Genomic DNA, 144179 nt, shown 5'->3' with positions numbered 1-144179 from the left:
AATGACGGAAAATGTAAAACTGTTGTATTGAATGTTGAATAGCGAAGTCAGTATTGGCAAATGTAATATCCTGAGCTCAAATGTCCTTGGATTTTGAAGGATTTATAGAATCACTTTTGCTTTTCTCTCTTGGCCGTAACAGATTGTTTGTATATTCTAATATAATTGCTATTTGAGGATTGAATGTTGCAGTTACTAAACTTTGCATAAGAATATAGAAGAGTCATAAATATGAAAAATTAGGAAGTGAACCAGGTTCTTTGGCCTAATTAATCTGTCCTGATGTTTATACTCTACCCGAGTCTCCTCCCATTCTCCTTTCTTATCTCAGCCTTTTTGTTCAGTACACAGGAATATGATTAACAAAAGTGAAGCAGCAGTATTTATACTCAAACTGTGCATATACCATCTCAATGGGCTGATTTGGCCTAATTCTGCTCATAAATAATAGACTTATATAATAGACTTCCTTCTGTCTGTAATTGTTTATACATTATCTTTTGTGTACTTGCGTAAATTTAATAGAAAATTTAAAAAGATATCAAACTTGGTCTTTACTGAATCACTTTTTTTGTTTAACCAGGTCATGTATATTCGGAAGAGACGCAGGTAATTATTACCAATCTTCTGTAATTTAACAGAGCATCTTTTCTGTTCTGTATCTAAATATAGTTTGGCTTATGATTTGGGCTACCTCTGCATCGAATATATAAAGTACATGATTGCTTTATATCTTGATATAATTCAAAGGGGTGCAGCAGTTTATAAGTACTTTATAAATAGAATGTTTCTAGGAAGATAGAATTGCTGTCTGTCTGAGACCAAAGTCCATTGTGAACACTCTGCTAAGCACAGTAATATTGTATCTCTTGTAAACTGTATCGTTTTGGAATTGGCAAACTTTAAGATATTATTTATCTTTAAGATATATTTTTAATCAGAATCCATAATCAATGTTATTCTAAGGCTGAAGGGTTGGCGTGTATAATATAAATGATTTGCATGCGCATGTACAGTACAAGTTTGTGGATGATACTAAATTAGGGGGTATTGTTGACAGCGAAGAAGGTTATCAAAAATTACAGAGGGATCTTAATTAGTTAGGGAAGTGGGCTGAAGATTGGCGAATGGATTCAATACAGATAAGTGTGAAGTGTTGCATTTTGGAAATTCAAACCAGGGTAGGACATATACAGTGAATGGTAGGGCCCTGGGAGTGTTGAGGAACAGAGGGACTTAGCAGTACAAGTACATCATTCATTGAAAGCAGCATCACAGGTAAACAGGGTGGTGAGGAAGGCTTTTAGTACATTGGACTTCATCAGTAGGGCATTGAGTATATGAATTGGGACATTGTGTTGCAGTATAAATAGTTGGTGAGACCACACTCGGAGTGTTGTGTACAGGGTCACCCTTTTATAGGGAAGACATTGATAAACTGGAAAGAGTGCAAATAAGATTTATAAGGATGTTGCCAGGACTGGCGGGCCTGAGTGACAGGGAGAGGTCGGCCAAGCTAGGACTTCATTCCTTAAAACATAAGAAAATGAGGGGTGACCTTATTGAGGAATTTGAAATCATGAGAAGCATACTTAGGATGAAAGCATATAGTCTTTTTTCCAGGGAAGGGAAATTGAAAATTAGAGGCCATTGGCTTAAGGTGAGAAGGGGAAGATTTAAAAAGGGACCTGAGGGACGACAGCTTCGTACAGACGGTGGTGCGCATATGGAATAAGGTGCCAGAGAAAGTGGTTGAGGCAGGTACAATAGCAATATTTTAAAAAGCATTTGAGTAAGTACATGGATGGGAAAGGATTAGAGGGATGTGGGTCAAGCGTGGGCAATTGGGACTAGCTGGGAGGACATCGTGGTCGGCATGGACTGGTTGAGCTGAAGGGCCTATTTCCGTGCTGTATCACTCTATGACTCTGTGACATGTGGAATTCTACTCAATAGGATCAGCACCTTCGAGAGCAAGGGAAAAATATTGTGAAGGGGCTGGAGGAAGTGTGGGGAAAGAAATACAAAGTGAAAAATGGCAATGACCAGGGTTTTAAGATAGAATCAGGAGTAGGCCATTTAACCCATCAATTGCAACGTAACTCCATAAACCCACCTTTTCCCCACATTCCTTAATACCTTTTGGTTATCAAAATTCCATCAATCTCAGATTTAAAATGAACAAAATTAGCATTGATTGCCTTTTACAAAGATGTTTCAAATTTCTCCCACACATTGATCGGAAATGTCACTTCCGAATGATCAGGCTCTAAGCTTTAGGCCTGGACTCCCCAATCGACAGAAATACTTTCTTGCTGTTGAGAGAACTGCAGTTGAGATGTTGCAGATCAAGTGACTTAAACTAATTAAATTGATTGACCTTGTGATTCGGCTACAGACAATCACATCCATTTGTACCATGTTGCTCCCAGGGAGGAAAAAACATGACCAAGCTTAACTGTTCACTGAGAAAATTAAATAAAGCAGCTGTTGAGTCATATGGAACTCATTTTTAGTTTTCAAAAGTATTCTGATCGGAAACTAAGTGATGAAGGAGAGAGGGAAAAGCCTACATGTAGCTGCACCATATATTATAGATTATCCCAAGGGTAGCACTGTTGTTAGCATTACTGCCTCAGTGCCAGGGACTCAAGTTTGATTCCCGGCTTGGGTGACTGCCAGTGTGGAGGTTGCACGTTTTTCCCCATGTCTGCTTGGGTTTCTTCCCACAGTCCAAAAATATGTGCGGGTTAGGTTGATTGGCCATGTTAAAACGCTCCTTAGCGTCAGAGGGTAAATATGAGGAATTACGGGGATAAGGCCTAGGTGGGATTTTTGTTGGTGCAGGCTCAGTAGGCCAAGTGGCCGTCTTCTGCACTGTAGGTATTCTATTCTTCTAATTATATTGCAACATTCGTATTGCATAACATTGTATTCTTTAGCAAGTGGAGTGGGAAGATGTCAGGGAACATTGGTTGCATTTTCATTTAGACAAAATAAGTGTAAACCCAATGTAATCTTTAATCACTCCAGTGTAATATTTTCCTTCTCTCCAATATCTTCCCCCTATCTCTTCTGAGGGCATTGCATTAGGTTGGAAGACATCATGCTGGCCTGTCTCTGCCAATATATCCAAGTGATATTGAGGGTGGAATGGTGACACAATGGTTAGCACTGCTGCTTCACAGCACCAAGGTTGTAGGTTTGATCCCAGCCTTGGGTGACGTCTATGTGGAGTTTGCACATTCTCCCCATGTCTGCATAAGTTTCCTCCGGTGCTCCAGTTTCCTCCTGCATCCAAAGATGTGCAGGTTAAGTGCATTGGCCATGCTAAATTGCCCTTTAGTTTCCAAAGATGTGTAGATTTGGGGGGTGTTGTTACCATAAACATGTGGGGTTTCGAAGATAGGGCCCGAGTAAAATGCTCTGCTGGAGGGTCAGTGCAGACTCAATAGGCCAAATGGCTTTCTTCTGCACTGTAGGATGGATTCTATGAGCAGAGCGAGTTGAGCCAGAGAGGGATGGAACAAATGTTGCAATTACACAGAACATTTAATAGTAAAATGGCGCTCACAATTTTTGCGATGGGGAAACATAAAATAAATTTTCACTAAGCACCACAGCTGATTATGGTCCCTGCTGCACAAATATTCATCCAGCAGCTGTCACCAGGGACTGTCTAGCTAGAATTTTTCTTTGTCATCCTTTGATGGATGAGGGTCCCAATTGTAACAGCCTACCATTGTAACCAGCTAACTCCACACAAACTGGAGCTCAAACCTGGCACTTTGTTCAGTGTGGGAATGAGGCACACATACTAAAAATGTATTTAGCAGCTAAGCCACCAAGTGAGTCTACACCTTTTTTTAAAAAAGGTTCTTTAACTTTGTTATTAATCAGTCAATAGAATTGACATTTCTTGTATTGGACTGGTGGTAGGGACAAGATCAGAAATTCCAAGGTATGTTGTGAACTTAGCATAGAACCTAACTTTTCCTTTTGATTTTGGCATTAGTTAACATAGTGTTTCACTCCAGGCATGGTTCAAGTGACCCACTAGGAAGTTTTTATCAAAACAAACTTTATTTAGGAACACAGTTCAAATATAACAAGAAGAATTAGCATCACTTTCACCAATTTAAATACTTAAATAAGACAAGTTATAGTCTTAATAGTTATCAATCTCTATACTTCCAATTTGAGCAGTACCCATAGTCATAAATCCCTTCTTCAGAAACTGTTAGCATCAAAAATTAATATGCTCATGTGGATGCTAGATTTCCAGCCTTTTAACACCTCTGGCAGAGATCTAGACAGACACCTGTCTTCTGACTCTCATACAGAAGAATCTCAGAGAAGGATATATTCTCAAACAGCAGAACTTTAGAGAAATAAACCTAGTCTCTGGCAGATACCATTTTCCAGACTTCAGAGAGACACAAAACTATTTCTGCTTTTTTCAGATCCAAACAGCAACTAAGCTTGAGTTCTGAGTAAGCCTAGCTCCACCCAATCACCTACAATTGTCAATCAATCCAATCAAGACTACTCTGCAAAACCACAGGGCAAATCACTAAAATAAGCAGAACAGCATTAGTTCAGACTAAAACAAACATACCAGCAATTTGGAGCAATTGTGATGCTGCACTAACAATCGAGGATGCCAGTTACAATCCAAACAGCACCAGTTAGAACAAACTGCTAAAACAGATCCTACACAAAAAAAAACACTTCTTAAAGGCACAGTAGATAATTTTAAATACATCTGGTTGTTATTATGTTTTCTTAAGAATACGTAATCAAGAACAGCAACACAAATATCGTCCTGGATTTGGTAATGAATTCTCCTTGCGTTTTTCTAAGGTTGGACAAGCTGCGACATCAGCTACTACCTGTTTATACCTATGACCCCACAGAGGAGATGAACGAAGCTGAGGAAGAACTTCTCCTGGACAGTGATGAACCAAAGGTGAATACAGAATTGTGCGTGAGAGAAAGTGGCCATTTCACCTGTGTTCTAGCTTTATATTTTTAAGAACCATTGAATCAGTACCAATGTAGTGTGGATGAAACCATGAAAACGTACCTTCACAGGTCCAGTAGGTAGCTGCACCACACTGACAGGAGGGTCATGGTCTTGATCCCTAGCCAATTAAATTCAATTTGGCTACTCATAGAATAGAATCAGACAGGAGAGGAGGCCATTCTGTCCAACATGTATATGTCCAAGAGCTATCTAATTTTCTCCGTTTTCTATTTGGAAAGATACAATTGAATCTATTTCAATCACTCTTTCACACAAGTATATGCCGGATCACAAATATGGGAGATATTATAATTGCACGGGAAATGTTTAATGGAAGGCACATTCAGTGTCTTGGGATCAGTCTGTTTTTCACTGAGATAGTTCAAAACGTAACTATCTTATAAAGCCTCACATTCATCATGCACCACATTGTTGAGCAAATTTGCAAAGCGTTTTACTGATGTGCAGTTTACAAAGCACAGTTACTGAAAATTTGGAAGCACCCAGTGTGTTTGGCTGTTTGCCCTTTTGACTGGGGCTGGTGTTTAAGCAGAGGTTAGTCTTGGATAAGGGATAGAAGTGAAAAATAGCTGATAAATTATATTATATGGAAAATGCCACCTTTTTCTCTTTCTCACACATTTCTCCTCCCTCTTTCTTCCTTTATCATTCCTTCTTCCCGCACCCCTGCCCCCCTCTATTTTCCTCCTCATTCCCTCTGCCATCAATAACTCGGAGCATGGTCAGATTAAATTGATCCTGGGCCTTGATTTTTGCAGAAGATTGCTAAAATGGCAGAAGAGGCCAAAAATCAAGTCTTAATTCTAGTTTGTTTTTTATTGAATTCAAAAAACAAGGGCTATGGGGGTGGGTGAGGGTTTGAGGTAGCATTTATTGGATGGGGGCGGATTTTGGTTTGGTGTGAAGTCTGAGGGGCAGCATTTAGTTTTATTACTTCTTTTAAAATCTTGGAAACAGTGCCAGAGCACCAAGGCAGGCCCTCCCTCTGTACCCATTTGCCTTCACGCTTGTTCTGGGGACAGTGGGCTCTCACTCCCAGAGAACCCCACCTCACTGCTGCAGCACTTCACCTCATGTAGGGTTTCTGAAGTCGGGAATGTCCCAAAATTCAAGGCTTGGGTTCTTTTGGACATTTGATTTGTGTAATTGTAGAATTGAATGAGTTGAATAGATGGGTGTGAGTGTTACTGGCAGGATGTAGGATGAGTTGGGAAAAGGTGCTTTTGTTTGCCATATTGTGAGGTAAATGCTTTGGCCACCAAATCAAATCTTCCTACAAACAGACCACCAGTTGCTAAAGCAGTCAGTTCAAAGGCATTGTGTTTCTGTCCTAACCCACAAGTTCTAATTCCATGTGGAAAATTGCAAATGGTGTTTGTATGCTTCTTGTTTTGACAGGTAATGCAAGGCTGGGGGACATCACAACAGTATAGAAGAGCATTTTTTACAAAGGACATGAAAGCTTGATATTTCAGTTACCTTTTTGACTTGACATATTCAAAGGCACCTGGCAAGTGCTGCTCCATATGTTTTCATGGAAGAATGGCTACAAAGCACTGTTTCTAAAGATGGTGTGCACAAGTGAAACTTGCTTATTGCTAGATGGCCTGTTGCATACAAGTAAAATGCATAATTGGGTCGCATGTTTGGTACAAACATGGGGGCCACAGTGTATATTTTATTTGCCTTACAGTAGGGGGCAGCTATGTATGATCATGCTGCATATGCATAGAAGAAGCAGCATCAATCTCTGGCAAGTTTGCAATAGCTATGTATCAATGTACAACACCATTAAAAGAGATTTATTTTTCATTTAAGGTTTTTGTTTTAAACTTTAATTTCAGTGTATAATTATGAAAGAATTGGGTGTTTTAACTCCTAATGCTGGCTACAGGATTTGTAGGCTATTTGGTACGTTGGATAGTGTTTCTTTTTGAGAAGCTGATTCTGTACGCTGAAGGTGATAAATTTGTTTTTGGTTAATGCATAAATTATTGGATGGTCAGAGCAGTGCGCGAAAATAAATTGTTAGCTTAAGGGCAAATTTGATGAGGTTTATACTGATGCATATTTTAACTAATAAACCACATTTTTGCTTGAGCAATGACTGCTTTAGATTTAGAATGAAATGCACATCAGACAGCCCTCAGGCAGCCTGGGAGCACAACTTTTTAGTATTCTTTATGATCTGTTGTGCTGAAGAATACTCCGTGAGGCAGCAGCCCAGATCCACACAGAAGAGTGCGTACTTGTCCCTGGTGAGATCTGAATCCTTCGCTTGGATGTTTTAGTGCTTTACTGAGATCTGCTCATCACCATACAAAAGGTAGCTTATTTTTAACATTGCCAATAGTTATTTCTTGAGGTTGTCAGCAAATTTTGCGTCTGTAGCTGATAATTGTATGCCTGGCCTCCATCGAACCCCTATAATGCAGAAGGAAGCCATTTGGCTCTCAAACAGCATCTTACCCATGTTTGTCATCCTATCCTCGTAAGCCTGTGCATTTAGCATGGGCAGTCCACCTAACCTGCACATCTTTGGCCTGTGGGAGGAAACCAAAGCACCCAGACGAAACCCACACAGACACAGAGAACGGGCAAACTCCGCACACAGTCATCCAAGGCCGAAATTGAACCTGGGTCCCTGGCACTGTGAAGCAACTACTGTGTCACCCTGGGTCTTCCAGCTTATTGGCCCATACATTTCTAGTAAATCATTTTCCTCAAAGTTATTTTGGTGTGGACTTGGACCATGAACACCAATTCTCATTTGCTTTTTATTGAGGGAGTGAGCCCTTTCATTCTGCTGCACAACAAGTAAACATCATCATCTGATCGATCCAAGTCACAACGAAGCCAAATCCCAGAGTGGCCTTCATTCAGATACTTAGCTATATTAATTATATTACAGGACTGTCACACAATCTATAATATTGCCTGTAATATCCAATATTGAAACTACTGATGGTGGGACAAGAGCAGTAAATAAAAAATAAGAGATAGCAGATGATTTTTGGCATTCGTGTACGTTTTGGTCTATGCATTTGAGTAATTATGGGTGTAAGTAAAAATACAACTTTAGTAATCAAACAGGTTTTTGAATCGGAGCACATCATTCTACACATATTCGATAAGAATTTGCTGAAGTCACAACAATGTGTCGCGTGTAATGCAGAATATTAATTGTTCCATTCACGGCTGATGTAATGCCTTGAATTGTTTATAAAAAGGAAGGAAACAGCTGGTCTTGCAAAGATACAGGACAAAATTTTCCTGGATATTGGCAAAGGCCGATAGTGGGTGGGAAAAGCGACTTTGGCAGCAAGGGCGACTTTCTCTGCCTTATCGTTAGGGACATAGAATCCAAAATCTCAAAGGGCTGTTCCCACGACATAATGCTGGCAAGATGAGAGGGCAAGGTTCTCATAGGTCAGAGGTCCAATTTTAAAGGCCGCCTCAGTGTACAAGTCTTCACCAGAAAATTCCAACCTCCGCCGCCCCCCCATTCCACAGGGCAGAGCCCAAGCTTCATCCTCTTCCTCCATGAGCAATGCATTCACCTGAGCTCTTCTGGAAAGTCTGCTCATCAGGTGCACGCCTTAGGAGACCAGTCAGGTTTTACTTTCTTACGGGGCATATGTAACATGTTCGTTGAATATGTTTAAGAAACGGGTAGATAGATTTCTGATCGATAAGGGAATTAAGGGTTATGGGGAGCAGGCGGGTAAGTGGAACTGATCCACTTCAGATCAGCCATGATCTTATTGAATGGCGGGGCAGGCTCAAAGGGCTAGATGGCCTACTCCTACTCCTATTTCTTATGTTCTTATGTTCTTATGGCATTGGGGGGGGCGGGGGATGGTGGTGGTGGTGATTATGTATAGACATAATATTTACACTGTGCCTGGCAGGGGAGGGGGGACAATTGCTTCATATGCTTACATCAATGTGAAAGGCGATTTGAACATCTCACGATTTTTCAGTGCTGCAGCCAAACCCACCCACGAAAAATGGGAGCTAGAAGTCCCAGCTCCTGTGTTTTAAAATGGCTGCAAAAGTCACCTCACTGACAAATTTGACAAGTTTCTGGAAGCCTTGAACTCGTGTTGCTAGGGGACATGGCTAGATGGAATGCTTGATGAGCTTCATACCTGCTATTTTTGAACTCTCTGCAAAAGCTAAGGACAATAGGGCATCGGATGTCTTGACTCCAGAAATCACCAGGAACAAAATAGGAATGATGAAATTCATTATGCAAAGAGGCCGTTAAGGACCCCATATCTGCCTTGATTGCACATTGATAGCTTTGACAATGGAAGATCAAAGCCTCTTCGATAATGTGGATTGCCTCTATTGTGCGCCAATAGTCACAAAACCAGAGCCCCACTTGTGTAAAGCTACAAATATAAGCTTGTCTGTTTGTTCCAGCAAAAGGTGGAGTTTACAGAAGGTACCAATAATATCCAGAAGAAGACTACAGAATGTAATATCATCTGTCTCCCTGCTATTTTCAAATTTCAGATCTGTTCTCTGAGTAGGATTTTCCACACACCCTATCGCATGTCTCAGGATGGTGGGAGCAGCCCACCATTGGCCAGTGATGGGATTTTCTGGCCCTGACGCTGTCATTATATTTCCATTATATGCACTTCCCTCTCCTGGGAAACCCATGCTGGAGGTTTGTTGTTGACAGGACTAGGGGGTTCTGCTGGAAACTAGGCTTGTACTTGTTAGAGTTTAGAAGAATGAGGGGAGATCTCATTGAGACGTATAAGATGATGAATGGGATGGGTAGGATAGAGGTGGAGAGACTCTTCCCGCTCAGAAAGGATAGTAGGACTAGGGGGCACAGCCTCAAGATAAAGGGGGGGCGGTTTAGAACGGAGTTGAGGAGGAACTTCTTCACTCAAAGGGTGGTGAATCTCTGGAATTCTCTGCCCGTTGAAGTGGTGGAGGCTACCTCGCTAAATATTTTTAAGACGCGGGTTGATGGGTTTTTGATAAGAGAGGGGATTAAGGGTTGTGGGGAGAGGGCAGGAATGTGGAACTGAGCCACGATCAGCCATGATCTTATTGAATGGCGGGGCAGGCTCGAAGGGCTAGATGGCCTACTCCTGCTCCTATTTCTTATGTTCTTATGAAAGAACAGCCAGAAAATTCTGACCTCTTGTTACCTTTTGAAATACATCTCAGAGGTGGTGCCCCTTTGAAAAAAGATTAAGACTCTGTCTAGAAAAGCAACCAGCTTACATTGGCTGGAACACTATTGGAATTTCAAGACCACCAAAGGGATGTCAGATTATATTTTTTCTCTTACAGATGTTGACTCTTATCAATTCACCTCCTCAATCCTCAAACCTGTTTTGTTTCACATGCTTGTGTGTATATGCTGTGGGATTTGGGACATGTCTTTAATAAGTCATATATCTGAGTGAGTTTTAACAATAAAATGACCCCTTAACTTGTTAACTCAAGATATATGGTTGGCTTTTTTTTTCATAGTTAAGTACATACTGAACTGAAAAATTCAAATTAGATTTGAGCCAACATCAGGAGCAGGAAAGAAATGTATTTGCTTCTCTGGACTTGATTAAAGCAAGAGTTATATAGGTAAGGAAATTGAAGGTTTAGCGTAAAAGTATAAACTCTGCCTTCCTGAAATGCACATTCTCAGACCCAGGAATGGTAGTACAAAGAGATAATGGGTGGAATTTTCCTGTCCCGCCTGCTGCAGGAATCGTAGCAGGCAAGACAGAAAATCTGGTGGATCATTTAAAGGCCACTTGAACTTGAGCGGGAATTTCTGGTCTTAGGGCACACACGGCTAGAAAATCCTGCCTGCTGTCTGTGAGGAATGCATGAATCTCTTGATTTGATCCTGTGATACATTTATCCAAAAACAGAGGATTTAATTCCTAAATAGGCTACAGAGCACTATTCATTCTGCAGACAGAACCAGTGCTTCCAGATCCCAGTCCTATTCCAACTGATAAATGAAGCCCTTGAGAAATAGTTGTGGGACCTGGACGAGAAACAAAACAATAATAAGCTTCATCTTCTAGGCAGTCCCTGAGGCTGACTTTTTTCCACTGCAATTTAATAGGTTGTAAGATAGCTGTTAAGTCCAATGAGTGATCTGAAGACCGTGCAGTCAGGCGGTGTTTGGAGGGCTCTGTAATGTCAACAACCCAAGAATGAATGCATAGAAATAGGATAATTGTACGACAACAGGACTTCAGCAGCTGGAGTGCTTCAGGGGCAACCATCATCAGATGATAGCCTAAAGCTAGATTGAGAGAACATTTTGCCTTCGACTGAGAAAAGGCAATTAATTTTAATGCCACTAAGAACTAGGAACCAGCCATTTCATCAGAAGAGCAAAGCGGATTTGTTTTTGCTCTGGAAGATGAGATGTTTACCAAGTGGCATTTATTGTCCATCCCCAGTGACTGTGTGATTTGTCAACATGATCTGATCCTTCTGCGGCTGCGCACCGGTTGCCTCTCAAATGACTAGGCCGTTTTCTGATGCGATTTGCATTCTGGGTAGCGCAGCCTCCATTAGCCATTTGAATAATAGAGCTTCCCAATTTAAACTGAGGCAGGAAAGGCAGAATAGATCCCTACATAAAAATATCAACAGGAGCCTGACTGCTTTAGACACCGGAAACCCAGGTTTAACCATCACTTTGGTAAACTCCAGAGGGTTTTTAAATTGAAATATTATCTTTTTTATTTCGTCTGCACTTGATAAAATAGCAGTGCAAGCCTGTCTCGGACGACCTAGTAGTGAAAGCTTACAGACACAACTTTCACTTTGCCGTAGCAAAGTACTTTTTTACAGTGACTGGGAGACAGGGTTTCAGTTATCAGCTAGTGTAGGACTGGGAAATGGAAACCTGGTTCTGTCTGCTGAATGAATGGTGCTCTCTGGACTATTTAGGAATTGAGCTTTCAGATAAATGTAGTGCAGGATCATTCCCGGAGTCTTCCAGATAATCCGGCACGTTTGGTCTTTCTATCGACTGCTCGTTTTTGGGGAGGAGAAACCCTGGTTGGTGAGAATTTGCTGTCTGATTTACAGTTCTGACCTTTCCAACCGAAAACAATGCGGATTGTTCACACCCCAGTAAATGGCCACTTGGATCAATTACTGGAGGGCTCCTGGCATCAATAGAATTGAAGCCTAAGGCAGGAGGCATTGCTGACCCGCGGTGAGGTACCTTGTCCAGTTATCCGACAGAGAAAAACCTGAAGCTTTGTTTGACAAAGGGTTATCCAGACTTGAAACGGTAGCTCTATTCTCTCTCCACAGATACTGTCAGACCTGCTGAGATTTTCCATCACTTTCTGTTTTTGTTTCAAATTCCAGAGTATTTTGTATACAGAAAAATCTGGTTTGCGCTGGCTGTAATCGAGCTCATTTCAGCTCATCATAATGAGAGATTAACTGTTAATACGAATACGGCAAGGTCAGGATCAATGTATCACATTCGAAAATCGAACAATCACAAAATATTTCACGAAGTCGCAATTGTAATTTTAAAAAATGAATTAGCGATGGGTCTGCACCTTGGGAACAACTCACTCACGGAGACCGCAGCAAAACGCAACAAAATAAAAATACCACCATGTCAATATTGAAACTGTTCCCTAAGAACGAAGTTTGAACTTTTCAGTAAAGTAAATAGCTGGATTGTAAACGTACCCGGATGTCCTGACACAGTATTTTATTTGACACTTTATTACATTGTTAATGTTCACAACATCTGTCAACAGACGAGGAAGGGACGGGCTCGCAAGCAGTTTGGAAAGAGAATGGGGTACTGAAGTGATTTTGTCGGCTTGAGTAATCAGCTGACACTTACTGTTCTGCTAGCCGTATCCCTGTAAAAAGAACTGCCCTTCCAAGATGCGTGCCGATGGTCCAGGATCCCAGTATGGTTCCGCACCGGCAAGGGAGCAAGATGGAAATTAGGGAATGTGGGAGCCGGTAACAAGATTCAAAATAAACTAATACTAAAGCCTCAGAGTTAAAACGCGTTCTTATCTTTAAATTACTCAAAATTAATAAGATTCGAAAACACTGAATATATTATAGATTTGCTGACTGTGTTGTACATGTAATCTCACTTAAACATTAGCGACGGGGCTGACTTCTTGGCAGGGCGGAGGGTCTCAAACTAATCACATTTTCGAGCTCCTTTCCCGGAATTGTTATGGTACAGAAGGAAGCTACACATAGAACATAGAACATTACAGCGCAGTACAGGCCCTTCGGCCCTCGATGGTGCGCTGACCAGTGGAACCAATCTAATGACCCTCTAACAAACTATTCCAATGTTATCCATATGCCTATCCACTGACCATTTGAACGCCCTTAAAGTTGGCGAGTCCACAACTGCTGCAGGCAGGGCATTCCATGACCTTACTACCCTCTGAGTAAAAAACCTACCTCTGACATCTGTCCTATAATTACCACCCCTTAATTTAAAGCTATGTCCTGAGATAAAAGGCTCTCACTGTCTACCCTATCCAATCATCTTGTATGCCTCAATCAGGTCACCTCATAACCTTCTCTCCAATGAAAATAACCTCAAGTCCCTCAGACTTTCCTCAAAAGACCTTCCCACCATACCAGGCAACATCCTGGTAAACCTCCTCTGCACCCTTTCCAATGCCTCCACATCTTATAATGCGGCGACCAGAACTATACGCAATACTCCAAGTGCGGCAGCACCAGAGTTTTGTACAGTTGTAACATGACCTCATGGCTCCGAAATTCAATCCCTCTACCAATAAAAGCTAACACACCGTATGCCTTCTTAACAACCTTATCAACTTGGGTGCCAACTTTCAGGGAGCTATGCACATGTACACCGAGAGCTCTCTGCTCGTCAACACTACTAAGAGTCCTTCCATTAGCCCTATATTCTGTACTCCTGTTATTCTTACCAAAGTGAATCACCTCACACTTTTCTGTATTAAACTCCATCTGCCACCTCTCGGCCCAGCTCTGCAGCTTATCTATGTCCCTCTGTAAACTGTAACATCCATCCTCACTGTCTACAACTCCTCCGACTTCGGTGTCGTCAGCAAATTTACTAATCCATCCTTCTACACCCTCATCTAGGCCATTTATAAAAATGACAAAAGCAGTGGCCCCAAAACAGATCCTTGAGGTACACCACTTGTAACTGAACTCCAGGTTGAATATTTCCCATCAACCACCATCCTCTGTCTTCTATCAGCTAGCCAATTCCTGATCCAAACTGCTAAATCACCCTCAATCCCATGCATCTGCATTTTCTGCAATAGCCTACCATGGGGAACCTTATCAAATGCTTTGCTAAAATCCATATACACCACGCCAACTGCCTTACCCTTATCCACCTTTTTGGTCACCTTTTCAAAAAACTCGATAAGGTTTGTGAGGCACAACCTACCCTTCACAAAACCGTGTTGACTATCCCTAATCAATTTATTTCCCTCTAGATGATTATAAATCCTATCCCTTAAAATTCTTTCCAAAACTTTGCCCACAACAGAAGTAAGGCTCACTGGTCTATAATTCCCAGGATGGTCGCTACTGCCCTTCTTGAACAAGGGGACAACATTTGCTATCCTCCAGTCTTCCGGCACTGTACCCTAAGCCAATGACGACATGAAGATCAAAGCCAAAGGCTCTGCAATCTCCTCCCTAGCCTCCCAGAGAATCCTAGGGTAAATCCCATCCAGCCCAGGGGACTTGTCTATTTTCACACTCTTAAGAATTGCCAACACCTCCTCCTTATGTACCTCAATCCCGTCTAGTCTACTACCTGGTATCGCAGTATTCTCCTCGACTACACTGACTTTTTCCTGCGTGAATACTGACGAAAAATACTCATTCAGTGCCTCTCCTATCTCTTCAGGCTCCACGTACAACTTCCCACTGCTGTCTCTGACTGACCCTAATCTTGCCCTAACCAATCTTTTATTATACACGGCCCTTTGTGTCCGGTCTAGTTCTCCAAATGAGCACTATGGCTGAGTGCCTATTCCCTATCCTAGCACATTGTTTCTATTCAAATTATCACCTAATGCTCTCTTGCATGCCTCAATTGGACCTGACTCCCCAACATTTCCAGGTTGCGTATTCCAAACCGGAAACACCAGTTGTGTGAAAAAGACTTTTTCCCTAGTCTTTTTGCATCTTTTTGCAAAATCACTTTTAATTTGTTGGTCATAGCTTAGACCAGTCCAAATGTGGCTGTGTGGCCAAATTTCCCTCCAACTCGATTTTCAAGTTTGCTGAAGACACCACTGTAGTGGTAGTGGGTCTGATCTCAAACAATGAGAAGTTAGAATACAAGAATGAGATAGAGAATCTGGTGAACTGGTGCGGTGACAATAATCTCTCCCTCAATGTCAACAAAACCAAGGAGATTGTCATCAACACCAGGAAATGTAGGGGAGAATATGTCCCTATCTCCATCAATGGGGATAAAGTAGAAAGTGTTGAGAGCTTCAAATTTTTAGGTGTCCAGATCACCAACAATCTATCCTGGTTCCCCCCATTCCCCCTGACGCCAACACTATAGTTAAGAAGGTTCACCAATGCCTTTACTTTCTCAGAAGACTAAGGAAATTTGCCATGTCAGCTACCAGTCTCACCAACTTTAACAGATACACTCTAGGAAGCATTCTTTTCTGGTAGTATCACAGCTTGGTATGGATTCTGCTCTACCTAAGACCACAAGAAACTAGAAAAGGGTTTTTTTAACTTGATTTGATTTATTATTGCCACATGTATTCGTATACAGTGAAAAGTATTGTTTCTTGCGTGCTATACAGACAGAGCATACCATTCATAGAGAAGGAAGGAAGAGAGTGCAGAATGTAGTGTTACAGTCATAGCTTGGGTGTAGAGAAAGATCAACTTACTGAGGGCCAAAAGGCCTGTACTGTGCTGTACTGTTCTATGTTCTATGTTAATGCAAGGTAGGTCCATTCAAAAATCTGATGGCAGCAGGGAAGAAGCTGTTCTTGAGTCAGTTGGTACATGACCTCAGACTTTTATTTCTTTTTCCCATTGGAAGAAAGTGGAAGAGAGAATGTCCTTAATATGCTGGCTGCTTTGCCGAGGCAGTGGGACTGTCCTTAATTATGCTGGCTGCTTTGCCAAGGCAGTGGGAAGTGTAGACAGAGTCAGTGGATGGGAGACTGGTTTGCATGATGAATTGGGTTACATTCATGACCTTTTGTAATTTCTTGCAGTCTTGGGCAGAGCAGGAGTCAAAACATGCTGTGATACAGCCAAAAAGAATGCTTCCATGGTGCATCTGTAAAAGTTGGTGAGAGTTGTAGCTGACATACCAAATTTCCTTAGTCTTCTGAGAAAGTAGAGGCACTGGTGGGCTTTCTTAACTATAGTGTCTGTGAAGCCCAGTGCATCACGCAAACCAGCCTCCTATCCATTGACTCTGTCTACGCTTCCTACTGCCTTGGAAAAGCAACCAGCATAATTAAGAATCTCATGCACCCTTGACATTATATCTTCCACCTTTCTCTGTTGGGAAAAATTCACAAAAATCTGAGGTCATGTACCAACTGACTCAAGAACAGCTTCTTCCCTGCTGCCATCAGACTTTTGATTAGGAATGGATAATTGTTGAACACTTCTCTCATTCCCTTCTAGTGATTATCCCCACAATTCTGTTACATGATTAGAAAAAGTTAAAATGCAACTTCACAAGAGGAGAATTAAATTTACTCATCCCTCAATAGCTTTTTACTTCTGCTGTCTTAAAAAGCTCTTTTTCTGTGGACCTCCCCAAAGTACAACTTCCTTCCTTAACTATTTTACCGTCATGGTGCAGAAGAAGTCATTCAATCCTTGCCTGTATGGTAAGTCATTCAATCCTTGACTTTTGTTGGATATAATTGTGATTTCATTAAGTCAAGTCTAATAATAACTCATCCTCTGATTTGATGTCATTTTGTACCTGACAATCCTCCTTCTGCAGAAAGCCCTGAATTACAACTGATTGAATATTTGAATCATTGTGTAATAGCATATCATTTTATTGAATTTATTGACCTTGTCTAAATTGAGCATTGCTTTAAAGTCAGCCTTCATTCAACACTGCGCTGGTCACTGCATCAAAATTGATTTACACTCCCCAGCTTAACGGACACACTTTAAACATGGAACAGCACAGTGGCACAGTAATTAGCACTGCTGCCCCAGAGCTCCAGAGACCCAAGTTCAATTCCAGCCTTGGCTGACTGTCTGTGTGGAGTTTGCACATTCTCCCCATGACTTCAGGGTGCTCCATTATTTCCTTGGGGTGCTCCGGCATTTCCTTAGGGTGCTCCAGTTTTCTGTCACAGTCCAAAGATGTGCAGTTTAGGTGGACTAGCCATGTTCAATTGCCCCTTGGTGTCCCAAGATGTATAGGTTAGATGGATTAGCAATGCAAAATGTGTGGGCTTTTGAGGAGAGGGCTAGGGTAAGGTACTCTGTCAGAGATTCAGTGTAACTCAATGGGCCAAATAGCTGCTTCTGCACTGTAGGGATTCTATGATTTTATTAAATATTAATTTCACTGTAATATGAATGTGAGTCAATGATAGTACAGAACACATATACTTCAGGCCCATCTGATTAGCCCTTATCTTAGCAAAAAAAGATGTCCCACAATGGCAGAATTCTCTCACTTAAATTGCTCACAAACTTGCAGGATTCTTTTAAAAAAAACTAACTGTGCTGATGTGTTAAAGATATATTTATATAGTTAGATCATTTTTTCCCCATTGCAACATGAACTAATGATTGGATTATTAGTATAAATATTGAAAAGTATGTATGACTGGTTAATGATATGATATTTACCAAGCTGATTCCTAGGATGGCAGGTCTATCACATGGGGAAAGGCTGTCAGTTAGGATTATATTCAATGAAGTTCACAAGAGTAAGGAAATCTCATAAAAACTTATAAAATTCTAACAGGGTTAGATTCAGAAACAATGTTCCTGATGGTGGGGGACTCCAGAACTAGAATTCATAGATTGAGGATAACAGATAAATCTTTTAGGGCTGAGATGAAGAGAAACTTCTTCACCCAGAGAGTGGTAAATCTGTGGAATTCACCACCACAGAAAGTAGTTGAGGACAAAACTTTGTCTGATTTCAAGAAGAGATAAGATATAGCTCTTGGGGCTCAAGGGATGAAGGGATATGGGGGAAAGGGGAGGATCAGGATGTTGAATTTGATGATCAGCCATGATCATAATGAATGGCTGAGCAGGCTCGCAAGGTTATTTTCTATGTATATGTCCTCTGGATCTGACCTTCAGGAGATAAGTAATTAATAGGGTTACAACCTTACTGGTGAGGTGGGATGGTGCATGTCCTAAATAACAATGCACTGAAAAAAACATTAACTTTATTATCACTTAGTTGGCACTGACAAAATAGTGCACGGGATATTTTAGATCAGATTTGATATAAAATTGCAAAACTGCTAATGTTCTGTAAGTATGATAAACAAAATAGATTTCTGCTGGGGATTTTTATTTAATATGTCACCTGACATTTGAAAATCTTGAAAGAGAGTAGGATGGTAGCTATTGTCAATTTTAGTGAAGTAAAAGCTTATTCATTTTGTTTTATTAAAAATAAGGCCATTCAATTGCTAACGTCACACCTACTTAGTGTTAAACTGAGAGAATCCAACTCTGCAACCACAGCTAGGTGGGTTTTTCAGTTACTGTGCACATATCTTTGTGGAAGAATGCTGTGCAGTTACTATTGGACAACAAGGCATGAAAAATTCTCCCTACAATGAGACAACCACCTCCAAAATCGACATTCACATGCATTCCAGATCACTGGGATGAAATTCAGATGGCTGTAAGCATCTTACCTGAAATAAGTTCATGCAATTGAGTTCCAAGTGGAGCCTAGTCTCATAGCTTCAGTCTAGAATCTGAATCTCACTCTGAGGCAAGTATCACAGAATAGTTGGAATTGTATGTCTTCTCGTCATGACCTTGATGCTAGGGAGAGCATTTAATCAGGTGGGAGGCTGGGAACCCCATCGCCTTCCCATTTGCAATCCCAATTAAATCTAAGATAGGACGGCCCAAAGGTGGCATTCCTGTTCCCTCTGCCAACTGAGGCCCTTAGATGGGTAATTAAGGGCTTCCGTCTGCCACTGTTAATATTAAGCCAGCAGAGAGTGGGCCTGTTGCTGTGCAAGCACCATGAAAAGAAAATCTGGTCAGGGTTGCTTGTAATTTCTGGGGCACTGGGGGAGTGTCCTGATTCAAACTCATCCACTGCCTGATTGAGGGACCCAGCACAGTAGGAAGGAGAGTGGGACACAGCGTTATGGCTCAGCCCTTGGTAGCCAACCCAGTTCCAGCACCCCCTCCCCTGCTCTCACAACCCCACTGCCACCAAAACCCTCCTTGCATTATTTACTCTGGCCTGGATCATTCCTCAAAGTTGGACCCACAATGAATGTCACTCGGCAGCAGCCACCACCTTCCCGATGAAGCTGCTGAGCAAACGAGTTAGCAGTTCCCAATGGACAGAACCTCTAGGCCCCACCCCTAGGACCTGATCACACAAATGACCCATTGCGGACTCTCAATGACCTGACTGGCTCATGATTCAGTGACAAATCCCAGTGCCTTCATGAAATAACCTCCCCCCCTCCATACCTCCAGAGGGGTACAGTAGGGGATGTGCTCTTCTGCTGAGGCATTGCAGAAAGATTTGTACTTTGTATCTAATCACTTCAGACCTGACCTGGAAATTCTCAACTGAATTTTGGGAGCAACCCAAGGTTCAAAACCGGGTTTGGGGGGGCGTGGGCAGGGGCAGCTGAAAACTACAGCCCTGGCCACCATCTTAGTTTCAGGAAACTGACATTGACACTGGCTTTTTTTCGGGAGGTGGATTCGGGGCCTAAGAAAAGCCACCTGTCCCCCCATGAGGCGTCATGCGACTAGGCTCATTAAATAATAACCCTGCTAAAGATTAAGTTTAGGGGGGGGCCCGAGTAGGATTTCCCAGTTTCTGTGGAGGATAGCACATCACAACAGCCTGGAGTCAGGCACCTCGCAACAAACCAGGGCATCAGCATTGTAGGTAAGCCTATGGGCAATCTCTGCCTTCTTAGATAGGGGTGCAGTCAAAGGCTGCCCAGTGGAGCAGTGCCCACCACCAGACCCACCTCCCCCATCACAATGGCGATCAGCCTGCCTTTTCTGTTTTCTTAATCAAAATTTTTTATAAGTGCTGGAGAGAGCCCAGTCCTGTTGAGGCAACCCTCTGGTTACTTACCTCATATTGCAGCTGGGTGCCCTTCCAAAGCTTGATGCCCTCCAGCTTCCAAGAGCCTGTCATCCTTAATTGAACAGGGAACCTCCATCTCCATGCCAATTAAGATTTCATCCACGTTAAATCTTTAACTATAATTTTCTCACCAGGCGTGGGTTCTTGAACTGAAAAGGAGCATGGCTCATGTTGCTACCCAAAATTCAGCCCTAAGCACCCGAAGTCGCACATGTTGCATTCCACAGCATTGACATTCCTCTCCTCCCCTCGAACACAAAATTCACCCACACAGAAATAAGTCCCCCTCCTTCAATTAGGTTGCTAATACCCAACCAAGGAGCTCGGAAATTTGAGAAGTTTTGAGAAATAAAACTGACAAGATGGAGAACAAAAATGTATTTATTTGTAACCTTCCATTCACAGCACATAAATCAAGCATTTTGGAGTCAAACAAAGAGATTGTCACAGACTGTGCAGATATATTTTCAAAGCTCACTAAAAGCTTTCAGAAAGAAAGATTGCAACCAAATATAAGGGAAAGGATTTATGCCGAGAGTCACCTTCATGAATTGAATTGTTTAAAATACTTTCTCTTTTCCTTCAAACACAGGAGAAACCAGCCTGTGTGGTACTAAATAGTAATGTGTAAGGGTGTACGTTACATGAGCCATTTGAATTTGTCACAGCAATGATAATGTGGCAGGCTAGCTTGTTTAAAAGACTGACCACATTAGCTTTTGATAATTCAAAAATGTGCAATCATATAATGAGGAAAAATGTAAAACTAAATATTTATAGCATACTTATAAACACCCCTCAAAATAAGCGACAAGTTTGAGCAGATCATTTTCCCTAACCTCAGCTAATACATGAGTCAAAATCCCACCCAAAGAGAGCATCACTATCGTCACTCAACTACAAAAAATAAAGAACTGTACAGCACAACAACAGGCCCTTCGGCCCTCCAAGCCTGCGCTGATCACATTGTCCTATCTAACCCAACTGCTTATACCCTTCCTTTCACCATTTGTTCATATGCTTATCAAAATAAGATAACTATGGCAAGATAATTGTTGCCATATTACTATTTTATCAATTATAAGTTTTAGAACTTGACTGTGAAAACGCTGTTTTATTTGACCTCTGTGTCCATTAATCTTATCAGAATTGTCATTTAAAGGTTTTTAATGAAGTTACACTGAATCCTGCATCAAAAAGGTTGTATCAAACGTCAAATTGTCACAAAATGTTTTGCAAATGCCTGCATCTCCGTGAGAAAAAGGTAAGAAGAAGGAAAACTATGAAAGGGCACTTACTTTATGAACAGGGCTATTTAATTTAAAGTGGCTCAGTACAGATTTTCACCAAATCTAGTAGAGAAGAATAGAATTTTATCAGGAATACAATGCGGCAAAAATCCTGAGAACAGACATTACATAAGAACATAAGAACATAAGAAATAGGAGCAGGAGTAGGCCATCTAGCCCTTTGAGCCTGCCCCGCCATTCAATAAGATCATGGCTGATCTGTTGCTGCTCAGTTCCACTTTCCCGCCCTCTCCCCATAACCCTTAATCCCCTCTCTTATCAAAAACCCATCAACCCGCGTCTTAAAAATATTTAGCGAGGCAGCCTCCACCACTTCAACGGGCAGAGAATTCCAGAGATTCACCACCCTTTGAGTGAAGAAGTTCCTCCTCAACTCCGTTCTAAACCGCTCCCCCCCACTTTATCTTGAGGCTGTGCCCCCTAGTCCTACTGTCTTTTTTGAGCTGGAGGAGTCTCTCCACCTCTATCCTATCCATCCCATTCATCATCTTATACGTCTCAATGAGATCTCCCCTCATTCTTCTAAACTCTAACGAGTACAAGCCCAGTTTATTCAGCCTCTCCTCATAGCTCAACCCCCTCAACTCCGGTATCAGCCTAGTAAACCTCCTCTGCACTCCCTCCAAGGCCAAAATACCTTTGCGCAGGTGCGGCGCCCAAAACTGCACACAGTACTCCAGCTGCGGCCTCACCAATGCCCTATACAGCTGCAGCAAGACCTCCCTACTTTTATATTCAATCCCCCTCGCTATGAAGGCCAGCATCCCATTCGCCTTCCTGACCACCTGCTGCACCTGCAAGCTGGGTTTTTGCGACTCATGCACAAGGACCCCGAGGTCCCTCTGCACCGTCGCCTGCTGCAGTTTTTTGCCCCGTAAGTGATTACACTGATAACATGAGCAGGGAACAGCTACTGGAATGAAATTAATTTTAAACTGCCACTTTAAAATCCCAAGTAAGAACATGCTCATATAGTATTAGCAGCAGCATTACGGGGAGATGCTGATGCCAAGGTAATTTCATTGGACTACTAATCCAGAGGCCCAGGCAGAAGCTCAGAGGACGTGGGCTCAAATCCTATCACGGCAGCTGCTGGAATTCAAATTCAATCTGGAATTGAAAACTAGTCTCAACATTTGTAAGCAAGGAACTATTGTCATTAAAAACCCATCTGGTTCACTAATGTCCTTTTGCTACCAACACCTGACCCACCCTACATGTGATTTGAGACCTACAACAAATGGCTAACTCTTAACTGTCCTGTTAAGTGACCTAGCGAAACCACGTTCAAGCGGCATCTGGATAGATAACATGAATAGCAGGAAATTGAGGGATATGGACCACATAGAGGCAAGGAAATATTAGATTAGGGAGGCATCTGTGTTGGTACAGACTTGATGGGTTGAAGGGCCTGTTCCTGTGCTGTACTATTCTTTGTTCACTCAGAGCAAGCGCAATTAGGAATGAGAAACAAATGCCAGCCTTGCCAATGATGCCCACATCACATGAATGAAATACAAACACCCTTGAAACTATGGTGAGATTTTACTGTTTTAATACTTTATAACCACAATAGAGTTGTATTATGAAATGGTCTTTCAAGCTGAGTTTGTTGACTTAAAATTAGGTATTGCACCATATGAAACAAATGTTTCTTTCTCTCTGTTATTGGTATAACAAGAATTTTCTATACATTTCAGGCTATTTTGATGCGGTCACATTTTCTGACAGTACAAGCTTGCGATAATAATTTTAAAAGTACATATGTTAAAGCTTGTCCTCTGCATGTTAAAGTAAAAGGATTTCTGGTTAACAATAACACTGTTCCTTAATAAATTACTTTCAATTTATTTAGCTTGTACTTTATTGACCTGCTCTTGTTGCTGTGTTAATGTAATTTCTATTTTCAGGACAATCTGTGGCATTTTCAGTTTGTGATTTTGAATAATATTTGTAACAAAATGAAGATGAAATACCAGAGTCTCAACAGTTATATATGCAAATAAGCCTATTACACACACTTTGATAGCAGTTGTTACTAATAACAGTTGAGAGACAATTCATTTACAGTATAAAAAAAATTAGCCAAGCATTGCGGCAGAGACTTAGACATATGTTAATCTGCTTTGATCAACAACTTCTGGTCATCAGTTGTGCTGTGACCAGTGGTTGTGGCTGTAACAGAACTTCTAGAGAAGCAGCTGTTTCAACTGATGTAAACATTATGGCAAAAGAAACTGTGCAAATGAGGTGGAAAGCACATAATTGCAATGAGGACATCAGATTCAACGCAGCTGCTGAACCAAATACACAAACATGTTCGCTACAGAGAATGGAGCGGTGAAGAAAACATTTTTGTTTCAGCACCCTGATGGAGTATTTTAACTAATAAAATGAACCAAAAAGGCACCGAAGGAGTGTGCATTAGTGTAAAATCACACCTCATAACTATCAAGTGTTGAATAATTCTCAAGGCTCAAAGTTATTACTCAAATATACCTAATGCATTATTGGTAAAATAATAATAAAGTTTTGCATAACACTGGTAGCCATGTACTTCCAGTATGTTTTTTATTCTTTTAAGAATGAATTGAAAAAGTGAACAATAACAGCTTGTGTTCATACGGCACCTTTTAATGTAATAAAAATCTGAAGGTGCTTCAGAAGTATTGTAAAACAAATATGACACCTAGCCACATAAACAGGTATTAAGACAGCTGGCAAAAAGCTTGGGTCAAAGATAGAGGCTGTAATGAGCATCTTAAAGGAAGAAAGCAAAAAGAAAAGTCAAAGGAGGGAATTCGAGAGGTTGGGGTTAGGCAGCTAAAGGCACAGCCATCAATGATGCAGTGGTTAACATTGAGGATGTTCTTAAAAACTGGAATTAGAGAAGTACATAAACCTCAGAGAGTTGAAAGGTTGGAGAACATTACAGAGAAAAGGAGGGACCAGGACAGGAAGAAATTTGAAAATAAGATGGAGAACTTTAAAATTGAGGCAAGAAGAGAGGATGGAGGAAAAACCCAGCAGGCCTGGTAGCATTTGTAAGGAGAGAAAGCAGAGTTAACCAAGAGCTCAGTGTAGGTCAGCGAGCACAGGGGTGATGGGTGATCAGGATTTGGTATGAGTTTAACATGGGCAGCAGTGTTTGGATGATCTTATGTTTATGGAGAGTAAGAGATGAAAAGCCAGCCTCAATTGCATTAAGTTAGTCAGATCTGGAGATAACAAAGGCTAGAATTCTCCAGTCTCACACACTCTGCTACTGCTGCCATCAGGAATGGAAAATTTGGTGCTCTGTGCACTGTAGCGGGACTGGAGAATCCCAGCTGCAGGCAAGGTCAGAGAATTCTGGCCAATGGCATGGATGAGGGTTTCAATTGTAGAACAGTTAAGGCAGGGGCAGAGGCAGTAAATGTTATGAAGATGCAAACAGGCTCAAAGTGCACTTTATAGAGGCAGGAATAATACTTCCACTCTAGTTGAAACTACAGCTGCAGTGCAGAGATTAGCATGTAAATATATTCCTTTGCCCAGGAGATAATAACCTGTCAGATAAAAAATTCATTGATATAGTGGCCAAAGGAACAGATTCATTCTGAGTACACCGATCTTTCTAAGGTGTAATTTTGAGTACTTTTTCACTCAAGAACAAAATACTGTTCCCAGTTTACACTGATGTATCCAAATATATACTTGCTGCAATGCCTGAACGGAGCTATTGTTTAGATTTGGAAAAGACAAGTGGAGCATTAGATTTTTAGTTCCACTTTTCTAGGGATCCTTAATCTAAAGTCATTTATTCAATGTCTGGATGTGCTTTATTAAGGATACATTTCTTCATGTTTTGGTATTGGAATCATAACTTCACCATTACATGTATTTGGAAAACACTTAAAGGTTTAAATAACATATGACTTTTTGAAATCTGTGCAAGTTTCAAGTATTGATGGTGAAGAACATGCTACTCTCATTGGGATCACAAAATGTGGAATGTTTTTGTTTTAAGGACATCCAGAGAGGAAAACTAGGAAACACATTTCAATGTGACAGCATGGCCGGAATTTTAACACTGTGCCCACCCCAGAATCAGGGCCGGTAATGCTCGCAGAACAGAATTCTCCGTTGCCTTTGGCTAGGATTTTATATGTCAAACAAAGCAGAAAATGGAGGGTACATTGACAGAAATTTTTAACCTTCTCAAGGTTTGGTTCAGCATGGTGTATATCATTTACAGTCAGGGTTACCCCAAGTTGATAAATTTATTATTTAAGAAATAAAACTTAAACATATTTCATTCAGGTTTTCCATTAGTGCTGAGGAGCTGGTGCCTGCATAACTTTAGCCCAGAAAAGAGTTAGCATCTATAGGGCAGGATCAGGAGGAGAAAAGTATATAGATTATATTTAGGTCATCACGCTCCTGGGAATAAATTTTGGGCAGGATTAACTTGGAATCTGATTTAATGCTGAAAATTATCTGATGAGGCAAAATTTGGAGGGCCACAGGAAAAAGTTAGGCACGTGGGACTAGGTGAGTTAGTCTTGTGATGGACCAGCACAGACACAATGGGCTGAATGGCCTCCACCCCCCACTGTAACCATTCCATAATTCTACAAAAAGGCGAGTTAAATGATTACTTTTTAAGCCATGAAATGCAACATTCACTTTGGATCTTATTTTGTATTATTTCAGTGCATTAGCACACACTGACGCACAAAATTCATGTGTGGAGTTCTCTAGGTTTGAGTTCCCGATTCCAAGTATCTTATTGTGGCTGGGAAGAATTTCACTGTTGGAAGGTGTTGAAAACCTGAAGGGAAGTTAACACTTGGCATCTTGTTTGGGTCTCCCTGAAGCTAGTTCAAGATGGTATTTCCATAGCCTTGGAAACAGTCCAAGTAGGGAACTGGTGTACAATAAGAGGAACACAATGAGATATTTAAGAAGATTGGCAAATAATTTTTTAAGATGATTTATGTAAATTTTTAATTTAGTACTAAATATATTTCAGAACCCAATACTGAGAAATGAGTCTCAATGTGATTTTGATAACAGACACCATCATGCCCGCCACAGAATCAGAGCAGGCAAGGGGTGGACAATAGAAATGTCTGTTGACCTCGGGCAGGGTTTTCCAGTCTTGGTTCGAGCGAGGTGGTAAAATCCTGCCGAACAAGTGAAGTTGGAAGTAGTTGAAGTATATATATTAGCAGTGATAGGACTTCAAAGGGAATACACTTCAGGTTCAGACTAAGTCGCAGAACTCTACCACTTCACCCGCCATGAAATCGGAGCGGGCGAGGGTCTGACAATGGAAATCTCTGTTGACCTTGGACAGGAATTTGTGGTCTTACCCGAACGAGGCTGTAAAATCCAGCCCAGTGTATTTGCAAAAGGAGGAAAGTTGGGAATTTAAAGCCAGAGTTTTATGCTTCACAAGGAAATAGAAGTCGAAATAAATTAGAAAAAAGTTTTACGTCAAACATTAGGTAAAGAATATAGTAGAAAAAGCAAACAGAATATAAAATTCACAGTGAGGAATTGAAAAAGGATTGAAGAGGAGCAAAGAGAGAGTATGGGAATAGATTAGAAGGTGGCGTAAAAAGCAACCCCAAAATCTAAGTATAAACAGTTAAATGATTGTCACAGAAATAGTAGGGTTGAGTAAAGACAAAAAAAATCCTCTTTTGGAGGCAGATGAGGATGAGGTTAAAATGAAGCAAAGGAGAATGAACTATGAGATATTACATAAGATCAAAGAAAGGAAAGGCTAAGCAGGTAGGCATCACTGAAAGTTAACCAGGGAGAACCACCAACTGCAAGTTCCCCTCCAGGTGACAGACCATCCAAACTTGGAATATCACTGTTCTTTCACTGTCACTGGGTCAAAAACCTGGAACTCCCCCTTTAAAGGCACCTTGGATGTACTTTCATCACATTGACTTCTGCAGTTCGAGGAACTGACTCACCACAACCTTCTCAAAGGTAATTAAGGGAATAAATAGAGGATTGTTTAACTAACAGAAAGAGAAGGCTGGGGATAAATGGGTGCTTTTCTGGTTGGCAATCAGTGACTTGTGGTGTGCCTCAGGGATTAGTGTTAGGACCACAATTGTTTACAATTTACATAGATGATTTGGAGGTGGGAACCAAGTGTTGTGTGTTCAAGTTCACAGATGACACTAAGATGAGTGGTAGAACAAAGTGTGCAGAAGACACTGAAAATCAGCAGAGGGATATAGTAAGCTAACTTGAATGGACAAGGGTCTGGCAGAGGGAGTACAATGTTGGTAAATGTGAAGTCATCCATTTTGGCGGTAGTAACACCAGAATTGACTATTATTTAAATGGCTGTCCTTGTGCATAAATTGCAAAAGGTTGGTTTGCAGGTGTAGCAGGTAGTTAAGAAGATAAATAGAATTTTGTCCTTCATTGCTAGAGGAATGAAGTTTAAAAACAGCAAGGTTATGTTGCAGCTGTATTAGGTGCTGGTGAGGCCACACCTGGAGTATGTGTACAGTTTTGGTCTCCTTATTTGAGAAAGGATATACTGGCACTGGAGGGGGTGCAGAGGAGATTCACTGAGTTGGTTCCTGAGTTGAGAGTGTTGGCTTATGAGGAGAGACTGAGTAAACTGGGATTATACTCATTGGAATTTAGAAGAATGAGGGGGGATCTTATAGAAACATATAAAATTATGAAGGGAATAGATAAAATAGAAACAAAGAGATTGTTTCCACTAGTGGGTGAAACTAGAGCTAGGGGACATAGCCTCAAAATAAGAGGGAACAGATTTAAGACTGAGTCAAGGAGGAATTTCTTCACTCAAAGGGTTGTGAATCTATGGAATTCCCTGTTCAGTGAAGCAGTTGAGGCTACCTTGTTGAACGTTTTTAAGGCAAGGGTAGATACATTTTTTAAACAGTAAAGGAATTAAGGGTTATGGTGAGCGGGCAGGTAAGTGGAGCTGAGTCCACAAAAATATCAGTCATGATCTTACTGAATGGCGGAGCAGACTGGAGGAGCCAGATGGCCCACTCCTGATCCTAGTTCTTATATTCTTAAATTCTGGCCTTGCCAGCAACTTTCACATTTCATAAATAAATGAAACATCTCCCGATGTAGATGTGATGCACTCCAGGTTACTGAGGGGGTCTACTATGCAGGTAGCAGAAACTCTGACCACAATCTTTCAATCCTCCTTAGATATACAATGGGGGATTGCAAATGTTATACCTCTGTTTAAAAAGAGAGGGACAAACCTGATAACTATAGCTCAATCAGTCTAGCACCTGTGATGGAACAATTACGAGATCATTGTCAAAGACAAAAATTAAATCGTAGAATCATAAATGCTTGTTGAAATTAGTGCAGTGAAAGTTGGATATATAGGCCAGAATTTTCCCGGTATGCCCGCCCCAATTCCAGGGGCGGGCGAGACTCAGAGAACTGCATTCTCCATTGGCCTCATGCGGGATCATACAAACCTCAGGCGGATGTGCGTAAATTTCCGCCCCTTGATTTAAAAAGGAATTTGGTAAGGTTCCACAAAAACCAACATTATATAAATAAAGCAGTGGGAACTTGATTACGTAAATGGCTAAGAAATAGGAGGCCAAGATTAGTGGTGAGTGGATGGTTTTCTGAGTAGACAGTAGCATGCAGTGTGTTCTTCAAAGGTTTTTGTTTTCTGGTTTATATATAAATAATCTGAGCATTCGTGTAAGGTGTACAATTTCAAAATTGTAGATGATACAAAAGTTAACAACACAGTAAATAGTAAGCAGGATAGCGACAGACTTTGGTTGGAGATAGACTGGTGGAATGAGCAGATGCATGGAAAATGCAATTCGAATGTGACGTGGTCTACTTTGGGGAAACAACACAGAGACAAAAGAGGGGGATACTGAGGGGGATATCAGAGCAGAGGGATATGGAAAGGGATATGGATTGAAAGGGTAATTAAGAAAATATACGTGAATCTTGTAATAAGGGACACTGATTGCAAGAACAGTGCTAAACCTTTACAAATCATTAGGCAGGAGTACCAAGTACAATTCTGGGCACTATTGAAAGGATGTCAAGGCCTGGGAAAAAAGATTTATTATGATGAGATTAGGAATGAGGAATTTGTGTAATGGTAGCGATTGGAGAAGCTGGAATTGTTGTTCCTTAGAAAAGAGAATGCTAAGGGGAGAAATGATAGAAGAATTTATAATTGGGAAGGGTTTTGATAGAACAAGCAGAGAGAGAATATTTTCTCTGATAACTCTGATAACAGATTTGAAATAATTGACAAGAGGACTAAACGGAAAAGAAGGAGATTTTATTTCCATGCAGAAAGTTGTTATAATCTAGAATTTGAACTTCCTGAAAGATAGATCGAATCAGATTGCATAGGAACTTTCAAAAGTCAACTGAACACTTATTTGAAAATAACTAATTTGTGAAGTTATGGAAGGAAACTGGAGTGTGGGACTATATTGTATAACTTCTTAACATGCTGGTACAGACACAATGGGCTACATGATTCTAGAATACACTGCGCAAAGTAAATGGCCAACATCAGACCATATTGAGGGAAAAAAAATTCTAATTTTTGTAGTTCTAAGGATGTCGTAACACTAACAATTAAGTTTGAGTAATTCATATGGTGGTCTAAGCTTGACGATAGCTCGTTTCATTGAGGTAACTATTTGGTATTTATTAAATGGACGCAATTTCCATAGAACCATAGAATCCCTGCAGTGCAGAAAGAGTCTACACCGACTCTCCAAAAGACTATCCCACCCAAATCTTCCCCTCCACCCTATCCCCATAACCTCACGCATCCACCATGGCTAATCCAACTAACCTGCACATCTTTGGACTGTGAGGAAAAGGGGATTTAATTAATTTTGTTAGCTATTCTGTTAACAATGAGTAACAGTGTAATTAGTGACTTGTGTCACCAAAGACGACAATCAGAACATGATTACTGTAACCTTTGTCTACATAACAACATTCACTGCATCCCAGTAATCCATTGTCTAAAGTGCTGTGAGGCATTTTAATACTTAAGGTGCTATTTAAAGTGCTTTCATGTGTTTGATTGATCAGAAAATCAAAGTAAACACCCAAGGACACCAGACCTTTCCATGGTCTGCCCCTCACCTGCCACGATTCCCGTAGCAGGCAAAATGGGAAAATTCACCCCAAAATATGTCAGTTTGCTTTCCTTATTAAAATTGTAGGCCACTCAGTTTTACAAAGTTCTGTGCAATTTATGAAGCTCAAAGTTAAATTTTCAAGCACTCACTTTGGCAACAGCTTGTAATATCATGAATAATCCAGCAGATGGTGGTACAGAGGTGTGAATTTGGTTTAAATGTGCACAAAACTCCATCAGTTTATCTAAAGTTTGACTTTATTGTTGCACCAAACACCATCCAAATAAAAATCTTACTGGACCAAAAGTTTTAGCAATTAAACACAATTAGGGGATTCATGTACAAATCATCTGCCACATTTTATTGATCGATATATATGTTAAAGTACCAAATTCCCACAGAGTGCCAAGAGAGACTGGAATGCATATTTCTGATGGGAAAACATTTAACCTATAACATTGTGTAATTGTTGTGTCTTTAATTGCACACACTTATCTCGAAGCTCAATTTTTCATAAGCAATGCTTCAAGTTTGAATGAACATTAAATGTTTCTATGACAATTGCTCTTTGCTTTAATCAGTAAAAATGAGTTTTCAGTAAAACTTTCTAAACTTTGTGTTAAGTCAGCAGGATCACCAACATTTTTCCTGAGGTAGGCTTTCTTAAATGTGTGATTTGCCTTAAACGTAACCAGGATTTTTATTTAACTGAGGTACAATTCAAATCTGTGCCATATCTCCTTTGGATAACAAGTGATTTTTTTTTAAACTGCGATACTCTACAGGAATTTTGCTTTATTTTGATGTAACAATTAGCACCTCACTGACATTCAAACATGCATCACCTTATAAGATGCATATCATTGCCGAATACCACAAATTCAAACAGTAAGTTGGTAAAGTCATACAACATGCATCTCATCTCATTCGCTCCTGTGTATATTCACGTCACTTTTGACAGAGAACTCCCTGAGATGGGTTACACGCAAGCACAAATTCCAAGTGTCTGCCAGAACAGATACTATACATCCTGATATTGAACCTACTAATTCTGGCACGAAAGAAAGATATTTTCTGAATGTTATGTGCAACAAATTTACAGGCCTTTATAAATGAGTTTGCATTTTAATTCTGCGGGGTTGCACACAAAAAAGTCTTCCTCCAGGGTTACAGGTTTTATATTGAAGTTCCTTTCATCCAGCATGTTTCACATGCATTTTGTATCATGGTAGTTTCAGTGGTTGTGAAGCAGTGTAATATCCAGTAATTACCCACTACCGCATTGATAGGGGTCAGGGCTATAATTACTGCCCCAAGCTCCCTTGTGGCGACTGTCAGCAGAATTCAACTGTTCTCTGAGTGCCAGAATGCTAAGGTGGATGTAAGGTTTACAAAAATGTGCCATCGGTAACAATAATCTTACACCCCAAACAATGTCCTCTTTTTAATCAATTCTCATGGTCTCGCCTCTACTGTAACAAAGGTTGTTATTTTCCTTTGTTAAAAGGAATGCACCGCTCTCCTGATCATTCAAATGCATCACCCAATTTGGTAGTGAGCTGCCTAGTCTAACAATGTTCCCATTTGATCATGCTGGTCTGCATGAGGAGGAGAATTGAGACAACAAAATCAGCCAGAGCTTGCAATCCTTAACAATCCAGTGATCCCTGATTAAAATTACATTTGTAACATGACACCAGTAACGTGAAACCTGCTATAGTCAAAAAGCTTGCCAACAAATAACTAACTAGGCTTTGATTGTCACTCAGAGGAGCTAGTAGAGACCTACTGGCAGCTGCACAGTGAACAGAAGACAAGTCTTCCAGACTGGAGGGGAGAACATTCAGGTTTAGGAAGGAACTCAGAGGCAATAATTTAGACATATTTTGTTTCTCAGAAAGTATCTTGAAAATATTTATTTGGGAATTTGTCAGATTAATTAAATTCCCACCCACAGTGTCCCAAACCCCCAGAATGAAGGAAATGGACAATAGCATGGGGAAATTTGCTCCCAGTTACGAACATACGTGAGCATCCACCAATCATGTACTGTTCTGAGAATGCCATAACTCATTACCACCATTAGTTAGTAATAAGATATTGTATCTTTTGGTTTAATTACTAGTTTGAATTTATATACATTTGAAATTTGAGCATTAAAGAACCTCTCTTGGTGCCAGTTCTTTTTAAAAAAAAAGTTATACTCCATTCTTAAAGTTACAATGCTAATGCTTGGTGTGGGCCAGGCAAACCCAAATCCATCTCCTTGCTTGCTCCAAAAACCAAATTCAAATTAAAATTGAATCCAATTTATGTCTCCCACAACAGAGACAAACAAGATCCAAGCCAACAAGCTAAGGCACTGCATCCTATTTTGGGCTTAGTCCGACAATGCTTGATCTCAGCCAAAAGGTGGTGCCAGTTCTTAACATGACTCCAGTGTCTTTCATGTAAATTACAGATGGACGTCTGGAACATATACATCACAAATCCCCTTTGTTCCTCTCCCTCCTTTTACCAACTTACTGATTTGTTTTGCAATATAGTAAGAGGCAAATTCAGGAACTGTTCTAACAATTACCTTTTTCTCTCAATCAGGAATTTTGCATATAGCCTGGAGACAACAGTTCAGAAACAACATTATTCACTATAGTCAAGGAGATGCACAAATGAATTGTATTTTGTGTACAGCAGCAACCAACCGAGAGACTATGAAACCAAAAGAGGTAGTTGTGATTAAGGAAACCATAGAAGTTCCAACTGTTCAGTACAGTACTAATACTGCAAAATATGAAAACTGAGTTATGAGCTGACTCCTGCTGAACAACCTATTTAGGCAGCTTTGACTCTAAGTAGTTAAGAAAGTTGTACTTTACCAACGCTTTTATAATCAGTCACATGGTATGTTAGTTGCCATTTCATTTGCCTCTTTACATCTATTATCACTTAAGAAGAAATATCCCATTTGCTTGTCCTTAGACTGATATTTAATCACTACCAAATAGTACCAATATGTCCCCTTGCCAAGCTCCTATTTAATAACTGTGATTTTTCATTAAGAATCAAGGAAGAAAACAGAGCAATCAATGGTAGCTGGAACTACTGCAACCTGGTAATTGTTTTTGTTCATTGCAAAACGTTATCAGTATTTGTTCAAATTTTACGAAAGGGCTCGAACTGTTCGATTCAACAGCCTGAATATTCTTTAGAAGAGAGTTTCATGGATTGAAAATTCTGATCATTGGAAGTCACAGTAAATTGTGAAAAAAATATTTTAGTTATAGAACAAATAGTTGTTGGTCCAAATTAGCTTGTACGTTAAACAACATTTATAATTGCACAATATTGTAAATTATTGTAATAATAGTAATTAATTGTCAATTAAATACACAATCATGGGTCATGAAATAAACTGCTTATGAAATCTTGACAAATGTATGTAATAATGAAGTTATCACTACCTAAGCATAATATTATATATTTTTTGAAGGGACTTAAAAGAAAACAAACATTCATTTCTTTGGTTTTGATCAATTATAATGCTTCAAATCCATATCAGTTGTGAATCAGTCCCTCAGCAATTTGTGATGAATGTTTTGATGTTCTCAAATATTTAAATGATGACCAAATGTTCAGTGATGACCAAAGCTTTGCTTTCAGTATACTTGATGTGGAAAAACAGATTACACCAACAGATAACTTGGTCCTCTTTAGGTTTAACTGTGAGTTCTGTCTGTGTAACATTTGAACAAATTGATTAAACAAGTACAATTTGCCATGTCTAACCACAGATGAAGTAACATCACAGCTTATCTCTAGTCTTTGGTGTTGGTTATAGTAAAGCAATATTTACGAATATAAATTGATTGTAGCTGGTGAGAGATATTACAAATCCATATCAGAAGGTACTTTATAAAGCTATTTATTTTCAATTAATACTTCAAGCAGTGTATTCAAGATGAAGTTATTAATGCCGTTTTGCCATCAGTCCCAATATTGTTCAGCATGTCATGTGTTAGGACCCTCGGACCCAGACATGCATGAAAAGTAAAAGTCAAAGTAGAACTTTTAATGCACTTTTACCCCTTTATTAAGGCTGAATCCAATATCTGCTCCAGCATGGCTAAATTTTCAGCATCTTCCAATCTTTCTACTTGAGTATCTGATAAATTTCAAGGATTTTGAATCTTGTCCAGTGTGCCCAATTTGTTAAAGGCAGCCTATATGATCCAGCAAAAGGGATACTTTATCTTAACTGAATAATAAAAAAAAACATTAAATGGTGTTGGAATATAAATCTTTATATTATTGTAAATATCATATGGGCTAGAAATAATGCAGCAATTGTAGTCTTCCACTGAACAGGGCCAATAAATTTATCTTAACTTTGTGTATTTGAATACGTATTAGTTAATCAAGCTGAAGAAAGTCCGTTAAATCACAAGACAATAGTAGGGTACTTTACTGTTGGTCTAACCTTTTTGGGCCAGGCAAAAGTGTGTAATTAGCATCATGATTTACTTACAAAATCAGAATCATAAAATCTTTACAGTGCAGAAGGAGACCATTTGGCCCATTGAGCCTGCACTGATAACAATCCCACCCAGGCCCCATCCCTGTAGCACCACATATTTACCCCGCAAATCCCCCTGACACTAAGTGGCAATTTAGTGTGGCCAATCAACCTAAACTGCACATCTTTGGACAGTGAGAGAAACAGGAGCACCTGGAGAAAACCCACTTTCGATGTAGGAGTTTAAGATAATGGAGAAATAGAACTTTTACAGTCTCCATTAGCATCAAGTTTTGCAGGTGTTGCTTGTGCTCCTAAACTATTATAGTTTGGAAGGAAACAACTTCTTTATTGACATTTTTCCTCATACAATGTTCAAGTTGTTTTGGACTAAAGATCACTACACAGGAGGGCAAATAACCTTTGCCTGGCCACTGGTGAGGATAAGTTAATGCACTACAAGTGTGTCCACCAACGAACCAAATTCGAATCCGCCTGCTTACAGTTCTAGTCAAATGCCAAAATTAGAAGAGATCATGCTGCTTCATATTATGGAAAATTAAACATGCACTCAAATAAGAAAACAAAGGAACAGGGAAAAAGTACTTGCTAATAAAATGTCGCTCTTTTAAGTTTCACATGTCACTTAAAATGTATTTGTACATCACAAAGAATGGTATATATTAACGTAGAAGATAATTGATAATGTAGTATAAAAATTACTAGCTCCAGGCTAACAGTTACCTATTATATAGAGCCTAGAGAAAAGCCTAGTCCTCTTAAATTCAGAAAGACAAGACTACTAAAAAAAGAGATCATAATCTATTTCAAAGACTACATAGGTTTACGCTATCCTAAGCCAAGCCAAAAATACATGGCATTCTAAGCCATGTGTTAAAACAAAAATAAGATTCGTGAAAGAAAAGCAAATACAAAGTGGATAGTTTTGTGGCTGTGAGTGTGGCAGCCATTTTGATTTGGTGGGCAAAAATCATTCTACAAGCTAAGTATGGAATTTCAATGCAAAGCTTGGGCTGACATTATTGCAATGCAGCAAGTTTGAAGAGTTGCTTTTGGGGGTACCATTATAATAGCCACTACAATTATTGTCATGTTAGCCAAAGTCATCACCTCCGACACATAATGTATATTTCTGTGTGAACCACCAGCAACAGAACAAATGTACACTATTTTGTAGAATGAAGCTGTTGATTGGAATGGTCCTATTAGCTGGTTTGACTCGAAGACTAATGCTTGGAAGCTTGAATGAAAAACATGTGATGTGAGCCTGAAAGTTTAGACTTCACCCTTTATTAAATGTCAATTTCTTTGAAATACCTTGAACTGTACTAAAAGAAAAAAAGTCCTGTAGTGTTCCAGTGCTGCTGTAGTCTCCTGTTAAGACTATGATGAAAACAGTGTGATAGGGATTCTAGTCCAGCTATTGACAGGAGCCATCTGTTGAATGAGGTAGTGCCAGTCTTGCAGATTTACTGATCGTCTTCTGAAGATTCTGGTGAAGCGTGTTCCTCTTCTTCCTGCTCCACCTTTTCCTGCAAAAACAAAAATGAGAGTTACAATCAAAGAATTTGGATAGACAGTTCATAAACAAAAAAAACCCTATAAATCCATTTAATTTTCGCTTACAAGTGCATTTTTCCATGTCAGAATCCAGGTCAATTTGCAGGACTGTGGTGTAATTATAAAATGAAAGTGAAAGAGAGTAAGACTGAACAGTAGAAAGGAAGAAAAATAGAGAACTGTGAAGTACACAAAAAAAAATTGAATGGTGATATCTGAATCGGGAACAGCTGAGACGTTACCCTAGAGTTAAGCGCTATTAAAGGTAAAGCCAGAAAATATCCAAGACAGTTGGGAATATGTTGTGCACATTCACTTAAAAAAAATTATCCCTAGTGCATCTTTTTCATGGTATTCTCTTTGTCCTCATGAATTACAAACTTCCAAACTTAAAACAAAAGCTTAGTGAGCATTCTTACTAAACACCAAAAGCTTCATGAAGACACAATCAATTATACAATTTCACTTGAAGGATTAGGCATTTTGGGTGGGGCATCAAGGAGACAAAAGGAACCAATCTGAGCACTGCCACCATACATTTACCCAAAAGTTCTTCATTGATTTTATTGATGTCTGGGCAGAATGCTCCCATTCTGGGACTAAGTCCCATGGCAGAACAGGAACACGAATGCTTCCTGAACATAAGAACATAAGAAATAGGAGCAGGAATGGCCATCTAGCCCTTTGAGCCTGCCCTGCCATTCAATAAGATCATGGCTGATCTGAAACGGATCAGTTCCACTTTCCCTCTTGGCTGGTGGGAAAACATGCCATATTCTCCAGCCCCCGACCAAATTTCACAACTGGATGTTTCGCGCCATATTCCATGACAAAGCAGGTGTAACAGCACAGAGTCTGCCATCATATCTGGGTGCCATATTGCAAATATGCCCAATATCACTGACCCACTGTTGAAGAAAGAAGGTGGATTCCTGAAAACGAAGATGGATCTCCAGACACCTTCAGAGATTGGAAGATGGGCCCCCTCCAGGACACTGAATCACTGCAGATGTTACCTCCGCCTACTGCTGTGGTGTTCCGGGGTTGACAGTTGAGGGCAGTGCCCACCCTGAACTCCAGAGGCAGCCCAAACATTGCTTCTGAAGTCTACATGCCAAGTTATTCCAAACATATTTCGTGGCAGTGAGGACGTGGTAGAGAATCAGCTGTGGTAGGAGGATTCTGGTCAGGCCTTCATCTGCATTAGCGGGATGCAAATTAGTTTCACACTGGTCTCCAGTAGGTTTTCCAACCAGTCATGGTAGGCACCAACAGGAAATCTGGTGGGAAATTCATGCCGGTGTGAAACAAATTCATGGTCCTCCTGCCATATTCTTTCCCCATGTCTGCCAACGAACCTCCCAGTGGGGGCTTGAAAGAATGTTACCCAACATTTTGATGAATTGAAGTGCCCATTGTATCAAGTGAAGAGTCATCATGACAAATCTGCCATGAATAAGAAAAGATGGCTACTGCCTTTGGCCCCATAGCACTGAGCTAGGTTTAATCCTGAAACTGTTGAGTAACATAAAATATGTTAATTCTAAGGCCGAATTCTCCAGTCTCGTACACCCCACTACTGCTGCCTGCGAGAATGGAAAATTTGGCGCTCATTCACTGCAGTGGGACCAGAAAATCACAGCCATGGGTGAGATCGGAGAATTCCAGCCTAAATATCAAAAGATATGGGCTGGAATTTTCTGGCTATTCATGCCCCACTGTCGTGTGAGAAAGGACGGATAACGTGCTGCTCCGTTCACTGCAGCGGGACAAGCAACTCCCATCAATGTGAACGGCTGGAAATTGCCTCAGCCCAATAGGAACATGATTCCCATTTCCAGCGCCAGAAATTCTTGTGTCGAGTGCAGAGAGAGAATGAGGAACATATCCCTCAATCTGTCCTGAAATGTGATCTTACAAGAAAGCTGCCATGATGTGGGCGAATGGTAAGCTCTTGAGATGCAGACATATGGTTATTATAAGCAGATTTAAACATCAAGCTGCAACACCAGGAAAAAGATCAATCTTGTGAGTAATGTCCTCACTGTGTGGTGCTGGTGGGTATTAGGATCAATTTTGAAGTAGGTTTTTTGGTTTGCAAATTTGTAATAAGTCTAAAGTCTTCTTCTTCACCCCCACATTCCCAACTATTACATTCTGCTTAAATATGCAAAGCAATGGAAACAGAACCATCTCCTTTTCTGATATAGAATGTTCCCATATTCTTTAACAGGAATATTAGAACATAGAAACATGGAAACAGGACTTAACCAAGCAACACCCAATAGTGTTCTATTTTCCATAAGATTGGGACTGAAAACTACGCCTTTAATCCCTATCGTTAACAAAAATCTATTCATCTCAAGTTTTGAATATTTCAAGATTATTTATTAGTGTCACAAGTCAGCTTACATTAAAACTGCAATGAAGTTATTCTGAAAATCCTCTAGGCGCCCACTCAGGCACCTGTTCAAGTACACTGAGGGAGAATTTAGTACAGCCAATGCACCTAACCAGCACATCTTTCAGACTGTGGGAGGAAACCTGAACACCCAGAGGAAACCCACACAGACACAGGGAGAACACGCAAACTCCGCACAGACAGTGCCCCAAGCTGGGAATCAAACCTGGGTCCCTGGAGCTGTGGGGCAGCAGTGTTAACCACTATGCCACCGTGCCACCCTAACAGACTCAGCATGCAACCTTTGAGAGAACAAGGACTAGATTTCCACTACCTTTGTGAGCAAAAATGCGTCCTGATTTCATTCCTGAAAAACCTACCTCTAATTTTCCCCCCTTGTTCTAGATTTCCCCACCAGAGGAATTAGTTTCTCCATCAAATGCTTTTGTCACTTTAGACTGCTCAACTTTCTATATTCAAACAAAATGAAAATCTACTTGGAATGAAAATATTGACCTGTTCCCAAACTTGTGTTGAGCTAACTGATTTCAACTAGGGTGGCAGTACAGGTACAACAATTTGAGAATTATAGAATGTCAGAGCATAAAAGCCATGTGATCAGTCAAGTCTGCACTCCTCTTCATGTTAGCTACAACATTTAATCTCACGCTCTTATTTAGCCCTTAATATTTCCCTTTTCCATGAAACTAATTCCCCTTTCAAGAGTACTTATGGACTCTGAATCACTAATAGTTTGTGGCAGAGAATTCCACATCCTAACCACCCGCTGAGTTCAGACGGTTTTTTTCTCTCTAACCTCCCCCCTTTGACTCTGGGGCTGCTGTTTGCATATCGTCACGGATCAGTTTGCAAAGCTTCAGTGAGTCACAGTCCATTTGGATAATTAGGGCCTGCTGATGGTGAAAATGCCTCTTGTTGGGAGCTGGCCCACTGGGGAACAGGAAATAGTGTGGTCATGCAGGACTCAACAACTGCTTCCTGTATTGTTTTGGTGTGTGTACCCCCCACCAATTTGGTAAAATTCAAGTATCGATGCCATCTGTTGTAGAGTACAGGATACACAAGAACATAAGAAATAGGAGCAGGAGTAGGCCATCTAGCCCCTCGAGCCTGCCCCGCCATTCAATAAGATCATGGCTGATCTGTCGTGTCTCAGTTCCACATTCCCACCCTCTCCCCATAACCCTTAATCCCCTTGCCTATCAAAAACCTGTCAACCCGCGTCTTAAATATATTTAGCGAGGCAGCCTCCACCACATCAACGGGCAGAGAATTCCAGAGATTCACCACCCTTTGAGTGAAGAAGCTCCTCCTCAACTCCGTTCTAAACCGCCCCCCCTTTATCTTGAGGCTATGCCCTCTAGTCCTACTGTCCCTTCTGAGCGGGAAGAGCCTCTCCACCTCTATCCTATCCATCCCATTCATCATCTTATATGTCTCAATGAGATCTCCCCTCGTTCTTCTAAATTCTAACGAGTACAAGCCTAGTTTATTCAATTGCAACTACAGATGGGTATAAGTGGAAATTATCACAGGAAAGGTAGCTCTTTGCAGAAGAGTTAAAAATGAGAGTTGCTCGGGGACAGTAGAAGAAGATGGCAGCTTTAGGGAGCACACGCTCAATCACCCATTCATGGGCACGCAATGCCAAAACAAGATCATCAAAACAAGATGATGATCTTACAACATCATTAGGTTCAGCTACGTCTGACTAAATTACGTTCTATTAAGACACTTACATTAATCTTATCTTCATGCTGTGCTAAAATATTTCAATTGTTTATCATTAGTGTCTGTGAAATAGAAGAGATTTCTTTATTTGTGGATGTCGCTGGCCAGGCCAGCATTTATTGCCCATCTCTAGTTGCCCTCGAGAAGTTGATAGTGAGTTGCCTTCTCGAATTACTGCAATCCCTGAGGTGTAGTGAACTCACAGTGACATCAGGACGGAATTCTAGGATTTTCACCCAGCGGCAGTGAAGGATTGCAAATATATTATCAAGTCAGGATGGTGAGGACTCGGAGAGGAACCTCCAGGTGAAAAAAAAGTAAAAGTAAAGTTTATTTATTAGTCACAAGCAGGCTTAGATTCACACTGTAATGAAATTACTGTGAAAATCCCCTAGTCGCCACATTCTGGTGCCTGTTTGGGTAAACTGAGGGAGAATTTAACATATCCAATGCACCTAACCTGCACATCTTTGGACTGTGGAAGGAAATTGGAGCATCTGGAGGAAACCCACCCCGACATGGGGAGAACATGTAGATTCCACACAGATCCAAGTGGGAATCGAACCCAGGTCCCTGGCACTGTAAGGCAGCAGTACTCATAGGTGGTGGTTTTCCCAGGTATCTGGGATATGCAAGTTTGGTGAACTGGCCATGCTAAATTGCCCCTTAGCTTCTCAAGATGTGTAGGTTAGATGGAGTAAATATGTAGGGTTACGGGGATAGGATGGGATAGTGGTTCTGGGTAAGATACTCCACCAGAAAGTTGGTATAGACTCGATGGGCCAAGTAGTCTGCTCATCATCTATGATTCTATGACCTGCTGCCTTTGTCTTTCTAAATCCTTCTCAGGAGCAACCAGGGATGGGCAGTAAGTGCTGGCCAGTCAGTGACACTCATGTCCCACGAATGACTAAAAAGATGATAGTTGTTGTGGATTTAGAAAGCACGGCCTAAAGAACCTTGGGTGAGTTCCTGAAGTTCATCTTGTAAACGGTACACAATCCTGGCACTGTTCATTGTTGGTGGAAGGATTGTATGTTTGTGGAAGAAGTAGCAATCAAACAGCCTGGATGGTGTCAAGCTTCTCGAGTGTTGTTGGAGCTGCACTCATCCAGGCAAGTGGAGAGTATTCCATCACACACACGACTTGCAGCTTGTGAGATGATAGACAGACTCTGGGGAGTCAGGAGGTGTGTTACTCACTGCAGGATTCCTAGCCTTTGACTTGTTCTTGTAGCCACAATATTTATATAGCTAGTCCAGTTCAGTTTCTGGTTAATGGTAACCTCCTGGATGTTGACAGCGGGGGATTCAGTACTGGTAATGCCACTGAATGTCAAGGGGCAAAAGTTAGAACCTCTCTTGTTAGAGATAGTCATTGCTTGGCACTTGTCTGGGGCAAAAGTTACTTTGACACTTGTCAGCCCAAGCTTAGATATTGTCTAGGTCTTGCAGTATTTGGGCATGGGCTGTTTCAGTGTCTGAGGAGTCATGAATGTTGTGGAATAAAATGTAACTCTAATTGAGTCCTGCGCTCTTAAGACGACTCAACCAGAGTCCAGTGTTGCTCTGCATTTGTAAATAGGCTCAAATGAACAGATCAGCAAATGTAAAGCTATACATAGAATCCACAGAACCCCACAATGCAGAAGAAAGCCATTTGGCCCATCGAATGCAGAGTACCTAACCCACACACCTTTGGACTGTGGAAGGAAACCAGAGCACCCAGCGGAAATCCACACAGACATAGGGACAGCATGCAAACTCCACATAAACAGTAACCCAAGACTGGAATTGAATTGGGTCCCCGGTGCTGTAAAGCAGCAGCGTTAACCACTGTGCCACCATGCCACTGTTCTCCTATTCAGTTGCCAATTAACAGTGAACTTGAATATGAGTATCAGAAAGCTGGTAAACGTACGTAAAGACTGGGTGATCTTGTGCAAGTGGTTATGGAAAGGCATTTTATTTTAATGTGTGAAAGTCCCATAATAATTCTGCTTCTCTTCTACTTTATATAATGCTGTCTGTGTCCTTCTCTATAAGTCTACCATTCTCCACACTTTCCTTCCTTTGTATCTCACTGTTTTCCTCTCACTGGCACCTTTGATTTCTATAGGTACATCCTATTCCGGATCACAGCGAAACTTCCCAAAACACTGTAGGTAGTTTACTTCAATTTGCATCAATTCTGCCTTTTTATAGGTTCAACGATATACCACATACCTAAAAGAAAAATCTCTAATGCTCAATGTTTAAAAAAACTGGCAACTAAAGAAAGGCAGGTAAAGATGCTGGGACAGTACTTGCATCTGAGGTGAATTGGATGTGGTCTATAAATGTGCTTATCAGTGTGATTTGCAACCCCCGAGTGTCCACACTTTATTACTACACCCCCAACGTGGTTAAAGAGTTATGTGTGCGGGATTGCCAACACAGCTGACGCAACACACATACAACACTGGAAATGCGACAGTACATTTGAACTGTGGATTTTTTTAAACTTGCTCTGTGATCCTACTGCAGCAGAGATACTATTTCCAGCATTCCCTCATGTCCCGTTAACTGCTATGATTGATTTCAGGCCCTCAGTGGGACAGGAAATTACTCTTGAACAACGGGTTGCTCATAGTCAGGGATTTTCCCACCCATATCAATCAATTGGTGATACTAGTCTTATCCAGATTTACAAATACACACTGTCCGCACAGAGGTGTGGATATATAGTGGGATTTAATCATTCATTGCAGTAGCAGGAAAAAAATTCTACTCCAGCAATCTAAGCACTTTTCAGTTCATGGCACTTAAACTGAAGGGAAGCCTACATGTGATCATTGGCTCCTCGTAACATTTCCCTTGCCAGAAAGATTTATTAAGTGGATTTCTATAGTAAAACATTGCAGCGCTTGACAAGGCTGCTTGTTCCAAACTACAGCTATGTGGAAAACAGATGAGTCAGTTTCTGATGTGACTCTGAGTCAGCGTAGCCACTTCCTCCTTGGCACAATAGTCCCGAGAATCAGATTCAGAAAATTCACTGAGTGAAAACAGGACCGATAGTAGGCCAACTCCTTAGTCTTCATTGATATACACAAGCCTAACAGGGAACGTCAGCTGGGTGCCAGCTATTAAATCCTTCTTAGTTCATGCCAGAAAGAATGCGAATTTCTCACTTCCGTCCCTTACCTTTCTGCCTTCTGATATAGTTTTTCCACTATCATAAGTTTCCTATTAGTGTTTCATTAAAAAGTGTTTCATCCTCTCTACTTTTCACCTGTATGACCCTGCCTGCTAAACCATTTCGGTGCGAGGATATAGTTTATGAAATCCAATACTATTATTTGTTAAAACTAAGACACCAACCACCACAAAGGCCCAAACTGAACTTGGTATTAGTCAGAGCTTACCACTGGCTTCAAGCTGTGCATGACATGTCACTGCAATTTAACCGTATGTTTAGAAACACTTAAGATATTTTACATTTGCCCCACCCTCACATATTTTACTTTTGACCGGGGTTCTGTTACAGTCAGAAATAATCAGGCATGGATGGAAATTTGAGAAAACATCACACAGTTTTGGCAGGCACCAACACAATACCCATCTAAAATGTATCTAAGCGCCATGGATCAGATTTTTAATTGCCTTTGGAGATGGGAACGATGCGACTGGAAAATTGCATTGCTGGAGGGTGGCACTGGATTGCTTTGCCTCAGGGACAATATTGGAATCAATATTGCAATCAAAGCACCCGCAGGAAGGGGGGAACAGGAAACCCGCTGGTCACCAAATTAGTGGCCCCTTAAGCTCTTTGAGAAGCCGGTTAAAGGGTCTGCCCGGAACAGAATGAGATTTTTTATCCTTTTCCCAGATAAAGCTGCCCATTCCGATGTGGATTAGTCTCCGTTGGCTGGGTTTTTGCCCATAAGGCAAAAAAGCTTTTTCCCATCTGTGTTTCTATGTGAAATTTCAGGCCAGGTTGAAGGCTGTATATCATATTGTGCACCACTTTTGTCTTTCCTGGTCCTTTCGTGAACTGCCTGTTCCCCTTAGCAATGCAGGGGCACCTCCCAACATAGCTGCTGGCTGCCTTTACCACTGGCGTCAGGCAGGCAGTTCCCACCTTCCAGAGACACAGTGCTTGGAGCCCCAGGTTCACCTCCTGCCCAATCAGCCCATTTACATTTCAAAATGGCAGCATGAGAGCTGGACCCATACCGTTATCATGCAATGGAGCATGATGATCCCCTATCATCCATCCTTCCTGAGTGAGCCAAAACAAGAAAAAAGGATGGAAAAGCCAAGGCTGATTCAGGGAACAAAATCTGAGAGATCGCTCTCCAATGCCTGAAGATAGGAAAAATATATTCCAGGAGGTCATAATGACCACAAGACTCTAGCTCTACCTATATTTTCAATGATCTATCAGCCACTGTTAGAAACCATCCTACTTCTTTTGGAACTGTGTGACTGGGCACTTATTCTGCAAGCTCACAATTGTTTTAAAGTTTATTTATTAATGTCACAAATAAATTTACATTACAATGAAGTTGCTGTGAAAATCCTGTAGTTGCCACACACCAGCGCCTGCTCGGGCACACTGAGGGAGAATTTAGCATGGCTAATCCACCTAACCAGTACGTCTTTCAGACTGTGGCAGGAAACCTAGAGAGACATGGTGAGAACTGGTTCCAAAGGTCCTTCAAAAAGAAAACCTTCACAACATCTAACTTAGGTGTAAGAATATGTAATTTATATGTATGTCCCCCACATACCCGTAACCTAACCAATTCAAATACTGTATGCAGATGGACATCATCGGAGCCCGGTACGCATATTTCAATAGGACCTCACCTGTTTTAGTAGTACAGCCAGTCAGCTCAGGGTGGAAAGATGTACACATCCATGATGATATTCCGCCCGGGTGGGGAAGTCCAAAACTAGAGGGTATAGGTTTAAGGTGAGCGGGGAGGGCTGGGGGGGTGGGGGTGAGATTTAAAAGGGACCTGAGGGACAACTCTTTCACTCAGAGGGTGATGCGAATATGGAATGAGTTGCCAGAGAAGATGGTAGAGGCGGGTTCAATTACAATATTTAAAAGACATTCGGACAGGTACATGGATAGGGAGTGTTTAGAGAGATATGGGCCAAATGCAGGCAAATGACACTAGTTCAATTTAGGAAACCTGGTTGGCATGGACAAGTTGGCTTGTTTCCATGCTGTATATCTCTATGGCTTCCCAATGCCCAGCATTCCCCAAGAAATCATACAAATTCCTCATTCTCACTGGTTGCTGTTTTTAAGTATTGACACCACATGAGTCTGCTTGCATTTGAACAATCCCATACCCTAAAGCCCTGGTAAACTAGAAACATTGTGTGCTCACGGAAAACAGATTCCATTGCTTTGGGCACTCTCAGGAGAACACTATCCAGACCAGCAGCCTGATCCATTCTTTCAAGGCAACTCCGAGCTGCGTTACTGATAGCTGGGAATTGGACTGAGGACTGATGCAAAGGCGCCGGTTAAAACTTCTGCCAAATCCTGGAGTTTCACTGGAATCTGCCCCAATGAATCGCTCAACAGCCCTGTGCAGGCCTTCATAAACCCTGTGACTCTAAATATAGCTTTAAAAAGTCTTTCTGATTGCCAGCTCAGCCACCCTCTGTTTTCTTCTCCAAAGACCTTCTTGGCAGCTCTGATAGAAACTTTTTGTTGCCTTTAGCTGAACTCGATATCTATGTCTGTTCTCACGAGAACTATTTTCTTTTACTCTATGGAAGTATTTTTGCCAAAGTCCAATTTTCCCCTGTAGATGGCCAGTTAACCATCGTCTTACCATGCCCTTGTCTTGACTGTGGGCACAAGCATTCTTTCGGATTAGGATGATTTTAAAAGTGTCCCAATTTTCATTCAATATTGGTAATATTTCCTCCTCGTATTGGCTTTCCAATCCACCCAGTACAAGTCCACCTGAAATTCAGACAAGCACCCAAATTTTACTTTGAATTTGTTAATCTTGTGGCTACTGTTGCCTTATATCTGAGGCTGAATATCACCAGGGTGGGGAGGGCAGAGGAGAGGCAACAAAGTCAGCAGGGAGCCAACTCATTCCACGCTGGCTGACCCTGCAGTCTATGATGCACTGTACGTGAGCTAAACAAAGGCTGAGTGGGACTGCTGTCCCTCACTGGGGAGGAGGGCCCTATCTTGGGAGAGGCTGGACAATCACCCCCGGCAGTAGCAAGAAAGGGTTAGTGGGCACTGCCAGGACTGCAAGGATCCTGGTCCCAAGTCTTGGGCAGGGAAGGTATTGGCAGGTCAGGGTGTGGTGTAAGTTGGGTGGGTGTGTGGATCTAAGACTACGGCCAGTTACAAAGGTTGGGGGGTGGGGGGTGTTTCTATTTTGGGGAGGGAGATGCCCCCGAACAGCAAAGGTTAGCCCCTGGAGACAGTGCTTCCTCTGCCTTTCCACCCTTTGAAAAGATTATTTAAAGATTGTGCTGCCCATTACCATCCGATTGCCCACTCCAAACATTCTATCGCGTGGTCAGCACATTATTGGATAAAACTGACCTGCTAACAAGCTTGGATCCAAGTGCGCACTGGCCCTGGGGTTTGGATCGCAGCGTGCACTGACCCTGGGGCTGTGATCGCAATATACACTGACCCTGGGATTTGGATCGCAGCGTGCACCGGCCCTGGGGCTGTGATCGCAGCGTGCACCGGCCCTGGGGCTGTGATCGCAGCGTGCACCGGCCCTGGGGCTGTGATCGCAGCGTGCACCGGCCCTGGGGCTGTGAGCGCAGCGTGCACCGGCCCTGGGGCTGTGAGCGCAGCGTGCACTGACCCTGGGGTTGTGAGCGCAGCGTGCACCGGCCCTGGGGCTGTGATCGCAGCGTGCACCGGCCCTGGGGCTGTGAGCGCAGCGTGCACTGACCCTGGGGTTGTGAGCGCAGCGTGCACCGGCCCTGGGGCTGTGATCGCAGCGTGCACCGGCCCTGGGGCTGTGATCGCAGCGTGCACCGGCCCTGGGGCTGTGATCGCAGCGTGCACCGGCCCTGGGGCTGTGAGCGCAGCGTGCACCGGCCCTGGGGCTGTGAGCGCAGCGTGCACTGACCCTGGGGTTGTGAGCGCAGCGTGCACCGGCCCTGGGGCTGTGATCGCAGCGTGCACCGGCCCTGGGGCTGTGAGCGCAGCGTGCACTGACCCTGGGGTTGTGAGCGCAGCGTGCACCGGCCCTGGGGCTGTGAGCGCAGCGTGCACCGGCCCTGGGGTTGTGAGCGCAGCGTGCACCGGCCCTGGGGTTGTGAGCGCAGCGTGCACCGGCCCTGGGGCTGTGAGCGCAGCGTGCACCGGCCCTGGGGCTGTGAGCGCAGCGTGCACTGACCCTGGGGTTGTGAGCGCAGCGTGCACCGGCCCTGGGGCTGTGAGCGCAGCGTGCACTGACCCTGGGGTTGTGAGCGCAGCGTGCACCGGCCCTGGGGCTGTGAGCGCAGCGTGCACCGGCCCTGGGGCTGTGAGCGCAGCGTGCACCGGCCCTGGGGCTGTGAGCGCAGCGTGCACCGGCCCTGGGGCTGTGAGCGCAGCGTGCACTGACCCTGGGGCTGTGAGCGCAGCGTGCACTGACCCTGGGGTTGTGATCACTGGCAACAAATGTTGCAATCTCCCAGCGAGATTTCAGAAGGGCAATTTCAGCAACCAGCTTGGCATGAAGATGTGGACCATCCATCGCCAATGCTGCCCTGGTGTCCATGCCCCGTTCAACCTGCTCCAGTAGCTCTGGCAGGCTCCGGTCCCTCCTGTGCCACATTTGTCTCCCTGAGTCACTGAGCTGAAATGACTATGTGTGTCCAGCTTCAGCCCAGCCCCAACTCCCAGCCCAGCATGGCCAAGCAGGATGACAAGAGCCTTGACAACTCCTTCACCAAAAGAGACAAGAAAAAGAAGAAAGACGAAACCAAAGTGGCCAAGCAATCCTACTGGGCTGGCCAAAGCTACAGTGTCGACTGATGCCCCTGTCCCCATCCTGGCCCTCTCCTGCTCCAGATCCAACCTGGCCTGCCACCACTTTCACGCCAATAGTGGCAGCGCCTGCTGAAGCTGGGCCAGTATCAGTTCTCAGAGTGGCCAAGAAAGTGAAGAAGGAGAAAGAGTGGGTGGTGGAGAGCAAGTGTCAGGATCCCCAACAGAAGCGGGTCAGGGAGGATGAAGAATGGAAGGTTTTTGACTTGAGCAAAAGGAAGTTGACATGGAGCGGATCATCGAACAGGGAGTTAGGCTGGGCAGAAGGCGAGCATTCATAACCATCCCATGATTCAAGAGGACAGGGTGGCGCATGAGGGACTGGGAGCTGGTCAGAGCTGTCCAGAAATTGATTACAGTGGCTTGAGAATCCATGCTTTAGAAACCAGTGATGAACATAAGAACATAAGAACATAAGAAATAGGAGCAGGAGTAGGCCATCTGGCCCTTCGAGCCTGCCCCGCCATTCAATAAGATCATGGCTGATCTGTCGTGGCTCAGTTCCACATTCCCGCCCTCTCCCCATAACCCTTAATCCCCTCTCTTATCAAAAACCCATCAACCCGCTTCTTAAAAATATTTAGCGAGGCAGCCTCCACCACTTCAACGGGCAGAGAATTCCAGAGATTCACCACCCTTTGAGTGAAGAAGTTCCTCCTCAACTCCGTTCTGAACCGCCCCCCCTTTATCTTGAGGCTGTGCCCCCTAGTCCTACTGTCTTTTTTGAGCGGGAAGAGTCTTTCCACCTCTATCCTATCCATCCCATTCATCATCTTATACGTCTCAATGAGATCTCCCCTCATTCTTCTAAACTCTAACGAGTACAAGCCTAGTTTATTCAGCCTCTCCTCATAGCTCAACCCCCTCAACTCCGGTATCAGCCTAGTAAACCTCCTCTGCACTCCCTCCAAGGCCAAAATATCCTTGCGCAGGTGCGGCGCCCAAAACTGCACACAGTACTCCAGCTGCGGCCTCACCAATGCCCTATACAGCTGCAGCAAGACCTCCCTACTTTTATATTCAATCCCCCTCGCTATGAAGGCCAGCATCCCATTCGCCTTCCTGACCACCATGAAAGAGAGGAACAAGATGATAAGAAGAATTAAAGAAGATCAGGGTGATGATGGTGGAGAATATCTAGTATGGAGAAGGAGACAAGACACTTGGGCCCTGGAACAAGACAACTCCGGCACCAGCGCCTATCGTTGTGGTTGCAGAAGCCCAGAGTCAAAGCTAGCTGCCATTTATCAACCTCCTTCAACTAGATTGGGTAATGTGAGAAGATCTCAATCACAAGGACCACCTGAGATTTACAATGATGCGCAATTTGCATTCCTACAAGCTTCTGTAAACTACGTGGAAATCAAAAAAGACCTTTAAGATGGCAAAATATTAAAAACAGAGTCAGAGAGGATGGTTCTAAAAGTCAGTCCACTCAGTAGAACTTGGCAATCAGTCAGAAAGCAGTAAATGTTGGTGCTTATTTTACAGACTGGTGCTCTATGTTTCACCCAAGGTAATTAATCTACATGCAGCCTATACGATTTACCCCCACAGTGCCAGAAAAATTTTTAATTGATCCGGTATAGACTTCTGCAGATAAATGAGGCATCTGCAAGGCATTGTGCTAATTATAAGTCTGAAGCACAATGGCTGCCTCATCTACTATGGACTGGAACTGATAAAGAGTTTGAATAAAATGTCAGTCACTCCTTGAGTAAAGGTTAAAATGCTGCTATTAAATGGTCCTTTTGATAATAGTCCTGCTTCCTATTTGAATTTGAGCCTCCCAAAGGTGACAGAATCACCCAATAACAACAACAACTTGTATTTATGTACTGCCTTTAAACTTGGTAAAACGTCCCATCACATTTCACAGAAATGTTATCAAACAACATTTGAAATCAACTTGCAAAAGGAAATATTAGAACAGGTGACCAAAGACTTCAAAGAAGTAGATTTTATGGAGTGCTTAAAAGAAGTGGGGATAAAGAGATAGGGAGAGAAGAGAAGAGGTTTAGGGATGATGTCATTGGGGATGGATGTGATGTCTTTTGGGGGGCAGGGCGTGACATCATTGAGGGTATGTTGTGATATCATTGGGGGGTGTTACAATGTCATTGGGGGTGTGTTGATGTCACTGTGGGTGTGGGTGATGTCATTGGATTGGGCTGATGTCATAGGGGTGTGTATGATGTCTGGGGTGGGTGTGATGTCATTGGAGGAAGGGCATGACATTATCAGGGCAGGATGTGATCTCATTTCAGGGTTTTGGACCTTGCTAACAGGCTAGAATTGGAGGAGTGCAGATATCTTGGGGGGTTACAAGAGATTACAGGATTGGGAGGAGGGAGGAGCAAGAATGTGCAGGGATTTGAAATATGAATGTGAATTTTAAAACCAAGGTATTGCTTAATTGGGAGCCAGTGTAGATGAGCAAGTGTGGGGTGATAGGTGAACGAAACATAGTGCGAATTAGAGCACAAGCAAAGCATCTTGGACAAGTTTGTGTAGGGCAGAAAGTGGGAGGGTAGCCAGGAGTCATTGGAATAGTCAGGTCTAGAGGTAACAAACACATGGATTAGGACTTCAACAGTGGATGAACTGATCGAGACATGGCAAAGTCAACACGGTGACAAAGGTGAAAACAGGCAGTTTTAGTGATGGCACAGATTATGCAGTCAGAAGCTCATCTCAGGTTCAAATGTGGAATTAAATTAATAGAACAGTCAGGTTCAGCCATAGATAGTTGCTAAGGGGGGGACAGATTGCTAGGGAACGGAATTTGATGTGAGGATTGAAAACAATGGTTTTGACTTCCCCAATATTTCTTTGGAGGTAATTTCTGCTCATCTGGCACTGGCTCCTAACGGGGGACAGGGGGAGGATAGAGATACATTAGGGCAGATAAAATAATCCACAAAGGCACAAGACTGGGGACACTGAAAGATAGAAATTCAATGTGGGCGATAGCACAGACTGTTCCTCTAAAATTAAAATCCATCTTGAAAGAGTGAAGAAATAGATATGAGTTAGTATTGGCAATGTAGCAAAACTGCTACTCAACAAAATAATCATTTTTTGTCACTCACTGAAAAAGTTAACCACTGAGTCTTGCATGTGATGTGAGTTAGGAGTTATTTAATTCTATTACCAAACAGCTATGAAATCCCCAAGGTCAAAGACAGAGATGACACTGATCTCCATTGACCTCTTTCTCTTCAGTTGCACAGTCTGTAGCAGGCCAGCTCTTTAGTCCTCACCTACTCCCCTGTATTCCACAGGGGAAAGAAGACCCGTGACTCTAAGAGTATGTGCTCTACTGAGGGATGCCATGCATTAGTGAAGGGGCTGTCAGGCAGATGCATCACATTGCATAAGGATTAAGTTGAGTGACAGTGGTGGGTGATTAAATGGGGTGTGAGAGAACACATAGAAAATGAACAATGGAAGATACATTAAATTTAAGCGACTGTGAGGAGTGATGGAATGCTTGACAAAGCTGCCTGTTTTACCCTCCATCCTATATTCAATTGATTGACATCAATGAAACTGAATAGTGAGTGGGGCACATAATGGGCAGTTAATCTAAGACAAACTTCAACCCTAACATTTTCCCTAAAGGAAAGGCCTTGTGGAGTGAAAAAACAGTGGACATTAAAAGTAACCCAGTGCGAACTGAGTTTTAACCTGAAACAAAACACAACTGAGTCCCTGTTATAAAACTGCTAAACATGTATAACAGTGGCCAATCTACGTACCACTTCAGCCTCTCTGCTTTGCACTTCTGTCTTACACCATCTGTCTTCACTGAAGATTTACTGATTTTGAAATGCAGCTTCACTGATTATATTCCCATCTAAAATCAAACTATTCTTCTCGCACTTGGCTCTAGCTGCTTTTCAGTAAAAAAATTCCTATGGTGGCAAAATAAGACCCCAGTCCTGGAATCTTCGAAAATGAGGTCAATGTCCAAAAATATGCATGTCTCTGGGGAATAAACAAATAATCTGAATGACACATCCTCACCCTCAAACAGACACTGCTTTTGCTATAGGAATTTTCTAAATTTTAAGTCAGAAGAAACCAGCAAGAAATTCATGGGTTTTCTGTCTCTGATAGTGCTTACCCCAAGATGTTACTTGCATGTTACGTTCAACCGCAAAGACACTAAAATTCAGGCCCACAGTGAGATGTTTGGTGAATGAGACTAGACTTGATGCAAAGCATCTGTAACATTAAAACCATTAAAAACAGATTGTTCATGTACTATTTCATGGGAATTTGGTTAAGTCCACATTAGTCATTCATTCTCTAATAACAAGCTTGGTTACGTTGGTTAAACCATCACAATTAAATAACTGAGTGACTGATGACTATTTTCAAAGTGATTTACTTTACCAGCAATGAGACAAGTTTGAAATCTATTTCGTTTTATGTATTTCTAAAAGAAGAGCTCTTCTATAGGGTGAACAAATAAAAAGATGAGACATGTTTATTAGTACAGTGCTCCAGTTACACATGGACATATATAGACAGTTCGGCACAATTGGAAGTAGCTTTATAGAAGGACAGAAACAGTATTGTTGTTTGTCCAGTGTTGGAGGCTGAGTGAGGTGGAATCAAGGCATTTTATTGATTAGCTCTGTGCAATGTATTCCTTCTCCTATGTAGATTGGGAACAATGATGATGGTGGTGGTTGGAGAGGGGGCCAGGGTTCAAAGAGGGGCCACTAGGGTGAAGTGAGCATTTAGCAAGGGTGGTAAGCAAATTAGGCAGAAGATTTTGAAAGCCTGACTGTCATTTCCTCTGAAGGGAAAAGGAAAGGGACTTCACAATATAACAATCTTATGTGAAAATACTAACATTCAAAAGATCCTAAATTCTTTCAGAATGGGATCAATGGGATGTCTGTTAAATGCTATTGTTTTGTTTGCTTAGCACTAGTGAAACTGTGACTATGGGTGGTATAAAGTTCTGGACAAATGAAAACATACTTGGCATTCTGTAGAAATTCCTGCATTAAAAAGTCTCTATTCAAGTTAGCATTAGTTCATGTTTCCTTCTAACACTGGATAAGATGTAGATCTGTTGTGACATATGTCAACTCCAAGGAAAGTAAATTGCTGTGCATAAGAAACTGAAAGGTGTGTCACAAAAGCTCTGAGTAGAATGAATACAAAATTCAATAAAGAAGATTAAAGTTGGATAACACCGTGCCAATGGAACCTTGAAACAGCATAATAATGAGTGCAGCTTTCATCTAACAACACATCTGATGGCATTCAATGGCACTGTTACAAAGTGTACAGTGCTAGTGCATTCAATGGGTTTGTGGCAGTAATCTTGGCATCAAACTCTCGTGCTATAGCACTTTAGCCATTTCATCCTCCTGTCCTATTCCCAAATAATCTGCCCTCTTTCTCATCGGTTGGTTCATATTGGGGAACAACTAGATAGGGAGAGGGAAGCATTCTCCACGTGAGAGTTTTGACACAGCCAAGCCTAATCCTCTCCCAAAATTTATCAACACACTTTTTGGCAGTGAATAATAATGAGGGGTGGGAACATCTTGCTCATTCTTTCCTCCCCAGGACGAGAGCCAATATTTTATCTCATGCAATAGGTGGGTATGCTAAGAATTTTACTGTCATTTTTAATTATGACAATTACTGTGGAGTCAGTGCTCTGCTTTGCAATTCCAATTGTAAATATAAAAGATGATTGTATGAGGACTAAGGGGCAATTGTGAATTGTAGAGTTGGGGAAGCTTATTCCTTCTGGCTTCACAGAAATTAAGAATAATTTACTTCTGAATCTGATGAGCAGGGCAGCAGCAGCCACCATCCCCATTTGTCAATAAAATGTTTTGTAGAGGGATCATTTAACAGATTAGGCCCCTAATTAAATTGAATATACAAGGGGCCTAATGCCTATTTTAGATGGTTTCCTGAAGTGAATGAAATAATGGGCTAGACAATTTGGAAGTGAGCCCAATGCTTGCACAGAATGCTGCTAAATTTGTAAATCTTCTGTATGTTTTGAACCCTTAAAATGCTTTCAACATGTATCTATTTCTAACCCTATGTCTAGTTTTGGAAAGTAGCTGCACTGTACTTGACATATTTATAAAGTGCTTAGAAAATGCCCAGTTTTCTCCATGCTAGATTTTAAATGTAAACCACAAAATGGGGCCCATTGTCTACGTGTAAAATAAGACACTGATGTTCTGTGCAAATATGAAACAAACCCAGTTGGTACTGACATAAGTGTGATTAGTCCCTCTTTTTTGTAAGTACCTATTCTGCTTTTGCACTGTCTAAAAGGTTGATCAGTGCAATTACTTCAAAGCCCTACAATAATTCAGTTGGAATTTGTGACTTGCAAGTGAATAAATCCGTACAATGACCCCCTTTAATGCAAGTCTCATCTGGACCACATAGATTTCTCTGAAGATTGGTTTGCTAAAGGAGAAATATGTATTACAGTTTGACTAAGAAGTAGAATGCTTAAATGTGGTTGACAGCATTGTGTGCATGTGAAAACTAGACCTTGAACACTAAACTAAAAAGACTGGGAGCAGTTGAATTGTGGTGTTCCAATCTGTGTGGAAAATTAGTTGAACAAAATGAATTACTCTTGAAAAGGCCCTTGAACTACCATGAGGAGAGATGAGTGATGGACATATTATTATAGACTCAGAAGTAAGTTGTTGAGACTCTGCTGTCTGGGGAATTGGTGGGTAAGAGATCAAAAGGCAGGCAAAGAGAAATGTGACAGATACCAGCTGGTATGGACTGCATTGGCCCCAGCAGAAAAGAAGAGAGAAATTACTAGGCTGTATTCTGCAAACTGGAAGAATTAGTTTATGAATTCCTGATGCTTTTGGTTAATATATTCTAACTGTTCAACACAAACTCCCAGCCAGTGAGCTAGGGCCCAAGTAAGCTAAAGCATGTTGACAAATGTAACTTGGAAAGTTAAAGAGCGCTCAAAACATAAGACAAAACACAAAGCAAAACCACTGAAAACAGGAAATCTTTATTCAGAAGCACTGCAGGTGTTTAACAGGTCAAAATACAGAAGAGAACAATATACTGCATCAAGTGGTAATACAACTGTAAGAAATATTTGATAACAAATGTGAACCTACTTTCAAAATAGCACAGGAACAATGCAGGAATTAAACTCAATGCCACAGCCAATCTCTGAGAAAGAACCATGCTGCTTACTTGGCACTATATTTAATTTGTAAAATGCTCTAGGTACAAAACAAGACCACAATCACAATCCTTGCCACTAAAACACAGCAATTCAAAAGTGTCAAACCACAAGAAAATTAAAGTAAAACCCAAATGATTAAAATATAATTTTTCAGCCAATCCATTTTACTTCCCCTAACTTTTCCTCAGAGATACATTTAAAAATCACTCACGCATATCTCATCTTCCCCTCCCTGTGCTTCATCTGTGCTTTGCTACAAGAATCTAATTACACTTTATTTCATGATTGCAATTACAAAATTTGCTGCTTCTGCTACAGTTTTTCTTACATGTATCCTTCATCTCATTCAATTAGAACCAACTGTTAGCTCTCATAGTTCTGTACCTCGAACCAACTGAGTACGCTGTATTATAATCTTAAAATCTCCCAGTCAGCTCCTGTGACAATGTTAAAAGTCTCCTACTTCTCCAGTTCATCATTGCAGTAATGCAATGGTATCAGGCATCCTAATGCATAGTTAACAAAAATGCAGCAGTACTTCTCGTGCACCCACACACCAGTGCAATAATTTCACCAGGATGCTGCTATAAAACTGTTTCCACTAAGTGAGAAAGTGTGGCAGTGAATCTAGGTACTAGTTGCCACCATTTTTCAGCGATTCATCTTATGGCTGAAATTCTATTCCAGAAACACGCTATCATAAATTTGTATTTTCTCCCCTCTCCATCTGTGTAAAATCAAAAACATTCTATCAATCCATGCTATCTTTTAGGCAATAGCTTATTTTTGAAATTATTTACACAATCATTTCAGCAGATGCAAAATATCCATGAACATGAACAGAAACTGTCACAATGCCAGTGAAATGCACTGAACACTAAGTCTCCAAAAAATGTTCAGTCTATCGGCACAACATCATCAGCACCAGAGCGCACTGGAAGAATGCCTAAGGGGCCTCAAATACATCTGTTCACCAGTAAAGTTCTAAATCTGTAGGAACATTTTCTCCCAACAGTTTATCGTTGTTATATAGCAGGAAGTTATGCAAAGGGGCCTTGAACATTAAACATTGTGCCTATCAAATTTCTTTCGTGGTTTCAAAGTGAGTGTGTTATTAATCACATAACATCTGTAAGAATGGCTTCAAACGATACCACCACACGTCGCAAGGTAAAGGATGAAAGACTGTGACCACAGAGTAACAGAACTTCTACAGAAATAACAGAATTTCTCCTGACAAAATATTAAGTTAAAACCACCTGCTTCAACTTTTAAACTTCATTGGTACTCACCTCTTAGTTGCTTTCTCTTCCCCTGTCCACAGAAAGGACAACTGCAGGGCATCTGTCAAAGACCCTACTGTGTTAGTCACTAGAAGTGAGATGACTACAACAGGTTTCCTCCCTGGTAAAGGACTGCTTTAGCACATCCCAGAAGGGGTATCAAGAATGGCACTTTGTGTGGGAAATTTTAAAAAAAAAGCAACACACAAATGGCAAGGTATAAAAATTATTAAGGCATTTTATTCATAATTTTAAATCTTACGAATGCAGGAACTGGAGTAGGCCATTTAGCCCCTCCAGCCTGTCCTCTTATTCAGTAAAGATCATGAGTGATCTGTGACCAATCTCCATAAATCCTACTTCCTTCATACTCCCATCAACAGCCATCAACCTCAAGCTTTAAAATTAAAAATTGAACCTCTACTCTAAACAGCGACACAAAATTATTACTTAACATTTTCCTTACTTTAAGTTTAGTTATATTCTTGGACTAGTTACCAGAGGCTTCAAATGATGGTCTGGAAATGCAATTTCAAATCTCATCACGACAGCTAAAAGTTTAACTTCAGTGAATTAAATAAATCTGGAATAAAAAGCCAGCATCAGTAATGTGAGAACAAAACTACCTGACTGTCATTAAAATTCCATTTGGTTCACAAATGTCTATTAAGAAGAGAAATCTGCTGTGCTTCCCTACTTGGTCTGACTTGTACATGATTCCAGACCCACAACAATGTGACTGACTCCTAAATGTCTTCTGAAACAGCTTCACAAGCCATTCAGTTATTACAAAAAGATTTGAATATTACCTCCCACACAAAGGCAATTACAAATTAGCAACATCCATATCCTATGAATGATTTAAAAAATTATAACACCACCATTTTAAATACTGAAGGCGTCCTGACTGCTTTTATCTTATAAAGTGATGATCATGAAACCAATGTCGATTGTCATAAAAACCCATCTGGTTCACCAATGTCCACTAGGAAATGTCATCTGCCATGCTTACTTGGTCTGGCCTACATGTGACACCAGACCCACAGCAATGTGGTTAACTCTTAAATGTCTTGTCAAGGACAATAAGTGCTGGTTCAGCCAGCAATGCCCACATGCCCACAATCCTCCTGGCTTCAGGCTCATATACATCATTCAGATTGGATCGCACATCGAGTTGTCAAAGAATCCATACTGTGCAGAAGGAAGTCATTCGGCCCATCGTGTTTGCACCAATCACAATCCCACCCAGGCTCTATTCCCGTAACCCCACATATTTACCCTGATAATCCCCTGACCCTAGGGTCAATTTAACATGGCAAATCAACCTAACCCGCATATCTTTGGACTGTGGGAGGAAACCGGAGCACCCGGAGGAAACCCACGCAGACACAGGGACAACATGCAAACTTCTCGCAGATAGTGACCCGAGGATGGAATTGAACTTGGCTCCCTGGCACTTTGAGACAGCAGTACTAACTGCTGTGCCACTGATGCCTAATGCCTATGAGGACTCGAGCAAAATTCTAACACAAAAATCGGCTGCCGTCAGTGGTGGTAGAGGCGAACTTGCTGGGGTCTTTTAAAAGACTTCTGGATGAGTACATGGGATTTAATGGGGTTGGGAGTTATAGATAGTTCTATGGCCTGGTAGGTATGGATATGATTGGTGCAACTTGTGGGCCGAAGGGCCTGTTTGTGCTGTAGTGTTCTTTGTTCTATGTAAAACACATCATGGAATCAGTGACAAGCGTTGCTCCTTTGGAAGACAATTTATAAACATAACTAATAAAGGATCCATCTCTCAAGAGGCGTGAAGCCCTTGTATTTTCTGCAGGATTCATAAATAATTTGTTTGTGGCCACAAAAGCCTAATCAAATTGGCCAAACAATGTTGCAAATGCAGTAAGCAAGGAAATGATTCCTAATTTAGTGAGAAAGAATTTTGCTTTTACCTAATTACGATGTTACTTTCAATCCTGCATCTTTAATGGAAAACATTGACCTCAGTTTGACTTTTTAATGGATCAATACAAAGATGTAGTTAGAAGCTTATGCAAAGAGACAGTGAATTTTAAAGGTGGACTGAGGGCAGTAAAGGATTCATTTAATGTTGCATTTCTTGACATATTCCTGGGTGTAGTGAGTAGCTGGAAGGAGATCATAGTCCTCAATATTGAGGAAGAAACCTTCTGCTGATACCATATGGTGTGTTTGGAGGTGGTTGAGGAGGTAAAAAAGCAGAAACATTGCAGCCAATTCCTAGATCCTCTACAGATTGTGATCTAATAATGTAACCAGGGCAGGATTAATGAGTAGAATTGTAGATTCACTTAGATCTTGTTATGTGCACCACCCCTCCACACACTCTGTCTTGTCAAGTGTATGATCATTCCTCACAATCACTTCAGTTTAAAACGTTTTCCATCGTTCATCTTCTATGCACTTCCTCACATCCCCATTTATCCATCTGCCACTCCTGCTCAACATAATCCTTCTGCAAATATGATGCATCTGTCTGACAGTCACCTTCATGAATACACTGCACCCGTCAGGGGAACACATGCTCTTCCAGTTACTCATAGCTCTGTTCCTCCTCCCCCCCTTGCATGGAACACAAGACAGAGGGGAGAGGACTGGGAACTGGCCTGCCACAGGTTGTGCAACTGATAACAGAAGAGAAAGAGGCAGTGGTACTCTGTGGCATCTCTACCTCCGTCACCAGATGGACCAGGATTTCATAGTTGTTGGGTAACAGAATTAAATACCTATATGCATACAAGACTTAGTCATTTAATTTCATCAACAAGTTATGAAAAAGAATTATTTTGCTGAGTAGCAGTATTGCTACATTGCTGATACTAATTCATTTCTTCACTCCTTCAGGATGGATTTTCATTTGACTAGTTAGACCAAATAACCCATTTTGACGTTTATATTCTGGGTAATTTCCTCTCCTAAGGAGGTCTGCCTTTTTAGATCATGTGTGTTTTTAAAGAAAAGCTTCAGTAGGTTAAAATTGGAATCAGTGCAGATATGCTTTAGTTGGTCAAATTAGGTTTCATAGCAGCATTGGGACTGAAGTCCAGATACCTGACATACACGGTGGCACAGTGGTTAGCACTGCTGCCTCATAGTGCTAGGGACCAGGGTTCAATTCCAGCCTTGGATGACTGTCTGTGTGGAGTTTGCATGTTCTCCCTGTGTCTGCTTGTTTTCCTCTGGGCGCTCCGGTTTCCTTCCACAGTCCAAAGCTGTGCAGGTTAGGTGGATTGGCCATACTAAATTGCCCCTTAATGTCCAAAGATGTGCAGGTTGGGGGATTCGCGGGGTAAATGGATGGGGATAAATTGTTGCAGACTTGATGGGCTGAATGGCTTCCTTCTATACTGTAGGGATTCTATGATACTATGATACATACAAGTCACCCCTGCAACTTCATATGGGCCTGTACTGGGTGAAAAATCAGAAGGGAAACTCCACAATGAAAACACTTCCAGTTAGGAACACAAATGTCATGCTTTAATGTATTCTGTCTAGGTGGCAGCATTTACCTGCAAAAATCAAAGCCTTCCAGCATCTAAACCTGCAAGGCTTCCAAAATGCCCTATGGGACTCAAATGCTTCTACACAAACTGCACGGGCATGAGTGTGCAAGAGATCAACAACAGCCACCAACATTATCCTGACTAGAGTGATGATGAATTATTCTGTCTTTCAACAACTACAGAACACTGTATGGTTGTAACCCAAACAGGCACGGCCCCTCAACAGGACAGACTTTCTTCTCTCTGGTAGATTGTAGCAGTAGAGGAGTTCAAATATGTCAAGGGAAGATGTGCCACAGAGATATAGATGTAAAATACACAGGTCCATACATGCCAACCAACAAATATGAAATGGGGCAAAGGTAAAGGAGCTGCATCTCCTGAGGCTGATGAATCTTTGAGATGTACATACCCACAAGTATTCCAGAGAGCAGTTGCTCTTTCTATCTACAGAGGGGAATCTGGAAAAGCTGGCAACTATCTGGAATCATGCCAAGATCAGTGACTTTGATAGTTGCATTGTTGTAACCAGGTGGGTCATACGTCATAAAGGAAACTCACTTCAGTTGTGTTCATTGATTTTTGCAAGGTTTTTAGTCCACTGTATTTACGCTCATGCAAAACCTGTGTAGAACATGGTCAAATCTTGGACCTTATCTGGACATGTATTCCACTTCCAAAATTCATGTAAGGTTTGTTAGGAATTCAGTGAAACTACCTCTCTTAATGAAAGAACAAAGCTAGATTATTCACTTTCAACCATCGTATTTGAAGTTGTCAGATTGCTTATGCAACATCTAGTGCATCAAAAGCTGGATGCTCTTGTACACCAGTCACTGAAATTAATATGCAAGTGCAGCAGACAGTGAAGAAGGCAAATGGTATGTTAGCTTTCATAGCGAGGATTCAAGTACAGGAGTAGAAATGTATTGCTGTTGTTACACAGAGTGAGACCACACCTGGAATACTGAGCCAGATTCTCCAACTTCGCCCGTGGCTGAGATTCTCCAGTTCTGCTGCAATGAACAGAGATTTGGGTGATGCTAAGTTCTCAATTCTCACTGGCAGCGCTGGTGGGGTGTGAACAGCTAGAGGAGCTGGAGCTTTTTTATGCATTTTTGTTCTCTTTATCTGAAAAAGGATATACTTGCTATAGAAGCAGCAAAGGTTTACCAGGCTGATTCCTGAGATGGCAGGACTGATGAAAGGGGAGAGAGTCAGTTAGGATGATACTTGCTGGAGTTTAGAAAAACTAGGAGGATGATGGGGGGATGGTATCTCCTCGAAACCTATAAAATTCTATGGCCTAGAGAGGGTAGATGCAGGAAGGATGTCCCTAATGGCGGAAGGTCCAGAACAGTCAGAGGAAATGGGGAAAACCATTTAGGGCCAAGGGAAAAAATTTTCACTCAGAGTGGTGAGCCTGTGGAATTCTTTATCACAGAAATCAGTTGAGGCCAAAATATTGTCTGTTTTCAAGAAAGATCTAGATATAGTTCTTGGAGCTAAAGGATATGGGGAAAAGTGGGAACAGGTTACTGAGCTGGATGATTGGCCATGATCAAAACTCATGGTAGAGCAGGCTCGAAGAGCAGATGGATTACTCCTGCTCTTATTTTCTCTGTTTCTAGATGAGCAGAAATGTCCTCCCATTTAATTTTTGGCTTCAGAGCAACTATCTGAGATTAACCCAGACTGTTAACATGCCTTGGCGTCAAATTTGACCCTGGAAAGACAAATGATTCATTTGTACCATTACTAAAACCATCTATTTCCATCTCTGCAACATTGCCCCAGCTTCAGTTCATCTGCTGCTGAAACCCTCATTCATGCCTTTGCTACCTCTAGACTTGACTATTCCACATACGACCCCTTCCAAACATGTTCTTGTCCTTAAATTGACCAAATCCCAATCACCTATACTCCTACATTAGCTACTGCTCAAGCAATGTGCAAATTTTAATATTCTTCTTCTTGTTTTCAAATCCCTTCACAATTTCACCTCTCCCTAGCTGTGAAATCTTCTCCATCCACAAGCCAGGTATTATGTTGTGTTATGATGGCTAGACGTTTATTAAACAAGATATGTTTTAAGCTGTCGCTTTCAAATAAAGGTAAAATGAAACATGTGACCTCATACTAGTTCTGCCTGGTGACAAGCTGATGTGACCTGGTTGCCATCGGAATCAGGGGCCCAATCAAATCCTATTGAAACCCAACAGCCAAATTATAACACCTGAACACACAAAGTATGTAGCTGGCTAAGCTTTGTGTAGATTTACGGACTCAGAAACGTTGGACACACGAGGGGAAAAAGGCTTTTCTCCGACAGCTACCAGAAGAATGCCTGTGGGAGCTAGGCTTCTCATCAAGGAGAGAACCTGCAAAGATTTAAAGTTTTGACCTGGCGAATCCAAGAGAAAGATTCAACAGAGTGGGTCTTGCTGCTGAAATGTCAGTGTGGAATTCTCAGGTTGAGAGAAATTACTTTTGATGGACATTGAATGTTACAATTCAGAGAAATTGGGAGATTAAAACCCATTGGTAGTTGGGAGTAACTAATACTAGCTCTGTAAAGATGACAATTCTGCTGAGAGTATGGCTTATGTATATATGCAGTGTGATGTTATAAGATATGTTAAGGAACTAATAAGAAATACCTGCCCTGAAGTTTAGAGTATTACTTGTCTACTAAGTGGTGTTTTGCTAATGTTGATTTTATTTTGCTTGTTACAATAAAAGTCTTAAAATTTGAAATTTTGTCTTGAAATCTTGTATTTAAATTGGTCACTGGGAATTCAATATCTTAAAACAATATTAATCTGTGGGCTTCACAGTAATAACAAGAAGCTCACCACTTGACTCACCAAATTCTACCATCTGCAAGACACAAATCAGGAGGGTGATGGAATGCTCTCCACTTGCCTGGATGAGTTACAATCCGACACAATTTACTTGCAGCACACTTGATCAGCACCAACTTGAAAACTAATTTCCTCCACCAACACGCAGTAGCAACAGTGAGTACCATCTATTAGATGCACTACAGGAACTCACCAAGGGTCTTTGACAATACCTTCCAAGCCCTTGACCTCACCACCTAGAAGGACAAAGGCAGTAGCATAGTGCTGAATAGGCCAGGGCTGTTGCACTGATCTGTCAGCGTCGAGATTGGCACATGTGCAGTGGCCTGTGCTGCCGGCCTCCTGATCGCTGGATGGCAAAATCACTGGCCAGCCTTTCAATCCCAATTGCTGGCCTTCCAGACATGATCGGGCCAATCCCAACCCTCCCTCCAAGAGGCATCGCCCCATTAGGCCCCACTCCTTGGCACTGCCCGAGGCCCAGTAGATACTGCCAAAGTACCACCTGGGCATTGCCACTTTGTCCCTTGGGCAGTGCCAGGAGACCAGGCTGACACTGCCAAATGGCAATGCCCATGGGGCACCCTCCCACCCCCTTACCCCCGACCTCTTGCCTCCCCTTCACTTCAGCAGAGTTGGGCTGCCAGCTCCCTGCTAGTGGGGAGCTATTGCAAACCCTGCTGGAGGCTTCAGTCTCGAGCCCGCTAATAAAATATAAATCGATATTTAAATAATTTGTTCAGCTCTGCGCCGATTTCTGAAAATCCGGCAACTGGAGATGCACGGGGACCGTGGTGCCCAGCAGGATGCCCTCTACGCAATCTCTGCTGATACCTCCTGGCCTGCTGCATTGCTCTAGTAGCTCAAGGGACCAGGAGAATCGTCCCCCCAGTATCTTCCAACTTATTTTTAAAATGAGAAAACAGCTACATTTTGATTAAAATAATCCCAACTTCTCTTCTGCAAACAGAAAGTCAATTTCTTAGATCGTACTGTTTCATTTTATAAGGACATTCTTAAATAATTCTGTTGATTAAACCAGCAGAGGAAAAGATACATTCTTTGCCAAATGTGGGAAGCAGTGCTACCGATACAGAGCAGGCAAGAGAAACTCTGGACCGCTGCCCAATCACTGTGAGTAAGACACCCTGTTTATTTTGTGGTGAGTTGGAGGAAATGGGAACCCTTATGACTAATGGCTGACTCTCACAGGAAACAGGAAGAAATGCTGATTGAGATCAGACTCACACCACAACGTTGACTACCAGCTTAAAAATCCGATAACCCTGATGAGCAAGAGTGAATCGTAGATCATGAACCACGAATGCAAGCTTCCAGACAAGAAAAATATTCCAGATATACTGCAGAATAAAATGTCCTTTTACTTTTCCAGCACGGAGTATTTTATGAAAATGCCTAAGAATGCAACTAATTCATGCTTGCCTTGCAATTATGCAGTGCTATTATCAATGATAATCCTTCTAAGTGAAGAAAAACAATTTATACCTTCTAACCAGTGAAGAGAAATTAAACTTTCAAGTTGTAGTAAATGTCCAGGCTGGTGCAATAAATCTAAGTCTGTGTAAAGTTCTTCCCGTGTCTGCATGGCTTTCCTTTGGGTTCTCCTGTATCAACCCACAGTCCAAAGATAAGCAGGTTAGGCTGAGTGGGCATCAAAATAGCCTCTTAGTGTCAGGGATGTGGATGTGGGTTGGGTGAGACTGTTGTCAGTGCAGATTCGATGGGCCAAATGGCCTCCTTCCACACTACAGGGGCTGTATTGTGTTGTGTGTATATACACACGCACAATAAGCACAACCATCTGCAGCCCATTAAGGAAAAGTCCCACCACGTTTTTGTACTTTGATGGGATGGGTGCATCGGAAAGGATTGGCCCAGAGAGTGATCAGGTGAAGGGGAGGCAGATCCCTGATGTCAAGGGGGTGGGGAGGGTGCGTGGTAGAAGGTCTCCCAGTATATTGGGAGATCAGGGCATCTGTGCAAAGAGTCCCCAAGAGCTCAGCAGCTGACCTCACCAGCGAGCTTAGGTTCTGCATCCACCTCACCCCGCCTACTGGTGGGAATCACATTCTGGCTTTTATTTTGCATTAAGTGCATAACATTGCAACTTGCAATCCTTTCCCATCTTCTCGTTCATTCGGCAAATCTCTTTCGGAAGATCGCACCTCGAATGCAGAGTTAATGTCAGCTATTGCATTAAACTTAGCCAATTTCGTTTGCACTAATTGAAGCACAGTTTTCCTCATCAACAAAGTTTAAGACTTCAAAATTTGTACAGAGGAGCTGTTGAACACCGGAACAGATATTCAATTCCACAGAGACCAGTCAGGCAGATAGAAAGACAAACTAGTTCATGTTTATTATTTTTATTCTGGTCTAATCTCTCAATTCCAGTCAAACAATATATCTACATGTTTATAACACCTTGAACATTTTTAGCATGTTTTTAATATCATAAAATGGCCCAAAATGTTTTATACAGAATAGCATGACAACTGAACAGTAATTGTACAGTGAGAAGGAATGACTGGCAACTGGAAAGTTAATTTTAAGGAGGCTTAAAAACTTGGGAGTAAAACAGCAATGCAAAGAGGTTCAGGAGGGTTAGAGTTGAGATGGCCAAAGATGGTACAACCAATGGAAGGGGGTGCACACAGCGTAAGGGACACACAAGGAGGCAGTAGATTATACCTGAGTGGGATCGAGACTGAGCTTTTTTTTATTCATTCATGGGACATGGGCATCGCTGGTTGGCCAGTATTTATTGCCTCTCCCTAGGTACCCTTGAGAAGGTGGTAGTGAGCTGCCTTCTTTAAACACCGCAATCCCCTTTCTGTGGGTTTGCACACAATGCTGTAAGGGAGGGAATTCCAGGATGTTGACCCAGTGACTGTGAAGGAATGGTGATGTATTTGCAAGTCAGGATAGTGAATGGATTGGAGGGAAACTTCCAGGTGGTGGTGTTCCCATTTATCTGCTGCCCTTGTCCTTCGAGATCGAAAGGGTCATAGGTTTGGAAGGTGCTGTCTAAGGAGCTTTGGGGAATTTCTGCAACGTATCTTGTAGATGGTACACACTGATGCTAGTGAACATTGGTGGTGGAGAAAGTGAATGTGATGCCAGTCAAGTGGGCTGCTTTGTTGTGGATGGTGTCAAGCCTCTTGAGTGCTGTTGGAGCTGCACCCCTCCAAGCATGTGGGGAATATTCCATCACACTCCTGACTTGTGCCTTGTAAATGGTGGACAGACTTTGATGAGTCAGGCAGTGAGTCACTTGCCACAGTATTCCTGGCCTCTGACCTGCTCATGTAGTCACTGCGTTTATGTAACGAATCCAATTGAGTTGCTGATCAATGGTAACCCAAGGACGTTGACAGTCAGTAGCGAATTAAGTTCATGTGGGAATTTGGTGCACGAAGGAAAGAGGTTGTTTATGTAAGTTTTATTGCAACTTGGGAAGTGTGTTAAATATCAGTCAGATTTAACAGTACCAGTAAGGTTTATCGATAATTGTAAAATTTATTAATTCAAAACCAAGTAGAATAAAGTTAATATAAGCAAAATACAATGAAGTGAATGTAGGTGAAACAAAGTTAAGACTTGGCAGGGCATCTCAGGGTTTCGGATCTTAAATGGTGGCAGCAATCACTATGAGGCATCCACAAGGCTGACAGCTACATGGAAAGCACATTCAGAGAGGTCACATTCAGAGGCTTAGAGCATGGAGGCAGAAAGGCAGTGGCTGACTGCGTGACAGTCTAAGAAAATCAGACAGGTAGTGCACAAGTCCCCAAGGTTCCACTCGCTCATCAGTTTCCCATTTTGGATGCTGGTGAGGGCTTGGCACCTCCGAGGACTGCAGTCAGAGCCACGTTTGTGGCACCATGGGTGGCTCAGCTATAATGGGGAGGAAGACAAGGGGAAGGGCAGCAGTGATTGAGGATTCATGAGTTAGAGGAATAGACAGCTATTTCTGTGGGCATAAACAGGTCTCCAGAATGGTGTTTTGCCTTGCTGGTGCCAGGGTGAAAGATGTCACAATGCAGCTGCAGGACATTCTTCTGGGGGAGGGAGAAATTGCGGTCCACGTTAGTGCTAAAAACTAGGAAGGTAGGAAGCAAGATGAAATCCTAAAAGCAGATTTCAGGGAGCAAGGAAGGAGATTGAAAAGCAGGACCTCTAAAGCAGTAAACTCAGCATTAATTACAGTTTCACTGTAATTTAGAGGAGCACATCCTTGGAGGGAGATTTGTTAGTGCTGTTTGAGAGGGTTTAAACTTGATTGGCAGGGGTATGGGAACCTGAGAGGGAGCTCAGATTTGGAGGACGCAAAAACTGATAAAAGGAATTAGAAAAGTAGAAAGCAAAAATTAAAGCCAGACAAAGCATAGGCAAGCATCAATAGGATCAGAATGGAGACTAAAGTTAAAAAAGCAGAATTAAAGGCAGTCTATCTGAATCCACATAACATTTGCAAACAAAGCTGTTGATCTGATTGCATAAATTGAGGTAAAAGTGTGCATGATTTAATTGCAACAACAGAGATGTGGCTACAGGGTGACCAAGATTGGGAACTAAAATAGCCAATATTTAGGAGGGATAGAAAAAATGGAAAAGGAAGTTGGGGAACACTTTTAATGAGGGATGTGATTACATTAGTAGGAGAGGATCCATGGTCAAAGAATCAAGATGTAAGGTGTAATTTTCCCAAAATTGCATCGAGAGTTGGATAAGACAAGAAAAGCTGTGTAAAACTCGCCAGATTCACAGACACCTTTTCTCACCTGATTTAACAGCACTGTGCAATTTCAAAGCATTGCCGAGGATCACACAGCCAGCTGGAGAGGCGGGGCCTAAACACACCGTCAACACCAGGATTCTGAGATTAGGGTGCCCTTTCTAAAGTGCATCCTGATCTCAAAGTTGCAGTTCAGGACCGCCCCGCCCCTCTCCCCCTTAGAAAATCCCCCCCCACCCATGAAGATCCCATGGACTTATCCCCAACCCCCACAGAGATCAGGACATTTCCATTCTGCACTGTGCCCCTCCCCATACCTCCCTTTGAAGCATCGGGGCAAGTGCCCCCACCTCGCAATCACCAGGGCTTAACCCAATGGAGGAGAGTTACTCTGACACAGCCCACTTGGCACTGCTCCTTCACAGTGTCAGAGGGCACTGCAAGGGGGATTAACCAGGTTGCCAGAGGGCAATGCCCAGCCTTATTCTTCAATCCCTGGGACCCGTGGGGTGGTCACCACAACTGGTTTTCACTTTTGTAAACCAGTAATGGTTCACACTAGAATGACATCATGCCACCAGTGGGGATGCGGGGAGGCAGGGGTGGGGACGCTGGGGAAGGACACATTGTAGGTGGACACTGTGGCACCAAGCACATTAATGATGTTAAAACTTATTTAAATCCAAAAAAATCTGATTCACACCCAAACTGGCATGACATCACTGGCAGGAACGATCCCAAACTGAGATCACACCAGCACAAATTCCATCTTTGACTGACTGCGAAATTTAGCAGCCATTACAGAACATGTGTCCACAGCTAATGGGCCACTAGATCGTGCTTGTAGAATCTGTTTCGGTGCAACTACGAAACAGCAGGGCAGCGAAAATTGGTGGGAGCTGTTTGCAGACTCCAAACCGTAACAGCAATATTGGGCATAGCATAAATCAGGACATTTGAGGAGCATGTAGCATGGCTAATATAGCAGTAATGGGCAACTTCAACTTACACAGAGACAGGGTTAACTGAATCATTACTAATGCTCTGGAGGAGAAATTCCTCAAATGTGCATGAAATGGGTTTCTGGAGCTGTAGATTGGAGGTATCAACTAGGGTCAAAGCTATTTTGTATTGTGTGATGAGAAAGGACAATTTAATATCTTTGCTGTAAAGGAGCCTTTGGGAAATAGTGATCATAAAATGGGAATGTGAAATTCAAATTGAATACTGTATAGTTTTCATTGAAAGGCAGGATCTTAAATTTGAAGAAGGGAAATAAATAAGATGAGGGGTAAGTTGGCTATGGTGGATTGGGAAAATACACTAAAAGATCTGTAGATAGTAGACAGGCAATGGTGAGTAATTAATGAAATACTACACAATCTACAATAGATATACTGTTGCAAAGTTGTGTAGAGTAATTGTAGATTCATGTTTGTAAAATGCTAGCGAGAAAGCATTGCATGGTCCCTTTAAAAGGTGGTACTTTTTCTGTGTTAAAAAAACACAAGTACAAATAGAGCCCTAACTGAAACATTTGTATCAAAAAGTCAAGCAGCAGTTTTACCAAAGCAACAAACTCTGAAATTTTTGAATTCAGCCAATCAATATGAATTTGGCACTTAGATACTAAGAACCTATTAAATTTAAATCTAGTGGTTTTGACAACCTAGGACCAATCCTATTGTGAGAAATATTGATATGTCATCACACACATAAAAGAAGAGGACAGTGGGACAAAAGCAGAGCGCAACTGTCACCTGCCACATCTCACAGCTCAACGTAACTTCTAGATAGCAAAGGTACCAAAGACGAAAGAAGTTCCAGGCAGAAGAAACAACAGAGGAGGCCCAGAATATTCCAGAGGACACAAAACCAGGTTGCAATTTAGAGAGTGACTAAATTCTATTTTTTTGTTAATGAGTGGGAATTGTATTCATTGGAACAGCATACCATTAGGGTTTGGATTTATTGGTGTGCTTTCATTTATGGACAGAGACTGAAGCTTTTTAAGTTGGAATAGAGACAAGTGAGATCTGAAAGTGATGTCAAAGATGATACAGTAAATAAGGAAGATCTGGCTGCAATTCTCCCACTGAGACTCGCAACTTTTCTGTTAGGTCAGGATGGGAGAAGCATTGAATAGGGATTTGTGCATGACCTAGAACAGTCACCAGTCAAACCATGCTAGAAACTGACTGGAAGGCAGGTTTTCTCAACATATTTTAAATATGTATATTTGTTCATTATCGGGACCTTTCAGGTCCTGATTGAATCTCCCACTCCGCCAGGAGTACTTCATTTTGGTGGGGTACAGACTACTCCCCATATTCAGGGAACTAGCGGGAAACCCCATCAGAATGAAGGGGGGGGGCAATCGGAGCCCACGGAGGGGTTGGGTGGCAGAGGGGTGGTGCCCCCTGGGCATGGGCACCCTGGCAGTGCCAGCTTGTGTGCCCTGCCACTGCCTAAGGGGCAAAGTGCCCATGCCTGGGGGCACCTTGGCACTGCCAACTGGGCATCAGGCAGTGCCAAGGGAACAGGCTGTACTGTGGGAAGGGCCTAGGACAACTGATGGGAGTGAAGGTCCCGAAGCCACACTGCAGACAGGATCGATCTGGACTGGAGGGAGGGCATGATTGGGGCAGGCGGGGGGTGGGGAGGGGAGGGTCTGCCAGGGAGGACCTGCCTTGGGGGGGTCTAACCCCGAGGGGGGTCATCAGAGCGGGGGGGGTCTGCTGGGGTGAAGGGAGTGGGGGTATCACCACTGCTGGGGTGGTGGGGCCTGGACATCGGGGTGCTCCAGGATGGATGGGGTTAGGGCTGGCCCGAGAATTGCTGTGGGGCAGCAATCAGGCTGTGGGTGGGTTGGGTGGGGCGGGGGGTGGGGGGAGCGGGGCAGCACTGAGGGGGTCCCGGGCTGGCCAGCAATCAGGCTGGCCAGCAAATGGGCAGTTGACATTTTGGGCCACTGCACATGTACAGAACTCCTGAACTGTCAAACTCAGGCATGAATAGACCACCACCCCCCCACCCCTGACCCTGGGTTTTTAATGAGATTCATGACTGGGACCTCTTCAGTGCACAGGGTGTGGAGATTCAGGTGAGAAACTGAATTGACAGAACAGTCAGGATTTAGAACAGTTTTCCCACCAATTCAGCACTTTTGAGTGAATCACAGCCCCTATTTCTACTGCTTGGTGTATCGATGTCAAGAAGACAAGTGTATGACCATCAGGTCACCAAGCAGTAAAACAATGCAGGGACAGGTTCAGAGTACATTCGCAGAAGCAGAATCTATAATAATTTTTAAAGAGAAGGGAATAAATATTCATAAAAATGAAAGAAAATGTCAGTAGGAGCAGTGCGTGAAATGGGAGCAAAATGTGCTGTAAAATTCTATAATTCCATGATTACTTGCAGACCTGCATTGATTCCTATCTCCAACACAGGGAATTTTAATTCCTTATTCATTCGTGGGACATGAACATTGCTGGCTGGCCAGTATTCATTAGCCATGCCTAGTTGCCTGAGGCCAGTTGAGAGTCAACCACATTGCTGTGTCTCTGAGGTCACATGTAGGCCAGACCAGGTAAGGACAGCAGATTTCCTTCCCAAAAGGCAATTAGTGAACCAGATGGGTTTTTCCGACAGTTGACAGTGGTTTCACGGTCATCAGTAGATTCTTAATTCCAGATATTTTTAATTGAATTCCGATTCCACCATCTGCTGTGGTGGGATTTGAACCGGGGTCACCAGAACATTAGCTGAGTTTCTGAATTAATAGCCTAGTGATAATACCACTGGGCCTTTGCCTCCCCCCATTTCTTGATGAAAATCCTCATAATCTTGGGTATAGCACCATCACGTAAATTACAGTTGCAACATTAAACGATTGGTGAGAACAATTTCACATTTACACAATAGGACATGCAGCTAAATTGGTACCATTGTGTTCAGAGGACACCTGGTTGTTTCACAGTCTGAACATGTCTTCTGAATTATGGCTCATTATACTCTGCAGGTATACTCATCTTGAAACTATGAAAACCTCACACCAATACACCACAATGACGACAGACGAAGGTTTAACAAGGGATTTACAATTTAGTTGCTTCCTAAAAAAACAATTCCTAGCAATTTTGTGGTCATTGATTAACTTAAAAGTACATGAAAGCTTCACATTAGGAACCAAGACTATTTGGGTTTATAAGCACTAGCAGAACAAGAATTTGGTATTTTTTGAAGTACAAGTAGTTTGGAAAGAACATTTATGAATGAGGAAACTATGCTGCACCCTTGTTCTAATTCAAAGTTAACACAAATCTTTCTGCTAGCCCTTCAAAAATGGATGGCCTGTGTGCACCCTCCCTGCCAGACCCCACTCTTCTCATACACTATATTTGCACAATTGATGGACCTTGTACAATTGATTTAACTTCTTCAGTGGAGACAGATGCAAAGTAACTGTTTAGCTTCTCTGTCATTTCCCTTATCTCCATTATAAATGCTCTTGTGCTCACCTGTAATGGACCCACATTCGTCCGATTATCCACTTTTCCCTTTTCACTTACCTAAAGGAATTTTTACGTTCCTTGCTAGTTTGCCTTCAATTTCTTGGTCCTCCTTCGCTGGGTTCATTTTTCTCCCAATCTTCTGGCCTACCAATTTTTCAGGTATCCATTAATGTAGATATAGCTGGTAACCAAAAACACCTCAAAAGTTTCATCACTTTAGCTACTTTATTTCTGCTTCCTAACACTTTGCTCCGCTTTTGCGGGTTTTATTAGGTCCAATCATATCGTTACCATTCATCAGCCAGGAAATTGCTTCCATTTTATGGACATTACTTTGTCAGAGAGGTGGGAGGTCTCCTGGAAGTAGGTCGGAGGAATTTCCTGATCATCATGCCCACCTAAGCAACGTCACTGCAACAAAAATTGCAGATTGGTGCATGGATGAACAATCCTTTGCAGGTAGAGCTAGAAACAGAGGTAAATTTGTAAGAAAGTAGGCCACTCAGCCCTCCTGAGATTGCTATGCCATTCAATTTGATCATTGCTAATCTAACCTGAACTCCATTTACTCACTTTCATCTCTTGACAATCTAAATCAAGAAAAATCTACCAATATTTACTGTTGCGAAATTGGAGTTTGTAAAATTATAAACAAATTGTAAAAATATTAAGAAGTGAACATATTGCATGGTCCCTTCAAAAAAGTAGTGTTTTTACTGTGTTTAGAAAGTTGAAAAAGATGCATATGGTGCCAGTACACAGACTGAAATATTGTATCAAAAGCCAAACAGTAGTGTTGCCAAGACAACATGCTCCTTCTGAATTTTAGCCAATCAGTTTAAATTAGGCACTTGGCTATCAGCAAGCTATTAGATTTCACAGAATCAAAGAATACCTACAGTGCAGGAGGAGGCCATTTGGTCCATCAAATCTGCACCAACCACAATCCCACCCAGGCCCTATTCCCATAACCCCACATATTTATGCTGCTAATCCCCCTGACACCAAAGGGTAACTTTAGCAACCTAATCCACACATCTTTTGGTTGAAATCGATGTTTTGGTGACCTGAGAACCAATCATATTGTGGGTAATATTGATATATCAGCAGGGGTATAAAAGATGGGGGCAGTGGCACAAATGGGGAGAGCACCTGCCAACTGTGATTGCTGGCTCTCATAGCTGCATTTATATCTTTAAAGAAAGCCTCATCTCAAAAGTGAAGATAGCAAAGAAAGAAGACAGAATATTCCAGAAGACGACAAACCTGACTGTAATTTAGACAGTGATAAAAAAGTTCTATTTTTCTGTTCATAAGTGAGAATTGTATTTAACTAAACAGCATTCCATTAGAATAGTGTTTCATTTGGTTTGTTGATAGTTCAGTTAACCTGTTCATCTATTCACCTGTAGTTAGATAAATAAATTATTATTTGTTGATTTTGTTTAGAGAGAGTGTCAGGGAATTATTTTGATTTAATCACTAAAAGTTGCTGAAGAGCGGATCGTACTACTTCTCACACACTTTTAACAGATTGAGGCGAGGTACTCCTCTTTGGGTGGTTAGGTATTAGTTCTCAGAGAGGGGATCAATCTCCGCTTTATATCACTACCAATTTCAATCTTTCAGCCTCAGATTTCCTGGCAGTTACAACTTTGAGGTCAGAGGGGGATTTTGCCTAATTTTTTTTTCAAAGACCCTTGCGGATTTTTATGATTTCACCCTTGAATAGCTTATCTCTAATTTTGAATTATGTCACCTCGCTCTTGATTCCCCCATCAGAGGCAATGGTTTTCCTGCATCTTAACTACTGAGTCATTTTAGTTCCCACCATTAGTCAGTTTCAGCAAAATCTTCCACATCCAATCTGATGGTAAGTTAAAGCTGATAGATAAGTTCTGGTCAGGCAGCAAACATCGAGGGATGAAAATACATGGTTACCAAGTTCTGACTATTAATTTGCGTGGATGTCAGCTTTTCCAGACCCTGGCGGCAGTGTCCACCTAGGGATCTGGAAAACAGCACAACTGTGGATTGGAAAATTTGACTGTCCTCTTGAAAAGCAGCTAATTGGCAACTGCAACCATGTAAAAGAAAGTAATAATAGCTTATATTCACAATGTCCCTTCAATGTACAAAAATGTCTAAAGGGTGACTCACAGGTTCATAAAGGGAAAAAGATATTTTGAGTCATAAAATTAATCAAATGGGTAATTTTAACCAGGATTGGGATGTAGATGGACAGAAGGTAGGCTACTGAATGGACAATTGCCAACAGTAGGGTAAAAGGAAATGGTGATGGGTGAGCAGAACTTGGCACAGGATAGTATACGTTGACAGAGTTTTGGATGAACTGGAACTATTGAAGGTGGAAGACGAAAGACCAGACAGGATAGCATTGGAGTAATTAAAATGAGAGATGGAAAAAGAATGGATGAGGATTCTCAACAATGGATGGGCTGAGGTAAGGGTCAAGTTATGCAAACATTCAGCAGATGAAGTAGCGGAATTGGTGATAAAACAGGATGTTGAGGTTGCAAACTGTGTGGTTCACACTGAAGTGGTCAGGAAGGGTGCATGGCATTGATTACAAGGTTACAGAGTTTGTGGTGGCAGCCGAAGTTAATGCCATTGATCAACCCAATGTTTAGCTGGTGTAAATTGTAAATTATCCAACACCGGACGTCAAAAGTCTGGAGACAGCACAGGTGCAGGAGCGGATTTGAGAGATGTGGTGGAAAGGTCGAAACGGGTGTCTGGAAGTACATGCAGAAAATGGCGACATGTCAGTAGATATCACCCAAAAAGCTCCGTCATCACTTGCGGCTGGGATTCTCTGATGTCGCTGAAAGCGAATAGAGTTTTGGCTTGAATGCCAAATTCTCCATTCCTACTGACAGCGAGTCGGGCAAGGAGAAGATTGGAAAATCCTGCCCAATGTCATCACATGACAGCAGATTGTGGGGTGGGAAGAGAAACAATTGCAAGAGATTCTCTGTGTAATCAAATGTGTATGACTGACTGAACTGAACAACAGAAGGGAGATTCTTGAAGGGGGATGGTATGGCCCACCTCATTAACAAAATCAAGAAGGACGAAGATGAAAATGTATCAGAACCTGTCCTACATTGTGTTGCTGTGTGCCAGCTAGAGCAGTTCACACCATCAGTAAATGCTAGTGTGAGGAGCCTACATAGACTCCTCCACAAACATTGCACCAACATAAGAACATAAGAAATAGGAGCAGGAGTAGGCCATCTAGCCCCTCGAGCCTGCTCTGCCATTCAATAAGATCATGGCTGATCTGAAGTGGATCAATTCCACTTACCCGCTTGCTCCCCACAACCCTTAATTCCCTTATCGATCAGAAATCTATCTACCCATGACTTAAACATATTCAATGAGGTAGCCTCCACCACTTCAATGGGCAGAGAATTCCAGAGATTCACTACCCTCTGAGAGAAGAAGTTCCTCCTGAACTCTGTTCTAAACTGTCCACCGCACCCTCCCCCCCTTATTTTGAGGCTGTGCTCTCTAGTTCTGGTTTCCTTTCTAAGTGGAAAGAATCTCTCTGCCTCTATCCTGTCTAGCCCCTTCATTATCTTATATGTCTCTATAAGATCACCCCTCAGCCTTCTAAATTCCAACAAGTACAGGCCCAATCTACTCGATCTCTCCTCATAAGCTAACCCCTCATTTCTGGTATCAACCTGGTGAACCTTCTCTGTACTCCCTCCAAGACCAATATATCCTTTCGCAAATAAGGGGACCCAAATTGCACACAGTACTCTAGTTGCGGTCTCACCAGTGCCTTGTACAGTTGCAGCAAGACCTCCCTGCTTTTATATTCTATCCCCCCTCACGATAAAGGCCAATTCCATTTGCCTTCTTGATCACCTGCTGCATCTGCAGACTGAGTTTTTGCGATTCATGCACAAGGACCCCCAGGTCCCTCTACACAGTAGCATGTTGTAATTTTTCACCGTTTAAATAATAGTCCATTTTACTATTATTTCTTCCAAAGTGGATAAACTCACATTTGCCAATGTTATACTCCATCTGCCAGATCCTCGCCCACTCACTCAGCATATCCAAATCTCTCTGCAGACTTTCCGAGTCCTCCATGCAATTTGCTTTCCCACTCATCTTCGTATCATCAGCAAACTTTGTTACCCTACACTCGGTCCCCTCTTCCAGATCGTCTATATATATGGTAAACAGTTGAGGCCCCAGCACCGATCCTTGCGGCACGCCATTAGTCACCAACTGCCAACCAGAAAAGCACCCATTTATTCCAACTCTCTGCTTCCTGTTAGATAGCCAATCCTCAATCCACCCTAACACTTTACCCCCAACTCCATGTACCCTAATCAGCACTTGAGTGTTAAACCTGTAATTTTCTGGTTTAGCACTTTTTTGGCAAGTTCAAACTTTAGCAATAATAAAAAAGGAAATAGAAAGAAAATCATTTGCTAAATCCAGAGATGAAAATGGTTAATTTACCAGCACTGCATCCACTTAGCACCTATTTTCGCCCTTGTGTTAAATAGCCCCCAAAGTAGTTGTATCTGAATGAGATCTTCTCTGAGTCACTCCATAATTTCTTTTATTAATCAAACCTTAGTTCTCCTTTTCTCATCTCTCCTTCTGTAATTGAAACATTCATTCATATCTAACTGTTCCATCTTAATCATCTAATGGTCAAAAAATTTCTCCAACTCCTCTCGAGTGGAACGAAGTTGACCAATGACTCTAACTTCCTGTTTTCCAATGAGCACCACCCCGATACTCAGTGATAGTTGGCACTCTTTCTCATAAATTTCAGTGTATTGTTTCATGAATTTGGAATGCAAAAGTCTTGGAGATGGATGAGACGGTGTGAAAGAGTGTCAACTGCCAGTAATAGTGAGTATCGCCATCACCAAAGTGTCAGCTCACTCCAGAAGTGTAAGCATGCACCGCAGACTCATGAATGGCACTTGTAATGTAATGCCCTCATACAAAAATCAGTACACTCAAAAAAGCAAATAGTTACACTGAACATAATGGCAGCAGGTTAGTAGCTAGATATAAAGCAATGTAAGTCAGAAGGAAGATTGGGCAAATTGAACTAATTGCCTTAAATGCATTACCAGTTACTGGTTATGTCAATTGTAACTGTGGTGATAACCTAACAGCTGCTTCTACATTTTCTCCGAGTTAAGCAAAGCAAACATGACACAACATGCAAAAGTTCACATCTAAAGAAATCTGGCTTTGTATGATAGGTAGCATTGTATAAAGTGAGGCTAACGCAGCAATACCGGAATGAACGGAAAAATAAACCTTTTGAAGGCATAATAGTGATTTACAAGGCTTTGGAAAAACCACATCATTAGAGCAAGACTTAAAATGTAGAAAAGGAGCAAAAAGGTAGCAAACACCGTTAGTGAAGCAATGAGTTTGCACGAGGAAACAAATTGCTTACCCTTTTTCTTGGTCTACCTCTGGGTTTTTTTGTTCCTGACGTTTCACCTTTCTGGAATTCCATGGAAAAGAGAGTTAGCATGGCAAACAATGATGGTATGACTCCGGTTTACGAATGCGTTCATTTCTCACAAGGTCATTACACAATAACTTGTACTTGCATGACATAAAATGTAGCAACAAAAAAAAACCCTAGGTTCTTCACAACTCATGTAGGATGGGTGACCAAAGATGGAAATCAAAGAGGTAGGTTTGGAGGGAAGTTTTAAAAACGGGGGGAGAAAATGGAAAGCATAGAGGATAGGTTTAGGAGCATAATTCCAATGCATGGTCCATGATATCTGAAGGCTCTGAGGTGAAATTGGACCACAAATTGCACACAGAATCAGAGGAGGCCCAACAAAATATCATGAATAAGATAAAATCCGTACAGACAAACATGACAGCCATTAGAAGGAACAAGAATGAAGACTGAAATGGATGGAGACACACTGATACGAGAAGTAGATAGGTTGTCTACTTTGGACACATGATAACGGAAGATGGCAGGTGCGATACTGAAATAGAAGGAGAGAGATGACCAGAAGGAATTTTGTGAAAATGGAGGATGTGTCAATAACAAGAAAAATCCAGTTTGTGAAAAGAGAAAAGAAATTAAAAGCAGTTACATTCTATCCACTTTGCTAAATGCCTCAGAAGGCTGGACAATAAACAAAAATCTGTGGGAGAAAATGGAGGCCTTTGAAATGTGGATGCTAAGACAAATGCTAAAACTTCCATATATAGACCATAAGACAAATGAAGATACAAGAGCAAAATGAATTTGAAAAATTGACATTGAGCTAAGAAAATGTCAGCATTTCACCATTTGATCAGAGCTGAAAAGTTACAGAGATCTCTTCTCGAGAGTAAAGTGGGAAGGTAGCAGAAAGAGGGATCGGTTTAGGTGTACTTGGAAGATGGAGGTCATAAAGCAGTTGCTTATAAGCTACGATGGATGTATGACGATGGTGCAAGATAAATAAGTTTGACAAGCCAGGACAGCAGATTTCCTGGTAGCAGGAAGAGGAATCTCCAGTGGGGAGAGGTAGATGGATCATACTTAGAAGTAGATGGATCATAGTTAGAGAAATGCAGGATGTGAGTTAAGAAATAGGGTTGTTGGAGAATTTTAGAGTATAGAGAGACCACAAGGAAATTTGTTAAATATGGATGAGCATTTTTAAATGAATCCAATACAAATGGGAGGCAGTATAGGTTTCTGAGTGCAGAAATGATATATTAGCATGATTTAGAAAAACACAAACATATGAATTAGGAGCAGGAGATGGCCACTCAGCCCTTCAAGCCTGCTCTGCCACTCAATAAGACCATGGCTGATTTGACTGTAACCTCAACTCCACATTCCCACCTACTCCTGATAACCTTTCACCCTTGCTTAGCAGGGTTTGCTAAGACCATTAGAAGACTTGCACCAGGTACGGTTAATTTGTCTCACCTCCTAGCCGATCGCCTGGGCTTGAGGTCTTGGTGGGTCTTCTGTACCTTGATAGGCATGATTGCATTTGGCCAAATGCATATCACCAACTATCCCCAGGACAGGCCGAAACCTGTCAGTCAAAGTTTCTTTCGCTCCCCTAAGGGATAACCTTAAATCTACCTCTGCCTTAAAGTGTTTGAAAACTCTGCTTCCAAAGACTAATGGCCCGCAGAGAAAAAAAATTCTCCTCATTTGGGATAGCTTGCAAATGTTGGTGTTTGGATCAACTGGAATTTAGAATGGCTGTGGAGCTGTGAAGTCAATGAGGAGGATGTCAGAAAAATCAATTCATGAGTGACAAAGAGGTGACTGAGAATATCAGTGTCAGTGGGGGTATAGTACAGACCAAGGAGACAATGTTTCAGAGATGAGAAAATGTGTTCTTGGGTTTGGAATGGATGTGGGCTTTGAAACTCTGGACAGCATAGGTAGGAAAAACTGTTCCCACTTGCGAAAGGAACAAGAACAAGAGGGAATACATTTAAAGTAATTGACAAAGTAAGTAAAATCGATGTGATGATGAACTTCTTCACATAGTGAGTGGTTATGGTCTGGAATGCATTGCTTGAGAGCATGGCAGAGGCAGCTTTCAAAAGGGAAATAAACGGTTAACTGAAAAGGAAGAACATGCAGGGCCCTGGGATAAAGGCTGGAGGATGACTCTAAGGGAATTGTCCATCTGAAGAGCCTGTATAGACATGATGGGCTGAATGGCCTGTTTGTAACAATTCTGTGATTCTTGTTAAGCAAAGGGCAAGGTCATGCTCGATCCCTTCACACTGAGTGGGCATCTAAATAGAGTAATGAACTGAGTGCCATGGATTTTTACTGGGAGGCGCGAGAGGGAAATCAGCCAGGGTTCCCACTGCTGATTGAATTCAGCTCCTCTGGTTGAAACATGTGCATGCGTGCACACATATATGCAGCCCAGCCCACCCTCATCTTAAGATGTCTTGACCATGGATTTCCCCCAATGGAAGAACAACATTCTCAAATCTCAAGGGTTATTTTGCAAGTTTGCATCCCAAGTGAGGCAGCATGGTGGCACAGTGGTTAGCACTGCTGCCTCACAGTGCCAGGGACCTGGGTTCAATTCCCGATTTGAGTCACTATCTCATTCTCCCTGTGTCTGTGTGGGTTTTCTCCGGATGCTCCGGTTTCCTCCCACAGTCCAAAAGATGTGCTGGATAGGTGCATTGGTCATGCTAAATTCTCCCTCAGTGTACCAGAACAGGCGCCAGAGTGTGACGACTCAGGCATTTTCACGATAACTTTATTGCAGTGTTAATGTAAACCTACTTGTGACAGTAACAAACAAACTTTAAACTCTGTTCCTGTTTTACTTACATGGTTTAATTCAAATTCCTGGATATTTCAATTCAACAAAAAAGTTTTGAATTAACAGGAATAGAATGAAACCAAATGTGTGTTTGTACAACTTACACTAAACACCTCCTAAATATTTCTGTTTGAAACAAACAATGAGGACAATAGCACTTCACAACTATGCAACATTCTGTGAATTAAATGCTGCAATTTGGTGGAGATCTTTAGCAATTAACAGATAAAAGTAACACGCCAATCTTTTGAGTTATTCTGGTAGCATCGGAACTACAACAGACTTGCGAAAGGTCAAAAATAATGACAGATTTACAGTCAGAGACTGCTATAAATATCAATCTCAAGTCTAATCTGGTTCTTAACAACAGAAAATAAGTCCAAAATGCAAAATATAATTTTCAGATTGTCATATCCTATGTAATTTTGCATCTACCTCTCCATTCTCTCTCCTAAATTATGTATGTTTGTAGATTAATAGTAAAACATCACTTTCTTTTCATTCACTGATAAATACCAAGTCACACGGAAGAGCCAGGAGTCTCCAAGTCTGTGGGGAAACTGACCAACCATGACAAAAGTCCGGGAACAGAAATTTTGGCGTATATAACTGACCACAATAACACCAAGAAGAATCACGAAATATATTTCCCTTCCAAATATTTAATGAACACAAGCATGCAAAGAGGCAAATTTCAAGTCGTAAAAAAAAGTTTAAGATTAATTTACGACAATGAAAACAGGTTTTAATATAAATATATTTTGATGAAATCAAGCATTTTAAGAAGATGGTTTAAGACTAATTTGCAACAATGTAAATGTGCTTTAAAATAATCATATTTCCAACATGGTGATATACGATTCATAATCTGTTCTTTGAAAATAAAATTGTTAACCACTAGTGTTCACGATCTTCATCTCTTCCACTTTTAAAGACAGCTTCCCTCAATTTTAGTGCATTCTTACACTTTGCAAACTCAATTTTAAGCTACGTTTTATCACTTGGTTTTAGGTGGAGATCATCCCAAAATTTTACAGATATTATGAAAATTCTGAGTCAGTGATGGAAAGAAATTGTAATTCAACCAAAATCAAAGAATTCAACGTCGTCTCCCATTCACTAAAATATGTTCTAGTGATCTACAGGCCTCCACCCTTCTGGCAAAATTCTTCAGCAATGTGTCTGATTGAGTCAAAGGAACGGTTGAATGTTTTTTAACAACAGGAAAAAAATATGAATACAATACATCTGAGCATTAGCAAAATTGGGCTATAACAGTACCAAAGTCATTTCACAATTCCAGTGAACCACTGAAAGGTTACAGCACAGAAGGAGGCCATTGTGCCCATCTTGTCCATGCACCCCGAGGACACCCAGGTGCCCTTTCTAATCCCATTGGAAGCATGTTGAAAATCATTTGACCTATTGGGACCAAGTAATCCAAGAGAGATAATACAATCAGAGATTTTAAGCAACTGTTCATATAAAGAGGAGCAGAACCCAACACCTTGGCAGATGTCCTTTAGTCAAGTGAATGGCAGTAAGCACCAGGTTTAGACTTAGTGAGGTCCTCAGCTATATGAACCATGGAGGCCCCTTGTTAAAAAGTTACACCGAAAGGTCTCACAAAGGTGCGTACCAAAACAGGACCTTGGGTCACCACAAAAAAGATTGAAAACATAATTATGCCTTTTAATTATTTAATAGCAAGGTATTTAAAGTGAAAAATACAAATTATTTTCAAATGAATGCATTTACTGATTACATATTTATCATTTGGCTGGCTTGATCACTCTCATAGATTATAATATAGTATACCCTTTTGAAATTTTGTGAGGCCCTTGCAGATTGTGAGGTCCTAAGCTGTAGCTTGTTTAACTTATGCCTAAATCTGGCACTGATGGCAGTGGGTGACCGGCCATACTTGACTTAGGTGAGCCAACCAGGAAAAAAAACTCACCAAAATACAACGATTTATTAAATCTCACTTTCAAATTCCATCAGGAATTGGAGTGAAAGCAGAGATCTGTAACATCCCTTTGCAATTTAGATGCAGAATATATTTCTCTAAATTCCAAAATGTCTACTGATCCAATTGCAATTAAAGTTAAAAAAATCATCAACATACTCAAAAATTATCAAGAACTCACAAGACAGAGTCTGGTCTATCTGTTTACTAAAATAACTGAAATATCTTTCATTTAAAACTAGAAGCACAATCCAAAGAACACTTCTTATGATGTTTACTGCACTGGATAATTGGCTTTAGTTAATAACTTAAATTTAAACATTTACTCCACCACTGAGGTCACAATGACTACAGTGTGTACCATCCACAAGATGCACTGCAACAAATCCCCAAGACTCATTCAACAGCACCTTCCAAATCTGCAACCTCCACCACCTAGAAGGCCTGAAGCAATAGATGTACTGTACCTACACCTCAGGGACTGCAGAGATTTGCGAAGGCAGCTCACCATCACCTTTTCAAGGGCAACAAGGAATGGGCAATAAATGCTGGTCCAGCCAGTGACGCCCACAACCCATAAATGAATTTTAACAGAAACGCTACCACCTGCAAGCTCCCCTCCAAGCAACACACCATTCTGATTTGGAACTATGTTTTCACTGAGTCAATATCCTGAAGTCCCTCACCAATAACACTGTGGGTGTACCTAGAAAATATGGAGTGCACCTGTTCAAGAGGCAGCTCGCCACCACCTTTCCAAGGTTAGTTATCGATGGGCAAGAAATGTTGGCCTAGCTAGCAACACCTACACCATGTGAAAGAATAAAGAAATGCTGCATTTCAATGGTCAGACTATTGGGTCTCGAAGTCTTGTCAAAGCAATAAATTTCTTTGGAGGGAAGGGAGATTACTTTGGGCCAACTTAATGCAAGAAGACATCATGATCGGGTTTTTATCCTTTGGCTGGAAATCAGTGAACGTACACAAAAACCACGACTACCAGGGAAAGATAAACTGTCCAACATTTGGGGTCCCTTGCCCTGGAGCTACATTTATATTTTACAGATTGCAGACAGCTCCATTTTTCAAGGTCAGGCTTATGGCAATTTGGCTCACCTGGAATCAATTGTTCAACTTATTGTCCACACTGGCAAGATATTGAGCCATGAAGTTAAGCAATTCTGAGGCCACGTGGAACATTTACAATGCATCACGAGCAAGACTTCCCTTATTTATAGAATCAATAGGGCTGGTTCCCCCCTCCTTACTCCTCTCCTCCTCTCTACGTCACTTTGTTCCTTTTCGATATTCCTCAAAGCCTACCTTTTTGGCTAAGTTTTTGGTCATCTGACCTAATTTCTCCATATGTGGCTTGATGTCATACTTTGATAAAGTTCCCATGACGCATCTTATGTTTCATTACGCTAAAGACATTACATAAGTTGTTGCTGTTGATTTGCAGCCTATTAGAAGTTCAACAATAATAGTTATGGCACTAAAACCATTCTGATCTGTTTGTGCCATTTGGACTTTCCTGCAGTACAAAATTTTTGGTCTGATCTGTTTCGATCGTCGAGCCCGTGACCCTGTCAGAAACATACTCATTCCCAATATCAACTGACTTTGGTTGGGAAATGTTGGTTTGCGGATATCAGGGTTAGACTCCATTTTGATGCTTGTCCACAGTTAAATTGTCTGCTAACACTCACTGTCCAGGCCCACACATGATGTCGTACAGAGAAAGTTGCTAACACACTCAAAAAGCTGATGCCTTTCACACTAATATCCCAGGGAGCTGGAATCCAGCCCAGACTGATGAAATAAAAGTCTCCTCTTGCCGCCACCTACAAGGATCCTGAATTAACAGTTTAGGTAAGTCAATCATGTTTGTATAGGAACTCCTAATTCAATATCAACTGAAAAAAAGCAAATACCTCCAACTGAGATAAATAATTTTTAAAAATCACAAGAAGGATTACTTCTCTGAATTTGAGATCAAACTCTTGGGTTGGCTTTGCTCAACACAAGATCAGTGTTATAACCGATAAGGAAAGTGCTTCAACAAGTTTTGTACTAACGTATAATCTCATTAATTCAGCAGAATGCACGATTCCCAGGCAGACATATATAACACAGTGCAACTGTTCAGAGACAAGAGCAAAATAGCTGCCGCACCTTGGATACACTTACAGGTAGTGCTTTTACTAAGCGGATTTTAACAAGTTTACATTATATTTCTTCAGATTTAATATAATCTGTTATGTCTCAATAGCAAAGCACAGAAAACGGAATTAACCTCGTGATAGTTGGCTTATGCGAAAGCATACAAGAACGTGGATAAAAATGGAGTCTGCATTTGATAAGAAGTTCAAATTAAATAAAATGAACCATGGCATTAAAAGTTGTGAAAAGAGATAGAAGGTAAAAACAAATTGGACTTTCTGGCCACGCTCACCCGGAAACTGGAAAATCCCGCCTATAGTCAATGGATCTTTCCACCCCTTGCTTGCTGCGATTCCACTGGCGGGCTGAATGGGAAAATTCATCCCATTATGTTTGCAAAATCAAGCCAGTATCTTTTAAAAGGGTGGCACAGCGACACAGTGGTTAGCAGTGCTGCCTCAAAGCACCAGAGACCCAGCCAGGTTCGATTCCTGTCTTGGGTCATTGTCTGTGTGGAGTTTGCACATTCTCCCCATGTCTGTGTGGGTTTCCTCCTGGTGCTCCAGTTTCCTCCCACAGTCTGAAAGTCATGTTGGTTAGGTGCACTGACCCTTACAGGTGCTGGAGTGTGGCAACTAGTGGAATTTCACAATAACTTCATTGCAGTGTTAATATAAGCCTTATTTGTGACTAATAAACAAATTTTACTTTAAAGATATAAGAATCAGTGAATTTTACCACACTGAAGAAATTCATTTGGCCTAATAGACCCGTATCTGGTTTTTGATAGGGCTATGCGCTTAATGTGCTGTTTGGTATCCATGCCATTTAACTGTATGAAACCTGTGTGAATTGATATCAACTTAAGTTCCAGGCAAAAGAAATTTTGGACTAAAGTCAGTTTGACTATTCCAACTTTGAACCAGTTTGACAAACAAAGCTTTGTGATGCAATCACTAAATTTGTCCAAAGACAAATTTTCTTTAATTTGCCTTGTGTGTGGTATGAGAAACAACATGAAATGGTTAACAATATTTGTCTAATTGAAAACCACAAGCATGAAAACCCACCCACAAAGCAGCTTTTTGTGGGTTATCGGTTTGTAGTGGTATACTAGTGGTATTAAGATAGCAAAAGACCCATTACAACGATATAGCCTGTGTCAAAGAAATATATTATCAGACATCTCAAACCACAACACTTATCTTACAATGGGATGTGACCTCGAAAAGCTGATTACTTTGATAGAATTCAGTCCATCGTCTTTAATGTTTATCTCTCATCTTATTAGTTATTACACTATTTCTTTATATTTTCATTGTAGCCATTAAAAATTAATAAGGAAAATTAACATCTACTGCTACCCATCTTTACTTTTCAAAATCCTTCACAAGATATCCGTTTAACCTTTGATGTCACCCAGTTTTCAACATATTTCAAATGTTGCTCACCCATCAAATTGGTGTCAGATAATATAGCTTCCCCACCATTTCCTTTCATAAATTGGAATTCTAATCTAGTAAATAGGCCTTCATACTTCCTAAAAAAATAGTTTCCATGCCAGGATCATTAGTAGCAGAATCCTCACATGTCTTAGTTAATTGATTCAAAATGCCTAGACCATTTTCAGGGTCACATTCATTCAGTGATGAGTCACAAGAACATAAGAACATAAGAAATAGGAGCAGGAGTAGGCCATCTAGCCCTTCGAGCCTGCCCCGCCATTCAATAAGATCATGGCTGATCTGTCGTGGCTCAGTTCCACATTCCCGCCCTCTCCCCATAACCCTTAATCCCCTCGCTTATCAAAAACCCATCAACCCGCTTCTTAAAAATATTTAGCGAGGCAGCCTCCACCACTTCAACGGGCAGAGAATTCCAGAGATTCACCACCCTGTGAGTGAAGAAGTTCCTCCTCAACTCCGTTCTAAACTGCCCCCCCTTTAACTTGAGGCTGTGCCCCCTAGTCCTACTATCCTTTCTGAGCGGGAAGAGTCTCTCCACCTCTATCCTATCCATCCCATTCATCATCTTATACGTCTCAATGAGATCTCCCCTCATTCTTCTAAACTCTAACGAGTACAAGCCTAGTTTATTCAGCCTCTCCTCATAGCTCAAGCCCCTCAACTCCGGTATCAGCCTAGTAAACCTCCTCTGCACTCCCTCCAAGGCCAAAATATCCTTGCGTAAGTGCGGCGCCCAAAACTGCACACAGTACTCCAGCTGCGGCCTCACCAATGCCCTATACAGCCGCAGCAAGACCTCCGTACTTTTATATTCAATCCCCCTTGCTATGAAGGCCAGCATCCCATTTGCCTTCCTGGCCACCTGCAAGCTGGGTTTTTGCGATTCATGCACAAGGAGCCCGAGGTCCCTCTGCACCGTCGCCTGCTGCAGTTTTTCGCCACGTAAGTAATAATCCTTCCTACCATTATTCCTACCAAAGTGGACCACCTCGCACTTGCCAACATTAAATTCCATTTGCCATTTCCTGGCCCATTCGCCCAGCCTATCTAGATCCTTCTGTAGACTCTCCACACCCTCCGCACAATTTGCCGTTCCCCCAATCTTGGTGTCATCAGCAAATTTCGACACTCTACACTCGGTTCCCTCCTCCAGATCATCTATATAATTGGTAAATAGCTGAGGCCCCAGCACCGACCCCTGGGGCACTCCACTAGTCACCATCCGCCAATCCGAATAGCACCCATTGACCCCCACTCTCTGCCTCCTATTTGACAACCAATCCTCTATCCACGCTAACACCCTACCCCCAACTCCATGCCCCCTTACCTTCTGCAATAACCTCTTGTGAGGTACCTTGTCAAACGCCTTCTGAAAATCAAGAACGACCACATCCACCGGCTCTCCTCTATCCACCGCCCTAGACACATCCTCATAGAACTCCAGTAAATTTGTCAGACATGACTTCCCTTTAACGAAACCGTGCTGCGTCTGCTCTATCAAGCAATTCCTCTCAAGATGCCTCGCTATTTCCTCCTTGATGACGGATTCTAACATTTTACCTACCACAGACGTTAAACTAACCGGCCTATAATTCCCTGCCTTTTGCCTGGCACCCTTCTTAAACAACGGCGTAACATTAGCCGTTTTCCAATCTTCCGGCACTTCCTCGGAATCCAGCGACGTCTGGAAAATAACCACCAAGGCATCCACTATCACCTCCGCCATTTCTTTCAGAACCCTCGGATGCATTCCATCCGGTCCTGGGGACTTGTCCACAATCAGCCCCTCCAGTCTGTCGAGCACCGCCTTTCTAGTAACAGTAATGTCATTAAGACCCTCCAGTCCTACCACCTTTCCATCTCTAACACCCAGCAAATTATTCACGTCCTCCTCCGTGAAGACAGAAACAAAAAAGTTATTCAAGACCTTAGCCATATCCCCATCCCCTACCACTAAGTCCCCCTTCTCATCCTCTAAGGGACCAACGTTCACCCTAGCCAGTCTCTTCCTTTTTATATATTTATAAAAACTCTTGCTATCCTTTTTTATATCAAGCGCTAGCCCAGCCTCATAGCTTCTCCTACCCTCCTTTATCAACTTCTTTGTCAATTTTTGTTGACATTTAAACCTCTCCCAATCCTCTTCTCACCCACTACTCTTAGCTACTCTAAATGCCTCCGCTTTTAATTTAACACTTTCCTTCACTTCCTTCGTTATCCACGGCTTATTACCTCTCCTCCTACTGTCCTTTTTGACCATCAGAATAAATTTCTGCTGAGCACCAAGAAAGATCTCCTTAAAGATCCTCCACTGCTCCTCAGCAGACCTACCTTCCAACGCGCTCCCCCAGTCCACATTCGCCAATTCTTCTCTCATCCTACCGTACTCCCCTCTGTTCAAACAAAGGACGCGCGTCCGGGAACCCACTTTCTCCTCCTCCATCTGCACCAGAAACTCCACCATATAATGATCACTCTCCCCAAGAGGATCCTTCACCGCAAGGTCCCTAATTCTACCCGCCTCATTACATAACACCAGATCCAAGATAGCTCGCTCCCTCGTCGGCTCCAACACACACAGTTCCAGGAAACTATCCCGGCAGCATTCCAAGAACTCCTCCTCGAGCCCACCACGTCCAACATGGGTTGACCAATTTATATGTAGATTGAAATCCCCCATAACTACGGCCGTCCCATTCCTGCACGCCGCACTTATTTGAGCGTTAACAGCTCGCCCCACCTCCAGATCATTATTCGGGGGCCTATAGACGACACCCACCAGCGTCTTCCTCCCTTTGCTGTTCCTAATCTCTACCCACAACGATTCCACTTTCTGCTCCTTGGCTCCAATATCATCCCTTGCTACCACCCTGATGCTATCCTTAATCAGCAGAGCTACGCCCCCCCATTTTTCCTCCCGCCTATCCTTCCTAAACACTTGATACCCCTGGACATTCAGCTCCCAGTCCCTGTCACCTTGCAGCCACGTCTCTGTAATGGCCACCAGATCATATCCATTTGTGCTGATCTGCGCCACCAGCTCATCCACTTTATTCCGAATGCTTCGTGCATTCAGATAAAGTGCCTTCATCCCAGCCTTCACCTGGATCCTATTTGCCATAACGCCACCAACCATACTCACGCCCCCTACTCCCTCTATTATTGGGACATCCTCGGCCTCTTCCCTTACCTGTACCCTCTCCTTAACTTTAGGCCTCGTAATGTCACCTACCCTCGCACCCTCCCCCCCACTAATTAGTTTAAAGCCCTGTCTACAGTCCTCTTTACTCTATTCGCCAGCACTCTGGTCCCAGCATGGTTCAGACCAACCCCATCCCGCCCGAACAGGTCCCACCTAGCCCAATACTGGTGCCAATGCCCCATAAATTCAAACCCATTCCTCCCACACCAATCCCTGAGCCACCCATTCACTTCCTTAATCCTATCAACCCTACGCCCATCTGCACTCGGTTCAGGCAGTAGCCCAGAGATAACCACCTTGTCGGTTCTACCTTTTAATTCCATTCCCAGCTTCACATACTCCCTCCCCAGATCCTCAGTTCGCATTTTGCCTACGTCGTTGGCACCCACATGTACCACAACGACCGGATTCTCACCCTCCCACTCCAGGTTCCTCTGCAGCCCAGATGCGTTTCCTTAACAGAAAGCTTGCAACAAATCAACAGTCCTATGCGTAATAAAAAGGTTTGTGGAGCCTGGAAAAACCAAAAGCTTGATTTATTGTCCAAAGAACCAGTAATATGTTGATTTAGAAAATAGAAACAGCAGGAATAGATCCAAAAGAGGAGGCACAATGGCACAGAGGTTAGCACTTGTCTCACAATGCCAGAGACCCAGGTTCAGTTCTTGGCTTGGGTCACTGTCTGTGCAGCGTCTCCATGTTCTCCCCGTGTTTGCATTGCATGGCTTTCTTCCGGGTGCTCCAGTTTCCTCCCACAGAACGACACGCTGGTCAGGTGCACTGGCCATGTCAAATTCTCCCTCAGTGTACCTGAACAGGTGCCGGAGAATGGCAACTGGAGGATTTTCACAGTAACTTCCTTGCAATGTTAATGTAAGCTTACTTGTGACACTAATTAATAAACTTTAAACCAGATGTAATTCTACTTACTAATAACACACAGCAAGTTATTTTGATGACCGATAAAGGGTAGATAATAAATAGCAAGAATCCACTAACTATAAAAATATACAGAGATTTCACTTAAACATGTAAATATCACATTAATAAAAAGCATGCATCACTGAACAGAAATAAGACTACAGAAAAGAAGACAGCATTCAGAGCTTAGACCTGATTTTCAAAATGTTCATTATGTTCTAAACAACATTTGCCATTGTCATTCTTAGATGCTCTTTCTGTACTGAGCACGTGCCAAAAGGGCACTGAGTGAGACAATACCAAACACTCTGGTGTGAGGTAACATTACCTTTTCCTCCTTCTCAACTGATTCAGAGCCAGCTACGGGATTCCAAATTCAAAGTTAAAAGCAAATTACTCTGATATTTCAATAAGGTAGATTGAGGGATAATGGGGAATTGAATAGTTTATAAAACGGCTTGTGGATATCTGATTCTAGTAAAATTGAAGACCTTTGATACTCGGAGGGATCCATGCATCAGACTCCATTTCCTTGCAACATACAAAGGGGGGACACAAAGAGCAGTCTGACTCATCAGACCTATCACTGAACTAGAGGATATTAGAAACCACAAGTGAGAAGGTCAAGTCTCAGGGTGACAGTGTGCAGCTTGTGTCACGACAAGCACACCATGTTGGAGCCACTGCACCATTCCTTTTCTAGAACTTGCTCTTTAACCAGTATGTTTGCACTAGGCATGGCAAAGCAATAAGCTTGGAGACTAGGCACAAGGGTAAGCAAAAAGAACTTACATTTATGTTGCACTTTCACTGCTGGAGAAGCAGCCCACTCCTATTTCTCATCTTAATGCAGCTCCCTCAATGACTGCATCTAAAAATAAGTCAAGTTCCACCAATGACACCCAGTTCTATCTCACCACCACCTCTCTTGAATCCTCCGCTCTTACTGATTTTTCACGCTACTTGCTCGATATCTAGTGCTGGATGAGTAGAAATTTCCTCTAACTAAATAGTGCTAAGCCTACAGACATTGCCATCGGTCCCTGCAACCAACTCCATCCCTCTTGCCAATGTGTCCTGCATGACTCCAAAATGAGCTGGCAACTCCATACCCACAGCATCACTAAGACAGCGTACTTCTGTCTCTGTAACATTGACCAACCACCTCTACCACTGCCTCAGCTCATCAGCTGCTGAAACCCTCATGCTCCCTCTGGATTGGAATATTCCAGTGTTGTCCTTCCCACTCACCCATTTTGCTTGTCCTAAAGGTGAGCTGATCCAATTATCTGCTGCACATATCCTGACTGGTCCCCAGTCACACTCACCCATTACCCATGCCCATCGTCTCTGGTCTGTCAATGCCTTATTTTTAAGTTTCATATCTTTGGGTTGGATTTGACATTTCTTTTGGTGACGGAAGCGGATCAGAAACTGAAGGTTGGATTTTTCACTGAGTTGCCTTGACCCATTCTTGGGCTGTCAGATTTTCGGGAAGACTTTAAAGTTTGCAAATTGGTTCTGATCGAAAGCCCACAGCCAACACCCCCAACTTGGCCGGCTCCCTTATGGGGATAGGCTAGTCTTTGTCCTCCGCAGTTTTTAAGTAAAGAGTTATTGTTCCCAGCCCCTCAAGAGGAGTCCTAAGTTGCATGACAAGATGTTTTAAGAGCTGAGTTCGAAAGATCCTTCACATGCCACCCTCATGACAAGACAAAGACCTCACTCACACCTCATGATCTCTCATTTCCCCCAACTGTGTCACTCCACTCATCTCTTCCCCATTGTCCATCATGTCGTAATGGAGCTTGACTAACAACAAAGAATTCCAACATTCTTGATGAAACACCTGAACCCAAGGAAATACATTGATTGACAGATCAGCATCTCTGATGTCAACAGCACAATCATTAATTACACAAGGTTAAGTGGTTTAAAGGCTTGCAGTTTATGTTATTGATACTTTAAATCAAATCTGGATGACTGCTGTCTTTATTGCCCTGTAGTTAAATGCCTTTTTTAAAAAAAACATAATGGAAAATAACAAATGAATAACGTTTTTTTGAAGAGTTATTCCCACTGTAACTATAGGACTTATTGTTTCTATACTGTCTACAGCAGGGCAGGTATTATCACTAAAATACCTAGTGGTATTATCACTAAAATATTTATCCAGAAACTCAGTTAATGTTCTGGGGACCTGGGTTCAAATCCCACCATGGCAGATGGTGGAATTTGAATTCAATATCTGTTAATTAAGAATCTACTGATGACCATGAAACCATTGTCAACTGTTGAAAAAAACCCCATCTGTTACACTATGTCCTTTAGGGAAGGAAATCTGCCATCCTTACCCTGTCTGACCTACATGTGACTCCAGGGCCACATCAAAGTGGTTGACTTTCAACTGCCCTCTGAAATGGCCTACCAAGCCACTCTGTTCTATCGCCACCACCTTCTCAAGGGCAACTAGGGATGAGCAATAAATGCTGACCAGCCAGCGACAATCATATCCCATGAGTTAATAAAGAAAAATAACTTTAGTGTGTCAATGGATGTAGAAGTGCCATAGCTTGGCATGGGGACATGAAAGGCAATGGGGGGAGACTGAGAAGGGAGCCATAGCACCATGTGTGCAGGATGAGGAGTCACGAGCGTAGGGGCTAGAGGGCATTTGACCCAGTTAAAATAAAAATGTCCCACAGCACCAAGGTGAGCTTCTTAAACAGTCCGATTCTGCACATAGCAGTCCCAGTGGTTGCCTCCAACATCTTTCCCAGGTCAACTGGCCTGACTGTAGCCCACACTTGCAGCCTGACAATGATTATCTCACCTTTACAGACACTTCCTCTCAAGGAAGCTGGAACTTGGTGGTGAAAATCTAGCCCCAAGTGTTCCACTCTCTCCCGCACTGCCATCTCAGCTTCCTGAATCAAGCATTCAATGTCCAATTAGTGGCCGTCCAGCAAGGAGGCAGTTAATGTCAGTGCAAGGTCAGGGGTGGGGCGTCATGTTTTATCTCGAGTCTAGTCATGCAGCTGAGGGGTTATGTCATGAACTGGAAGTTATCAGGGCTACAGATTTAAAGTTTCCTGTTCGCTGAATCCGTCTTTATTCTTTATTAAAGGTTCCAGAAAGCAAAACAAAAAATTTTTAAAACATACCAATGTTGCCACTTTCGCCAGCAGAAGCTGCTGCTATATTCAGACGTAGTCCCTGTGGCAGGTCTTTCCTTCAGATCTTGTGCAGCCTCGTCGTAGCTGCTGTAAAACATGTCCAACACCCAAAAAATGCAGCGGGCGAAGAATTGCAGACAATTGGGCTGTTAGCAAGCTTGTTAAGTAGTAATTTCAAAATGACGAGTGGGTTTTCGATTTCCACACCCGCTCGCCTTCATTATTCCAGGGATGATGACATCCTACTGTCAACCCAACGTCATCATGGTCTATTTGACTTGCATGAGAGAGGGGCAGCCTGCCTGATTGGTATCCATAATATCCAGTCCCTTGTTTTCCAATCTCTGTGGCTACCTGACCCTCTGTAACGTACAACTCTCCAAGAAACTCTGGGGGAGATTTTCCCATCCCACCCGCCAAGGGAATCATAGTTGGACTCGGTGGTGGGGGGGGGGAGGCAAGCAAAGGTCCGTTGACGTTGAGCAGGATTTTCCAATTTTGGGGTGCGCACAGCCGGAAAATCCCGCCCTGAGTGTTTCTCCAGTTCTGTGCATCTATGCTTTTAATTGTCGTGCCATTAGCAACATAGCTCTCAGCTGCCTAGGCCTTATACTTTGGAATTCCTTCCCTAAATCTCTCTGTCTCTCTCTTCACTGCTTTAAGATGCTCTTTAAAATCCAGCTCTTTGATCAGGCTTTAGGTAACCTTTCCTAATAGCTCTTGTGACTGAACATCAAGTGTTGGCTAATAGACTCCTGTGATGCACCTTGGGAATGCCCAATTAGGTTAAAGATGCTAGACAAATGAAGCTGTTGTTAGCATACGCTCAGGCACCCAAAAAGCACTTTACAACCTTATATTGGAAATATAACAGATGACACTAGCATGGAGTACAATGTTGGTAAATGTGAGGTCATCCATTTTGATAGCAGTAACAGCAAAATGGACCATTGTATAAATGGTAAAAAATTGCAGCATGCTGCTTTGCAGAGGAACCTGGGTGTCCTTGTGCATGAATCACGAAAAGCTGGTTTGCAAGTGCAGCAGGTAATTAAGAAGACAAATGGAATTTTGTCTTTCATTGCTGGAGGGACAGAGTTTAAAAACAGCAAGGTTATGTTACAGTTGTATAAGGTGCTGGTGAGGCCACACCTGGAGTACTGTGTATAGTTTTGGCCTCCTTACTTGAGAAAGCATATAATGGCACTGGATGGGTGCAGAGGAGATTCACTAGGTTGATTCCAGAGTTGAGAGGGTTGACTTATGAGGAGAGACTGAGTAGACTGGGGCTATATTCATTGGAATTCAGAAGGATGAGGGGAGATTTATAAAAACATATAAGATTATAAAGGGAATAGATAAGATAGAAACAGGGAAGTTGTTTCCACTGGCAGGTGAAACTAGAAGTAGGGGCAGGGTCTCAAAACGGGGAGCAGATTTAGGACCGAGTTCAGGAGGAACTTCTTCACACAGGGTTGTGAATCTGTGGAATTCCCTGCCCAGTGAAACAGTTGAGGCTACCTCATTGAATGATTTTAAGGCAGTTTTTTTGATAAATACTTGAACAATAAAGGAATTAAGGACTATGGTGAACAGGCAGCTAAGTGAAGCTGAGTCCACGAAAAGATCAGCCATGATCTTATTGAATGGCGGAGCAGGCTCAAGGGGCCAGATGGCCTACTCCTAGTTCTTATGTTGAAATTGGTATATGTAAACAGTCAGGTTAGAGTAAAGTAGGGATAATGGTTGATTAGAATTATAACTCAATAGTATTAACGATAATAAAGGGCTAGGAATATAGTAATGTGCTCGGACTACAGTGGCATTATATGCTTTGTACAGGTTAACTGGAGTATCTGTATTTATTACTGCTACTTGTTTTCATTCATAATCTAATATTCTATTTAACATGGCTCACTCTTCATGTCAAGGGACACAAGGATCACAATAGAAATCACATTTTAGAAATAATATGCATATTTATAATTGATCACAAAAATGTTCAGTTGCAATTCCGTCATGTTACTCGTATGTCATTTTCAAACTGTTCCCACCAGAGCCTCAGATGTTATAGGAGTACAATAAATACACCCTTTTTCAAACCATTCACAACGGATACGTAAGAGCCAAGAGCTGATTGAGTTGCAACCAAAACACAGAAAGCAGCAACAGTAGCAAAACTACAATTGATTTAAAAGGGGAGAATAAGGACAGACATGAGGGCATCTGGCACCCTTGGGGATATTCAGGCTTTGGACACTGGGAAGTTCTGCCAAACTTCAGCTTTGATTAAACAGACCAAAAATAGCATCCAAATGGTAATCTTTGAAACAATTCTAGAGTTATATAGACAAGATCTACATACTAATCAGGTAAATTGTAGGCTGCTTTTGTGGGAAGCAGTATAATATTCAGCTTGACATAGTGCTGAGCCCATCCTTGGTGAGGAGGCACCATTGGCTGCATTACTCACTGGAGATAGGTCAGTTCTGAAGTATGTGATCCTTGTTATGGGAGCCAACTGTACTTTTCCTGACTGGCAAAGCCTTGTGATAATGCCTATTCTGCCTTCACTTCATTCATCTCCCTCCTCCATATCAACAGGGGGGACGTTCTGAACATTTGCCTGGAGCACACAAGAGGACTCACTCCACTCTAAATTACAGCACTACACCCGACAGCAGGGAACAGTGAAAACAGCCTCGGACTTTAATAGGTTCCAAGCTATCATTTCTACCAATTCACAATGCTCCTTTCCAAAAGAAGCAATTCACTGTGACACTGTCACTTCTGATTGATAGAATGATTAGATAAGTTCTATACAGAGTTACTCCGAGATTAGATAGGTTCTATGGAGAGCTACTCTGAAGTTAGGTAGATTCTATACAGAGTTATTCTGGGATTAAATATGTCCTATGCAGAGCTACTCAGAGATTAGATAGATTCTATATAGAGTTTTTCTGGGAATTAGATCAGTTCTAAGGAGAATTTCTCCAAGACTAGATAGTTTCTAAACAGAGTTTTTCTGAGATTAGATATGTTCTTTCCAGAGTTATTCTGAGCAACTCTGATTACAGGATAAATTCAGAAATATCAGTGTGTTGCAGAAGGAGAAAGATGAGGGCAGGACAAGAATCAAAGACACAGATTAAGTTTATAAAGTTTTTATTTTCTTGTCTCAGAACTAATTAAATAAATTTTCCATGAATCAAGAGTACGAGGACTTTTGTACAATCTACGATTACAACAAATTCTAACAACGGAGAAAGTGGGGGAATAATACAAATATCAAACAAGTAACCTGCGAAAATTAAAACAACTTGGCCTGCTAGTTAAAAAAAAAAGTTAGTGGTGGCAGTTACAGGCCATGTGCCGTTAAGCAATTTCAGAAAGATACGGTCTGTCCATAATGCCAGCTTGCACCAATACCTCCCAGCCTTCCTTCCCAATGCCTGATTCAGGTTCCTTGGATAACCTGACGGATATCCAACAAGGCAGTGTTAACAGTATCCTCTAGGGCTTTAATGGCCCTTTGTATACCTTCCAATTCCCTGATCACATCTCCCTGGAAATCTTGAAGCTGCCTCTCTATCTTACTGATGCCACGCATTGGGAGAACACTGTCTCTCTTTTGGATTGCCATAGGGACATCTTCAGCAGCACAATTTCCTGTTTGTCTCCTTCTTCGTCTAGGAAGCGTCTCCAGATCACAGGAATTAGAGCGGAGGGTGCTACAGGGGTCGATACAATCACTCAGTTTGTTCCCCAATGGCCTCAAGGTAAAGAACTGCAAATTCTTAGGGGTCATCTATTCAAAGAAAGAAAATTAACCCAATATATCACAGACAAACAGAACTGATCTTTAACAGAACCACTGTCATAGCGGACACAGTTTTAAGGTTTGTTTTGCCAAACATTTGGACAGCATCTGCAATCATATGAATACAAGCAATCCATTTGCTAACTGTGTTAACAGGTTGTCAAGAGTGTGTGTAAATGACAAATTGAAGCTTGCCAAGGGGCTGGTGTTGTCCCTGGGAGATGGGTGTCATGTGTCCTGCTGGGTCTCAGGCTGTTGTTGCTGGTCTGACCCAAAAGGAATGCTACGACCCACCATTTGAAAGCTTCCAGCCAAAGGTATGACCAATCAGTTATTCCAGTTCTGCAAGCTATTTTTCAATATTTGGGGTGGGAAGGGACATGGGAAAGAGTCTCACACCTGTCTCATATGAGGTGTTGCTCTGTCCTCTGAATTACAGTAATATCTTTGATTATTACCACCCAGGATTGTACTTTGTCATTGGAAACTGCATTGACATCACTGAAAGAATTGTGGTGAGGGAAGAGCTTTCCTCAGTTCAGATTTTTATTTCTTTCCTAGACCTGAAAGACAGAGTTTTCCCCAGCAAAGAAACTCTCTACTCCTGGTTCTGCAAAATAAGATCTCCCTGCCACAGGAAAAACCAAACCGTACACTTGAAAAGAATGTTTGATAGCCTTACTCTTGAAGAACCAGTGTTTCATTTGCAAAACAACAAAATAGTCCTAATTGCAAATATTTTCCAAAGCCACAAAATTGTACCAAATTTGAAAATACATACAACACCAAAGGTGCTTAAAAATTTCTACTTGTTTTACTGAAAATATTTTCAAACAGTAAGGAATTAGCAGGCATATTGAATAGCCTTATATGTTGTTGTATGATTGTAAATAGCTACAGACTATTTAGCTAGGAGCTAATATATTGTGTGTTAGTGTTCCAGAGGTGGGGTCACATTTCACGGCTGTACTGAGACTCACATGAAGTGGAACAGAACCAGTTCAATCCAGCCTCCTTTGTATCAAACAGCATAGCAAAATTAAACACAAAAGGCTGAAAATGTCCCAGCCCCGCCCACTGTGGGAATCGCAGGCAGTGAGGCAGAAAATTTGGCGGACCATTTAAAGGTCCATTGAGCTCAGGCAGGAACTTTGGTCTTGGGGCACCCTCAGCTGGAAAATCCCGCCCAAAGGGTTTCTGATCTTTCCAAGCTTTAAGTGTGATTATTAACAACATCCAGGAAGTAAAATACAACAAAGATGCATAGCATGGTGGCAGCAAGTGTCGTTGAGTAAACTTAAAGCATTTTGAATTAATTTAGTGCTGATTTGGAATTTTGACCCACATTGGCCCACGAAAGAAACTTAGTGAATCATGCGAAGACTAAAAATAAAACATTGTCTGGTGCAGCAGTGAACACACAGCTATGGTCCATAATGAATTGGGAAGCTGATAATGCCTGAGGGACATTTGCAAAGTCAAAGCAAAAGTGCAGACTGATATTCAGTTATTTCCCAAAAGGTACTGGAAATGAAGAGAGGGCTGGTTGTATCCTTCTGTGGGCATGAGATATAGAATAAAATTTATTCAACAGCTGGGAGCTTACTGAAGAAGATGGCAAAGACCCAGACAAAATTCAACACCCATCCCGAGCCAAAATTGAATCATCAGATCCGCCAGTCTGAATTTCAAAGCCTCAGGCAGCAATTAGCCTGTTGATAACTTTGTCGCAAGATTAAAAAGTGCAGCGAGAAAACGTAAGTTTACGAATAGAGATGGAAAGCTGATGGATCAACCAATTTGGGATTCTACATGCTCTGAAGTACAGAAAGTGCTGATAGGGAAGGACAAGCTCACAATATCGAAGGCTGCAGACACCACCAGAGCACACAAAGCTACGAGCAGACAGACGAAGACAGTAACTATCCAAAAGTTAAACCAAGGGAAAGGCTGCTGGATTGATGCAGAAACAAAAGAGTATACAACAAACTGAGAGAAAGTTGTGCAGGAGACATGATCGATCGCATGAATTCACAGGCAGAAGGAAACGTCCACCATAAGGACTAATCTTCAAAGCTTGTGGAGAGGCCAATCATATGGGTAGAACAAAGATAAAAGGAGGTAGGCAATGCACCAGTGAGAGCATCAGGGCGAATGGACAGAAACAAAAACATCCATACCTTGGAAGACGATCAAAGAACCACAACAATGCAGAAGGAGGCCATATGGACCATCAAGTCTGCACCAACTCTTGGACAGAGTATCTTACCCAGGCCCACTTCCCCTCTCCCCCACCCTAACCCTGAAACCCCATGTTTTTAACCCACTAATCCCCCTAACCTGCACATCTTTGGACTGTGGGCGGAAACTGGAGCACCCAGAGGAAATCCACACAGAGACGGAGAGAATGTGCAAACTCCACACAGTCACCCAAGGCCAGAATTGAACCTAGGTGTGGTGAGGCAATAGTGCTAACCACCGTGCCACCCATGAAGGTGAATTTGAAAAATACGATAGACAAAGGAACCATACAACAGCATGAAATGGCTGGAGGCAACAGTTCCCGGAGAAAATAAATTCATACAACTATTAGATCAGCAAGAGAAAAGCCCGTAACAATAAATCTGAAGGTGATGATTGATAACAGAGCACAGAGTAACATCATCTCGCTCAGATTATACCAGAAGATCTCTCCTGAAAATTTGGAAGAAAATGAGTTATCCAAAGAAAGGTGTTCATACTAATAGCATATGGGGAAACTGTGATTCGACAGCTCAGAACAACGAAACAGGGGAACACACAGACTCAAAGATGTTAACTGTACGGTTACACCACTGAAGTAAATGGCCCTGCTATCCTGGGTTTGAGCAGTTGTGAAGGGCTATAGATTATCTCAGTAAACTATGAGATGAAGAAGGTGTCACTAAGGTTTGAAGAGAATGCATCCATTTGAACTTGCCTTCCTACTAGGTGCAAACAAGATATGATGCACACAAGTGTTTCAATAAGACTGTTAGATACTTTGAAGATTTTGAGTATCACATTTGCATTCACTCAACAATGGAATCTTTGGTCCACCCAACATGTAAAGTACCAACAGAACTTAAAGGGAAGCTTGAAAGAAAGCTCCAAGGGATGGTGGAGTGGTCAGAAGAGCCTCCAGATTGGATGAATTCCATTGTGGCAAGATTTAAAACAGGTACCTACAATGAGTTTGAAGACTTTAGTCATTAGGTTCATAAATGCTACTATGAAGCTATAATCAAATATAAAACTCCTTCAATGGTAATTAAATGAACCCATTAGCCAAAGGAGAGTTTTTTTTGTCTCTCGGACTAAGAATTGTAATATTCAAAATATTTTATTGAGGGAGCATATTAGATAAACTCCATGACTGAAATGTTTTGACACAGTAGTGCACAAATTGACTTCAGAAAACCCTGTCAAGTTTCAATTTCTGAAAATGTCTGGTGGAACTCAAGAATTAAGTTCAAGCGTTATCAGGCTCTTGTATATTTCTGGCCAACAAAATCTTTCTGTAAGCTGCACACTTGTTCAGTTTCTTCTTGCATGCTGTAACTGCAGTAAGGCTGAATTCTCCAACCAGAAACCATGAAGGTACAACAAAATCCAGTCTGATTCATACTGTGAAGCTAATTATCAGATACCCAGAAAATGTAAATGAAACTAACGCTTAGTACTTTAAGAATGTTTGCATCTTCCATGTCCCAAGACTTTTTAAAAGAGTCACTTTAACTTGTCCATATTCAGTTGCTCCTAATGACTTTGATGGATAAATGTAATGCCCTGGTTTGTTCTTGAGACATACAAGACTAAAAGTTTCCAGGTTTAATCCTCAAGTTCTTCAGCTCAGTTAGGATAGCGAGGGGACAACTACAACTAGTCTCAATGGCCTTGCTCCAGGGAGGGGAAAATATCTATCAGAGTTCCCCTCTTGATCGCTATCCAGACATGCTGATGGAACATCAACATGGGTGAATGTTAGTTAAAGACATGATCAGACTTAGTTGTGATGTCTCCCGAAGCCAACATTCACAGTACGGATAGCGACATGAAGAATGTCCAATTAGACAAGGTTCAAGAGAATTTCTGTTCAATGAACTGTAACCTCAGTGTGCATCCACGGCTTAAATATGGCAGGTGAGAAAAGGAAGGGAAAAAAAAGGTTCATATTAGTAAAAATGTAGCTCACTGTGTCAATGCTGCATCATCCAGTCCATCTCAGCATGTGGGACACATGAAGACTCAAACGCTCTGTTCCGACCCTACCTTCTTTTATTGCTGATTTGACAGTTAGCACACGCTCTGGTTTTAAAGCTGAGTTTCCTCAGAGTGTCTGTTAATGTTATTAGTCTTATCCTCTGAACAATATTATGACCATCAAGCACCAATATGGCACAGTCACTCTAATCACACCGAGTCTGAGAATGATCAATCCAAGAGAGATTAAAAGAGCGCTGACACCTCCTCAAGCTGTGGGTTCCTGCCGAGACTCTGAGCGATGGCAGGCTGCTTCTTATTGCATTGATATGAGGAAAATGCAAGTCAACTCATCACTTTCATGTGTTTTCCCCATCTAATTATGTATGGATTATACAGGAGGGGGCCAGGAAAAACTGGGAAGCAAGTTGTCTCTGGGTATTCTTAAGAGCAAAAATGTTTAATTTGGGCAATCAAAAATGGGGAGACAGGACAACTTCAAAACAAAAAAAGGAGTCCTCCTTGTACCACTTTCCTGTCAAATTTCAAGCAAATGAATGGATTAGATTACAGTATGGAGTACGTGCTTTGAAAAATATTAATGAAGAGGATCTATTCTTCAAAGGCCATTCAAAGGTCAACAGGTACAGATCAGCGAGCACAGAACATGCAGGGGGCTTCTTGCTTTTAGGATTTGCTCCTTTTCAGATTCCATTTTAGCCATTTTCTGCTGTGCTAAGCCCAGGATTTGTGAAAGTAGTTGAATTCTGGTTGTTTTGTTGCTGTGGTTCAGAAGAATCCATCTTCTTCTATGGAGTTAGTTTAGCTGAGGGAACGGATGGTTTTATTGACGGAAGGTAGCAAACCAGTGTACAACAGCAAAATAAAATGAAACAACTAACCTGCAAAGTCAGGAAGGAAGTGGTAAAACTGTGATAATCTGCTCATAAATTATACATCACTTTTCTGGAATCTTCATGGCAGCGTGCACAATATGGAACTCAGAAATTGTCCAAATTGTAGCATTGGTAGAGAGAGGTAAGTGTGACAGGGAACAGCTTTTTTTTTCCTTTTTACAAGTAGTGAAACATGGCAAACAATTCAAATAAAAGCTTGGAAATTACTGCCGCCAGTACAATCATTTTTTTCTTCTTTTTTTAAATACAACAGAAGAAACTGTGTCCAAATAATATTTATGCTCTTCTTGGTATGTTGATGAAAGCTATTCAACTTGTGCAGTTTCATGGGAACACAGTCTACGCAGATGTACAAAAATGAACTCAAATTCTAATTCTTCAGCACTGCACCCGAGTTTCCTCATTCAGGTGCTGGTTGACTGCAGAATCCACCACAAACATCCTATTTCAACACCCCTTTCCACACTTTGAAAGTAGAAGCGGCAAAAATTGACCTGGGGCTAGACAATGGCTCAGTGGGCTTCTCTCGTCGGTGAAGTTATATTAGATCCACAGCATGTGATGAATTAGCTGAGTCCCAGTCGGTTTATGGCGGTGGCGAGGCAATGTTCCTGAAGTAGGACGGATTGCCACACTTCGTCATTATCCAGTGAACTTTGCTGGAGTGCAGATGTGGACAAGAAGTCAAAGCTCATGTAGATAATGACCCCTTGGACAATGTGGAGAAAGGGAAGGGAAGAGCATTGTCAAGAAAACAGAAGAGAAAGATAGATCTAGCTTTACGTCTGATGCACCAATGTTAACCCCCACAACCAGGATTTTTGACTGATCGGAATCTAGTCTTTAAGTTTGTACTTAGACATGGGGAAAACCCCCTAACTCACACTATCAAAATGGAAAATAGAAGCCTAGTGAAGAAAAACTGAAGAAAACTGAAATAATTTAACTTTATTTCTTAAAAGGGAGAAAAACACTACAGAAGAGAGAATAGATTAAGAAAAGTAAAATTTAAGGTAAAAATTGGGCGACTGATTAAGCAGAATTAGAACTAAAAAAAAGTTTAGTTAAAATTATAATTAAATCCATACAATCAATATCATTACAATAAAAGCTAACCCTGATGTCCAAATAGATAGGCCTAAACCTGTAGTCAAATTCAAAAGTTTAATATAATTCTCACCCTTCCTTACTTCCCATATGTAAATGCATATCACGAAAGGTCGCAAGATACAGCAAGTGTTTCACAGATCTCAAAATCAGGTCAACTTATCCTACAAATAATGTATCTGAACATCCTCGCACCAAAACTGTAGACAAGTTTGGCATATTAAGCATCACAAATTAACATTTCTATACAATTAGCGTTGGGTTAATCCCCACTAAAATTCATGGGTTTCACTATTGTATTATAAGGATGCATCACGTCACCAAGAGAGACAGGCATAACTTGAAGTCACTCTGCCCATGATTGCACAAATTTGCTGATTGGCATGCTGCTAATTTTCATGAAGTCACAATCATCAACATTAACATTTTGGATATCCAATATATAGTGATTGTTCAACCCAGCACTATGTATATTAGCAGAAACAAACATGTAGCCTACCTGTTTCTTGGGTCTACCTCTTGGCTTTGCTCCTCCTGCAGCACCAGATTTCTAGAAAAGAAACAAGGTAGGTGAGGAAAAAAAAATTGAGAGTTCAAATTTCTTTACACAAACATTCTACAAATGCTGTTGTGCACATTATTCAAAGGGCCATATTAAGTGATTAGGCTAATGGGGGAAATACTGTTAGAGGGGATTTAGGTAATATGCAAACATATTTATCACCTCCTGCATTCTTACTTTCTTCTCATTTTTTAACAAACCTTGCAAGGATAATGAAAACCGCCCTCAGGGAATGGAACCCATCATCCTTACCATACCATAGATTATTCAGGAACTCTATCCCAAACTGATGGATTTTAAAGGGTTGGGAGGAGCAGTGCACTGGAGCCCCAAAGGGACAAACCCTGGGAATCCAGGAATGTGAATGTCAAACGCAACAGTGAGGCATCATGTGAATGACTTTTCTAAGAGAACTCAAACCGGCCAGACCTTATTTAATAGACTTCTTATATGGCACAACCCCACTTCCTACAAGCCTGATCTGACAGGGAAGCTTATGTCCTGTCACTGCTTTCCCACCTACTGCCATTTAGTGGGGGTCCAATTCTCCTGCTCAAGATCAGGACACCCAGAGAATGCAGCAAGGTGAGATGGGCCGCAGCATAGTGATGGGCCTCATTTTAACTGGCCTACTGCCTGATTTCTGGCCTTTATCTCATCAAGATTAATAGGAATGAGCCAGTAATCTTGCCTTGCCAGTGTTGCCCATGCACAGTATCCTACAGCACATTCAACATAAAATGCCATTCAGTCATCATGTCCCACTCCCCTGTTCTTTTCACTACTGCCTAACAAATTTCCTAGTATTTATCCAATCCCCTTTTGAAAGTTGATATTGAATCTGCTTCCAACAGTCCTTTAGGTAGTGCATTCCAGATGATAACAAGTCTCCTCATAAAATTATTTCTTTTCATCTCCTCTTCAAGGTTTTTAGTCTCCTAAATTATCTTAAATCTGTTTCCACAGGCTACTGATTCTCCATTCAGTGGAAACAGCTTCTCTACATAGAATCATAGAATCCCTACAAAGCAGAAGGCCATTCGTCCCACTGGGTTTACATCGACTCTCTGAAAGAACATTTTACCTAGGCCCTATCCCCATAACCTTGCATTTACCTTGCTAATCCCTCCAGCCTACACATCTTGAGGCACTAAGGGACAATTTAGCATGGACAATCGACTTAACCTGCACATCTTTGGAGTGTGGGAGGAAACCGGAGCAGCCAGAGGAAACCCACACAGACACAAAGAGAAGATGCAAACATCACATTAACAGACAGTTACCCAAGGCAGGAATTGAACTGTGAGGCAGCAGTACTAATCACTGTGCCACCAAGGAAACCCGAGTGCATCAAAATCACTTGGAATTGTTCATATCTCTAATTAGTCACTCCTCTGCCATCTCTGTTCCGAGGAGAACATTGCCATTTTCTCTAGGCTCTCTACAAAACTGAAGTGCCTTATCCCTGCTCCCAGTCTAGTAGGTCATTCCTGCACCCTCTCCAAACTTTGACATTCTTCCTAAAGTACAGCAGCAATACTATATACCAGTTGAGACTTAACCTGTGATTCATACATGCTTGTCATAACTTATTTGTTTTTACTTTATATGCCATCATATATATAAGCTTTTTAAAAATGTTTTCTATTTGTTCAGCCACCTTGTCTTTCTATTCTTGTAACCCCCCTCTCCCCAAATTGAACCATTCAATTTATATTGCCTCTCCCCATTTTTCCTTCCAAAACACCACTTTGTAATTGACCACAGAATCCCTACAGTGCAGAAGGCAGCCATTTGGCCCATCGAGCCTGCACCAACAACAATTCCCTAACCTGTAACTCCATGTACTTATGCTGCTAATCCCTCTGACACTAAGAGGCAATTTAGCATGGCCAATCAACCTAACTTTGAAATGTGGGAAGAAACTGTAGCACCCAGAGGAAACCCACATAGATGCAAGGAGAACGTACAAACTCCACAGCGACAATCACCTTAGGTCGGAATTGAACCTGGGTCAATGCAGTGCCAACCACTCTCCCACTGTACCATCTAATGTTTATCGAATAAACCAATGGTCCTATTACAGATTGTTGTAAATCATTACGTACTTCCCTGTGATAAACAATACTTCTTGGCTTCTCTTATCTCAAGAATAAAGAAAGTAGAATCAGTTCAATGGGTCAAATAGCCTAGTTCTTTTCCTATATTCCACAATAAGAAGTCTCACAACACCAGGTTAAAGTCTAACAGGTTTATTTGGAATCACGAGCTTTCGAAGCACTGCTCCTTCACTACTCCAAAAGCTCATGATTCCAAATAAATGTGTTGGACCTGGTGTTGGGAGAATTCTTACTGTACCTACCCCAATCCAACGCTGGCATCACCACATCATATATTCCGATAGACTGCATTGTAGAGCTTGGCACAGCAAACATGTCATAGCAGCCGATGTACGCAATCAAAAGTGGAGAGTTTTCAGAAGATATTTACTATTGTAGTGAATTTTAAGACCACCAGAAGTCCACACTAAGCTTTTGGATTAGAACAAGCAAATTAATCCATCTCATGAACATCAGATCTGCAGAATAGCCATTCAACAATTAAATTCTCGGAAAGTTGTGAGATACATAAAATTTTATACCAAGAAAACCCTGGCCTCCAAAACACACTTTACAGAAAGTTTTGATTATATTACATGGAGACGACAGATAGAAAATAAAAGAGTGACTGTTCTTCTGGGCATTGCGGGCTATGCAGTGACACAGTGGTTAGCACTACTGCCTCACAGTGCTAGGGGCCCGGGTTCGATTTCCGGCTTGAGTCACTGTGTGTGGGGAGTTTGTATGTTCTCCCTGTGTTTGCGTGGGTTTCCTCTGGGTGCTCCGGTTTCCTCCCAGTCCAAAAATGTGTGCATTAGGTGGAGTGGCAATGTTAAATAGCCCCTTAGTGTTAGGGGGACTAGCAGGGTAAATACATGGGATTATGGGGATAGTGCCTGAGTGGCAATGTGGTTGATGCAGACTCGATGGGCTGAATTGCTTCCTTCTGCACTGTAGGATTCTATGATTCTGGGCATTGCTTTCAGTTTCTACTATATTAAATGCATAATTACAATACATAACAGATAAAAACACTGTGCTCAAGAGTAAAGGCAAAAAAATACAATGCAAATGGAACAACTATATTCATGAACAAGGAGCTTGCAACCAGCAACTTCACTTTTCAAACTCTTCATGTTGAAATAAATTCAAATCTATCTCTTCTCTGGGCTTGGACATTAGTCACCAAGGTCACAGATTCCACTGTGGCTTGTGGTTTGTGAAGGGAGGAGAGTTCCTTTACTAACTGCCTTGATAAAAAATGGACAAAGATCTTAACCACACACATTGGTCAGAGAGTTGGAATGTTACGCACTGCCAAATCTGAAACCAGAGGTGTCAGGCAAATGGCCACGAAATTCCATGTGATATGCATCAGTTGGCACAATCTTTAACAAAACAAAAACAAACCAAGCACTTTAAGAAAATAAAGTTCCAATGCAAATAGCTCACATTTAGCAACCTCCATTCATAAATGTGATCTTTTAAAATATAAACTGGCTGTAAAAATTAATTCTCAGCAGAGAGTTTCAAAAGGTTTATGACCTAGATGAGCAACCTCCATTCAGAAATGTGATTTTTTTAAAATCTAAACTGGCTATGAAAATTAATTCTCATGCAGAGGGTTTCAAAGGATGCATGACACAGATGCTACATACAGAAAGCAATCTCAGAAACGTATTCATGCAACCTAAACAGCTCAGGGTTTGATGCATAAAATGAAGCAGAAACTTAAAGAATGTTAACACAGTTGTTTTTCGTTCATAGTCTTTCACAATCAAACCTATCACTGCACAGTTGAATTTGTTCATTCTGGTTAACAATCAGATTTGGAAGGATAGGTTCATCAATAATGTACGTGACAGTGAGACAAAAATCAAACGGAAAAAAGAAAATCGCAATTGACCGAAGCAGAAATGACACAGAATTCTGAAGCAGGATTTTTCTCATTAGTCACCACTCTTGAGATAAGAATTTTCCAGTGTAAAATGTAATGCAGAATTAATATTACGGGTTCCAGATCAGGTATCATGCCTACAATATAAATGAGCTGGCTCCACAAAAACATTGTGGATTGAGGTTGGCCCAGGCTCACATCCCACTCCCGAATCCCACCCAGGACCTGCCTGTGGCCACCTGGGCATTGGAACCAGTTGGAATTTTTCAAGCCCTAATGAGCAAGCTGTATCAAGATCATTATTTGGCATCCACAGCTTACCTGTCTATTCAAATGAGTTTGTCTTAGGCTGGCATGGATTGGGAGTCAAGAACAGCTGCTCCGCTGATGTGCCGCTGTTATAGGTGCGAGACAAATTTCTGTTCCCCACTCCCCACACATCCACCAACCCCACACACCCACCCCCTCACCCTCTCCCTACTGATTACGCTCTTTAGTATAATTAAGACCCAAACTATCTTGCATTATCGAGTCACAAAAATGTAAACATGCTTTCAGAGCTTCAAGGACTCGGTCAATATTTCCTGGAGAAAAGGTGCGATCTGACTGCTGAGTCCTGGAGTTAATGACTGAGACTGTCAGGCCCTCTCCTGCTGCTGGATCCCACTTTTAACCAAATACATGGAACCGATTCCCCAACTTCATTCTAAATTTGTGCCTGTAACACAATGGTCCATATTTATTCATCTACAATATTGCAAGGTTGTTCTAGATCAAATGATTTATACTTCAAGATGTCAAAATCTGTAGTCAGTTTAAAATGGAGTTTTTTTTATTTGCTCATGTGATGTGAATATTGCTGGCTGGGCCTGCATTTATTGACCACCCCTAATTTCCCTTGAGAAGGCGATGGTGAGCTGACTACTTGACTTGCTGTGGGTATGCCGGCGTTGGACTGGCGTAAACACAGTAAAAAGTCTGACAACACCAGGTTTTAGTCCAACCGATTTATTTGATAATACTCACAAGCTTTTGAGGTTTCCCTCTTTGTCAGGTGAATGGAGAGTTCTGGCCTCAGACAGAGCATATAAAGCACAGACAGTTTAGAGATTACTGATTAGAATGCGAATCCTTACACCTAACCTGCTGTTCAAGACCTGAAGTGGCTGACAATGTGAGTGGAAGGAGCACTGATCACAGGTTACAGAGATGTGTATTGTCTCCAGACAGTACAGTAAGTGAGGTTTTGCAAACCCAGGCAAGTCACGGGGGTTACAGATAGTGCGACATGAACCCAAGATCCCTGTTGAGACCGTCCTCATGTGTGCGGAACTTGGCTATCAGTCTCTGTTCAGCGACTCTGCGCTGTCGTGTGTCGTGAAGGCCGCCTTGGAGAATGCTTACCCGAAGGTCAGAGGCTGAATGCTTGTGACCACTGAAGTGTTCGCCAACAGGAAGGGAACAGTCTTGCCTGGTGATTGTCGAGCGATGTTCATTCATCCATTGTCGTAGCGTCTGCATGGTCTCCCCAATGTACCATGCTTTGGGACATCCTTTCTTGCAACATATCAGCAACCTCTGCAAGACATGCCGGATCATCGACATGGATACCATCATCACACGTGAGAATACCATCCACCAGGTACATGGTAAATACTCTTGCAACTCGGCCAACATTGTCTACCTGATACGTTGCAAGAAAGGATGTCCCAAAGCATGGTACATTGGGGAGACCATGCAAACGCTACGACAACGGATGAATGAACATCGCTCGACAATCACCAGGCAAGACTGTTCCCTTCCTGTTGGCGAACACTTCAGTGGTCACAAGCATTCAGCCTCTGACCTTCAGGTAAGCATTCTCCAAGGCAGCCTTCACGACACACGACAGCGCAGAGTCGCTGAACAGAGACTGATAGCCAAGTTCCGCACACATGAGGACGGTCTCAACAGGGATCTTGGGTTCATGTCGCACTATCTGTAACCCCCGTGACTTGCCTGGGTTTGCAAAACCTCACTTACTGTACTGTCTGGAGACAATACACATCTCTGTAACCTGTGATCAGTGCTCCTTCCACTCACATTGTCAGCCACTTCAGGTCTTGAACAGCAGGTTAGGCGTAAGGATTCGCATTCTAATCAGTAATCTCTAAAATGTCTGTGCTTTATATGCTCTGTCTGAGGCCAGAACTCTCCATTCACCTGACGGAGAGGGAAACCTCGAAAGCTTGTGAGTATTATCAAATAAATCGGTTGGACTAAAACCTGGTGTTGTCAGACTTTTTACTGTACTTGACTTGCTGCAGTCCATGTGCTATATGTACACCTACACTGCTGTTGGATTAGGAGTTCCAAAAGTTTGACCTGGCAACAGCAAAGGAACAGAGATATATTTCCAAGTTAGGGTGGTGTGTGGCTTGAAGGGGAACTTGCTGGTAATGGTGTTCCCATGCATCTGCTGCCCCTATCCTGTTGTGTGGTAGAGGTCTGTGTGGAATTTGCACATTCTCCTCGTGTCTGCGTGGGTTTCCCCTGTTGGCAAGACTGTTCCCTTCCTGTCGGTGAACACGTCAGTGGTCATAGGCATTTGGCCTCTGATCTTCGGGTAAGCATTCTCCAAGGCGGCCTTCACGACACACAACAGCGCAGAGTCGCTGAGCAGAGACTGATAACCAAGTTCCACACACATGTGGACGGCCTCAACCAGGATCTTGGGTTCATGTCGCACTATCTGTAACCCCAATGACTTGCCTGGGCTTGCAACATCTCTCTTATTGTTCTGTCTGGAGACAATACACATCTCTTTAACCTATGTCTAATGCTATCTCCACTCACATTGTCTGCATCTTTAAGACTTGAATAGCAGGTTAGCTGTAAAGACTTGCATTCTAAGCAGTATTCTGTAAACTGTGTGTGTCTTTATATGCCCTTCTCTGATCAGAACCTTCCACACACCTGACGAAGGAATAGCGTTTCCGAAAGCTTGTGAGATTACTATCAAATAAACTGGTTGGACTTTAACCTGGTGTTGAGACTTCTTACTGTGTTCACCCCAGTCCAATGCCGGCATCTCTATATCATGAAATCCAAAAGCAACAGCAGTGAGCAGGTTATTTCTGTGTAGTACCGCAAGACTGCATTGTCAACAACACCTTCCATCACTTTACTAATGATCAATAGTAGACTGAATCATAGAATAGAATCATTAAAAACCCTACAGTGCAGAAGGAGGCCATTCAGCCCATCGAGTCTGCACCAACAACAATCCCACCTAGGCCCTACCCCAGTAACCCCATACATTTACTTGCTAATCCCTTTAACCTACACATCCCAGGACACTAAGGAGTAATTTAGCATAGTCAATCAACCTATCCTGCACAACTTTGGACTATAGAAGGAAACTGAAGCACCCAGAGGAAACCCACGCAGACACGAGGAGGGCATGCAAACTGCACACAGATGGTGACCCAGGCCAGGAATCGAACCCAGGTCGCTGAAGCTTTGAGTAGCTTGCTAGCCCTGTGCCACTGTGCCACCCCATGACCACCAAATGGCTGGGTTGGATTTGTCCTACTTTTTGTGGTTAGGACATATGTGGGCAGTTTTCCACATTGTCAGGCAGATGACAGTGTTGTAGCTGGTCTGGAACAGCTTGGCTAGGGGCACAACATGTTCTGGGGCACAAGTCTTTAGTATTATTGCCAGAATATTATCAGTGCCCTTAGTCTTTGCAGCTTCCAGTGCCTTCAGGCATTTCTTGGTATCATGTAGAATGAATCGAATCAGCTGAAACTGACATCTGTGATGCTGGGAACCTCCGCAGGAGGTGAATCATCCACTCGCCACTTCTGGCTGAAGATTGTTGCGAATGCTTCAGCCTTATCTTTTGCTGGGCTTCTCCATCATTAAGGATGAAGATATTTGTCAAGCCTCCTTCCCCAGTTAATTGCTTAATTGTTCACCGCCATTAACTACTGGATTTTTTTAAAGTTTTATTTATTAGTGTCACAAGTAGGCTCATATTAACACTGCAATGAAGTTACTGTGAAAATCTCCTAGTTGCCCCACTCCGGCGACTGTTCAGTGTACACTGAGGGAGAATTTAGCACAGCCAATGCACCTAACCAGCATGTCTTTCGGACTGTGGAAGGAAACTGAAGCACCCAGAGGAAACCCATGCAGACATGAGGAGAACATGCAGACTCCTCACAGACAGTGACCAAAGTCGGGAATCGAACTCGGGTTCCTGACACTGTGAGGCAGCAGTGCTAACTACTGTACCATCATGCTGCCCTTATGTCAGGACTGCAGAGCTTAGATCTGACCAGTTGGTTGTGGGATCATTTAGCTCTGTCTATCACGTACTGCTTCCAGTGTTCGGCACACAAGTAGTCCTGCTGATAGCTTCACCAGATAGACATTACACTTGAAGGTTTGCCTAGTGCTTTCCTGCAGTCCTCATTGAACCAGGGTTGATTCTCTGGCTTGGTGGTAATGGTAGAGTGGGGGATATGCCACGCCATGAGGTTACAGATTGTGGTCAAGTACAATTCTGCCAATGGCCCTTCGCACCTCATGGATGCTCACTTTTGAGTTACTTTTGAGGTTTAAAGTAAAGTAATGTGAAAGTATCCAGCATCATAGCCGAGTTAGGAAAATTCATAATAACGCAAACATCTTACCATGCAGGTCAGATCAAAAAATTTTTTTTAGGTTTCTAGGATTCATGATGGCAAATTATGGTGCTTGATCCCCGATGCTGAATGTGGCATTTTTCACATAGGTAGTCTTGTCCATTCTCGAAGTAACATAACTTGACGTATCTTACTCAATTTTTTTAAAAAAACTAATTGATTTTGTGTGTAGTCCAGATTAGGTCTCTGGATGGAATTTTACGAGAAAAATTCTAAGGTTCATATAGTGCAAAAATGGGAGACTGCAGATCCATTTTTTAGGCAAGTGTTTACTCCCAATCTTATGCACATAGTGCTTAACAAAATGGGTTAGACTGTTTCTACCTATTACAGGCAGTGGACAGGGCTTAATTCACCAGCTAGTCTGATCAACCAGCAGAGGTACAGGCCCCTGTGTCTGCACACTTCAACAACAGAGGCCTGACACAGAAAGAGAGAGATATCAGGCCTCTGCTTTTGCAGGCAGCCTCAACCCGGTCCCCACCTCCTGCAATCACGGGGGCCTATGGCTGATAGCAAGCCCCTCACTGCCCAAAAATATAGCCCCTGCCACACAGACAGATCATGCCGCACAGACAGATAATCGCAGGCAGAATACAGAGCCCACCAGCCCCCCCCACCAAATCGGACCACCTGACCTGGCCCGACCCCTCCAGTCCCTGTCTCATTCAGGTTCCGCCCTCTTGGTACTGTTTGGTGGGTATTGCCAATGTGCCAGGGCCATGGTGCCAGGTTGGCACTGCCAAGCAAAGGAGAAGCCCCCCCCCCACCTTGCCCTCAGCCTTCCCAACGAGCCTTAACGGCCTCTGATTCTATCAGCAAGGGCAAACACGACTGTATCCTGTTCATGGGGAGAAGGTCTTTTCCTTGCCAGAGAGAACGTCTCCCGGCGAGGCCATAAAGCCAAGTGAGCCCAGGTGATTGAGTGCCGGGTTTGCCAATCATCTGGAAAACACTTTCATAATAAATTTAAATAATATATTCAACCTCTCACTGGAAATAGGCGAGAGGCTGGCTGCGCTGGAAATCCGGTGCCAGTAAGATCGCAAGAGCTGAGAAATCGGGCACGATCCCAATTTCTCAGCTCTTGTGCGACTTTACCGGCTCACTCAGCCCATGGAGCGGTGTGAGCCAGTATTGCGGCCTCTGTTTCTGGTATTTACTGAGGCCCCACTGCAGATTAATGTGAGAACAGTTTGTCTATCAGTGTAATACATCAAGACTTGCTGCATCTGTAAGAATTCCATGATTCTTCCACTAGTCCCATTATGGAATGTGCTGCTGGAGCTGGAAATGTTCCATTCTGAGAGACAAGCTTGAAGACTGATACTGAAGTTAGATCCCTAGGCACAGGGCGAAGAGGCAGGCAAGTTCAAAGCAAAGCAAACCTCTTCAAGTATTTTTTTGAAAATTAAAATATTGCCTTTCAGAAAATTCCCTCATAACAGTTCAATCTTAATTGGATTATTATGCTGTTAATTGTATTTTAAGAAGTCTACACCAAAATATCAATGACAGTCAAAAGCAGAATTAGAGAATTATATGGAGTGATTTGAATGATTAGTTTAATGATAGTAGTTAGTCCTTACTCTTGGATAATGGCATTAAGGCTGGGCAACCTTACCCTCGCTAATCTGTACATTGACATCAAAATTGGAGACATAATAATCCTGAAGCAATTCTGTCACAAGTGTTATGTGATGTTACCAGAGAATACGCATTTAGTTTTGAATATATTTGTGCAGGATAGGTAGGGGAAAAAAAGAGATGAAAAGGAGCCTGAAGTGCATGTATTCTACACTGGATTTGTGCAGGGGCATTAATTACAGGCAAGTTCCATACAATTCCACCAAACTGAATTAAGGTCACCTCACAGGTTCCCAGTTAATCCCAAACAATACAAATACAATTGCTGCATGCATTCATATAATCCCTGTGTACTGACTCTTGCGCTTTGGGGAAAAACCTGTGGTTTCTTTTGGGAGTGACCCTTTAATCCAAATGGAAACTGGGAGTATTCTGAAAGGAATGTATTTGGACTTCTTAGCAAATGTTTTTCATTGCAAGAAATGCCCATTTGACCTGATGGTGCTATGAGGATGAAAGTTAAAACAAAAGTATAAACAGAAAGCTAACTGGGAGATTGAATTACAGCTGACCTCAGAGCTTCAAGTTCATAACTATTCCTGATGAAGAAGCAGCCAGATGACACCAAGAATAGAGCAGAGACTGTGTTACCAGGTTAAAAAAAGACAACTGAGGACTGGGAAAGCAGGGACTGTGGATTGGACAAGCTGGTTCAGTTCTGGCAGAGCCAACCAGGATTTTTAAAGGTTTGCAACAAGTAACCCTTTGGGGGTTCTGTGCCATCGAGACTTTTGTGAGCCTAGATATGGAGGATCCACAGAGGTTTGGGTGTTGAATCTATCTAATAATTTCAGAAGGAATATATATATGGTTGCCAGTGAAAGTAACTTGAGGGTAAAGCGTAGTGAGAGTGGGAAGTGAGAAATACGATATACCAGAGGCCAAGTTGGAAAGACCTTGTAATTGGCCAGATAGGTAGGACCCTCAGGGTCCTTGATCCAGGGGGAAGACTGGCCACTGCCATTTCAGGGCCTGATTGGCACTTAATGCAACGGGCCTTGCCAAGGAAGGACAACGTGGGTTCTCACTAGCTGTCCAGCCAGTTGACAAAAAAAACCACATCACCACACTAAATTCTGCCCATTCTGTGGGTTATGTATCCATGATTTTATGTTGTAAATAGAATCAGTTAAATTCAAAACGTTTGCAGATATTACACACAGCCGAAGCATTACAGATGATCTGATACAAAACAACAGTAACTGCTTATCCAACATTTCCATTCATAGATCCAATCTATTGGGTCCTTTCCAATTAACTGTAAAAAACACCAAAGTTGTTTCTTATATTTCCATAGGATGGCACAAGAAGTGAAAAGGAAAAGTCGATTCCTATACTATGTACATCATAATCGACCATTACAGATTATAAGTTTATACAACAGCTCATAAGTGGCAGTAGATGTAAAGGGGACATGAAGAAGAACATTTTTTTACGCAAAGGGTGGTGGGTGTCTGAAATTTGCAGCCCGAGTTGGTGGTGGAGGCAGAGATCCTAAATTCTATCCGAGTCGGCACCTTAAGTGCCCTAAGCTACAAGGGTATGAGCCAGTTGCAGATAGATGGGATTAGAAAGGGCACCTGGTTGTCCGCAGGCTGACATGGACAAGATGTCCTGAATGGCCTCCTTCTGTGCTGTAACTTTTCTGTGGCTCTAACAGATGGAAGTTATAATATCATTGTCCATAGGCTTACCATTAGATTGGAAAGATCAATTAAATTAAAAATATCACTTAAAAGCTCCTTTCAAATGTAGAAAAAATTCATGCAATTCCTACAAAAAAGCTACAGCCAGGATTTTGTGGCCCCACCAAAGTATGTCTGGTGGATGTAGCAGAGGCATTTAAATAACCCTTCACTGGAACTGTAACATCCCACTGGCAGGAGGGAACATAACATCTGGCCCAAGATATGGAATGCTTTCTATTGAACAATTCCTTACTGAAGTCACAATTAAGTTTTAAGTCTACTTACTAGTGTTTTAAGTAGGCTTACATTAACACTGCAATGAAGTTACTGTGAAAAATAAAGTATCAATTATAGCATTAGGATCAGTTTTGTTCTTGTTTGTTAAACATTGCAAGGTAGTAATTAGGAATGATGGATGCAGAGTGTATTTTTCTCATAACAAAAGGGACTTCTAAATCAGTAAAGGAAAGATCAATTGCACAAAACATTGAGGTAAATGGTGAAAAGAAATCATATAAAGTATGTTACAGCAGTGATTGCGGTTAAAAAGCTGGTCATTAAACTGATACGTCTGCAAACTCCACTATGCAAGATGGATCTTAATGCACTCACATTATCAGGTATGGGAGCTACAATGAATTCATTGCAAACAAAAGGAAGCTGTTTAAGGTATTGTATCATTTCCTGGGAAACATTCAATGACTCACTGTTCCAGTTGTGAGTGTGCGTGGTGTTTTAAATGTATTTAACTGGACTATAAAAACACACCCACATATTATTGATTAACATTACTCCTTTAGATTGGCAGAAACTGCTCTTTAAAAGAATCTTCAGCAACCATGATCAGTTTACAACTTCCTGTTAATTTAAACGTAAACAGAGAATGAGTTCTTTCTGAATCTCAGAAGACAAGGCTTCCTTCCACAAAGTTACAGCCCTGGGCACTCAGGTCAAATGTGGCTCAACCCTAAAATGTTACCTTAATTTCAACAGCATTGCAAGCTTCCATCCCCCACCCTTCATCTCTCGGCTATCACTGCAATTTTGTACAACGAGCAGCTTTTAGTTTTGTGTCGTAGGCTCGAGTCCAACGTGAAATGGATGGGCAGAACTTCACGCTAAGCATGCAGAACCAGAAGCAACTACGAACCCCGGTCCACCTTACTGTCATAAAACCCACAATTACACAGCTGCCACTCTACTATAAGTGAGCGGGTTCACCTCATGTCCAGTGAGGTCCCCCCGCGAACTTTAATAGCGGCATCCACAGGCTGCTGATGAATCCATGGCTACTGCAGGAAGCCACAGCAGGAGGCAGAGGTGCCCCGGTGTCCAACAAGTGCCCCATTTCCCTGATGACTGCCTCAAAGCCCTGGTGCGGACTATAACAGAGAGGAGGGGTATCCAAATGCCAACGGATAGAAGGAGGAGGCCACCACATCTCATCAAGAAGGCCTGAAACAAGGTGGCTGCACAGGTCATTGGCCATGACCTTGTCTGACAAACCTGGATCCAGTGCTGGAAAAAAAACTAGGTGCAGAAGTAGGTCACACGGCCCCTCGAGCCTGCTCCGCTGTTCAATAAGATCATGGCTGATCTTTTTGTGGGGTCAGCTCCACTCACCTGCCCCTCATCATAACTCTTCTATCCTTGCCTTAAAAACATTCAATCAAGTAGCTTCAACCGCTTTACTGGGCAGGGAATTCCACAGAGTCACAACCCTTTGTGTGAAGAAGTTTCTCCTCAACTCAGTCTTAAATCTGCTCCCTGGTTCAAGTTTCACCTGCCAGTGGAAACATCTTCCCTGTTTCTATCTTATCTATTCTCTTCATAATCTTATATGTTTCTATAAGACCTCCCCTCATTCTTCTGAATTCCAATGAAAAGGCTCAATGACCTTCTGTACTCAGCATGGGTGGGCACTGAGTGGGCACCGTGCTGTATGGGGCACTGAGGAGGCTGCCCATCCATAGTTATGAACAATTTAAAGTTTATTTATTTATTGGTCACAAGTAGGCTTACATTAACGCTGCAATGAAGTTACTGTGAAAATCTCCTAGTTGTCACACTCTGGCACCTGTTTGGATACACGGAGGGTGAATTTAACATGGCCAATGCACCTAACCCGCACATCTTTCTGGTTGTGGGACGAAGTCAGAGCACGCAGAGGAAACCCATGCAGACATGGGAAGAATGTGCAAACTCCACAGAGACAGTGACCCAACTCGGGATTCGAACACGGATTCCTGCTGCTGTGAGGCAGCAGTGCTCACCACTGTGCCGCTCCAGTATGTGGATTTCAGGATGTCTCGGAGCACACATGTGCCAGTGCGCCCCAAGGCTGGAGAGATGATTCAACAGCCTCTCGTCTATCAAAAGGTTAGGTGTCCAAAGCAGTGGCAACATTCTCAACCCTCTCAGAGAGGGGGGTGTTTTGAATTGGGGAATGCAGCATATTATGGCCATTAGTGGTGAGGGTAATGGAACTCTGCACTTACTTGCAGGAGAAGTGAAGTCACAACAATTATGAGGGATCCGCCACTGGTGCCAAACCTGGGCGATTCTCACCAGCCATGAGCAGATGATCAGGTCATGGAGAGGAAGCAGAGAGACCAATGGGTGAAGCCTGACAGAATAAGGCTGGAAGTGATGACTGAGTGATTTGTCTATCAGAATGACCTCAGTTATGCAGTTAATTTGTGATACAAGGCACGTATCTCACCCTTTGTTTTCATCACTCAGATGCCAGCCAGGAGACCGACCCAAGACATCGGGGAATGCATAGACAACATACCATCCCTCAGTACCAAGGATCAGCACAGATATTGGCATGTTCGTGGTTATGACTGTGTTGGATGGATTGTTAGGACACAGCAGTGAGGGCACATCATGCTCAGTGGGGTAGATGGTGGAGGCAGGGAGTGCTCAGTGTGCCAGCAGTCAGAGGACTGCTGGAGATAACCACCATGCTGAGTCCGGGGAAGACGATAAGTATTCGGAGTTGCCCATAAAGGCAGCAAATATTGGATGTCCAGCAGAATGTATGGGGGATCTCACAGAGATTGCGGAGGCTTTGCATTCCATGGGGGACATGAGCGCTGGGATGACCCTGAGCTCCGAGCACACAGCCTCGTCCATTGAAAGAGTAGCGGCTCTCATGGAGAGGCAGCTCCATAAGCACAATGTCCCAACACTGGGGTTGTGCTCACACCTGCAAGCCCTCTCATAGGCACTGAGCTCAAGAGGTCAATGCCTGTGCAGAAGAAAGAGTCACCAACCCTTGTCACCGATGCTTGCCCATCCTTTATTGGTGAGAAGAAGGTGAGGACTCACCTCAGAATGATGGTCGAGGTGGCTGTCCCCTCTGTGGAATCTTCTTACGGAGCCCCAGACGAGGGCACCAGCTCCTCCGTCTTCTGCCAGTCACTGCTCCATCCACCGAGTCCACAGTGACTGAGAATTGCCATGCAATGTTGCTGAGCAAACTCCCTAGGTAGTACCTGCTCAGGCCGTACTGACCGGCGAACGACAACCAAGGTCACTTGTACATATAGGGCAAGGAGATCATCAACCTGCCTCAAATGCTACTGTCAGCGAGGGGAGGGTGGGAGGTACCTAGACAAAGCACCCACAAACAAAAACTCAAGACATACTATCCACAAACATTTTTCCACACTGAGTGCTATTGTTTTCTTTTCATTTGAAGAATTATGCTCATGATCTGGATGGATTTACTTTGATTTGTTTCAGTTAATTTTCTCACCTTAAGTAACTTCCTGCACTCAAGCCAGAAATGTCCTGTGAGCTACATTGGTATCAGCCTCAAAGCTGCCTTTTGAGAGATGTCCGGGGTGAAAAACTTTATTTGGATTGGAACAGGTTGCTAAAATGGATGAGAGTTATGTGTTTCGGATTGAGGTGGTGCCAACTGGTGATGCAGGAAGGCAGGGCATGCCAGCCTATCTGAAAATCCCCTGAATCAAGGTGTCCCTGGTATCCCTGCCTACTGTAGATTCCTGATGGCATTCTCATCATCCTCACCCTCTGGCTGCCCGGCATCAGAATCTGAGGCTTCATTGGCACCATGTATGAGGCAGATTTCGCAGCATGACCATCTTGCTCTTCAAGAATTTCCTCCCGGAGAGACTGTGAACAGCACAACAGACAACTACTGTGAGTGACACTCACTTAGGCAGATACCGCAGGGCATCCCCAGATTGTTTGAAGCATCTGAAGTTTATCTTCAGCAACCCATTGGTCCTCTCCAGCACTGCCCTGTGGCTACATGTGCATCTGAGCATCCTCAGCATCTGTCCTCAGATGACTGACAGGCATCATCAGCTACCTTTTCAGTGGATAATCCTTGCCGCCAATCAACCAGTCATCGAAGTGAGCTGAAGCAGCAAAAAGCCTGGGCACCTGCGAGTGGCAAAGAATGTATGCATCATGCGAGCTGCCCGGATACCTTTCACAGACCGGCTGAATCGGGGTCTTCTGGTCACACACACAATCCGTACGTTCATTGAGTGAAAACCGTTTCCTGTTCGCAAAGGCAACCGGCTGGCTAACTGGCACCTTGATGGTCACGTGGGTGCAATCAACGGCATACTGAATGCAGGGGAACCAATCCTCTTGCAACCTAGCTGACCTGGTCCGTCCTGAAATGAATGACAATTCTCACATGCCTGGTCAGAGTATTAGGGTCTGATCAAGAACACCTTCTTCTCTGCTGCCATCAGACATTTGAATGGACCTATCTCGCATTAAGCTGATCTTTCTCTACATCCTCGCTATGACTGTAACACTACACTCTGCACTCCCCTTTCCTTCTCTATGAATAGTATGCTTTGTCTGTATAGCAAGAAAGAAACAATACTTTTCACTGTATGCTAATAATAATAAATCAAATCAAATCAAATGGTATCAATGACCAGCTTCACACAGCTGAGTGCAACTGACTGACAGGCTTCATAAATATCACTCATACTACCCTGGAACAACCTAAAGGCAGGAAGATTTAGGGCCAGTGACTGGCCTTCAGACTCACTAGCACTGAGTGTCCACTCACAAAATTGGAAATTGAGAATCAGATGGGCAACATTAGATTCTCAGCAGTCGGGATTTTAATTCAAAAATGTGAGGGTTAGGTTGATTGACCACGCTAAATTGCCCATAGTATCCCGAGATGTGTAGATTAGAGGGATAAATAGGGGTAAATAGGTGGGGTTGCGGGGATAGGGCCTGGAGTGGGATTGTTGTCCGTGCAGACTCGATGGGCTAAATGTCCTCCTTCTGCTCTATAGAGATTCTATGATTTCTAGTTCTCTTAACTGTCTCCATTATTATTGGCAGGCACGCTGCTGATCTGTGCCTGCACCCGCTGACCGAGATATCGAATGTGCGATGCCGTCAGGGCGCACACCCGATATTACCACACGTGAAGCAGTTTTCCGGGTCGGGCACGCGCCCATCCGCCCAGTCAACACAAAATTTTACTCCACATTTCCTGATACTGCCTACACTCTGTTGTAAATACTTTAAACAAAATAAAGTTAAAACTTTTAGCTGCAATGAATTAAATTGGTTGATCAAAATAAACACGTTCATTTTGCACAATTAATGAGATTGAAAAATCAGCAAGTATTATGGCCTGTGTTAAACAGATACAACTAAAAGCTCAGCACTGTACACTGAGGCTACATTTTTGCAGTCACTTTTGGATATGCATCTTAAGATAGCACTGTTACAAATTCCAAGCCTGTTCTAGATAACATCCAGGGATTTAGAATCATCGGTTTCTTATATAAGCACATGCTACTAATGCACTTTGCCCATCTCCTAAAAGGCAGATTAGCAACTACTTCTTTCTAATGTAAAGAAAAACAGGATAGGCTCGAAACTCTCAGTGCATCTGGCAGCATTTGCAGAGAGAGAAACAAGAGTTAAAATTTCGAGTTTGTCTGATGCTTTTTCAAAATTTTACTAAAAAATTGCAGTGTTGCTTCCAGCGGGAAAAACCCATGTGTTTATCTCCAGAGAAACTGGTTGGATTTCTTTCCAGAACTTAAGGCACGCTGCCAAAAAATCTCAAGGGGATGAGTTTCACGCCATCAAACCCGGGGTTGGGCCCACTGCTCTGAGATCAGGGTGCCGTCATGATCTAATCGGAACATGAGTAAATCTGCCCCAGCCCAGCAGGGAGGTCTTAGGGCCCACTTCATCACACCCAATTGGAGTTGGTATTTTGCTACCCTCCTCCCCCCAATCATTGGCCTTTTCTCCCCCTCATACCCCCAATCATCAGCACCTTGCCCCTTCCTCAATCATCAGCACATTCCCTCCTTCTTCTGCCTACAGTGTGAGCCAGCACTAACTCCCTTCTTCAACAGCCATCACCAGCATTCTCTGCTCCTCCATCCGGTCCCGACCACCGTTACACCTAAATGAATCCTCCCCACCCCCCTCCTTGAGCGTCTCACTGGGGCCTGCCATTTGACATGGGTTGGCACTACCAGGTTGGCATGGTGCTAATCTGGCAGTGCCAAAGGAGAAGTGCAAGGGGGGCATTGCAAGGCCATTGTCCAGGCATGTCATTCTCCTTCAGGGAGGATATGAGGAAAGTGACTGGTGATGGTCTGGAAAGCGCTACCAGGGAGGGTGGTGGAGGCAGGTTGCCTCACATTCTTCAAAGATATCTGGATAAGCATTCTGGGCAATGGGCCAAGTGCCAGCAGATGGATTTAGATGGGAATTCAGGTGTTTCTGATGTATCAGTGTGGACCCAATGGTCCAAAGGACCTCTTCTACGCTGTATGATTCAACGATTTCCCCAGGGGCTATGTTTATCTTTATGACCCCAGGGAGGCCCCAATGGCAGGTTCACGTCTGGGTGAATCTTATGTAAATGGCACCAGCATGAGAGCGTGCCGTTGCCTGCCGAACATCCAGTGTGGGGGCAGGTCACTAAGAGAGGACTCATTATGACATGTTAATGAATTAAAATGAAGTTTCTGAGGTCCTGCGATGAGTTTCACACAACCCCAAGGGCAAGGGCCAAAAAGATCTGAACTCAGGAACTTGCTGGTGCAAATCGCACTCTCCAGATTTTAAGCACACGCCAACATTCCCGCACACACAGAGTGTGGGATCAAAATTGCGCCCCACCCCCTCCCGTCTTTCTCTCTCCACAAAGGCTGCCGGACCTGTTGAGTATTTCCAGCATTTCCTGCTTTTATTTCAGATTTCCAGCATCCGCAGTATTTCGCAATTACTATTTTACAGTTGTTTTGTTGTATTTTCCCCATTCTCTGTCAACCCAATAGCTGAAAATGCCGAGGTGCTAGAATTACTACTGGCAGATTAAATTCGCTATTTCTCAAATTGTAAGTCTTAATACAACTTTGTTGACCAATGGGACTAATAAAACGAAAAAGGAAAATAAAACTTAAAGTAATTGCCAAGTTCATTCTACTTTGACAATTTGTTTATGCCTTTTGAAGTGAGGGATTGTGTTGACAATCATAGAATCCTGCAATGCAGAAGGAGGCCATTTGACCCATTGAATCTGCACTGACCACAATCCCACTCAAGCCATATCCACAGAACCCCATGCAAGACAAGACGGAACAACAGAAATTCTGCTTTTGAATATGGGGGTTAGGGCCTGGGTAGGATTGTGGTCAGTGCAGACTCGATGGGCCGAACGACCTCTTTCTGCACTGTAGGGTTCTATGATTCAATGAAATTCAACACTGAATTCAATTATGGTTGGTTCCCCATGTTGGCTCAATAAAAATTGTTTAAATCCCAATTTTAGATTAGCAAATCTTCCAGTATCAATGGAATTCTCTCCTGCCTTTGCCCACACTAGACATGCCACCTTGAAGTAGCTTTGGCAATGAATCCATTCTGTGTAATGGATCTCAATGCTCCAGTTTCTGAGTTGAAATTTCCAAACTTCTTTCACAACCCCCTTACAGCTGGCAGAGAGAGAAGACTTGCATCCCAGCAGTTAGAGCAAGATGCAAATAAGGTTATATAAACAACAGGAATCATAAAATAACCCACTGCAGCATCCAGTCTCGAGTTTAATATTTGCCCATTGATTGTACTCAGGCAATCTTATGCAAAGATACCAAGAATGATAAATCAACATATAGCAATTCCTTCAGTCTGGAATGGGTAGAATCCTTCTGTGGTTTCCCGTGTGCTTGCACATGTGCATAAAGAATTTCACCTCCTTGTACATATTACACAGATGCATGTAATTATCTAAAGTTCAAATGTCTAGGGAAGAATTATTCTGCTGTATTGTGGTTTTACAGCAGAGTTGTTTTTTTTCAGTGAGGACCCCAGGCAATGCTTAGCCATGAAAGAAATTCTAAAGTTTCTTATGACATGTTTTTGGTTTACAAGTCAAGAATAGAGTGACAAACCAAAGGTACTGTGCACATTATTTAAACCAAGATCAGTTTTTACACTGCATTCAGGAAATGTCTGCAGTTAGAATGTGACCTTTGAAGGGAACTTAGTGCTGCTTATCAAACTGCACTCTGTGCAGCTTTTATGACAGCTGCAGTTTTCATGGTTCTCATTTGTTATCATCTACAAATGCAAGATATAGAGCCATAGACTCCCTACAGTGCAGAAAGAAGCCATTGGTCCATCGAGTCTGCATTGACTCTCCAAAAGAGCAAGGCGGAATCTTACGAGAATTTGGCAAAGAGTCAATTCTGGTGAGGAAACTGGCGTGGAATTCTCCAACTCCACAGGCCAGGTCTTGCCACCCAGGCCCTCCCCTTTGCCCTTTCCCTGTAACCAGAAGGCCAGAAGAACCACCACCAGCCAATGGCGAGCTGCCTTCTGTCACAGCAAATCACACAAGTTGTTGGGTAAATCCCACTGTTGTCCCCATTTCCTCTCTGTCCTGTTCCCTGGGTTGCTGTGTTTTTCCAGCATTTTCTGTTTGCTGTGCCCAAGCTTGTGTGTAGTCATTTCTCCAGAACCCTTTTTTTAAATGTGAGGTGGCAGTTTAGCACCAGGGAGAAGAACAGGAAAAACTTCATTCTTCCTCACTTCCCCTCTGCCACCTTACCATGGCTAATCCACCTAACCTACACATCTTTCGACACTAAGGGGCAATTTAGCATTTCCCAATTTGACATTTTTTGTTTTCTCTCCCACAATTCCTCACATTACAATAAATGTGTCAAATATATTAACATTAAATTTTACCATCCATCTAATGCTGCCTTAAGTATGTGTTTGCATACGTGGTGCAACGTGCCAGTGTTTTTATGCCTGATGCCGGGCAAGACAGGGCATGGATTTGCACACACAAGTAAACTTCCAAATCTTTGCCATGCTGTCATGAAAGATATCAGGCTTCTTCACAGAAAAACATAGAAAGATAATCAGAAAATGTTGCCTCAAATTTCAGTTCAATGAATTGAAATACAGGGCAGAATCTTACGAGAATGTCAGTCCTGGTGAGAAAACAGGCGTGGAACTCTCCAGCTCAACTGGCCAGTTGTCTCGCTAGATCTTGTCACTTTAACTGCAAAAACAAAAGAGCGGGCATGATTTGCAATCTGGCGAGGCGAGGACTCTCAGAGTCAGGAATTGGCTTCAGTGGCATAGTCCTTTAAAAAGGGCAACCCAGTCATATGAATTCCACCCGCGACCTGTCCACGCCCCTGATCATCGCCGCATATGAGGCTCCGTGTAGAGCCCACCCCCTGGCACTGCATCCCGGAACAGGCTAGCCTGATGAGTTGGTAGTGCCAACCCGCCGATGATCTTGGTGCAGGCTCAAGATCCCACCCACAATCTATTACTAATGGGGCATATTTTGTGAGAAAAGTTATGGTAGGCTGATTACAATCACCATCATAACAGGGGTAAATTGTAAACCTCTCACCTGCAGCTAAACACACAAGATGCTGCCAATAGATACCCGCATTCCTCCATAGAATGAAATGTTGCACTCCACACTGAAAAGCTCAGCAGTGAAATGAAAACAACTTCTTATATTGCCCAATAGGTATTTACAAAAAAGTAGCTGTTAACATTAGTACTTGTACATTTGGGAGAAGTTTTCAAAGAGCATGATAAGTGATAATTACTGCTGAACAACCTGTCTGGCCCTGAAATTCTATTTTTAATTACACATTTTGAATCTCATTCCTTCAGGAAAAAAATAATTAGATACAGCCTAATTTACTTTTCACTTTTTTCCGCCTCTCCTATCTCTATGTTTCCCAATATTTATTTCACTTAAATCTAATTCATATTTCCTGTCTTATGCTTCCTGGTTTGGCCTGTCTCAGTGAAGATTCTTCAATCTTGATTAAATATGTTTCTTAACCACTCACAGTTACTACAGATCCCCTGTAGAGGGTGCTGCTCTGAAAAAGATGCCACATTGAGTAGAACTCTACACTGCAAAGCCTACAAAGTCTTTGAAGATGACTGTCAGCGAAATGGATAGCACGGAGCATTCCTTCATCACTCACTGCCAGAATGGGCCATCATATCCAGTTTTTACCTTTAACAGAGATTTCGAACGAAAAATACTGAAAATACACAACAAATACAACAGGGTCTGAAAAGATAAAAATTTACATCTTGGGTCAAATCTCTTCATTTGATCACTACCCTAAAATCACTCCTTTATCAAATTTTCCCTACATACGCTGAAGCAAAGAAGTAATTTTTCCCAATTTTGAATGGAAACTTTCATATCTATAAAGTAGGTTTGGTGGCACGGTGGTAGAGTGGTTAGCACTGCTGCATCACAGCCCCAGGAACCCGGGTTTGATTCCGGCCTCGGATAACTGTCTGCGTGGAGTTTGCACATTCTCTTTTTGTGCCTGTGTGGGTTTCCTCCAGGTACTCCGGTTTCCTCCCATAATCCAAAGATGTATAGGTTAGGTTGATTGGCCATGCTAAATTACCCCTTAGTGTCAGTGAGACTAGCAGGTTAAATATGTGGGGCTACAGGATAGGGCCGAGGTGGGATTGTTGTCGGTGCAGCCTTGATGGACCAAATGGCCTCCTTCTGCACTGTAGCGATTCTATGATTCTAGACGTAAGCTCAAGATGGTAAGATAATAACTGTTAGAAATAAAATGGAATATCAGTATGAACACTTTGAATTATCTGTAAAGACATTTCAAAAATGAATGGTTACCAAGGTTCAAAACAATTTTTAACCTCCTTGTCCTCCTCATTTCAGACAATAGTTGCTGAACAAATGTCCATTTACACTTACTGTGCAAGAAGCTGCTATTCGAGTTATAGTATCATATTGTTTCCCCGGTCCTTCTCTACATTTCCATATCTTATACATTTATACCTTTACAGAATAAAGCATTTTATAAATCTTAATGAGGACACTGATTTTTACCTTTTGTTATCAGCCGTTTTCAGTAACAGATAACAAATGTAAAACTGGGAGTTGGAGAAAAAACATTTTCTACAGCAACTGGTTGTTCTCGATATCGAGACAAATGTTCCAAGTGACCGAACTACTCTCCATCATGGCAAAGAAACCTCTGCTTCAAACTCTACATTAATAAACATAATTGTGTTTTTGCAGTACAGTATATTAAAATACAGAGTTTTATCCGAGACATTGAAGCATTGGTCAGCTAACAGTATGATTATGAAGTTTATGAAGCATAATTATTCTGATACAATCAGAACATTTTTTAAAATACTAATTCATGGGACATGGGCCAGCATTTGTTTCCCATCCCTAATTGCCCTTGAACTGCGTGGCTTGCTAGGTCATTTCAGAGCGCATTTTAAGAGTCAAACACATTGCTTTTCAATGTGTAGTACCATCTCAGAACAATAAATGCATATTCTATCCATTTCTACATGATCCCTCATCATGTCCAACACTAGGAATAAGTCCATTACAGAGCCTAACAATGCACCACAACCATTACTATTCATATGATTTAATTACTAAAAGTTCTATTTATAATCTTTGGCTATTTGCAATAGGCAAGGTACTGACAATACTCAACCAGCCCATGCTTGCAAAATTCAAGAGCATTATGGCGCAGATCTTTCAGGAAGTGGATTACTGTTGTATTGCCACTCTGCTTAAACTTTCCCCTGATTGCGATGCCAAGATCAACTTTCCCAGAAATGTGGAACACGACGTTCCCTTGGAGAGCTCCATCACTTCAGAACAGAGTAGAAAGGAAGATGTGACACACTGTCGTATGGTAAATTTAAAGGTGCAGTTTGAATGTTGGTAAATGGGTGAGCAGTTGAATGGTAGGATGGATAGGGGTGGGTGAGGTAAGTGGGGCAGTGCGGGTGAGGTAACAATCAGATATGGGAGCCAGGTGGAATAGTTGGCCAGGGAGCCTGCATAAATGATCTGGTCATTTCCAGAGTAAGAGTTAGGTAACTATTCGGGTAAGTATGACAGAACTGCCTATGATCTCCAACTCTAGCTAAGAGTCAGTGATATTCACTAAGGTCCCAAGTAGCAGAGGAATTGACTATCAGAAGTTGAAAGTTCCTGGACAATGAGGACTTGCGCCATGTTCTGACATACATCCAGTCTTCAATGTTCCAAAAAATGAAAGCTTTGGTAAATACAATGTTAGCTGTGATTCCACAATTCTCCATGGAATTCTTTGGCTCATTCTCCATGAAAACATCTTAACGAGAGTAGACTTGCCAACTAATCAGCATCCTTTTGTCATGTAGCATAAATTGTTGCTGCTGTTGAAATTTGACATTCTTGCTTCTGTTCTGATGAGATCAGAAGCTTCGACAGTGTGTCTCTTTTTTCAACAATATTCAAGTTTGGTACTATCAAGCAACTATTTGTACATAACTTATTTCATTTGAGTTACTCTTGATATCAGGGTTATCATTAGGATTTCAGCAAAGGAAAATGACATATGTGCACTTATCGTGATGAGTCCGCTAAACCTGATAAACAGACACTTAGCAGCAGAACTTTTCTCTTCATACTTGTATTTGTTGAGAGTAATCTGACCTAAATAGCATTAAGGTGGACTACTGGTGATTTCAGGCTGATCATGTGTGGTGATAGATTAAAAGAAAATGATATTAAAATAAAAGAAAATCATGATATTAAAATAAAAGAAAATCATGATATTAAAGCATCCTGGTGCACAGCAGGATGGCACAGTGGTAAGCACTGCTGCCTCACAGTGCCAGGAACCTGGATTTAATTCTGGCCTTGGATGATTTTGTGTGTGGAGTTTGCCCGTTCTCCCTGCGTCTGCTTGGATTTCCTCTGGGTTCTCCGATTTCCTCTCATGCTCCAAAGACCGTGCAAGTTGGGTGGATTGGCCATGCTAAATTGTCCCTTAGTGTTCCAAGATGTGTAGGTTAGGGGGATTAGCGGGGTAAATATGTGGGGTTATGAGGATAGGGCCTGGGTAGGATGCTCTGTTGGAGAGTTGGTGCAGTCTCGATGGACCTCCTTTTGCATTATAGGAATTCTATGATCCAGTGCATTACTAAAGCAGGCTGACCTCTACTTTTGTTTCTGAAGGATATTGGTACCAATATATTAACTAAGCCTACAACTGGTCTGAAGTGAGCACAATTTCAGCCCAGATTCTGGAGAAAATATACTCAGTCACGAAAAAGAAACTCAAATGTCACACTGGGGCAGTAGGGGCACAAGTGAGATTGGTTTACATTGAGACTACAGCTTCTGCACATCTATACATTAGATCTAGCTATTTCCGACGATAATTTATATACACACCGTATGAGCCACAGAATGTTCATAAATGCTTTTAAGGCACAAAGTGACATTTCTGTCCAAAATTGAGTAATCTGACTTGTTTCAATAAACACACATCTGCTATTAGGTACATACACCAAATAACATATCTGCAGATCTCTGCAACTTCAAATCATAACTAGCCTGTCATTAAAACAAATTAAAAAAAAGGGGCTAGAATCGGCCAAACTGCCCTGTTCAACTTCTGTGTCCATTTCACTATCTCATCTTATCCCCATATTCCTCAGTTCTCATACTGCCTGAAAGCTTAGTTAATTTCAATCCTGAATATACTCAATGACTGAGAATTCACTTTGCTCCAATAATTCACAATTTTCAGAATGGGGAAATCTTTGCTCATCTCAGTCCTAAATAGTTGACCCTTACTCTGAGACCAGTTGTAGTCTCTACAGCTAGGGGAAAACTGCTTCCGCAGAGAATATAGATACATCTTACTGAATCTCTACCCGTAGAACAGCCCTCTCATTCCAGAAATCAATACTGTGATCCTTTTTAAAGCAAATACAATCTTCACTAGATACGAAGACCACAACTGTACACCATACATATGGTAATTGTCCCTTTAAGGGCAACACAGCAGATTCAGGGTCACCTGGCCTGCGTGACCAATACGGACTCAGGGTGAGGAATCACCCCAGGAGGAGGAGTTCTCCCAGGCAGAGCAATTTAGAGCTATTTGCAAACATGCTGCTGCTTTTGAAGATCACCAGATAAATCCCTTTTCGATAACTAATGAAGTTTCTGAAAGTGCATCATTACAGTACTCTAAATATGATCTTGCTAAACACCTATATAACCTCAGTAAAAATTTCTTACTCATGTTCTAACTTCTCGCAATAAAGGCTGACATTTCATTTGCCTTCCTAATTGCTTGCTGTACTTGCATGTCAACTTTCTGTAATTTGTGTTCATGGACACCCAAATCCTCGGTGCACCAACATTTTCTAGTTTCATCATTAAAAGAAAGTCTGCATTTCCAATCTTTCTACCAAAATGGATAACTCTGCATATTCACACGTTTATATTCCAGCTGCCAAATACTTTCCCAATCGTTTAACAAGTCTAAAAACAGGAATACTCAGTGTATATGGTCACATCTCCAGTTGTGAAGAAGAGTTATATTCGAATAGAAATGTCAATTCTGTTTCTCTCTCCATAAATATTGCCAGGCCTGCTGTATATAGACTTCTATCATCCTCGATAGTTTGCTTTTATTTAATGAGCTTATAATCTCTTCTCATTCTCTTTATGCCCTCCCCACTGTTCATTCAGCAGTAAGAATCCTCCAAAAGCAAGTAATAATAAACAAAAAACAACTTCAAAGTAAATCCACAGTAAAAGTTTAATTCAGATTCTTCTTTACACACCACTTCAGCCACAAGTGCTTCTCCATCCTCACCTGCTTCCTTTTTCTACCAGGTCAACTGGTCAACTGACTATCACAGCATGTTGCCATTGGTTACATTGTAACATTCACATCTTACTTTTCGTTCTGGCTTTGTATTTTTATAAATTTTGATGCAATACATTTGGTTCCTCCATCAATAATTGATATAGCTGAGTCCCAAATGCTCTCTAACAGTTACACATTGTCATCCCAGAAACAACCCATATTTTCCCACTCTCCATTTTAAAAATATCTTGGCTGAAATGGTTTCCACTTGCCAATGGCGAATGATTTGATCATTTAACAGTCAAGGAAAGATAGACGAGATAAAATGTCACACATGATCATTTTTAATGATGCTTTGATAGGGTATACAAGTTTAAAAAATGATATGGATTACATGTACTTACTCTTCCAGATTTAGCAGAAACTTTGTTTTTGCTTCCTTTTGGTCTTCCCCGTGGTCGTTTTGGAGTAGGAGCTCCAGTTGGTTCCTATTAAAATGGAAGAGAATAAAAAGATTAATGGCACAGCTCTGCAATACAAACCTCTAGCTACATGCAGATACCTATAACATTTGCTCATTGGACCATACTAGCACAGGGAAATAGAATGGGTTTATCTGCTTCATCCATGATTATGCTTTGTTGCAGGATTGCTCTGCTTTCAGCAAATGACAGTCACAGAATCCCTACAGTGCAGAAGGAGGCTGGTACCAACAACAATCTCACCCAGGTCTATCCCCATAACCACAAGTATTTACCTGTTCCCCTGGCACTAGGGGTCAATTTAGCATGGTCAATCAACCTAACCCATACATTTTTCGACTATGGGAAGAACCTGGAGCACCCAGAGGAAACCCATGCTGACACAGGGGGAATGTGCAAATTCCACACAGTCACACAATTAACCTGGGTCCCTGACACTGTGAGGCAGCAGTGACAGCTTCAACCAGTTGCGATATTTGCATCAAAATGAATCACAAAACAAGCCTCTTAATATTTACATTTTTGAATGATAAAAGTCCCTTCTATTTCTGCTGTTGCCCGATAAACATTTCAATCAAACAAGAAGGCTTTCTGAATATATATGAGCAGAATCATAAATCTGCTAACATGTTGGTAGTACTGAAACATGGAAGATTAATGGGCATATGATAAAGCATTCTACTTGATCTGAAAATGTGCATATTGTTGGTGATATTATTGTCACCTCACTAAAGATCAATAACGTGTTTTATTTTTAAGAATCCGACACCCCAGAAAGAATGAAGCTGCAAAATTCATGCTTTAAATCAAAAAGAATTTTATGACACCAAAACCAAAGAGCATGAATCCCAACACCTACATTCTGTTTTAAAAGTCAATAGTGTTAAATGTATTACAAGCATGGTGAACCTTTTTGCCTTTTTTTTAATCTCCCAGACAACTTGGTCACATTTACTGAAAGCCAATTGCTCTTTTTTTTAAAACCTGTAATCAGATCCTAAAGCAATCTCGTTCTTAAAAGAGACCATTAACCCAAGATAGTTCTTTCCCCCCACAAAAGGACTTACAATATTATAATATTACATACTTCTACAGATTGTATTCTCTAACAAACTCTCTCTTTCTATAAATAAAATGAGAAAAAACACACCAAAATTTAATGCTCTAGGTAACTCTGTTTACCACACCATAAATAATCCCACTCCAGAAACACACATTTCAAAACTGGCTAGTGTAGAAATTTAATCTGCCTGAAACTATCCCAATACAAGCTTATTTATTAGCATCACAAGGAAGTTTACATTAATACTGCAATGAAGTTACTGTAAAAAACCTCTAGTCGCTACACTCTGGCATCAATTCGGTTACACTGAGGGAGAATTTTAGCATGGCTAATGCACCTAACCAACGCGTCTCTGGACTGTGGAGTAAACCGGAGCACTCGTAGAAAACTCACGCAGACACAAGACGAACATGCAAACTCTGCACAGACAGCCACCCAAGCCAGGAATCGAACCCAGGTCCCTGGCGCTGTGCCACCCAATATACAAGCATTTCTGTGAAAAGGTACAGGACCTATTTATAAAATTTCCTCTAATACAGCTGAATGCACTATTTAACAAAAGCACGCAGGTGCAATATATTACAAAGGTTTTCACAACAGCAGACAAATAACCAGATTACTATGTGAATACACTGACAGCTAATACTTAGACGGACCACCTTCTCAATAGGTTGATCTAAGAATTCGCAAAATTCAGCAAGCAGGGACTTCACCATGTTGTGGCTTTTTTATTTTAATTGCCACCTACCCCCATTTTGAAACAATCAATGCACCAAGATACAGTGCTAATTGAAAATCTGTGCATGAAAGCCACGCTTCATACCTATTAATAGAAGATTAATTTAAAACCCCACTTTCCTGTTAAAATTAGAAGAGATGTAAATTGCAGTGGAGAGGGTACAGAGGAGATTTATGAGGATGTTGCCAGGTCTGGAAAATTGCAGCTATGAGGAAAAATTTGGGTAGGCTAGGGTTATTCTTCTTGGAACAGATGAAGCTGAGGGGAGATTTGAATGAGATGTACAAAATTGTTCGGGATCTGGATAAAGTGCAATGGAAGGGTCTATTTACCTTATTGGAGAGGTCAGTGACTGATGGGCATAGATGGTGATAAGAGTTATGAAACCCACGGTTTGAAAAGATAGTTGGTAAGACAAAAAAAAATCACCAAAATACTGTAACCTGCAAGGGCAATGAACCAAAATGGGCTGGGCTGAAATGGGCTGGGTGGCTCATTGTTTTTAAGATGGTTTTCAGCCTTTTGTCTAAGATCAATTGTAGGACAAATCCTGAGATCAGGTATAATGCCTGCTCTTGTCACCTTGAATCTAATATGTGTCATTTGTAGGGACCATTAATTGGATTCACTTTGAATTTGAATTAGTTTTTGAAACAAGCAAAGAGACAGATTAGGGGCCTGCCCCTGTCCACTCTGAGCACTCGCTTTGTAACTTAGAGAAAGGATAAATTTATTTTTTTTAATTCAGCCAGTGTAGACATGATGGCCTTTTTTGAGCTGTAAATGTTCTGGGATTCTTATGAACTGAAAAAGGGGAGATTATTTCATGAGGTCAAAATTTAGAGGTGAGTTCTTAATCAGTTGGTGGGATGGGGAGTCAAGAGGTCAATTAAGAATTTTTTTTTGAATTTTCTACTCCATTCTTAAAGTTATAAAGCCAGAGTGCTCAGAGTGCACTGGGTAAACCCAAATCTATTCCTTGCTTGCTCCAAAAACCAAATTCAAAATCCAACTGATTCCAGTTCAAGGTCCCCATAAGAGAGGTAAATAAGATCCAAGCTAACAAGATGCAGCATTGCACCTCATCTTGGGCTTGATCTGATGCTTGATCATAGGATCGTAAAATCCCTACAATGCAGAAGGCCATTCAGCCCAGCGAGACTGCACCAACAACAATCCCACCCAAGTCCTATTCCTGTAACCCCACATATTTACCCTGCTAATCGCCTAACACTCAGGTAATTTAGCGTGGTCAATCAACCTAACCCGCACATCTTCAGAGTGTGGGAGAAAACCGGAACATGCGGAGGAAACCCATGCAGACATGGGGAGAATGTGAAAATTCTACACAGTCACCCAAGGGTGGAATTGGATCTGGATCCCTGGCGCTGTGAGGCAGCAGTACTAACCACCATGATCTTAGCCAAGAGGCCAACTAAGACCCCCTTGCCATGCTTGTGGCCACAATGACAACCAACATAGATAGTATAGTGGCATAGTGGTTAGCACTGTTGCCTTACAGTACCTCCCAGCTCGGGTCAGACTGCGCCGAATCTGCACATTCTCCCTGTGTCTGGATGGGTTTTCTCCAGATGCTCCCACAGTTCGAAAGACGCACTGGCCAGGCTAAGACTTTCCCTCAGTGTACCCGAACAGGCGCCGGAGTGTGGCGACTGGGGGCATTTTCACATGACGGTGATCCTGCTTGTCACACCAATAAGTAAAGTTCAAGGCAGCTGAGGACCTGTTTGGGTTGCAGTCATTGGCAACACGCTGACGTCACCGGGGAGGTCGAACGTCGCCTCTCATTGGATAGGCTTGCCAGCTGATTGACATGCGGGCCGGCCAATGGGAGCAGGGGCTGGGGTTGTGACTACCGGTTCACACAATGGTTTAAAGGTCTCATGTTGCGGCTGGTGCTGAAAGCAACATTGTAACAAAGAAGGAGATTCCCAGGGAAGGCTCGGGACTCCGGCCGCTGTGAAACTACCCCGAGGGCAACACGACCTGGCTGTCCCCTTTTTTAAAAACAAAAAAAAACCCTCAACAAAACACACACACCTCTCTGGGAAATTTACAACAACACAAAAACACAACAAGGAGAGAGAAAAATGTTCCAGCGGCTTATTCACAGCCCCAGCCAGATGGTGCTCCGCAACCCGGAGCAGTTGTAAAATTGATCCATTATTCAAAAGGCGGCCTCATGCATTTTTGTAATCTTGTGACACCAAAATAGATGCGGGGAACCAACAGGACGACTGCGTATGCGAAAACAGACGAGGAAAAAAAAACTTGCATTTAAAATCCAAAAACGTGGGTCGGTAAGAGAGAAAAATGCGGTTTTAAAAAAATGCATATCGATAGTTAACTTTTTTTTAAAAAACGGTAAAGTTACTCCTGGGGCAGACTTGTCTGGCCGAACTGTTGGTGGGGGGGCGGGGGGAGAGAAAGTATGCGATTTCAGTAAAATGTAAATGATACATCTCATACTTGGGGTTGCTTCCTGGGTCTGCCGCGTCCTCTCTTTGGCGTGACATCCTTCTCCTGCTTTGCTGCTAAAGGCTGGCTGGGCTTTGCACCTGTGTCACTCATCCTTAATTCCTCTGCAAAAAGAAAGAGAGAAAAAAACAAAATAGATGGGGAAAGGGGGAAATAATAATAGAGTGACCCATTCATTAGAAGAAAAAGCCCGGACAGATGGAAGATTCAACAGCCAAATATACAAAAAAAACTGAAACTTCCAACACAGTCATATCAGCATGCAATCGGTTGCACTGCACGATTATACTTAAATTGCAAAAAGAAAAAAAAACACTCACAAGAAATGCAACGTCAGTGTGGAATAGAAAAGCCCTTTTCGCTACTGGATCAAAATGAAACTAAAAGCTGGTGCAAATGCAGAGTCTGCATATACAACACACACACACTAGGCCTGTTCCTGTGCTCGATTCCTACCCTGAATGATGATCACACTGGCTCTAATAACGGCGGCTGGAAGGAAACGGAGAATGAAGCACACAGATACACACACACACATACACCACACACTTGGCTCTGATCCAAAGGCGGGCGATACGATCAACAGTAATGGTATATTTTATATATAAAAATATATATATTGAAAATAAAAATCCTAAACAATATCAAAGCAGCTGCCACAGCCTGGATCGAGTTACATAGCAGCAAAGCAAGTTCTGATTGGATCTCATCCAGCAGGTTATTATACAGAATCCTCCTAAGAGATGATCTACCCACTCAAATATGCACGCTTACTATTAATATTTTCAACAGGGATTCTTTTTTAGGCAAATTGTCACTATTTAAAATATGTTGCAATGCTTCTGTTACGCATGTCGCCGTTCATAGGTTTATATTTTGCAGCATCACATGCTCTGGGACTGGACTGGGATTGTCACCTCCCACCAGCCGGCGAGCCTTTGATCCGAGCAGCAGCAGCGGTACACTACACCATAGCCCGCTCCTTGTGCTTGCTGTCCACTTCCCATTCAACAAGCAGCTGAACGCTAGGCTGCAATTTTAAGCAGCACTTTGGTCCACACGCTCTCTCCTTTGAGACTTGTGTGAGAGCTGCACCTAGAAAATCAGAGCACCTTCACCCTCAGAACAGGTGACGAGAAATCTTTATTTTCACCTTCTTTGGTCGTGCTCAGGAATATTTTTGTGTACTTAAGCAGAGTACATTAAATCTATGAAATGCATCATCAATCAGGCTTTGGTGACTTTCATATCACTTGTTTTTAAATCATTTGTTTCTTCCCTTTGTATTTTAATTATATTTCACACACTACTCCCAACTGAATAGGTGGTGTTTACCCTGGTCACCAGCCTCTCGCTTTGAGGCTGGCAGTTAGGCTTTGGACAAGAGGGTCGAGCTTCATCGCTCCTCGGTTTTCTACACTCAACAATTCCTGCAGTGAGGAAGGAGGCCATTCAGCCCACCTAATCTGCACCGACTTTCTGACAAAGTATTTTACCCAGTCCCTGTCCCATGCACTATCCCTGTAATCCTACACGCTTTCCGTGGCTAATTCCCCTAACCTACACTCTCTTTCAAGTGTGGGAGCAAACCGGAACACTTGAAGGAAACCCACACAGACACAGGGTGAATGTGCCAACTCCACACAAAATAGTCCCCCAAGGTCAGAATTGAACTCAGGTCTCTGGCATTGTGAGGCAGCAGTGCTAACCACTGTGTCACTCCTGCAGAGACTTGTAAATGTCTTCACGGAGAGTGGGATCTTATCTGTGGGAGGTCACTGATGTGCACCTAGAAACTATTATTTAAGGTTTTCTTTCTGCTCTGAAGGTGTCAATGTAACAGAGGTTGAATCCACTACAATTTTTTGGATAACCTGAAAATATAATTTTTAAATGCAGGCAGTGAATGAGGATTGAGTTTCTTCAATGTGTTGATACTACTATTGATAAGAATACTTTGGGGATTGAATAACATTTGAAGTCACTGTTTCAAGCAAAAGGCTTTGTGGCAGAGATTTTTCCTTGCAATCCAGATATTCTTGGCAATAATTATCTCTTTGCATATCATAAATACATTTATAAACTCTGGGTAAAAGCGAAGTACTGCAGATGCTTAAATTTGAACCCAAAAGAGAAAATGCTGGAAAATTTCAGCAGGCCTGGCAGCATTTTTAAGTGGAGAAAAGACCTGTTGCTTCAAGTCCAGATGACCCTTTGTCAAAGCCCCTTGACGGAGTTTTGACAAAGGATGATCTGGACTCAAAACATCAGCTCTTTTCTCTCCTTACAGATGTTGCATACCTGCTGAGATTTTCAGCATTTTCTCTTTTGGTTACATTTATAAACTCAATATGGAGATTTAAATTTTAAAAAGTCTTACTTTGACTTCTATTTAGAGGTACGTTTGAAATATTTCCATTCAGATACTAGAGATTTGTATATTTCAATTTTCTTTAATTTGGCAGTTTTTATTTGTCTCAGTATTAGATTTTGACCACCTATTTCATCTAAGTATTAATTTGAAGTTTCATTTTTGAATGGTAACCTCTAGTTTTTAAAGTTAGGTACTAAATTCAACTGAAAATGCAGTTCTACATGTTCATGTTGTGTCTTGCTGTGCTTGGTTTGGTAAAAATTAAACTAGTTTGAACTTAGAGCAGTTGAATGTGTTGGGGAAGCCAAAGTTGAGAAGTGATTATAATTAAACACTGTCTTCTCACTTGGTAACCAGCTTAACTTATAGTGAGCCAATATTTTTCTGTGGCAAGGTATTGCTGTTTCCTCTGCATCTTTTTTTTCTAATTTTGTGCGACAAGTTGCAAAAAGCGCATGTTGATGACATTACAGCGAGGGAGTGGCTCCGGCTCTGTCCAAGGTCTTGCTGTGGCTGTATAGGGCATTGGTGAGGCCGCAGCTGGAGTACTGTGTGCAGTTTTGGTCGCCGTACTTACGCAAGGATATTTTGGCCTTGGAGGGAGTGCAGAGGAGGTTTACTAGGCTGATACCGGAGTTGAGGGGCTTGAACTATGAGGAGAGGCTGAATAAACTAGGCTTGTACTCGTTAGAGTTTAGAAGAATGAGGGGAGATCTCATTGAGACGTATAAGATGATGAATGGGATGGATAGGATAGAGGTGGAGAGACTCTTCCCGCTCAGAAAGGACAGTAGGACTAGGGGGCACAGCCTCAAGATAAAGGAGGGGCGGTTTAGAACAGAGTTGAGGAGGAACTTCTTCACTCAAAGGGTGGTGAATCTCTGGAATTCTCTGCCCGTTGAGGTGGTGGAGGCTGCCTCGCTAAATATTTTTAGGACGCGGGTTGATGGGTTTTTGATAAGCGAGGGGATTAAGGGTTATGGGGAGAGGGCGGGAATGTGGAACTGAGCCACGACAGATCAGCCATGATCTTATTGAATGGCGGGGCAGGCTCGAAGGGCTAGATGGCCTACTCCTGCTCCTATTTCTTATGTTCTTATGTTCTTAAACTACAATGGGTCTTGAACAAAGCCCAGTCCATCACGCAAACTAGCCTCCCATCCAATAACTCTGTCTGGGAAAAGCAGCCATCATAATCACTGACCCCACGCAGCCCGGACACATTCTCTTGCACCTTCTTTATTGATTTTGATTTGATTTATTATTATCACTTGTATTAGCATGCAGTGAAAAGTATGATGTCACTTACCTACCTACTCAAGAACAGCTCCTAAAGTTAATTTATTAGGCACAAATATGCAAACATTCACACTGCAATGGAGTTACTCTGAAAATTTCCTAGTCACCACACTCTGGCACCGTTCAGGCACAATGAGGGGCATTTAGCACAGCTATTTCACCTAACCTGCACTTTGGACTGTGGTCGGAAAACCAGTCAGACACTGGGAGAACAAGCAAACACCGTACCGTGACCCAAGCTGGAAATCAAACCTGTGAGGCAGCAGTGCTAACCACTGTGCCGCCATGCTGCCCCTGCTGCCATCAGGCTTTTAAGTTGATCTTTCTCTACACCCTAGCTATGACTGTAACACTACATTCTCCCCTTTCCTTCTCTATGTATGGTATGCTTTATCTGTATAGCACACAAGAAACAATACTTTTCACAGTATACTGTTATCCGTGACAATAATAAATCAAATCAAAAACTGGGTTCTAAGTGAACTGCTAAAGAAGCAATGAATCTCCTTAAACAATCAACTGAATGATTGTGATATCAGCAGACAAACAATGTAGTAGGAAGCATCGCTAGTGGGCATACTCAATGTCAGATCAGTTGCAGAAAGATAAATAAAGAGACGGAAAGAAAGTTTGGATTGATAGAGAGAAAAACAGAATAGAAAAGGAAAAGAAAGTTAAATTTAACTTTATTAAAATGAAGGAGTGCGACTCCATGTTTTCAGTAGTTAATGTTCACTGTCAGTGTGGTTGAGAGTGTGGTTAATCACATTGTTAAATGGGTACTTAAACCTGTCATGCAAATGACCGTAGTTTAGTCCATACCTACTGCACAAATACAACATCACGGCACTCAGTGCATTCTCATGGTGAGGCAAACAGCGAAATACCATTTTCATGATGCTACTTGTAGAGCAGCATTACAAGGACAATTTCACTAGTGATTCACTAATGACAATTATAAATGTGTTTTTAATTCCTTTGTATGGTCTACTTTTGTGGGACACATAGCATTCCAGAGTCTAGGGAAAAAATAGACTAGTTATGCATGCATAAACAATGTTTTCCTGCATAGAAAAGTACTACAATTTATTGTTTATGTTTTTATTTTTAATATATTTTCTTGGTGCTAGGGTCCTCATGTTAAGATACCCTCCAGTTGAAAAAAGCCTGAACAGCTTTAACTGGTTAAAGGTTTCAGAAAAATTCACTGTTGCAGGAATGCTGCTGTCCATGGTATTTTTTTGGTATTAATGCAACCTTTTCCAACAGGAATGTTCAAGTTACAAAGAAAGAATAAAAAAGCAATTTCCCCTGGTAATATACACACTTTGGCAGTGTTTCAGTTAGCCAGATTCGCTTGCAAATGATTTGTGTGAAATATTGCTATGGTTAAAAAGAAGTGACTTAATTCATTTCTTTTTTCAAATGGGTTATATAATACATGCAAACTGTTTTGTCATTTTCTGTTTAAATTTGACTTCCTAATCCTAAACCCTTGTTTATACAGGAAATGCGGTCAAATAAATGAGTCATGCCTGTACTTAGTAAAGACTCCATGCTAAATTGAAAACATAAGAATTTGAACATTTGAAATAATTAAAAATTTTCATTCTTTAAAAATAATCTATAACGCGCTGTGGCAAAACTATGACTTCAAATTTCTTCATTTTTCTAATAATACTATGAATTTTTTTTTGAAACTTGCAATAACGTATAGGACAATGTTATAGGCACATTAATAGAACAGGAAGCTGGTTCACAGCACTAAATGGTTATGTAAACAAGTAACTAGGAAAAAAGGCTTGCAAACCACAGCAGACAGCTGAGCATATGTAAACAATTACAAGTGAAGTGGTTGTCAGGCTGGAATCTTTATCGATCTTTATGTGCAACTGAGTGGAGATCATATGCTTTCTATATTATTTAGATTGAGAAGATGAAAGCTACAATTTAATACCAGACATTCAGTGAAATATTCCTTTTGTTTTACTTTTTAAGTTATTTTAAAATAAATAAGCTAATTCTATAAATGGTTAGCATTTTAATATTTGTGATGTTTAGAAATAAAAAAAATGACAGGTCACAAACAGACGAAACGGACTTCATTTAATTTATGAATAGATCAGTATGTCTCTACTTTGATAGGTCACGTTTGCTTTTTTTTTGTACAATTGACAATGCATAGTACTTTTCACTCCCCATGACATTCATCTTCAAGATGAACCGAGACAAAAATAAGTAGTCAAGGCAATCAGTTATCAATCTCTGCCAATGGTACTCTTGATCTGTGCACTCAGAGTGTAATAGGGTTAAGGTTAACCCTAACACAATAGTTGATATTGACTCTCTCTCTTTCTAAATCCCTCCCAATGGCAAAATGGCTCATTTCCATCTTTTCACTCACATTTGTCATGGCAGGTAAGATAAGGACTTCCTGTGTTGGGAATTCATGATTTAAAACTGTATGCTATGTTATATTGCAAAGAGTACAATTAATTACAGTTGATTGTGCATGATTCTTTCTTTCCTTTCTTAGGTTCCCCCTCACACGCATCATGCCCATAAATTCCTAGATTTTGGTGATGCACTTCCAAAACTGGCAACTAAATTATATGCTTGTTGATTTGCCCCTGATGTTTCTCTCACTGTGATGAAGTCTATTATATTGATTTCACATAGGCAACATGTTTAAGAAAGTAATTCTACTTGGGAGAATATACAATTTTGAATTTACGTCCTGTTATTCCACGTGGTATATCAAGTTATGCAAACTTTAATTAAAACTAATTGAAATGCCACCTTTCCAGAAAAGTTGAAGCCCATGCAACAAAAGGAAAAATGGCAGCCTGGTTACAAAGTTGACTGAGCAACAGGAAAAGTATGTAATGGTGAATGTTTATTTTTCAGACTGGAGAAAGGCATAAAGTGGGCTTCCCCAGAATTCAGTGCTAGAACTACTGCATTTCTTGATATAGGCTGATCAATTATTTTTTATTCATTCATGAGGTATGGGTGTCACTGGCTGGACCAGCATTTATTGTCCATCCGCATAGTTAAGAGTCAACCACATTGCTGTGGATCTGGAGTCACATGTAGGTCAGACCAGATAAGAATGGCAGAATTCCTTCCTAAAGGACATTAGTGTCCAGAGAGGTTTTTATGAAAATCAACAATGGTTTTGTGGTCATCATTACAGTTTTAGTTCCAGATATTGCTAAAATCAAATTTCACCATCTGCCATGGTGGGATTCAAACTTGGCTCCCTAGATTATTATCCTGGGTCACTGGATATTGGTCCAGCA

At 42.0% G+C, this 144179-nt stretch overlaps 2 protein-coding genes and 1 pseudogene across 8 annotated transcripts in view; 2 read left to right on the top strand and 1 right to left on the bottom strand.

The window, feature by feature from the left end:
* Positions 1 to 6859, top strand: part of smim29 (small integral membrane protein 29) — a 20421-nt gene extending 13562 nt beyond the window's left edge. For both annotated transcript variants that reach the window (XM_080210062.1, XM_080210064.1), the window contains exons 3-5: positions 584 to 609; positions 4864 to 4969; positions 6446 to 6859. In XM_080210062.1, coding sequence (XP_080066188.1) covers positions 584 to 609; positions 4864 to 4969; positions 6446 to 6514 — 201 coding nt within the window. In that variant the 3' untranslated portion in view covers positions 6515 to 6859. The remainder of the gene's footprint in view (positions 1 to 583; positions 610 to 4863; positions 4970 to 6445) is intronic.
* A 28629-nt stretch (positions 6860 to 35488) lies between these two features.
* Positions 35489 to 138064, bottom strand: hmga1a (high mobility group AT-hook 1a). 6 transcript variants are annotated; one of them, XM_080209799.1, is made up of 6 exons: positions 137661 to 137871; positions 137196 to 137308; positions 132826 to 132909; positions 105131 to 105181; positions 78792 to 78842; positions 35489 to 36924 (listed from the first exon to the last, which is right to left on the bottom strand). In XM_080209799.1, the coding sequence occupies exons 1-6, from the start codon at positions 137740 to 137742 to the stop codon at positions 36862 to 36864; spliced, it is 444 nt and encodes a 147-aa protein (XP_080065925.1). In that variant the 5' UTR covers positions 137743 to 137871; the 3' UTR covers positions 35489 to 36861. The 6 variants fall into 6 exon arrangements, with proteins under 6 accessions (XP_080065925.1, XP_080065926.1, XP_080065923.1 ...); XM_080209800.1 differs by lacking the exon at positions 78792 to 78842; XM_080209797.1 differs by lacking the exons at positions 35489 to 36924; positions 78792 to 78842; positions 137661 to 137871 and adding exons at positions 97750 to 98374; positions 137979 to 138064.
* LOC145357137 (protein CDV3 homolog) lies at positions 48994 to 50511 on the top strand (annotated as a pseudogene).
* Positions 138065 to 144179: the final 6115 nt, after the last annotated feature.

This window comes from Carcharhinus amblyrhynchos, chromosome 22 (assembly GCF_965287045.1).
Source record: "Carcharhinus amblyrhynchos chromosome 22, sCarAmb.v2.hapA, whole genome shotgun sequence".
Lineage (NCBI taxonomy): Eukaryota > Metazoa > Chordata > Chondrichthyes > Carcharhiniformes > Carcharhinidae > Carcharhinus > Carcharhinus amblyrhynchos.
Note: the sequence above shows the minus strand (reverse complement) of the source record. Positions and strands in the feature narration are given on the sequence as shown.

Excerpts from the sequence above, each read along its gene's own strand:
- hmga1a (XM_080209795.1), bottom strand. The coding sequence starts at position 137,742 with ATGTGTGTGTGTGTATCTGTGTGCTTCATTCTCCGTTTCCTTCCAGCC. Across the intron at positions 137,309-137,660 it reads CAGTGTGATCATCATTCAGG|AGGAATTAAGGATGAGTGAC; the intron begins GTAGGAATCGAG and ends TTCTTTTTGCAG. Across the intron at positions 98,375-105,130 it reads GAGGTAGACCCAAGAAACAG|ATGACCCCTAAGAATTTGCA; the intron begins GTAGGCTACATG and ends TTCTTTGAATAG.